This window comes from Coregonus lavaretus (assembly GCF_964263955.1).
Source record: "Coregonus lavaretus genome assembly, chromosome: 19".
NCBI lineage: Eukaryota > Metazoa > Chordata > Actinopteri > Salmoniformes > Salmonidae > Coregonus > Coregonus lavaretus.
The window spans coordinates 3,377,715-3,521,893 of record NC_140006.1 but is presented as its reverse complement, the minus strand read 5'-3'; the positions used below and the strand labels follow the sequence as shown (position 1 = coordinate 3,521,893).

General features: G+C 43.7%; 2 protein-coding genes and 2 pseudogenes across 4 annotated transcripts; 1 reads left to right on the top strand and 3 right to left on the bottom strand.

Moving 5' to 3' along the window:
* Positions 1-18,716: 18,716 nt before the first annotated feature.
* LOC311146916 (spindlin-W-like) lies at positions 18,717-45,087 on the top strand (the record flags this gene model as incomplete). The annotated part of the gene is made up of 2 exons (XM_084183540.1): positions 18,717-19,181; positions 45,076-45,087. Exons 1-2 carry the CDS (start codon positions 18,732-18,734, stop codon positions 45,085-45,087), a joined length of 462 nt encoding a protein of 153 aa, XP_084039666.1. The 5' UTR covers positions 18,717-18,731.
* Positions 45,088-82,305: 37,218 nt separating this feature from the next.
* LOC311146496 (cyclin-dependent kinase inhibitor 1B-like) lies at positions 82,306-85,507 on the bottom strand. The gene is made up of 3 exons (XM_084182999.1): positions 84,944-85,507; positions 84,372-84,494; positions 82,306-83,775 (listed from the first exon to the last, which is right to left on the bottom strand). The coding sequence occupies exons 1-2, from the start codon at positions 85,407-85,409 to the stop codon at positions 84,379-84,381; spliced, it is 582 nt and encodes a 193-aa protein (XP_084039125.1). The 5' UTR covers positions 85,410-85,507; the 3' UTR covers positions 82,306-83,775; positions 84,372-84,378.
* A 2,054-nt stretch (positions 85,508-87,561) lies between these two features.
* On the bottom strand, positions 87,562-94,078 carry LOC311146497 (cysteine-rich DPF motif domain-containing protein 1-like; annotated as a pseudogene). The gene is made up of 3 exons (XR_014615605.1): positions 93,967-94,078; positions 93,580-93,691; positions 87,562-87,780 (listed from the first exon to the last, which is right to left on the bottom strand). The product of XR_014615605.1 is annotated as a cysteine-rich DPF motif domain-containing protein 1-like (transcript).
* A 1,399-nt stretch (positions 94,079-95,477) lies between these two features.
* Positions 95,478-132,970, bottom strand: LOC311146915 (peroxisome proliferator-activated receptor alpha-like; annotated as a pseudogene). Its single transcript has 7 exons — positions 132,918-132,970; positions 132,555-132,656; positions 108,897-109,035; positions 101,445-101,647; positions 99,563-99,820; positions 99,047-99,321; positions 95,478-95,689 (listed from the first exon to the last, which is right to left on the bottom strand). The product of its transcript is annotated as a peroxisome proliferator-activated receptor alpha-like (transcript).
* Between the last annotated feature and the right edge of the window lie 11,209 nt (positions 132,971-144,179).

The window sequence follows — 144,179 nt, the reverse complement described above, 5'->3', positions numbered from 1 at the left end:
CAATGATTTATGTGTTTTTCACTGTAGTGGTGTGTGAGATGATGCCGATCCAATTCGTCTTGGGTATTAATAAAAGTATTGCACTGTATCGCTCTCTATCTATCCATCTATCTTGGAACGCTGTCTGACTCAGCCTGACCTGACCTTACTGCAAGTTACACACACACATGCACACACACACACACACACACACGCACGCACACATGCACACACAGACACATTCCAATGCAAGTATAACATTAATTTAAGCTAAATAAGTGAATTACCGGTACAGAAGTTGGTCCATCCAGGATTTTTTGTGATATTTACAGGCAAGTGAGCCAGCCAGCCTTCCTTCCACCAGCAAAACACTTATTCTTTCCTGATTTGTAAAGCCAGCTGTTGGCAACGTTCCCTGTGTTTTTGTCCCAGACATGCAAGAAGTCCTGTCTGCCAGTTGGTTCCACATGCTCCGCCCAATCGACCAATCAGAGTGTAGCTCAGGTTACAGTGGCGGCCAGACAGGGAGCGGTTCCTCTGAGCACGTACAGACAAAACCTGAAGAGGAGCTCAGACTCACATGAGGCCCATGTTTGTTTGTAAGGACCTCAAAGCACATGCCAGTTAAATTAAGTCAGAAAAAACATTGGGAGTAGTGGTGGGGCTGAGGCTGCGGCCTAGGGTTGTGGTTGGGGCTGGGCTTTGGGCCTGGGGCAGGGAGGAGAGGGTATAGACGGACAGTACTCTATGAATTATAGTATAGCCCCCAGATATTTCCAGTCATCGTCCATTAGTCACTCCTTCCATACAAGCCTAACACATTACAGTGACTTTCTATTTGATTAATCAATTAACGGAGAAGAACCTACAGTGGGGAAAAAAAGTATTTAGTCAGCCACCAATTGTGCAAGTTCTCCCACTTAAAAAGGTGAGAGAGGCCTGTAATTTTCATCATAGGTACACGTCAAATATGACAGACAAAAATGAGAAAAGAAAATCCAGAAAATCACATTGTAGGATTTTTAATGAATTTATTTGCAAATTATGGTGGAAAATAAGTATTTGGTCAATAACAAAATTTCTCAATACTTTGTTATATACCCTTTGTTGGCAATGACACAGGTCAAACGTTTTCTGTAAGTCTTCACAAGGTTTTCACACACTGTTGCTGGTATTTTGGCCCTTTCCTCCATGCAGATCTCCTGTAGAGCAGTGATGTTTTGGGGCTGTCGCTGGGCAACACAGACTTTCAACTCCCTCCAAAGATTTTCTATGGGGTTGAGATCTGGAGACTGGCTAGGCCACTCCAGGACCTTGAAATGCTTCTTACGAAGCCACTCCTTCGTTGCCCGGGCGGTGTGTTTGAGATCATTGTCATGCTGAAAGACCCAACCATGTTTCATCTTCAATGCCCTTGCTGATGGAAGGAGGTTTTCACTCAAAATCTCACGATACATGGCCCCATTCATTCTTTCCTTTACACGGATCAGTCGTCCTGGTCCCTTTGCAGAAAAACAGCCCCAAAGCATGATGTTTCCACCCCCATGCTTCACAGTAGGTATGGTGTTCTTGGATGCAACTCAGCATTCTTTGTCCTCCAAACACGACGATTTGAGGTTTTACCAAAAAGTTATATTTTGGTTCCATCTGACCATATGACATTCTCCCAATCCTCTTCTGGATCATCCAAATGCACTCTAGCAATCTTCAGACGGGCCTGGACATGTACTGGCTTAAGCAGGGGGACACGTCTGGCACTGCAGCATTTGAGTCCCTGGCGGCGTAGTGTGTTACTGATGGTAGGCTTTGTTACTTTGGTCCCAACTCTCTGCAGGTCATTCACTAGGTCCCCCCGTGTGGTTCTGGGATTTTTGCTCACCGTTCTTGTGATCATTTTGACCCCACGGGGTGAGATCTTGCGTGGAGCCCCAGATCGAGGGAGATTATCAGTGGTCTTGTATGTCTTCCATTTCCTAATAATTGCTCCCACAGTTGATTTCTTCAAACCAAGCTGCTTACCTATTGCAGATTCAGTCTTCCCAGCCTGGTGCAGGTCTACAATTTTGTTTCTGGTGTCCTTTGACAGCTCTTTGGTCTTGGCCATAGTGGAGTTTGGAGTGTGACTGTTTGAGGTTGTGGACAGGTGTCTTTTATACTGATAACAAGTTCAAACAGGTGCCATTAATACAGGTAATGAGTGGAGGACAGAGGAGCCTCTTAAAGAAGAAGTTACAAGTCTGTGAGAGACAGAAATCTTGCTTGTTTGTAGGTGACCAAATACTTATTTCCCACCATAATTTGCAAATAAATTCATTAAAAATCCTACAATGTGATTTTCTGGATTTTTTTTCCTCAATTTGTCTGTCATAGTTGACGTGTACCTATGATGAAAATTACAGGCCTCTCTCATCTTTTTAAGTGGGAGAACTTGCACAATTGGTGGCTGACTAAATACTTTTTTCCCCCACTGTAATAGGGTTAATCTATTTGACCTTTCTCACTTTTAAGAAAGATGTTCTCTGATTCAATTTGATTATTTCGTTTTCCAAGGTAAAACAGTCATCCCTAGAGGAAAGAGAGTTACTTTTAAACTATACTAATGTGCCTGGCCTCTCAATTACGTGTATGTGTGTTCTTGTGTGTGTCGGTGAATGTTTGTGTCTGTGTGTCGGTAACCGACGTGTGTGTGTGTATGTGTGTATGTGTGTGTGTGTGTGTGTGGTAAAAAAAGGTGCTATCTAGAACCTAAAAGTGCTTTTCGGCTGCCCCCATAGGAGAACCCTTTGAAGAACCCTTTTTGATTCCAGGTAGAACCCTTTTGCTTCAAGGTAGGACCCTTTTCTACATGGAACCCAAAAGAGTTGTACCTGAAATCAAAAAGGGTTCTACCTGGAACCAAAAAGGGTTCTCCTATGGTGACAGTCAAAGAACCCTTTTGGAACCCATTTTTCTAAGAGTATACAGCGAGAAGTACTTACAGTACCAGTCAAAAGTTTGGACATACCTACTCATTCAAGGGTTTTTCTTTATTTTTACTATTTTCTACATTGTAGAATAATAGTGAAGATGTCAAAACTATGAAATAACACATATGGAATCATGTAGTAACACAAAAAAAGTGTTAAACAAATCAAAATATATTTTATATTTGAGATTCTTCAAAGTAGCCACCCTTTGCCTTGATGACAGCTTTGCAAACTCTTGGCATTCTCTCAACCAGCTTCATGAGGTAGTTACTTGGAATGCATTTCAATTAACAGGTGTGCCTTCTTAAAAGTTAATTTGTGGAATTTCTTTCCTTCTTAATGAGTTTGAGCCAATCAGTTGTGTTGTGACAAGGTAGGGGTGGTATACAGAATACAGCCCTATTTGGTAAAAGACCAAGTCCATTTTATGGCAAGAACAGCTCAAATAAGCAAAGAGAAACCACAGTCCATCATTACTTTAAGACATCAAGGTCAGTCAATCCGGAAGGTTTCAAGAACTTTGAAAGTTTCTTCAAGTACAGTAGCAAAAACCATCAAGCGCTATGATGAAACTAGCTCTCATGAGGACCACCACAGGAAAGGAAGACCCAGAGTTACCTCTGCTGCAGAGGATAAGTTAATTAGAGTGAACTGTACCTCAGATTGCACCCCAAATAAATGCTTCACAGTGTTCAATTAACAGACACATCTCAACATCAACTGTTCAGAGGAGACTGCGTGAATCAGGCCTTCATGGTCGAATTGCTGCAAAGAAACCACTAATAAAGGACACCAATAAGAAGAAGAGACTTGCTTGGGCCAAGAAACACGAGCAATGGACATTAGACCGGTGGAAATCTGTCCTTTGGTCTGATGAGTCCATATTTGAGATTTTTTGTTCCAACCGCTGTGTCTTTGTGAGATGCAGAGTAGGTGAACGGATGATCTCTGCATGTGTGGTTCCCACCGTGAAGCATGGAGGAGGAGGTGTGATGATGTGGGGGTGCTTTGCTGGTGACACTGTCTGTGATTTAGTTAGAATTCAAGGCACACTTAATCAGTATGGCTACCACAGCATTCTGCAGCAATACGCCATCCCATCTGGTTTGCGTTTAGTGGGACTATCATTTTTCTTCAACAGGACAATGACCCAAAACACACCTCCAGGCTGTGTAAGGGCTATTTGACCAAGAAGCAGAGTGATGGAGTGCTGCATCAGATGACCTGGCCTCCACAATCACCCTACCTCAACCCAATTGAGATGGTTTGGGATGAGCTGGACCGCAGAATGAAGGAAAAGCAGCCAACAAGTGCTCAGCATATGTGGGAACTCCTTCAAGACTGTTGGAAAAGCCTTCCTCATTAGAGAATGCGAGTGTGCAAATCAAAACATATTTTATATTTTACATTCTGACAATCAAGGAAAAGGGTGGCTACTTTGCAGAATGTAAAATATAAAATATGTTTTGATTTGTTTAACACCTTTTTGGTTACTACATGATTCCATGTGTTATTTCATAGTTTTGATGTCTTCACTATTATTCTACAATGTAGAAAATAGTAAAAATAAAGAAACATCCTTGAATGAGTAGGTGTGTCCAAACTTCTGTTAGCATCCTTATTAAGGGTATTTTATGAGAGCTTATGCTGTAGATAAACTGATATGTTCTTCTCTTTTCTCTCACTGGGCATTATGGAATCACCAGAAGGCATTTTATATCAATGTACTATGGCATGGGATCTAAAGGCAAATACAATTATTCATGATCCATATCCTCGGGAACTCAGAGAACACTAGTTTAATCTAGAGGTCAAGAAAACAAATCCCTAAGTAGTGCACTTTAAAGGGAACATGGTGCCATTTGAGAGGAATTCTTAGACTTTGGAGTGACCTAGACAATTGGTTTCACATCACGTGTCACATTTAAATATTTATACGATTTTATACCCTTCACAGAAAGGGTCCTGAGAAAATGTAAGGGCAATGCTATAATGTTTAATTCATGAATTATGTGAGCTTCTCTCTCTCTACAGGAGTTAAGTACGCAGTTCTCTGTAGTTTTTGTTGGATTGAATTGAGGTTGGTCCCTTAAACTGAATGCATTTCCTATAGGCCGCTTTAAACCGAATTATACTAGAGTTACCTGAGTCTGTGCTTTTGCCATGCTCTGTCATGTGCTGTCTGCACTGAATGTAACGTGTCAAGCAGGTTTCTTTCGCTTTTGTTTCTTCGGTTGTCAAGCTACCTAATCTAATGCCAGGAGCTCACGTTGTGTTTTGTTTTGTTATAAAAGAATGTCATAACATGACCTCATGAATGAGGACACAAAACCGCAAAAGAAAGAAAGTGAAACCTTTCTGGCACAGATTTGCAAGTCATTGTTCTATTGATGACATAATTCATGTGTAAAGGTTAGCGTCGATGCAATAATTACCTTTACATTTGAGTCATTTAGCAGACGCTCTTATCCAGAGCAACTTACAGTTAGTGAGTGCATACATTTTTCATACTGTGGTCCTCTGTAGCTCAGCTGGTAGAGCACGGCACTTGTAACGCCAAGGTAGTGGGTTCGATCCCCGGGACCACCCATACACAAAAAATGTATGCACGCATGACTGTAAGTCGCTTTGGATAAAAGCGTCTGCTAAATGGCATATTATTATTATTATTATACTGGCCCCCCGTGGGAAATGAACCCACAACCCTGGCGTTGCAAGCACCATGCTCTACCAACTGAGCTACAGGAGTAGGCTTTATTGAGCACAAATCATTTTCCACATTATGATTTGTTCATTCATTGTTGTACTAACGATGACAGAATTCCGGTGTGAATACTATAAGTAAATGACCCTCATAAGCATATCAATGCAGCAATTAACTTAATTAAAGAACAAGTCATTTACCACATCTATGTGCCTGCATGCACAAACCATGCAAATATATCACAAGCCTATATGACTAGGGCTGTTACGGTGACCGTATTACCGCCACACCGGCGGTCACGAGTCATGAAGGCAGTCAAATTCCATGTGACAGTTTAGTCCCGGTAATTGGGCTTCTCCAAGCTCTGATGCTGCTGCTGGTCATTAGTAGCCTACAGAACTTGCTAACTGCCTGGTACTCAGCACTCTATTGTCCCTCTAATCACTCTGACATCAATGCAAATGTAATCGAAAATCTTATCAAACACTTCATGAGAGCCCATGAGCTCATGTTGCGCAATATTTCTATAGGCTATGCAATTGCGCAAGAAAACAGAGTGATGACTGCTACTAAAAAGAGGAGGATCCCATCAGCTTTCTATAGGCTAGGCCTACTATATTTATTTCTCAACTTTCCTAATATTAAGCACATTGCTTATATTTACAACAGGAGTATAGCCTACCTGGCTGGCATGAAAATGAACCACGCGAAAAGCGTCCTCCATTCGCTATTTAAGTGCATAGATGACGTATTTTTACCCCGCTGCCCCTGTTTAGATACAGGTGCATGACAATGGTCCATTCTAAATCAAAATGAAATGAAATCAAGAATAGTCTGATGGGTGACAATATTAGCCTATCACTAGTGAATTATATATTATCACTTGTGAATGATGCCCAGCATAAGACACAATTCCTTTTTTTTGGCGACTTTTTCGAATCATAGTCGCACACCTCATGTAGCCTTGCCCATAATCTTATATGTTTTGATAAGGTTTGTATCACAACTAAAGTGGCCAAATAACTGCTTAAAATTAAGCACATTCATCCACTTTACAAGGGGTGTAGAGCCTAACTGGCCTATATAAGCAGCGGGTGAGTTTCAAGTTTGGGGAAGATATTTTTCAGCATAAAAATGCACCTTTATAGTAAAAGCATTACATACATAATTGCATTTGCGGTCACTTTTGACAATGGTATTTTCAGCTAATAGAACATTCGCACTTATAGCCTACTACCATGTGTGCATTGCTGCACTTATAATGTGAAGAAATAGCCTAATAGTTTATCAACATTTTAAGCTAAACGTTCTGATCTCTTGCGTCAGCCACACTGCATAAAAAAAGTTTTTTTGATGCTAGTGGTTGTATTAATTTGGGATCCATCCCATCACACAACTGTCCCAGACTATGTTTGGAATATTTATTTCTCGCACAGAATAGAATAGGTTGACTTTTGTACTATGGGGGATAGTAGATTGACATAGGCTAGTGCTTTTGCTGTTCATTAGACCTACTCATCTTGTTGGCTGACGAAAAGTAAATGTGGACAGTTCTTTAATATGCACCTCGGAATTGGATAAGGACGCGTGCAGTTGCATCCCCGATGTGTCTGTCTTCACTTGTAGCCTGTGAGAAAGACCTGATCACATGATGGAGAGCCATGTGAGTGAGAGGTGATTTGGAGCGCTCAGCAGCGGTCAGGGAGAAGGGCACAACGGCCACTGGCCGCAAAAGGCATGGATTTTTTAGGGTGCATTACTGCCACACAAAGGGGATGCCACCGTGAAATTCTAGGCATTATCAAGTGCATGTTAAATTGTGACTGAGTGGCTGATGTAGTGTGTACATCCTGCGCTAAAAACATAGCAGAGCTCATGCCTTTCAAGTAACAATCATCATTAGAGTCGCATCATGCAGCCTTACAATGTATTACAAATCTAAACTTTTTGTATAACTAAATTTACATGAATAACTCTAAACTAAGCATATAGGAATACCTATTTCTTTGTTAACCGCTCAACACAGAATAGCCATATGTGCGCACTCCCTCAAGGAGAAAATATCCTTTCTATTTTAATCAGCTTTGTTCAATTGTATTCTTCATATTATAAAATAATGCCACGGAATTCTCAGCAAATCTTGTCTGCTAAATGAACTAGTGTAGCCCACAGCCATTTGGCATAGCCTGATCAGGACCTAACATAAGGACAACTCAGAGTATGCAATTCTGTTCTTCTGAAATCGACTACATTTTCTTCATATCATTTTTCTTTAGACCTGTCTAAAGGTCAAAATGTTTGCCATTTGGGATGCAGACTACGCTTGTATGATTTCACCCAGACTCAATCAGGCTGGGTAATTTATCTCTGTTTCATCTAGGTGTCGAGAAATCATTTGTACTCACTAACCTTCGTTAAACTGTCTGGGCTTGGTTTAGAGTTAAATACTGTAAAGTAAACACACACGCACACATGCTTGCATGCACGCACGCACGCGCACATACACACACACACAAACACACACATATGGAGTCATTGGAGTTCAAGCCCGAGGCACATTAGCTGGAGGGCAAAACAGATTAGTCATTCTCTTCTCCTATTTACTTTTCTTCCCTCTCTCTTTTCTCTCTTTCTGAGGAGTTCTTCAGTGCATCAGTCAGTGTCATGGTAAGATGGATTGCAATATTTGGGGATATATCATAATGATCCAGCCTACGGGTGAATCCTATGGGCAAATTTGGAGCTATATACAAAAGCTAATTCTTTGGAGTGACGTATAGCTTATTACAGCGTCAATAGGTTCAGCCTGGTACAGGGTTATTCTGGTTGTTAAACTGTTATTTACGATAGATTTATAGGTAAGGCTAGCAGCTTTTCAGGGAGTCACCTCAAAGTTTTATCACATCACATGTTATAGAATCCATGACATCTCTGTTGGTGACAGACAGACTGGAGACAGAGTGTGTTATCATTGTGTCACCATCAGAGCCATATATTTAGATTACTATGGTGCTGTGTCACAAACATCCCAAATGGCACCCTATTCCCTATATAGTGCAATATTTTTTGACCAGGGCCCATAGGGCTCTATATAGGGCTCTATATAGGAGTGTGTTGTTGACGGAAAGTGTTTTACTAGCCTGAGTTATAATACTCTACATTTTTCACATCATTAATTTTACAAAAATTATAATTCATTGTGTGATTGGTGTAGGCTTACCTTGGCCTGACGTTTTTGATAGCTGTGTGGTTCTCTCTCAGACAAATTGGGAGTTTCCTGTCAAGAGGAGAGACACGGAAGCCCGGCTGGCTTAGCTAGCCTAGCTAGCCTGGAGCCTCAAATGGAAGACGCTAACAAACATTTTCAACACTGCAGGAGCTGTCTTTATTTAGCTTTATTCTGGGACAATGTGGACTGCCCAGACTTTCAATGTAGCAACTGTTTGCGTGCAGAGGACTACAGGGGGGAATTGGCTACTCTCAGCAAACAAGTAGCGAATCTACACAAGCTACTGGGGAATCCACGCCCGCCTACCCCAGAAGCCGGACACTGCTCTGACCTGGTGGAAGTGTCGCCGGCTTTCCACAGCCGACTGGCCGGTACTCTGCAGGGGTCCCTCCCTGAAGGGGTCTCCCCCTTCCCTGGAGAATGGAGATAGTAGGATGCTCCTGGATGACTTGGTGGATGTTCCTGTTCTCGATCCTACCAACCAGCCATGGAGATATGTCAATCGCCTTGTAAGTCGAACACAGCATCCTCTGGCAATGGGGGCCTCCTTGGAGTTATTAAGCCCGGACCGGACCGGACACAGACCAGAAACAGCTTCGCTGCCCTGGATCCAGAGGTTCCGGCACCTTCTTCCCTTGGAGCTTCCGATTCGAGATCGGATCCGGAGGTACCTGCGCCTTCGTCCTCTCTTCTGTCTCCCTCTCCAGAGGCTTCTACCTTGGGTTCAGATCCTCAGAGGGCCCACCCTCATCAGACCGTGAGGCTGTCCGAGACTCCGGGCCCATTCATCATCCACGATGGATACTACAGCTGGCTCGAGTCCATCGGGCCCCACCTCCCTTCGAACCTCGAGGGGTTTGCGAAAACACTTGAGGCGAAAGAACGGCCAGACCTCCTCAGCCATTGCACTAGCTGTCGTCATTGGCAGTTCTTTGGTAAGAAACATCATGGTTCCCAGGGCAAAATCCCTGAGCTATCCTGGAGCACGAGTACAGGACTCTACAGATGCCGGGAACTGACGCTGTCATAGTCCATGTAGGGTCAAACGACATTATGAAGGCTACCTCGGAACTTCTGAAAATTTATTTTAAAGAACTGAAATGATGTCCCTCTAATTGCCTTGATCCTTCAGCTATTGTATGCAGTAATCATGTGCCTATGAACCAGAGTTATACTGTTAGCACTGAGGCGGTGTGCACTAGTAGGAAGTCCACTGTGTGCAGCTGACCCTGCACTATCAACTCAAAATAAATAACATTGTCATGTCTACTTCTGATAAGCTTCCCAGTAAAGCCATAAAAACAATCAAGCATCCCAGAAAAGTGCTAAAAATAGCCCACATTAAACATATGTAGCCTGAGAAACAAGGTTCATGAAATCAATAACTTGCTAGTAACAGATGACATTGATATTCTGACTATCTCTGATACTCACTTAGATAATACCTTTGATGATACAGTGGTAGCAAAACATTGTTATAACATCTACAGAAAATACAGATATGTGAAAGGGGGCTGTGTTGCAGTCTATTTTCAGAATGACATTCCTGTAAAGCTTAGAGACGATCTCATGTTAAATACTGTTGAAGTAATATGACTACAGGTTCATCTGCCTCACCTAAAGCCCATTCTTGTGGGAAGCTGCTATAGACCACCAAGTGCTAACAGTCAGTATCTGGATAATATGTGTGAAAGGCTTGATAATGTATGTGATTTCAACAGCCAGTCAATATTGACTGGCTTTCATCAAGCTGCCCACTCAAGAAAAAGCTTCAAACTGTAACCAGTGCCTGTAAGCTGGTTCAGGTTATCAGCCAACCTACCAGGGTAGTTACAAAGAGCATAGGAATTAAATCATCAACATGTATTGATCACATCTTTACTAATGCTGCCAGAATTTGCTTTAAACAGTATCCAAATCCATCGTATGTACAGTGGGGGAAAAAAGTATTTAGTCAGCCACCAATTGTGCAAGTTCTCCCACTTAAAAAGATGAGAGAGGCCTGTAATTTTTATAATAGGTACACGTCATCTATGACAGACAAAATGAGGAAAAAAAATCCAGAAAATCACATTGTAGGATTTTTAATGAATTTATTTGCAAATTATGGTGGAAAATAAGTATTTGGTCAATAACAAAAGTTACTCAATACTTTGTTATATACCCTTTGTTGGCAATGACACAGGTCAAACGTTTTCTGTAAGTCTTCACAAGGTTTTCACACACTGTTGCTGGTATTTTGGTCCATTCCTCCATGCAGATCTCCTCTAGAGCAGTGATGTTTTGGGGCTGTCGCTGGGCAACACAGACTTTCAACTCCCTCCAAAGATTTTCTATGGGGTTGAGATCTGGAGACTGGCTAGGCCACTCCAGGACCTTGAAATGCTTCTTACGAAGCCACTCCTTCATTGCCCGGGCGTTGTGTTTGGGATCATTGTCATGCTGAAAGACCCAGCCACGTTTCATCTTCAATGCCCTTGCTGATGGAAGGAGGTTTTCACTCAAAATGGCCCCATTCATTCTTTCCTTTACACGGATCAATCGTCCTGGTCCCTTTGCAGAAAAACAGCCCCAAAGCATGATGTTTCCACCCCCTGCTTCACAGTAGGTATGGTGTTCTTTGGATGCAACTCAGCATTCTTTGTCCTCCAAACACGACGAGTTGAGTTTTTACCAAAAAGTTCTATTTTGGTTTCATCTGACCATATGACATTCTCCCAATCCTCTTCTGGATCATCCAAATGCACTCTAGCAATCTTCAGACGGGCCTGGACATGTACTGGCTTAAGCAGGGGGACACGTCTGGCACTGCAGGATTTGAGTCCCTGGCGGCGTAGTGTGTTACTGATGGTAGGCTTTGTTACTTTGGTCCCAGCTCTCTGCTGGTCATTCACTAGGTCCCCCCGTGTGGTTCTGGGATTTTTGCTCACCGTTCTTGTGATCATTTTGACCCCACGGGGTGAGATCTTGCGTGGAGCCCCAGATCGAGGGAGATTATCAGTGGTCTTGTATGTCTTCCATTTCCTAATAATTGCTCCCACAGTTGATTTCTTCAAACCAAGCTGCTTACCTATTGCAGATTCAGTCTTCCCAGCCTGGTGCAGGTCTACAATTTTGTTTTTGGTGTCCTTTGACAGCTCTTTGGTCTTGGCCATAGTGGAGTTTGGAGTGTGACTGTTTGAGGTTGTGGACAGGTGTCTTTTATACTGATAACAAGTTCAAACAGGTGCCATTAATACAGGTAACGAGTGGAGGACAGAGGAGCCTCTTAAAGAAGAAGTTACAGGTCTGTGAGAGCCAGAAATCTTGCTTGTTTGTAGGTGACCAAATACTTATTTTCCACCATAATTTGCAAATAAATTCATTAAAAATCCTAGTTGACGTGTACCTATGATGAAAATTACAGGCCTCTCTCATCTTTTAAGTGGGAGAACTTGCACAATTGGTGGCTGACTAAATACCTTTTTTCCCAACTGTATATAGTAGCCATTTCTAGGAAAACCAAAGTTCCAAAGGCTGGGCCTAATGTAGTGTATAAGAGGACATAAAATATGTTTTGCCATGATTCCTATGTTGATGATGTAAAGAATATTTGCTGGTCTGTAGTGTGTAATGAGGAGCAACCAGACCCTGCACTTGACACATTTATGCAATTGCTTATTCCAGTTACTAATAAGCATGCACGCATTAAGAAAATGATTGTAAAACTGTTAAATCCCTGTGGATTGATGAGATATTTAAAAATGGTATGGTTGAGAGGGATGAGGTAAAAAGAATGGCAAATAAGTCTGGCTGCACAATCGATTGGCAAATATACTGCAAATTGAGAAATCATGTGACTAAACTGAATAAAAAGAAGAAGAAACTATACTATGAAACAAAGGCAAAATATATAAAGAATGATAGTAAAAAGCTTTGGAGCATCTTAAATGAAATTTTTGGCAAACCCTTAATAAACTTTTGGAAAAAATGTTGTTTGACCAGATACAAAGCTATTTCAAATTTTTGGCAAAAAGGCAAACTCCACTCCATCATTCATTGAATCAGATGGCTCATTCATCACAAAACCCACTGATAATGCCATCTACTTTAATCATTTTTTCATTGGCAAGATTAGCAAATTAAGGCATGACATGTCAGCAACAAATGCCGACACTACACATCCAAGTATAACTGACCAAATTATGAAAGACAAGCATTCTAATTTTGAATTCTGTAAAAGTGAGTGTGGAAGAAGTGAAAAAATTATTGTTGTCTATCAACAATGACAAGCCACCGGGGTCTGACAACCTGGATGGAAAATTACTGAGGATAATAGCGGACGATATTGCCACTCCTATTTGCCATATCTTAATCTAAGCCTACTAGAAAGTGTGTGCCCTCAGGCCTGGAGGGAAGCAAAAGTAATTCCACTACCCTAGAATAGTAAAGCCCCCTTCACTGGCTGAAAAAGCCGACCAATCCGCCTGTTACCAACCCCTAGTAAACTTTTGGAAAAAATTGTGTTTGACCAGATACAATGCTATATTAAAGTAAACAAATTGACAACAGACTTTCAGCACGCTTACAGGTAAGGACATTCAACAAGCACAGCACTTACACAAATGACTGATGATTGGCTGAGAGAAATTGATGATAAAAAGATTGTGGGAGCTGTCTTGTTAGACTTCAGTGCGGCTCTTGACATGATCGATCATAGTCTGCTGCTGAAAAAATGTATGTGTTATGGCTTTACACCCCCTGCTATACTGTGCATAAATAGTTACCTGTCTAACAGAACACAGAGGGTGTTTTTTAATGGAAGCCTCTCCCACATAATCCAGGTAGAATCAGGATTTCCCCAGGGCAGCTGTCTAGGCCCATTACTTTTTAAATTTTTTACTAATGACATGCCACTGGCTTTGAGTAAAGCCAGTGTGTCTATGCATGCGGATGACTCAACACTATACACGTCAGCTACTAAAGTGACTGAAATGACTGCAGCACTTAACAAAGAGCTGCAGTTAGTTTCAGAATGGGTGGCAAGGAATAAGTCAGTCCTAAATATTTAAAAACTAAAAGTATTGTATTTGGGACAAATCATTCACTAAACCCTAAACCTCAACTAAGTCTTGTAATGAATAATGTGGACATTGAGCAAGTCAAGGTGACTAAACTGCTTTGTGTAACCCTGGATTGTAAACTGTCATGGTCAAAACATGTTGACACAAAACTTGTTGATACAACAGTAGCTAAGATGGGGAGAAGTCTGTTCATAATAAAGCGTTGCTCTGCCTTCTTAACAACACTATCAACAAGGCAGGTCCTACAGGCCCTAGTTTTGTCGCACCTGTTCAGTCGTGTGGTCAGGTGCCACAAAGATACAATTATAATTGGTTCAGAACAAGGCAGCACGGCTGGCCCTTAAATGTCCACGGAGAGCTAACATTAATAAAATGCATGTCAATCCCTCATGGCTCAAAGTGGAGGAGAGATTGCCATCATCACTACTTGTTTTTGTAAGAATTGTTGACATGCTGAATGCATCGAGCTGTCTGTTTAAACTACTAGCACACAGTTCGGACATCTATGCATACCCCACAAAACATGCCACCAGAGGTCTCTTCACAATCCAGAACAGAGTCTAGAACAGACTATGGGAGGCGCACAGTACTACACAGAGCCATGACTACATGGAACTCTATTCCACATCAGGTAACTGATGCAAGCAGTAGAATCAAATTTTAAGAAACAGATACAAATACAGCTTATGGAAAAGCGGGGACTGTGAAGAGACACACACACAGGTACAGACACGCATACGCACACACACGCACTCTACACACATGTACATTGTAATACTGTTGTATGGTGGAATTATACATTTTGTATGTAGATATGTAGTTGTGTAATAATGTAATATGATGTACTGTTTTATCTTTTGTTTTATGTGTGATGTAAGTGCCTTAATGTGTTTGGTCCCCAGGAAGAGGGGGTTCCTAAGTATTCAAAACTAATGGGGATCCCTAATAAATACAAATACAAATAGGGAATAGGATGCCATTCGGGACGAATCCACAGACACTTCTGTGGAGACGTCCGTCTGTCTCTTGTCTTCGCTCCTGGGTAGGTGTGGTTTTACTTGGGCGCAACTTATGCCTGTTTTCCAATCCCTATCTATCAGACCGGCCCTGACTCATTACCTATTACCAAGTCTGATACTGTAAGTGTATAGTACTCACCACTCTTGTTAGGATCCACAACTCTCAGATTTAGATACAGTACATAAGAAGAAGTTGTGGTAATTTGAAGGTGTGTTTGTTGAGCAACGTCACCTGCTCATTAAAGAAGAAAAATATAGAACACTACATGAAACAATTTCAAAGATTTTACCGAGTTACAGTTCATATAAGGAAATCAGTCCATTGAAATAAATAAATTAGACCCTAATCTATGGATTTCACATGACTGGGAATACAGATGTGCATCTGTTGGTCACAGATAACTTTTAAAAAAGGTAGGGGTGTGGATCAGAAAACCAGTCAGTATAATTTACCTCATGCAGCGCAACACATCTCCTTTGCATAGAATTGATCAAGCTGTTGATTGTGGCCTGTGGAATGTTGTCCCACTCCTCTTCAATGGCTGTGCGAAGTTGCTGGATATTGGCGGAAAATGGAACACGCTGTCATACACGTCAATCCAGAAAGCCCAAACGTGCTCAATGGGTGACATGTCTGATATGTATGCAGGCCATGGAAGAACTTGGACATTTTCAGCTTCCAGGAATTGTGTACAGATCCTTGCGACATGGGGCCCTGTATTATCATGCTGAAACATGAGGTGATGGCAATCGATGAATGGCACGACAATGGGCCTCAAGATCTCATCACGGTATCTCTGTGCATTCAAATTGCCATCAATAAAATGCAACTGTGTTCGTTGTCCGTAGCTTATGCCTGCCCATACCATAACTCCACCACCACCATTGGGCACTCTGTTCACAACATTGACATCAGCCAACCGCTCGCCCACACAACGTCATACACGCTACGCTGTCTGCCATCTGCCCGGTACAGTTGAAACTGGGATTCATCCGTGAAGAGCACATCGAAGGTGAGCATTTGCCCACAGAAGTCGGTTATGATCCCGAACTGCATTCAGGTCAAGACCCTGGTGAGGACGACGAGAATGCAGATGAGCTTCCCTGAGACGGTTTCTGACAGGTTGTGCAGAAATTATTCTGTTGTGCAAACCCACAGTTTCATCAGTTGTCCGGGTGGCTTGTCTCAGATAATCCCGCAGGTGAAGAAATGTGGAGGTCCTGGGCTGGCGTGGTTACATGTGGTCTGAGGTTGTGAGGCCGGTTGGACGTACTGCCAAATTCTTTAAAATGATGTTGGTAGAGAAATGAACATTCACATCTCTGGCAACAGCTCTGGTGGACATTCCCGCAGTCAGCATGCCAATTGCACGCTCCCTCAAAACATGAGACATCTGTGACATTGTGTTGTGTGACAAAACTGCACATTTTAGAGTGGCCTTTTATTGTCCACCAGCACAAGGTGCACCTGTGTAACGATCACACTGTTTAATCAGCTTTTGATATGCCACACCTATCAGGTGGATTAATTATCTTGGCAAGGGAGAATTTCTCACTAACAGGGATGTAAACAAATGTGTGCATAACATTTTAAAGAAATAAGCTTTTTGTGCATTTGGAAAATTTCTGGGATCTTTTATTTCAGCTCATGAAACATGGGACCAACACTACATGTTGCGTTTATATTTCTGTTCAGTATACATCATTGCCTTGCTAAACAGACATACAGTATCATGTTTGGAAAGATACAAAAATATATATACTAGCCCCCCCCCCCGTCCTCTGATACCTCACAGCAAAGCATATTCACAGCTCTACAGGCCCCATGCCTGTCTCTGCCTCTTTTTCGCTCTTTCTCCTTCCCTCTCTCTCTCTCCCGCTCCCTCTTTCTCTCTCCCCTTCTCCCTCCCTCTCTCCCTCTCCGGGCAAGGCCCTCCTCGGTGGCTGCTTACAGCCGTGTGGCCAGCAAATGGAATTATATTCACCACCTGTTACTAATCCTTGGGCATTAATGGATGAGTGGAAGTCGCGTGTGCCGCCTGTGGTTCAGACATTCCCCGCTCCAAATGTTTCGGAGAGGCTCTTAAGCTGCTTCCCAAATTACATATTTTTCCCTATATGGTGCACCCCTTTTGACCAGAGCCCTATGGGCACTGGTCAAAAGTAATGCACTATATAGGGAATAGCTTGCCATTTGGGACACACTTTTACTCTGCTGCTGGTCTGACACGAGCCCACCACTCCACTCCACTCTCTCCCGGGGCAGCACAACTGAGACGGAGGAAAGGAGGGAGAAGGGGAGAGGGTGGAGGAGGGAGATGGGGAAGGGGTAAGAGTGAGGGAGAGAGAGAGGAAAGGGAAAAGGAGAGGGAGAGAAAGAGAGGGGAGAGAGGCAGAGGAGAGAGAGAAATAATGAGAGGGAGAGTTAGTGTGTGAAAGAGACAGAGACAGACAGAGATGGAGATGGTAATCGGCTCATACTGGGCCATGAATTAGGACTAGGAGGTAAAACCACCTCGTGTTCTCGCTTTCTCTCCTCCTTTCTCTCCCCCTCTCATCACATCTCACACCACAGCCACATAGACTCCTTCCCTCCAGCCAGCCAGAAGTATCACTTACAGGGCTATTTCTGAAAGCTTGACATTATTTCAGGTAAATTAATTCTGCAAACACCCACGCTCTCCCCACCCCCACCCCTTTTATTTTGTGAAGTTTCAAAGGATTTGTGACTGTGGGCGTATGAAAAGGCATCCATGACTGAGCATTTCCATATTTAGGCCTAGTTATCGTAATTTAGAACTTCTCTTTATAAGAGCTGAATGTTGATGTTAAAAGGGATACTGTATAGAGAAGTGTGTAGTTAGTGGGATGGTGACATTGTCTGACATCACTCCATGCGAGTTATTCCTGAACTAGTGACCTGACGAAGAAAGACTCTGGGCCCAAGATCAACTTCCTGTCCTGTAGCCAGGATAGAAAAAATTAGGACCCTCAGGGTGAGATCTCCAGAGAACTTGACTGTAAGTCTAGGATCTGCCTATAAGTCCTTCTGGATAAGATAATCTGCATGCTAAATGGCCAAAATATAAATGTAAACTTCCACATCTGTAAATAACCACCATCCATTCACCCAGCCAGCAGGGTGACATCAGTAGCTAACTGGCCTCTATGGTGCCTTTTCTCTGACTGAAGTGTGTCCCAAATGGCACCCTATTCACTATATAGGGCATAGACTGTCATTTGGGACAAATCCTGAGCCTTCTGGTCTCTTTACCAGCCAACAGCCAGGCACTAGCTAGGCTAACCTGTAACCACCACATCACATGTAGCCTATATACACAACGTCATGTCTTCACCCTACCCTAACCCAAGCAACAACGTGCTCCAGCCTCCACCAGAACAGAACACTCCACTGCACGTTTCCCCCGCTTCTCTTAATTTTTTTTAGATCGAATAACAAAACAAGGCCTGAAGCACTTTGCAGGGTTGTGTGCTGCTCCACCCTGCAGATTATATGGTCAAGGAGCCAGAGGCTTCTGCAATAACAAATGAGGGGATTTGCTCTGTTCTTGTTCTGTTCTGCAATGGTTGAGGTCGTGGCTGTGGGTGCATCTCAATAGTCTACCATGGCTTCCTCTCCTCTTCTTGTCTCCTCTCATTCAATCTGCACTGGTCTCAAAACATAGGATAGGTGGTGGATGCCTTAATGGTCAGGGACTTGCTTTCACCAGTCGACTCACACATCAATGCACAGTCAACACCCCCCTCTACATGGTCAAATATGACGGATTCGACTGCGTCTACGGCATCGAGCTGTTCAAGGATGAGCGAGTTTCCAACCCCCAGGTTTTAACAGAGAAAGTCGTAAACAACAAGATCAAGGAGCCCCATGATGCGCCGGAGCTGGTGGGGAAGGCTGTGGAGCACCTGTTTGAGAAGGAGGACGGTGAGAAGAACGAGTGGAGGGGCATGGTGCTCTCTCGCGCCCCCATCATGACCAACTGGTACTACATCACCTATAAGAAGGACCCTGTGCTCTACATGTACCAGCTCTGGGACAACTATAAGGCCGGAGACCTCCGCATCCTACCTGAAGCAGAGAACAAACACCTACTGCCTGCAGACAGGAAGCCAGGCGAGGAGACAGAGAGCCTTGTGGGTAAGCAGGTGGAGTACGTCACGGATAAGGGCGTGAAAAAGACGGGGCTGGTTATCTACCAGGTTCCACCATATTCTATTGTATTATTTTCTATTAGCCATTCTTGTCTATTCTATAAGCCATTTTATAGTCTAGACATTACACTATTTAGATGCACCCTTTGTCTGAGTGTATTATAGTATTCCAGGGATAGGTTTGTAATAATGGCCGAATTAACAGGGCACTCCCAGCTTACCTCACCGTTCCACTGATATGGAAGGCCTTAATCATGGACCAACGGTACTCTGTATGTGTTTCAGCCACACACACACACACACACACACACACACACACACACACACACACACACACACACACACACACACACACACACACACACACAAACACAAACACACACACACACACACCCACGTGACATCACTGTTTGATCCTGGTGGTTTCCTTGTAGGGCACAGTTAGGGAGGGTGACATCATGACATCAAATATCAAACAGAGCTCTCTACCTTGTGGTCTCTCACCCAGACAGACCAATGAGGTTGTGTTTGCTTTGCTTTGCTCATACAGTGTATTTGCGATGGGATTGTATGGGATGACTTCATAGCTAAATCATTGGAGCAACTCTTGTAATCCTCACGCCACTGATTCAGTGTGTATAAATGAATTAGGTGATGTGTGTGTGTTTGTGTGTGTGTGTGTGTGTGTGTGTGTGTGTGTGTTAGCGCGCTTGCCTGCATGCCTTTCTGAGTATAACAAAATGTTGGTAAACAAGCTGTTTGAATTCCTACAGAGTTGTAGAAAGTCAGACAGAGGTATGTGTGTGCGGTGTAGAATCTCAGAGAGCCCTAATGAGCCCGTAGCGTGAGTGAGGCAGGTCTGTGTGTGTGGCTTGTGTTTGGCTTGCCTCAGCATGTGACGGCTGTCATCATTACTGTGGACTGATTTAACAATATAGTCAGGCAGCTTGCACAGAGCTAACTAATCCAGGGTGAACCCAAACAATGCCTGGCTGCTCACACCCTATAGCTGTCATACTGTGAACTAGTGAACCATTGAACTCACCAAATTATCTTCCTAATGTTGTAATAGCAGGTTTTTAGGATCAGTTCATTGCTATTATTATTTTTATTTTTTATTTTTTAGGGGGTAGATCAGCTTTAATATTGCAGATAGATTGTAGTTTTCATCAATGTAATTGTCTGCATCACTTCCAATCCCCGATATATTTTTTTGCTAATATATACAGTACCAGTCAAAAGTTTGGACATTCAAGGGTTTTTCTTTATTTTTACTATTTTCTACATTGTAGAATAATAGTGAAGACATCAAAGCTTTGCAATAACACATATGGAATCATGTAGTAACCAAAAAAGTGTTAAACAAATCAAAATATATTTGAGATTCTTCCACCCTTTGCCTTGATGACAGCTTTGCACACTCTTGGCATTCGCTCAACCAGCTTCACCTGGAATGCTTTTCCAAAAGTCTTGAAGGACTTCCCACATATGCTGAGCACTTGTTGACTGATTTTCCTTCACTCTGCCGTCCGACTCATCCCAAACCATCTCAATTTGGTTGAGGTCGGGGGATTGTGGAGGCCAGGTCATTCTTGGTAAAATAGCCCTTACACAGCCTGGAGGTGTGTTGGGTCATTGTTCTGTTGAAAAACAAATGATAGTCCCACTAAGCCCAAACCAGATGGGATGGCGTATCGCTGCAGAATGCTGTGGTAGCCATGCTGGTCAAGTGTGCCTTGAATTCTAAATAAATCACAGACAGTGTCACCAGCAAAGCACACCCACACCATAACACCTCCTCTTCTATGCTTTACGGTGGGAACTACACATGCAGAGATCATCCGTTCACCCACACCGCGTCTCACAAAGACACGGCGGTTGGAACCAAAAATTCCAAATTTGGACTCCAGACCAATTTCCACCGGTCCATTGCTCGTGTTTCTTGGCCCAAGCAGGTCTCTTCTTCTTATTGGTGTCCTTTGGTAGTGGTTTCTTTGCAGCAATTCGACCATGAAGGCCTGATTCACACAGTCCCCTCCAAGCAGTTGATGTTGAGATGTGTCTGTGACTTGAACTCTGTGAAGCATTTATTTGGGCTGCAATTTCTGAGGCTGGTAACTCTAATGAACTTATTCTCTGCAGCAGAGTTAACTCTAGGTCTTCCATTCCTGTGGTAGTCTTCATGAGAGCCAGTTTCATCATAGCACTTGATGGTTTTTGCGACTGCACTTGAAGAAACTTTAAAAGTTCTTGAAATTTTCCGAATTGACTGACCTTCGTCTTAAAGTAATGATGGGCTTAAAGTAATGAAAAACCCTTGAATGAGTAGGTGTGTCCAAACTTTTGACTGGTACTGTACATACACACATATACATACACATATAAATACATACATATAAACATACATACATACATACATATAAATACATTTACATACATATCCTTTAAAAAATATATTTTAATGTATTACTTTCTTACCGACCACCCCTCCCCTAATTGGAGTAAACTAGTGAACAACAACGCTTAGGCCTCTACTTCCAGCTTATACATACTATATACATTTTATGGACACAGAGTATTTTACAATAGTTCTATTTTTTTTGTTTTTACTCCTGTCCTTCCTCTACCCTCAACCTCTCCCATCTATTTCTGATGTCCATCTGGTTTGATTTCTATTTGCCATATCTTTCAAACTGTGCTCTTTCACAAAAGTTCTTAACCTATAACCTATATACGTATTATGGACACAGTATATTTTACATTAGTTATCTTGTTGTTATTAGTTGTTATTAGTCCCAACCTTCAGCTCCATTCAACCCCTCCCATCGATCTCTTAACACCATCCATATTGGATTTCTATTTGCCATATATTTTTCAACTGTGCTGTGATGTTTCACAAAAGTTACGTACCTTTCTATTCTCATTGTTACTACAGATTGTAAATTGAAAATAAACATTTTTGCTAAAAGTATTATTATATTATTGATCGATTGACTATGACTTTTCAGATCACCCAGTAGTGCTATCTGCAGGGTTAGCGCCAGGTAAATATTGCAATTCTTCAGCCATTCCTGGACCTGTGACCAAAAACAAGCTACATATGGACAGTACCAAAACAAATGATCTAATGATTCTGTCTCTTCGCAGCAAAATCTGCAAAGCTGGGAAGGTTGTATCCCCATATAAATAACATTATATTGGTTGCAAGAATTTTGTATAATAATTTAAATTGAAAAATTCTAAGTTTTGAATTTGGAGTCGTTTTGTGTCATGGAATCGGTACGTCAAAAATATCTTCCCAACTATTTTGCAATCACGGTTGTCAATTTTTTGGTCCTTAAATTAAACTGATTTAGAGCAGACAATTAGAGCAGACATTTCCATATGTTTTTGTTAGCTGTATGTGCGACATAACTCCACCAATCCTACCTATGATGTCATTTATGAAGATTATACCTTTTAAAAACATTTTTTCAAAAAATAATGTTTTTTTATCAATGAGTATTTTTGAGTTTAACCACAATATTTGTTGCATTATTTGTTCTGTCCTTTCTGGTGGATTAAATTAAAATTGTAACCTCAGTTCTTAGGGAAGTGTGGAACTTCGTTATAACACGCACACATACGAATGCATCTACACACACACACGTAGGCTACATGTTCACACACACACACACAAATGTAGGAAAAATGCTTAGTAAATTATGAATAAACTATTTACTAATCAATAAAAAATGCTTTATTACAAGGTGTTATTATAAAGTGCTACCATTTTTTATGCTCACTGACCACTTGTCTCTAGCCTGACCTTGTCTGAGGTGGACATGTCCAGGCATGCCTGGACATGTTGCTGTGGGTGACTTTGCTCCAAGTCAATTGGCCTACATGACAATAAAACACTCCAGTACGTGAGACAACTCATGTAGCACAAGGACCAGCCCTCATGAGTGATCACATAAGCATCTCAAGTCTTTCACATTTTGGAGTGTCAAACATTGACATGACTGATAATACAGCTGAAGTGGCTACCCAATATTATTGGGAAACATGTTTGTACCTTACATGACCTGAAAATCAAGTATAGCGAGTATAATTCCATGAACACACAAAATAACATAAGTCATCTCAACACTCACAGAACAGGTTCTAGGCCTACTCACACAGCAAACCAGTCAGGAAACCAGTCTGTCAATCTCACTCTCCATATGTTAGTAAGGAGGTTGTTTTCATTTCAGCTCTGTCCACACCCAATCCCAGTAAGATGTTGAAGAGACTTTCCAGAATCTCGGAAACTCCCATTGCTCAGGGCTCAGCCGTGTGAAGCACCTAGTATTATTCAGATTCAGAAATAGCTTCATGATGTGAGTGTTTGAGTGATCCCTGGCCTAGGTGTCTGCTGAGGTAATAAGGCATTTTGAAAGAAGTATGCCTTGATACTGCACAGAGTAGGCTTATCTGAATTTTAGAGAAAGCGAGCGAGAGAGAGACAGAGAGAGAGTAGAAAGGGGGAGACACAAAGAGACAGAGAGAGAGACACACACACAAAGAGACAGAGAGACAGAAAGACAGAGACAGACAGACAGACAGACAGACAGACAGAGACAGACAGACACACAGACATGGAGAGAGAAAGAGCAGAGAGGGACCGACAGAGGCTCCCTTACAATGCCTTCAGAAAGTATTCATACCCTTTGACTTATTCCCCATTTTGTTTTGTTACAGCCTGAATTAAAAATGTATTAAATTGAGATTTTTTGTTAACCCATCTACACACAATACCCCATAATGACAAAGTGAAAACATGTTTTTATTTTATTTGTGCAAATGTATTGAAAATGAAATAGAAAAATATATATTCTTCACACCTCTGAGTCAGTACATGTTAGAATCACCTTTGGCAGCTGTGCGTCTTTCTGGGTAGTTCTCTAAGAGCTTTGCACACCTGGATTGTACAATATTTGCACATTATTATTTTTAAAATTCTTCAAGCTCTGTCAAGTTGGTTGTTGATAATTGCTAGACAGCCATTTTCAAGTCTTACCATATATTTTCAAGCCGATTTAAGTCAAAACTGTAACTAGGCCACTCAGGAAAATTCTATGTTGTCTTGGTAAGCAAGTCCAGTGTATATTTGGCCTCATGTTTTAGGTTATTGTCCTGCTGAAAGGTGAATTTGTCTCCCAGTGTCTGTTGGAAAGCAGACTGAACCAGGATTTATTCTAGGATTTTGTGCTCTATTCCGTTTCTTTTTATCCTAAAAAAACTCCCTCGCCTTGCTGATGACAAGATATAGCCACCATTATGCTTGAAAATATGAAGAGTGGTACTCAGTGATGTGTTGTGTTGTGTTTGTCCCAAACATTATGCTTTGTATAGAGTTGCACCCCTTCTCAAAAAACCAACACTCGATCCCACTGATGTCAACAACTACAGACCAGTATCCCTTCTTTCTTTTCTTTCCAAAACTATTGAGCGTGCCGTCTTTAGCCAACTCTCTTGCTATCTCTCTCAGAATGACCTTCTTGATCCAAACCAGTCAGGTTTCAGGACTGGTCATTCAACTGAGACTGCTCTTCTCTGTGTCACGGAGGCTCTCCGCACTGCCAAAGCTAACTCTCTCTCCTCTGCTCTTGTCCTTCTAGACCTGTCTGCTGCCTTTGATACAGTGAACCATCAGATCCTCCTCTCCACCCTCTCCGAGCTGGGCATCTCCGGCGCGGCTCACTCCTGGATTGCGTCCTACCTGACCGATCGCTCCTACCAAGTGGCGTGGCGAGAAGCTGTCTCCGCACCACGTGCTCTCACCACTGGTGTCCCCCAGGGCTCAGTTCTAGGCCCTCTCCTTTTCTCCCTATACACCAAGTCACTTGGCTCTGTCATATCCTCACATGGCCTCTCCTATCATTGCTACGCTGACGATACACAACTAATCTTCTCCTTTCCCCCTTCTGATAACCAGGTGGCGAATCGCATCTCTGCATGTCTGGCCGACATATCAGTATGGATGACGGATCACCACCTCAAGCTGAACCCTGGCAAGACGGAGCTGCTCTTCCTCCCGGGGAAGGACTGCCCGTTCCATGATCTCGCCATCACGGTTGACAACTCCGTTGTGTCCTCCTCCCAGAGTGCGAAGAGCCTTGGCGTGACCCTGGACAACACCCTGTCGTTCTCCGCTAACATCAAGGCGGTGACCCGATCCTGCAGGTTCATGCTCTACAACATTCGGAGAGTACGACCCTGCCTTACACAGGAAGCGGCACAGGTCCTAATCCAGGCACTTGTCATCTCCCGTCTGGATTACTGCAACTCGCTGTTGGCTGGGCTCCCTGCCTGTGCCATTAAACCCCTACAACTCATCCAGAATGCCGCAGCCCGTCTGGTGTTCAACCTTCCCAAGTTCTCTCACGTCACCCCCCTCCTCCGCACACTCCACTGGCTTCCAGTTGAAGCTCGCATCCGTTACAAGACCATGGTGCTTGCCTATGGAGCAGTGAGGGGAACGGCACCTCCATACCTTCAGGCTCTGATCAGTCCCTACACCCAAACAAGGGCATTGCGTTCATCCACCTCTGGCCTGCTGGCTCCCCTTCCTCTGCGGAAGCATAGTTCCCGCTCAGCCCAGTCAAAACTGTTCGCTGCTCTGGCCCCCCAATGGTGGAACAAGCTCCCTCACGACGCCAGGACAGCGGAGTCACTCACCACCTTCCGGAGACATTTGAAACCCCACCTCTTTAAGGAACACCTGGGATAGGATAAAGTAATCCTTCTACCCCCCCCCCCCCCCAAAAAAAAAAAAAAAAAGTATAATTGTAAAGTGGTTATCCCACTGGCTATAGGGTGAATGCACCAATTTGTAGTCGCTCTGGATAAGAGCGTCTGCTAAATGACGTAAATGTGCCCTTGAGCAAGGCACTTAACCCTAATTGCTCCTGTAAGTCGCTCTGGATAAGAGCGTCTGCTAAATGACTAAAATGTAAATGTAAATGTATTCAGGACATGAAGTTCATTTCCTTGCCACATTTTTTTGCAGTTTTACTTTAGTAACTTATTGCAAACAGGATGCATGTTTTGGAATATTTTTATTCTGTAAAGGCTTCCTTCTTTTAACTACAATGTAGATAGTTTTCTTCTATCACAGCCATTAAACTCTGTAACTGTTTAAAAGTCACCATTGGCCTCATGGTGAAATCCCTGAGCGGTTTCCTTCCTCTCCGGCAACTGAGTTAAGAAGGACACCTGTATCTTTGTAGTGACTGTGTGTATTGATACACCATCCAAAGTGTAATTAATAACATCACCATGCTCAAAGAGATATTCAATGTCTGCTTTTTTTGTTTTTTACCCATCTACCAATAGGTAACCGTCTGGTCCCTGGTCTTAGTGGTTGAATCTGTATTTAAAATTCACTGCTCGACTGAGGGACCTTACAGATAGTTGTATGTGTGGGGTACAGAGATGAGGTAGTCATTAAAAACTCATGTTAAACACTATTATTGCACACAGAGTGAGTCCATGCAACTTAGTATGTGATTGTTAAGCACATTATTACTCCTGAACTTATTTAGGCTTGCCATAACAAAGGGGTTGAATACTTATTGACTCAAAGCAAATTTTCAGCTTTTCATTTTTAACTAATTTGTAAAAATTTCTAAAACACAATTCCACTTTGACATTATGGGGTATTGTGTGTAGGCCTGTGACACACAATCTCAATTTAATCCATTTGTGGATCCACAAAATGTGGAAAAAGTCAAGGACTGTGAATACTTTCTGAAGGCACTGTATACTTAGCAGGCTGTTTTTAATCAGTATTACGTAGCCCCATGTTGTGGTCCGAAGTTTCTGCTTGACTTTTTCTTACTTTGGAAAGATTTGGTGGAAAAATGAACAAGCAGGCTAAAAATGACCCTCACGAAACCACGATTGGCTAAGAATTACCCCGACTATAATCGCGATTGGATGAAAATAGACTGGAAGGCTATCATTATCATTAATGGGGTTAAGATTTGGTCGACTGATTTAGATCTGAGTCAGGAGCGTTTAAAGTATTTCGGAATGTGCCCTTTGGGTTGCTGTTAGTTCTTGCTAAGGCATGATGTCTGTTTCTTGTATCTCGGCTGCTTCTTTTATTTAGAAGGGTTCTTGGATCTATGGTTCTTTGTGTGTTTTTAATAATTTTCAAAACCCCTTTTTAGGCCTACTTGGCCTAACCCTGTTCATACTTGCATTCCAAAACTTATTTTCAATGTACAGTGTATTTATAACATCTCTTTCTCACACATATACACAACTGACACACACCTTCCACTTGGCCCACCCATTGAGATACCTGTGGTAGATTTGCTATTTTGTGAACTGAAGGAACAAGTAGCCAGTTCTTTGTTAGAAGACAGCAACGGTTACCATGACGGACAGTCAACAAACATCAAGTGGGCCTTGGAACTTCTCCCCTCTTTTTTGTCTTAATTTGGAACTTTCCGACCACTGTTTCCCATTTCCCACACTATTTCAATGGCCATCTTCAAGTGGAAAGAGTGGACACCCAGTTGATGGGAATATACTATAAACTTAGAGGTTAACAGCAAATATCACAATAGGCTTAGTAAAGGGATGGATCTCCTGAAAACAAAACGTGGCAAGTGTCACTGTACATTTACAGTAAAGCACTTTAAACTGAGGTTTGGCTGAAGAGTTCACTATGGGATTATCCTCACGTGAACCACAGACAGACACAGATAATGGTTGTGTGACTCACGATTGAGTTCGAGAACCTAGCGTGAGCGGCAGAGACAGTGATAAAGATAGAGTATGATGTATGCTTCTCCTCAGTGGAGAGGACTTGGCAAGAGGAGAGGTGAGGAGTTGCCCTCGTTTGGCCGTCTGCCTGCTCACTCTGACGAGGCGAGACAGTCTTATCAGGTGTGCTCTCACGCACGACTAGACCAGGAGATATCAGCTGGGAGGACATCAGCACATGTAGGGAGCAGCCAGGAGCTAGCCTCATTTCACTCCCATACATTCTACTGCCTATCTGTTCACAGCATGTCTCCCTCAGTTCTGGACACCAGCAGAAAAACCTCCATATCATGTGAAAATGTTTGGCTATTGTATGTTGGCTTTGTATTGTACTGAGGTATGGTGTATACTTTTTTCCTTTTATTAGAAAATGTGTTTGAAGGCACTCTGCTGTGGGAATACATTGAAAGTACACTACCGTTCAAAAGTTTGGGGTCCATTAAAATAACATCAAATTGATCAGAAATAAAGTGTAGACATTGTTAATGTTGTGAATGGCTGTTGTAGCTGGAAACGGCTGTTTTTGGAATATATACATAGGCGTACAGAGGCCCATTATCAGCAACCATCAGTCCTGTGTTCCAATGGCACGTTGTGTTTCCTAATCCAAGTTTATCATGTTAAAAGGCTAATTGATCATTAGAAAACCCTTTTGCAATTATGTTAGCACAGCTGAAAACTGTTGTGCTGATTAAAGAAGCAATAAAACTGGCCTTCTTGAGACTAGCTGAGTATCTGGAGCATCAGCAATTGTGGGTTCAATTACAGGCTCAAAGCCATATCTCAGACTGGCCAATAAAAATAAAAGATTAAGATGGGCAGTCTGAGATATAGCTTTTTCTTTGCAACTCTGCCTAAAAGGTCAGCATCCCGGCGTCGCCTCTTCACTGTTGACGTTGAGACTGGTGTTTTGCGGGTACTATTTAATGAAGCTGCCAGTTGAGGACCTGTGAGGTGCCTGTTTCTCAAACTAGACACTCTAATGTATTTGTTCTCTTGCTCTGTTGTGCACCGGGGCCTCCCACTCCTCTTTCTATTCTGGTTAGAGCCAGTTTGCGCTGTTCTGTGAAGGGATTAGTACACAGTGTTGTATAGGATCTTCAGTTTCTTGGCAATTTCTCGCATGGAATAGCCTTAATTTCTCAGAACAAGAATAGACTGATGAGTTTCAGAAGAAAGTTCTTTGTTTCTGGATATTTTGAGCCTGTAATTGAACCCACAATTGCTGATGCTCGAGATACTCAACTAGTCTCAAGAAGGTCAGTTTTATTGCTTCTTTAATCAGCAAAACAGTTTTCAGCTGTGCTAACATAATTGCAAAAGGGTTTTCTAATGATCAATTAGCCTTTAAAAATGATAAACTTGGATTAGCAAACACAACGTGCCATTGGAATAAAGGACTGATGGTTGCTGATGTCACGACTTCCTCCGAAGCTGCCTCCTCTCCTTGATCGGGCAGGCTTCGGCGTTCGTCATCACCGGCCTTCTAGCCACTGCCGCATCACATCTCATCATTCCATTTGTTTTGTCTTGTCTATCACACACACCTGATTCATATCCCCTCATTAGTATGTGTATACAGTGGGGGGAAAAAAGTATTTAGTCAGCCACCAATTGTGCAAGTTCTCCCACTTAAAAAGATGAGAGAGGCCTGTAATATTCATCATAGATACACGTCAACTATGACAGACAAAATGAGAAAAAAAATTCCAGAAAATCACATTGTAGGATTTTTAATGAATTTATTTGCAAATTATGGTGGAAAATAAGTATTTGGTCAATAACAAAAGTTTCTCAATACTTTGTTATATACCCTTTGTTGGCAATGACACAGGTAAAACGTTTTCTGTAAGTCTTCACAAGGTTTTCACACACTGTTGCTGGTATTTTGGCCCATTCCTCCATGCAGATCTCCTCTAGAGCAGTGATGTTTTGGGGCTGTCGCTGGGCAACATGGACTTTCATCTCCCTCCAAAGATTTTCTATGGGGTTGAGATCTGGAGACTGGCTAGGCCACTCCAGGACCTTGAAATGCTTCTTACGAAGCCACTGCTTCGTTGCCCGGGCGGTGTGTTTGGGATCATTGTCATGCTGAAAGACCCAGCCACGTTTCATCTTCAATGCCCTTGCTGATGGAAGGAGGTTTTCACTCAAAATCTCACGATACATGGCCCCATTCATTCTTTCCTTTACACGGATCAGTCGTCCTGGTCCCTTTGCAGAAAAACAGCCCCAAAGCATGATGTTTCCACCCCCATGCTTCACAGTAGGTATGGTGTTCTTTGGATGCAACTCAGCATTCTTTGTCCTCCAAACACGACGAGTTGAGTTTTTACCAAAAAGTTCTATTTTGGTTTCATCTGACCATATGACATTCTCCCAATCCTCTTCTGGATCATCCAAATGAACTCTAGCAAACTTCAGACGGGCCTGGACATGTACTGGCTTAAGCAGGGGGACACGTCTGGCACTGCAGGATTTGAGTCCCTGGCGGCGTAGTGTGTTACTGATGGTAGGCTTTGTTACTTTGGTCCCAGCTCTCTGCAGGTCATTCACTAGGTCCCCCCGTGTGGTTCTGGGATTTTTGCTCACCGTTCTTGTGATCATTATGACGCCACAGGGTGAGATCTTGCGTGGAGCCCCAGATCGAGGGAGATTATCAGTGGTCTTGTATGTCTTCCATTTCCTAATAATTGCTCCCAGAGTTGATTTCTTCAAACCAAGCTGCTTACCTATTGCAGATTCAGTCTTCCCAGCCTGGTGCAGGTCTACAATTTTGTTTCTGGTGTCCTTTGACAGCTCTTTGGTCTTTCGCCATAGTGGAGTTTGGAGTGTGACTGTTTGAGGTTGTGAACAGGTGTCTTTTATACTGATAACAAGTTCAAACAGGTGCCATTAATACAGGTAACGAGTGGAGGACAGAGGAGCCTCTTAAAGAAGAAGTTACAGGTCTGTGAGAGCCAGAAATCTTGCTTGTAGGTAGGTGACCAAATACTTATTTCCCACCATAATTTGCAAATAAATTCATAAAAAATCCTACAATGTGATTTTCTGGATTTTGTTTTCTTAATTTGTCTGTCATAGTTGACGTGTACCTATGATGAAAATTACAGGCCTCTCTCATCTTTTTATGTGGGAGAACATGCACAATTGGTGGCTGACTAAATACTTTTTTTCCCCACTGTAAGCGTTCCCTCTGCCCCCTTGTCCTCGTGGGTGATTGTTTAATGTGAGGAGAGTGTAGCTCGGTTGAGCTCTGTATTTTGTATTGCCGGTGTATATTTTCCCTGTGTGCCTGTTTTGTTCCAGTGCACCTGTTTTGCGCACTGGACTGTTTGACGCTATTCTGCGTAACTCTGTATTCCGGAAATAAACTCTGTATTCTGTGATTTACCCTGCTGCCCCTGACTCCTTCAAATCACCCATCACAAAATCACCCACCCGCTATGGAGTCAGCTGGAGAGGATCGCATGCCTGGAGTCATGGCATGGTCCAGGAGCATTCAACGATGCTAGCCAGCTTGGGAGAAGCGATGGATCGAGTTCTCCAGGTCGTCCAACGCCTGGAGAGGAGAGGACCCGATCTGTCGAGACCAGCTGGGCAACCGGATCCAGCCACCCACACTCCAGCACCCAGAGGGATCCATATATCCCGACCACGGGATTTCGACGGACAGCTGCTCTCTGCCAGGGATTCCTCCTCCAACTGGAGCTCTACTATTCCAGCATCAGCCCGGCCCCATCGGAGTGGGAGAAGGTGTCCACCCTCGTCTCCTGCCTCTCAGGGAAAGCCCTGGAGTGGGCCAACGCGGTCTGGAATGAAGAAGGAGCCGCATTGGACAACTACGGGGAGTTCGCTCGCCTCTTTCGGGCTGTTTTCGATCACCCGCCCAAGGGTCGAGAGGCAGGCGAGCGGCTGGTCCACCTGAGGCAGGGGACGAGGACCGCGCAGGACTTCGCCCTGGAGTTCCAGACTCTAGCAGCTGGGTCCGGGTGGAACGAGCGGGCCCTCATCGTCCATTTCCGGTGCCATCTGCGGGAGGGTGTCTGAAGGGAGCTAGCCTTCACTCAACTGGTGGACATGGCCATTCGCTTCGACAACCTGCTGGCGGCCAGAGGACGTCCTGGAGGGGGTCTGCCCGTTCCAACCCCGCCCGACTTGGATCACGAGCTGATGGAGCTGGGTTGAGCGGCGATCCGAGAGAGCGGAGGACGACAGCGCCAGTGTCACTCTGGTGGCACAAAGGACATTTCACCGCACAATGTCGTCAGCGTTCTTTTGGGTCTGGAGGCGGCAGGCAGGGCACTCTCGGGTCACCCCAGGTATCGAACTCCCACACTCGTTCAGAGCCCTCTGCTGCACACTGTAACCTAACCATCCACTTTCCTGATTACATTGTAGTTCCCCAGTGTAAGGCGCTAGTCGATTCAGGCGCAGCTGGGAACTTTATGGACAGGTCATTTTCACACAGTCTAGGCATTTCATTTGTTCCCCTATCCATTCCACTCCCCATCAGAGCACTTGACAGTCGACCATTAAGGTCTGGGTTTGTTAGGGAAGTTACAGCAGCAGTCACTATGGTTACCCACGAGACTCATCGCGAGCAAGTCAATTTTTTTATTATTGAGTCTCCTGCTTTCCCTGTTGTATTAGGTATTCTTTGGTTAGCACTCCACATCCCCAGCTTTTCATGGCCGCAGAGGGTTCTCACGGGAGTGTCAGGGTAGGTGTCTTGGTGTTTCCTATGGTGCAACTACGGTGGAAAGTCCAGACAGTACCTCCACCGTGCGCATTCCCCCCGAATACCTCGATTTGGCGCACACGTTTTCCAAAACGCAGGCGAACAAATTACCACCTCATCGGGCGGGGGATTGCGCGATAAACCTCCGGGTAGATGGTGTGCCTCCCAGGAGTCATGTGTATCCCCTGTCACAGGCTGAAACGGAGGCTATGGAGACATATGTCACCAAGTCCCTGCGCCAGGGGTTTATACGTCCCTCCACTTCGCCCGCCTCCTCAAGTTTCTTTTTTGTGAAGAAGAAAGCGGCGGTCTGCGCCCTTGCATTGATTATCGATCACTGAACAAGGAGACAATACAATTTAGTTATCCTCTCCCCCTCATTCCTTCGGTGATCAAGTCAATGCATGTGGCGCGCTTCTTCACCAAATTAGATCTCCGGAGTGCGTACAACCTGGTGTGTGTCCGAGAGGGTGACGAGTGGAAGACAGCATTCAGCACAACCACGGGGCATTATGAATACCTGGTGATGCCTTACGATTTGATGAATGCTCCATCCGTCTTCCAGTCCTTTTTGAACTAGGTGTTTTCGGGACATGCTTGGTCGCGATGTAGTGCTCTATATCGATGACATTCTGGTGTATTCTACTACGCACGCCGAGCATGTGTCCCTGGTTCGCAAAGTACTGGCCCGACTGTTGGAAAATAACCTTTATGCAAGAGCAGAAAAGTGTCTGTTTTTCCAACAGTCTGTCTCCTTTCTCGGATACCGCATTACCACCTCAGGTGTGGAGATGGAGGGAGATCGCATTTCAGCCTTGCGTAATTGGCCGACTCCAACCACGGTAAAGGAGGTGCAGCGCTTTATTGGCTTTGCCAACTACTATCGGAGGTTTATCCGGGGATTTGGCAAGGTCGCAGCTCCCATCACGTCTCTGTTGAAGGGTGGGCTGTCCTGGCTCCGCTGGTCTGCTGAGGCTGACAGTGCCTTCAGTAACCTGAGTGGTCTGTTCACCTCAGCCCCGGTACTGGCCCACCCCGATCCATCACTACCGTTCGTATTGGAGGTGGATACGTCTGAGGTAGGGATAGGCGCTGTCCTATCTCAATGCTCGGGCACACCACCCAAGCTCCGACCCTTTGCCTTCTTCTCCAAGAAGCTCAGCCCGGTGGAGCAGAACTACGACGTTGGTGATCGGGAGCTGTTGGCTGTTGTCCGAGCCCTTACCGTGTGGAGGCACTGGTTCGAAGGGGCGAAACACCCTTTCCTCGTCTGGACGGACCACCATAACCTGGAGTACATCCGGGCAGCGAGGAGGCTGAACCCTCGCCAGGCCAGGTGGGCTCTATTCTTCACCCGGTTTGATTTCACTCTATCATACATCCCGGGTACAAAGAACGTGAAGGCAGACACACTGTCACGGCTGTACGACACAGAGGAGAGGCCCAGAGACAACACCCCCATACTCCCGGCCTCCTGCATTGTGGCGCCGGTAGTATGGGTGATGGACGCGGATATAGAGCAGGCGTTACGAACAGAGCCATCTCCACCTCAGTGTCCAGCTGGGCTGCAGTACGTGCCTGCTCTTGTCCGTGACCGTCTGATCTACTGGGCACACATGTCCCCCTCCTCTGGTCACCCAGGTATCGGTCGTACAGTGCGCTGCCTGACCGGAAAGTACTGATGGCCTACCTTTGCTAAGGACGTGAGGGTGTATGTCTCCTCCTGCTCGGTGTGCGCCCAGAGTAAGACACCTAGGCACCTCCCAGAAGGTAAGTAAAGCCTTTTCCAGTTCCACCACGGCCATGGTCTCACCTAAGTATTGATTTCCTTACTGATCTTCCCCTCTCTCAAGGTAACACCATCATCCTGGTCGTTGTGGATCACTTTTCCAAGGCCTGCCGCCTCCTTCCTCTGCCCGGTCTCCCCAGAGCCCTGCAGACTGTGGAGGCCCTGTTTCCACACGTCTTCCGGCACTACGGGGTACCAGAGGACATAGCGTCTGACCGGGGTCCCCAGTTCACATCCAAGTTCTGGAAGGCGTTCATGGAACGTCTGGGGGTCTCGGTCAGCCTGACCTCTGGTTTCCACCCCGAGTCTAATGGGCAGGTGGAACGGGTAAATCAGGATGTGGGTAGGTTCCTACGGTCCTACTGCCAGGACCGGCCAGGGCAGTGGTCGGTGTTCTTGCCATGGACCGAATATGCCCAGAACTCCTCCACTAACCTAATGCCATTCCAATGTGTTTTAGGTTACCAACCGGTTCTGGCACCAGAGCCAGACCGAGGCTCCAGCGGTGGACGTGGAACGCTGCTCACGTCCACCTCCAAGGCGCCGTGCTTCGTCAGAAGGCCAACGCTGACTGCCACCGCTTCGAGGCCCCGGTCTTCGTACCGGGTGATCGGGTCTGGCACTCGACCCAGAATCTTTCCCTCCACCTGCCCTGCCGGAAGCTGAGCCCGCGGTTTGTGGGGCCGTTCAAAGTCCTGAGGAGGATAAACTAGGTTACCTATAGGTTATTTCTCCCACATGATTATCGTATTAACCCCTCATTCCATGTGTCTCTCCTCAGGCCGGTGGTGGCTGGTCCGCTCCAGGAGACTGAGGTGCAGGAGGTCCCTCCGCCTCCTCTGGACATCGAGGGGGCCCCGGCGTACTCCGTCAGTTCCAACCTGGATTCGAGGCGTCGGGTAGGGGCCTTCAGTACCTCGTGGAGTGGGAGGGGTACGGTCTGGAGGAACGGTGCTGGGTCCCGGTGAGGGATATCCTCGATCCCTCCCTGTTGCAGGATTTCCACCGTCGCCATCCGGCTCGCCCTGCTCCGCGACCTCCTGGCCATCCCCTTGGCCGGTGTCAGCGCGCTGCTGGAGCTGCACATCAAGGGGGGATGAATTCCTCCAAAGCTGCCTCCTCTCCTTGTCCGGGCAGGCTTCGGCGTTCATCGTCACCGGCCTTCTAGCCACTGCCGCATCACATCTCATCATTCCAATTGTTTTGTCTCTTCTATTACACACACCTGGTTCATATCCCCTCATTAGTACGTGTTTGAGTGTTCCCTCTGCCCCCTTGTCCTTGTGGGTGATTGTTTAATGTGAGGAGAGTGTAGCTCAGTTGAGCTCCATGTATTTTATATTGTCAGGGTATATTTTCCCTGTGTGCCTGTTTTGTTCCAGTGCGCCTGTTTTGTTCACTGGACTGTTTGACGCTATTCTGCGTAACTCTGTATTCTGGAATAAACGTTGTATTCTGTGATTTACCCTCCTGCGCCTGACTCCTTCAAATCACCCATCACAGCTGATAATGAGCCTCTGTACGCCTATGTAGATATTACATTAAAAATAAGCCGTTTCCAGCTACAATAGCCATTTACAACATTAACAATGTCTACACTGTATTTCTGATCAATTAGATGTTATTCTAATGGACAAAAAAACTGCTTTTCTTTCGAAAACAAGGACATTTCTAAGTGACCCCAAACGTTTGAACGGTAGTTTATGTCGTGAAAGGAGGGGTTATGGCAAAAACTGTGAATGTCTTGTCTTACATTTTTTATAAAATAAAAAAATAAAATAAAAAAGAATAACCACCATAGGGCAGATGTAAGTTATATACGGTACATTGTCTTTCATCTACAGACTGGCATTGAGATGAATTAAACAGTGCACTGTCCTTTCCTCTGTACATTTTAAATCATCCCTAACAGAGGTGTTGTTGTTACATGTTAAGCCGACCCTAGCCAGTACATCCTACCCCTGCCTCCATCCATAAGGACTCCCTATCTGTGGCAGTAAACGGGCCCAAGGCCACTGTAGCAGACAGAGCATGCGTCCCAAATGGCACCCTATTCCCTACATAGTGCACTACTTTTGACCAGAGCTCTATTGGCCCTGGTCAAAAGTAGTGCGCTATAAATGGAACAGGGTGCCATTTGGGACGCAGAAGACAGAGCTCTATATGCCCCGGGCAGTGATACCGCAGTGATATGGATTTCATTGCCACTCTCTGATACCCTGATACTCTCTGATACCCTGCTTGCACGGGATCATGGGATACGTTTTGGTCCCTCGCCCAATTTCCACTGATAACACACGTCACGCTACTTAAAAAAGTTAAACACTTTTGCTGTGCAACCGCACTGTAGATATATCCGCACATATATATTTTCATGGAATGCTGTTGGGACTTGGCACAAGATTCCTAAGTTACATCACCCCCACCCCCATCCACCTAGATGTTATGGTTGACTAGAAAAATGACTGTGGCTATCTGTTTTGTTTTGGAAAATGTTTCTGTTTTCTATGTCTTCCTGGTGCATAGTTTAGTACTGAGTGGAGCGGTTTACCTGTCTGTCTGTCTCCTACCAGAGCTGATACAGGATTTGGAGGAAAATAGTTTGGCTTGACTCACTGTCCTGTTTTGGCCTGTAGTGTTTTCAGAGATGCGTAGTGAATGAGTGTGTGTGTTTATGTTTGTGTGTTTGTTTGTGTCTGTGTCATTCACTACGCACAATTGGCCCAGCGTCGTCCGGGTTTGGCCGGTGTAGGCCGTCATTGTAAATAAGAATTTGTTCTTAACTGACTTGCCTAGTTATATAGAGGTAAAATAAAAACAAAAATAAATAATGTGTCTATGCGTGTGTGAGCAGCCACACCTCTCATAGAGACACAATAGACACTGTGCCAAAAAGTGGTTACTCCCTCTGCCTTACTACTATTAGTCACTACGTGATTATAATGTGCAGTGTCATTATGAGAATATTATCAATTTGTTCAACATGCAACAAAGCACATAGGCCTAGTGGCTAGGCTAGGCCCTAGCCTATAAACAGTACTGTAGGCCTATCTACACCTTCCCTGGTACAGTGGCAGTTATTAGCATTATTTGCATACCTCAGCTCAAATGATTAGAGGCTATGGAAATGCTCACTGTATATTTGCATGTGAGAATTAATATGATCATTTTGAAAACATAACTTCCCATTCAGCAAAATCTTTCTATATTGAATAGTATATCATGTAGAGTGAAAGGCCCTTTGCAGACATCTGTATAACACAATTTCCGCTGAAAAAACCTTTGTCTCCTTTTCTACCAAGCAAGAAATTATAATGTCTTGCTTGTTCTCAGAGCATGAATGATGTTGAGATGTGTAACTCAAAAATTGGTTGAAACTGACGTTCTCAGTCTTATTTATCAATTGTATTGTATGCCTGTATCCATTTATTTGTGTATTACCCAATACTGTAGTTAAGACGTAGTTAATCCTGGACTAATCCTGGACTGTTTTACACACCCAAACGGATGTGTTTGACTTAAACATCCGGTCTGAATAATAATTGTCACACCCTGGCTCTGGGACTCTATATGTTGAGCCAGGGTGTGTTCATTCTATGTGTTAGATTTCTATGTTGGTAGTTCTAGTTGTGTTTATTTCTATGTTGGCTAGAGTGACTCCCAATCAGAGGCAACGAGTGTCAGCTGTCGTTGGTTGTCTCTCATTGGGAGCCATATTTAAACTGTCTGTTTTCCCTTTGTGTTTGTGGGTTCTTGTTCCGTGTTGGTCATTGTTACCGTGGACTTCACGAGTCGTTTCTTGTTTTGTTGTCTATTATCACTAAAGATAATAACGTTTAAACATGTTCGTTCATCACGCTGCGCCTTGGTCTATTCAATACGACGATCGTGACAGAAGAACCCACCATAAAAGGACCAAGCAGCGTGTTCAGGGGCAGATCTTGGACTGGACATGGGAGGAAGCGCCGGGTAAGGAGATGGAGAGGTTGGCGATGGCCCAGGTGGGCAAAGTGTGGTCCTGGGAGGACATGCTCGGGGGAAAAGGGCCATGGGCTAGGATTAAGGCCCTGGCGAGAGAGGAGCAGCGGCGTCAGCAGTGTCAACGTCGGACAGGCGAGAGGCAACCCCAGAAAATTTTTAGGGGGGGGCACACGGCATGGACGACGGGGCTGACGGAGGCAGAAAAGGGGCGGATTCAGAAGGCCACCAGGTTACGGGGGCCACTGGTCAAAGTGGGGAAGGAAGGTGTAGAGGCACGGCGAGAGGTACTGGGGTGTGTAACCAGTCCGGTCCGGCCCGTTCCAGATCCCGAGGTAGAGCCAGTGGTGTGTGTCCCCAGTACGGTCCGGCCTGTTCCGGCCCCTCGCACCAAGTGTACGGTGTGCGTCGCCAGCCCAGTCCGGCCTGTCCCTGCTCCACGCACCAAGCCTACGGTGTGCGTCGCCAGCCCAGCCCGGCCTGTCCCTGCTCCACGCACCAAGCCTACGGTGTGCGTCGCCAGCCCGGTCCGGCCTGTCCCTGCTCCACGCACCAAGCCTACGGTGTGCGTCGCCAGCCCAGCCCGGCCTGTCCCTGCTCCACGCACCAAGCCTACGGGGTGCGTCGCCAGCCCAGCCCGGCCTGTCCCTGCTCCACGCACCAAGCCTACGGTGTGCGTCGTCAGCCTGGTAAGGCCCGTTCCTCCTCCACGCACCAAGCCAGGGGTGCGCGTCGTCAGCCTGGTAAGGCCCGTTCCTCCTCCACGCACCAAGCCAGGGGTGCGCGTCGTCAGTCCAGCACAACCCGTGCCTGGGTCACCGGTGCCTGGTAAGGTACCGGTCAACTGCTCCACTACGGAGCTGAAGCTAACCGCTCCAGTTCAGCTCCAGCCAGCGGGGCCAGACTGGACCAGGGGCGCTATGGGGGGTTTATTGGAGGGTGGTGGGCAAGGCCAGAGCCAGAACCGCCGCCGAGGAGGTATGCCCACCCAGCCCTCCCCTGTTTTGTTCAAGTTGAGGCGCGGTCGCAGTCCGCGCCTTTAGGGGGGGGTACTGTCACACCCTGGCTCTGGGACTCTATATGTTGAGCCAGGGTGTGTTCATTCTATGTGTTAGATTTCTATGTTGGTAGTTCTAGTTGTGTTTATTTCTATGTTGGCTAGAGTGACTCCCAATCAGAGGCAACGAGTGTCAGCTGTCGTTGGTTGTCTCTGATTGGGAGCCATATTTAAACTGTCTGTTTTCCCTTTGTGTTTGTGGATTCTTGTTCCGTGTTGGTCATTGTTACCGTGGACTTCACGAGTCGTTTCTTGTTTTGTTGTCTATTATCACTAAAGATAATAAAGTTTAAACATGTTCGTTCATCACGCTGCGCCTTGGTCTATTCAATACGACGATCGTGACAATAATAATAATATCAGACATTACACACTGTCTAAGACCACACTAAATACTTCATTTCTTCATTGGATGCAACCAATATCCTGCAGGTCTGAAAACGATGACCATGTGTCTCTGTGTCTAGTCAGAAACACAGACATGAGCTCCTATACTGTCAATAGTCTTTGTAAAGTGTTGAATACCTTTTAAGTGCTCCTACTTCAGACCAGAGATTTACTCTTGAGCAACCTAAAGGCTGACTCTATCATGCCTGAGAGCTAACACACTGTAAATAGACAGAGAGAGAGAGAGAGAGAGAGAGAGAGAGAAAATCCCCCACCCTGAGATCTGATACAAAGAGGGAGGGAGGGATGTTTATTTATTATGGCCATCGAAATGTTAGCTATTAAAATCAGATCCAACAATAATATCAAGGGATTAGAAATCCAGGGCTTAAAAACAAAGGTGTCATTGTATGCTGAGGATTCATGTTTTCTTTTAAATCCACAACTTGAATCTCTCCCAAAAAACTCTCAAATAGTTTACCTATTTGCTTATAGTCTTGCCTACGCCTAGCGAACAGTTTTCTTTAAATTATATGAGAAAAAAATATTCCATTTTATTTGGAACGGCAAGCCAGACAAAATTAAATGGGCCTATTTATATAATGTATATGAATTCAGAGGACATCAATTATTAAATATTAAAACATTAGACCTATCACTAAAAGCTTCAGTCATACAAAAGTTATACTTAAATCCGAACTGTTTTTCAAGCAAATTAGTAAGATTGTCTCACCTCATGTTCAAGAATGGCCTTTTTCCCTTTATTCAGATTACAACCTCTCACTTTCAGTTATTTGAAAAGGAAATAATCTCCCAAATATCATTATTTCTAAAACAAGCCATAGAAAGTTGGTTGCAATTTCAATTTAATCCTCCAGAAACGACAGAACAAATAATGCAACAAATATTGTGGTTAAACTGAAATATACTAATTGATTTAAAAAAAGAAATACATTTTTTTGAAGAAAAAAAAAAGTAGAATCTTAAGTGATATCATAGGTAGGACTGGTGGAGTTATGTCGCACTTGCAACTAACAAAAACATATGGAAATGTCTGCTCTACCCATAAATTACAACCAAATAATTTCAGCATTATCGCAAAAATGGAAGAGGAAAGTGTGAGGGGGAAAAAGTAAGGAACTTGTCTGTCGGCACTGCATTAAAGAACATAATAGGTTAAAGAAAATTGTGATAAATAAAAAATATACCAGTTTCATTTAAGGACCAAAGGATTCAGCCGTCCCATCTAGATTGCAAAATAGTTGGGAAGAGATTTTTGGCGTACCAATTCCATGGCAAATTGTTTATGAACTGATACGCATGTCCAGGCCCGTCTGAAGTTTGCCAATGACCATCTGGATGATCCAGAGGAGGAATGGGAGAAGGTCATGTGGTCTGATGAGACAAAAATACTGCTTTTTGGTCTTAACTCCACTCACCGTGTTTGGAGGAAGAAGAAGGATGAATACAACCCCAAGAACACCATCCCAACCGTGAAGCATGGAGGTGGAAACATAATTCTTTGGGGATGCTTTTCTGCAAAGGGGACAGGACGACTGCACCGTATTGAGGGGAGGATGGATGGGGCCATGTATCGCGAGATCTTGGCCAACAACCTCCTTCCCTCAGTAAGAGCATTGAAGATGGGTTGTGGCTGGGTCTTCCAGCATGACAACGTCCCGAAACACACAGCCAGGGCAACTAAGGAGTAGCTCCGTAAGAAGCATCTCAAGGTCCTGGAGTGGCCTAGCCAGTCTCCAGACCTGAACCCAATAGAAAATCTTTGGAGGGAGTTTAAAGTCCGTATTGCCCAGCGACAGCCCTGAAACCTGAAGGATCTGGAGAAGGTCTGTATGGAGGAGTGGGCCAAAATCCCTGCTGCAGTGTGTGAAAACCTGGTCAAGACCTACAGGAAACGTATGATCTCTGTAATTGCAAACAAAGGTTTCTGTACCAAATATTAAGTTCTGCTTTTCTGATGTATCAAATACTTATGTCATGCAATAAAATGCAAATGAATTACTTAAAAATCATACAATGTGATTTTCTGGATTTTTGTTTTAGATTCCGTCTCTCACAGTTGACGTGTACCTATGATAAAAGTTACAGACCTCTACATGCTTTGTAAGTAGTAAAATCTGCAAAATTGGCAGTGTATCAAATACTTGTTCTCCCCACTGTAGAAGCAAACCGGATGGACATCATGAAAATTATCGGAGAGGTTGAGGGGTAGAGGAAGTTCAGGAGTAAAAACAAACAAAATAGAATTATTGTAAAATTGACTGTGTCCATACAATGTATATTAGATTTACATTTTAGTAGACGCTCTTAACCAGAGCGACTTACAGTTAGTGAGTGCATACATTATTTTTTTCATCCTGGCCCCCCGTGGGAATCGAACCCACAACCCTGGCATTGCCATGCTCTACCAACTGAGCTACATCCCTGCCGGTGCTCCGCCTCATGGGTCTCCCTGTCGCGGCCAGCTACAACAGAGCCTGGATTTGAACCAGGATCTCTAGTGGCACAGCTAGCACTGCGATGCAGTGCCTTAGACCACTGCGCCACTCGGGAACCTATAGTATATAGTATATATAAGCTGGAAGTAGAGGCCTAAGCGTTGTTATTCACTAGTTTACTCCAATTATGGGAGGGGCGGTGGGGTTGGAAAGTAATAAAGCGAAATATATTTGTTTAAAGAATATGTATATATATGTATGTACAGTCATGGTCAAAAGTTTTGTGTGAAAACAATGACACAAATACTAATTTGGTAGGATATTCGTGCCTCTAGTTCGTCCATTTTATTTTCAAGCGATTGTAAGTTGGCCAATAGTATCGATGGCAAAGGCAGATTAGCCACTTGTCGCCGACTCCTTACCAAGCACCCCGATCTCCTTCCGCGATATCTCCTTTTATTTCTACTGCGAATGATGGGGATGAGGGCCCTGTCAGGTGTCTGGAGCAAATCCCTCTCGTCCGACTCATAAAATAAAAATTATTCGTCCAGTTCAAGGTGAGTAATCGCTGTTCTGATGTCCAGAAGCTCTTTTCGGTCATAAGAGACGGTAGCAGCAACTTTATGTACAAAATAAGTTAAAAACAATGTGAAAAAACACACAAAATAGCACGGTTGATTAAGAGTCCATAAAACGGCAGCCATCCCCTCTGGCGCCATCATAAACCTATGGTGCAGTGGTCACAGCAGCCACTTTGTATTCCTTGTCGCATCTATGCACTCTCCTCCTCTCACCTCTTCCCTTCGCTTCTCAACGCACAACATATCAGCTGTATGTGACCAGGCGAAAAAACCTTTCCAAGCCAAACCTCTACACACAGCCTACATCGTTCTCACCATATTAGCTAAAGTAACGTTATAGTCAGCATAGCTAATAAAACGTATGTGTTAGTAAACCCGCTACAATCATGCAGTAACGTCACAGTGTACAGTCAGTGAGAAGTTACACCGGCGGTCCCCGGTGGCATTAAATTAGTAATACCAAAAGCCTACCTTGACTTGGAAGAGTTCCAGTGTTGTGTTGGAAAGTCATGGCCAGCTAGCTAACATAGCATCCCTCTGTTTGAGCAGGGTGTTTCAGTAGACTAAACTAGCTAGCTGCATTTGCTAGCTAAGTAAGTGAAACTGAAAGTGAAAAAAAATGTCTAAATCTCTCTCTCTCGCTATTTCTCTTGCTTCTCCTTCATTTTGGAAGAAATACATTTGCTAAAAACTGTTCAACTATTGAACTACTTTATCTCTCTTTGAGTCAACTACTCACCACATTTTATACACTGCAGTGCTAGCTAGCTGTAGCTTATGCTTTCTGTACTAGATACTTCTCTAATCCTTTGATTGGGTGGACAACATGTCAGTTCATGCTGAAAGAGCTCTGATAGCCTGGAGGACGTCCTCCGGAAGTTGTCATAATTACTGTGTAAGTCTTTGGACGGGGGTGAGAACCATGAGCCTCCTAGATATTGTATTGAAGTCAATGTACCCAGAGGAGGACGGAAGCTAGCTGTCCTCCGGCTATACCATGGTGCTACCCTACAGAGTGCTGTAGAGGCTACTGTAGACCTTCTTTGCAAAATAGTGTTTTAATAAATTTTTGGGTGACGTGATTATATTTAGTATAGTTTTATCTAAAAAGGATAACATTTTTTATGTTTTACCATTTTATTTTTTATTAAATTCACTGAGGAGGATGGTCCTCTCCCCTTCCTCCTCTGAGGAGCCTCCACTTGTGTGGAGTAAAGGTAGTCTAGAGTTTTTTTCCCTACCACATGTGACATGCCGGTAGAAATGAGGTAAAACAGATTTAAGTTTTCCTCTATTAAAGTACCCGGCCACTTGGAGCGCCACTTCTGGATGAACATTTTCTTGTTTGCTTATGGCCTTATACAGCTTGTTGAGTGCGATCTTAGTGCCAGCATCGGTTTGTGGTGGTAAATAGACAGCTACGAAAAATACAGTGGTAGATAGTGTGGTCTACAGCTTATCATGAGGTACTCCACCTCAGGCGAGCAAAACCTTGAGACTTCCTTAATATTAGAGATTTACCACCAGCTGTTACTGACCTATAGACATAGACCACCACCCCTCGTCTTATCGGAGGTAGCTGTTCTGTCTTGCCGATGCACGGAAAACCCAGCCAACTGTATATTATCCATGTCATCGTTCAGCCACGACTCAGTGAAACATAAGATATTACCGTTTTTAATGTCCCGTTGGTAGTATAGTCTCGAACGGAGCTCATCCAGTTTATTCTCCAGTGATTGCACGTTGGCCAATAGTACGGATGGTAGAGGCGGGTTACCCACTCGCTGACGAATTCTCACAAGGCACCCGGATCTGCGTCCCCTGTATCTCCATCTCCTCTTCATGCGAATGAAGGGGATTTGGGCCTGGTCCGGGATATCCTTTGAGTCAGACTCATTAAAGAAAAAATTAGTTTGAGATGAGTAATCGCTGTTCTGATATCCAGAAGCTCTTTTCGGTCATAAGAGACGGTAGCAGAAACATTATGTACAAAATAAGTTACAAACAATGCGAAAAAACACACAAAATAGCACAATTGGTTAGGAGCCCGTAATACGGCAGCCATCCCCTCTGGCGCCATTAGAGAGAGAATACTCTTACAGAACAGAGGTAACTGTCTCTCTCCTCTGTGTGTCTCCTGTTGGTCTCTAGAACCTGTCCTAACTTGGAACAGAAAGAGAGAATAAGAAAAGAACAGAGCAATAAATAAAAAAATAAAGAGAATACCCTAACCGAGGTGAGTAACTGTCTCTTTCCTCTCATCCACTCCAGTGGGCCTCTGAAACCTGTCCCTAATTAGATTACCGCTGACTTTATGTGAAGGAAAGGCTTAATGACGAGCCACACTAACCAACGTTCCTGTCACGGTTTCGGCCGAGGCTGCTCCTCCTCCTGGTTCGGGCAGGCTTCGGCGGTCGTCGTCCCCGGAGTACTAGCTGCCACCGATCTATGTTTCATGTTCGTTTGGTTTTGTCTTGATGTTGTACACCTGTGTCTTGTTAGTCCTCGTTAGTGTCCTATTTAGTTCTCGTTGTGTGTGTTTGTCTTTGTGTGTGATTGCTCTTCTGTTTCGTGTTGGAGCTACGTACTTCCCTCCAGTGTTTTGGAGAGGTTTTTCGCACATGTTAGTGCGCCGTTTGTTTGACGCCTGTGTGCGCCGTTATTTCGCCTTCGGGCTTATTGTGCTTATTTTCTACGTGAATATTGCACTAAAGTCTTTTGGACTGAGCTTCTGCGTCCTGCGCTTGATTCATGCACCACACCCACCTTCAGCACCCCTTGACAGAATCACACACCAAAATGGAATCAGCAGGATCTGCAGTTACGCCTGAGTCGCTCGAGGAGCATGTTCGCGGCCAAGATGACCAGATACGACAACTGGGGACCGCTCTACAGGACGTCATCAACACCCTGCACCGATGGGAGGCCAGCGGGGTACCCACACCTCCACCTACCCTGCCAACCCCATCGGCCGGTCCACCAGTCCCAGGTCCGGAACCCAGGGGGATTCGGCTCTCGCTCCCGAGGGCGTATGACGGAACAGCTGCCGGGTGTCAGGGGTTCCTCCTGCAGGTGGAGCTCTACCTGGCCACTGTACACCCGGTGCCCTCGGGACACGAGAGCATTTCCGCCCTCATCTCCTGTCTCACGGGCAAGGCGTTGGAGTGGGCTAACGCCGAGTGGAGGAAGATGGACGCCAACACCATCTCCTACGCCGAGTTCTCCCGCCGCTTCAAGGCCGTGTTCGACCATCCACCTGAGGGCAAAGCGGCGGGGGAGCGTCTAGTCCACCTGAGACAGGGGAGGAGGAGCGCACAGGCGTTTGCTCTAGAGTTCCGGACTCTAGCGGCGGACGCAGGGTGGAATGAACGGGCCCTCATCGACCATTTTCGATGTAGCCTACGGGAGGAAGTTCAACGTGAGTTGGCCTGCAGGGATACCCATCTCACCTTCGACCAGTTGGTCGATATGTCCATCCGTCTGGACACCCTGCTGGCCACCCGTGGACGTCCCGAGGGGGGTCCGTCCATTCCGCCCTCCGGCACCTCCGAGCCGAGCCCTATGGAGCTCGGGGGTGCCGGCGCTAGAGAAAGGAGGAGGAGGAGCCCGAGGGGGCCTGTCTCCTGCACCAAGTGCGGTCGTGGAGGGCACACTGCGGCCAGGTGCTGGGGAGGGTTCTCCGGGGGAGAAGACAACAGGCCACGCACTGGGGGGGCCTCCCAGGTGAGTAGACGCCCCACTTACCCAGAGCTTTCTGTTGCGCACTTTTGTATACCTGTGTGTTTTCCACAGGTTGCACCTCATTCCCAGCATAAGGCGCTAGTAGATTCAGGCGCAGCTGGGAATTTTGTTGATCGGAAGTTTTGTTTAGATTTAGGGATCCCTCTCCTACCTGTTGACAAACCTTTTCCCGTTCATGCCTTAGATAGCCGCCCGTTGGGGTCGGGGTTGATTAAGGAGATCACAGCACCACTTAGGATGTGTGCGCAGGGGGGTCATGAAGAGACTATACAGCTGTATCTGATCGACTCTCCTGCTAACCCAGTGGTGCTGGGAATTCCCTGGTTAAGCACCCATAACCCTGCTATTTCATGGCAACAGAGGGCTCTCGATGGGTGGTCTGCTCAGTGCGAGGGGCGATGTCTGGGTGTTTCCGTGGGGGCGACTTCGGTGGAAAGTCCAAACCAAGTGCCCGCACTGCACATTCCGCCTGAATATGGGGATTTAGCTCTCGTGTTTAGTAAAACTAGGGCGACGCAGTTGCCTCCTCATAGACAGGGGGATTGTGCGATTGATCTCCAGGCAGGAGCAGCGCTCCCACGGAGCCACGTGTATCCTTTGTCTCAAGAGGAGAGAAAAGCTATGGAGACTTACATAGCCGAATCTTTGAGACAGGGATACATTCGGCCCTCCACTTCTCCCGCCTCCTCGAGTTTCTTTTTTGTGAAGAAGAAAGATGGAGGGTTGCGCCCGTGCATTGATTACCGTGGTCTCAATCAGATTACTGTGAAATACAGTTATCCACTCCCTCTGATTGCGACCATGACAGAGTCATTGCATGGAGCGCGGTTTTTCACAAAATTGGATCTCAGGAGCGCGTATAACTTGGTGCGCATTAGGGAGGGCGACGAATGGAAGACAGCGTTTAGTACCACGTCAGGTCATTTCGAATATCTCGTCATGCCATATGGGTTGATGAATGCTCCATCAGTCTTCCAATGCTTCGTAGATGACATTTTCCGGGATATGCAGGGACAAGGGGTGGTCGTGTACATTGATGACATTCTGGTGTACTCGTCTACCCGAGCCGAGCATATAACCCTGGTGCGTCGTGTATTGAAGAGGCTGTTGGAGCACAACCTATATGTCAAGGCAGAGAAATGTCTGTTTTTCCAGGAGTCGGTCTCCTTTTTGGGTTATCGGTTGTCCGCGTCAGGGGTGAGAATGGAGGTGGATCGTGTGTCCGCTGTGCGTAATTGGCAAACTCCAACCACTGTAAAAGAGGTGCAGCAGTTCTTGGGCTTTGCGAATTACTACCGGAGGTTTATCCGGGGTTTTGGACAGGTGGCAGCTCCCATCACGTCCCTTCTGAAAGGGGGTCTGGTGCGCCTGCAGTGGTCAGCTGATGCGGACAGGGCCTTTAGGAGACTGAAGGACCTGTTTACGTCGGCTCCAGTGCTGGCGCATCCGGATCCCGCATTACCCTTTCAGGTTGAGGTAGACGCGTCTGAGGCTGGTATAGGGGCCGTTCTCTCTCAACGGTCCGGCACGCCACCTAAACTCCGCCCCTGTGCTTTTTACTCAAAAAAGCTCAGCCCGGCGGAGCGTAACTATGACGAAGGGGACAGGGAGCTGTTAGCTGTAGTTCAAGCCCTTAAGGTGTGGAGGCATTGGCTTGAGGGGGCTCAACACCCTTTCCTCATTTTGACTGACCATCGGAACCTGGAGTACATCCGGGCAGCGAGGAGACTGAACCCTCGCCAGGCTCGATGGAGTATGTTTCTCACCAGGTTCGTATTCAAAATCACGTACATCCCTGGGTCCCAGAATGGTAAGGCAGATGCGCTGTCCCGGCGGTATGACACGGAGGAGAGGTCCGTTGAGCCTACTCCCATACTACCGGAGTCTTGCCTTGTGGCACCGGTGGTGTGGGAGGTCGATGCCGAAATCGAGCGAGCGTTGCGTACCGACCCCAGCCCTCCACAGTGTCCTGAGGGTCGGAAGTACGTTCCGCTCGAGATTCGGGATCGACTCATTTACTGGGCTCACACGTCACCCTCCTCTGGACATCCGGGTATTGGCCGGACAGTGCATTGCCTTAGCACTAAATACTGGTGGCCCACTTTGGCTAGGGATGTGAGGGTTTATGTCTCCTCCTGCTCGGTGTGCGCCCAGTGTAAGGCACCCCGACATCTGCCCAGGGGTAAGTTACAACCCCTGCCCGTTCCACAACGACCATGGTCCCACCTCTCGATGGATTTTGTGACAGACCTTCCCCTCTCTCAGGGGAATACCACCATCCTGGTCGTTGTGGACCGGTTCTCTAAGGCCTGTCGTCTTCTCCCTATGTCGGGTCTTCCTACTGCCCTACAGACCGCTGACGCCCTATTTACCCACGTCTTCCGGCATTACGGGGTACCCGAGGATATAGTGTCTGATCGAGGCCCCCAGTTTACCTCCCGTGTTTGGAGAGCGTTCATGGAGCGTTTGGGGGTCTCGGTTAGCCTTACCTCAGGGTACCACCCGGAGAGTAACGGTCAGGTAGAACGTGTCAACCAGGATGTGGGTAGGTTTCTGAGGTCGTATTGCCAGGGCCGGCCGGAGGAGTGGGCACGGTACATTCCCTGGGCCGAGATGGCCCAGAACTCTCTCCGCCACTCCTCTACCAACCTAACCCCCTTCCAATGTGTGTTAGGTTACCAGCCGGTTCTGGCACCTTGGCAGCAGAGCCAGATCGAGGCCCCTGCGGTGGATGATTGGATGAGGCGCTCGGAAGAGACGTGGAACGCTGCCCACGTCCACCTGCAGCGGGCCGTCCTTCGTCACAAGGCGAGCGCCGATCTCCACCGCAGTGAGGGGCCGGTGTACGCACCCGGAGATCGAGTCTGGCTCTCTACCAGAAACCTACCCCTCCGCCTGCCCTGCCGGAAGCTGGGTCGGCGGTTTGTGGGGCCCTTTAAAGTCCTGAGAAGATTGAACGAGGTGTGTTATAGGTTACATCTACCTGTTGAGTATAAGAATATTAACCCCTCGTTCCATGTGTCTCTTCTCAGGCCGGTGGTAGCTGGTCCACTCCAGGACAATGAGATAGGGGAGACTCCTCCGCCCCGACTGGACATCGAGGGGGCTCCAGCGTACACCGTTCGGTCCATCTTGGACTCAAGAGGCCGGATGGCGGGTCTCCAGTATCTCGTGGAGTGGGAGGGGTACGGCCCGGAGGAGCGGTGCTGGGTGCCGCGGAGGGACATCCTAGACCCATCTCTCCTGTCGGAGTTCCACCGGGACCATCCCGCGCGCCCTGCTCCGTGTCCTCCTGGTCGTCCCCGAGGCCCGGGTCGGCGCACGGCTGGAGCCGCGCGTCAAGGGGGGGGGTCCTGTCACGGTTTCGGCCGAGGCTGCTCCTCCTCCTGGTTTGGGCAGGCTACGGCGGTCGTCGTCCCCGGAGTACTAGCTGCCACCGATCTATGTTTCATGTTCGTTTGGTTTTGTCTTGATGTTGTACACCTGTGTCTTGTTAGTCCTCGTTAGCGTCCTATTTAGTTCTCGTTGTGTGTGTTTGTCTTTGTGTGTGATTGCTCTTCTGTTTCGTGTTGGAGCTACGTACTTCCCTCCAGTGTTTTGGAGAGGTTTTTCGCACATGTTAGTGCGCCGTTTGTTTGACGCCTGTGTGCGCCGTTATTTCGCCTTCGGGCTTATTGTGCTTATTTTCTACGTGAATATTGCACTAAAGTCTTTTGGACTGAGCTTCTGCGTCCTGCGCTTGATTCATGCACCACACCCACCTTCAGCACCCCTTGACAGTTCCCTCTAAACTGGGCACCTTCTCCAGGACTGCCACGCAGAAGAAATGCAATGCTGCGCAGAAACACAAGAGTTCGCCCCATTAGTTTGCCCTATATAGATACACGTTTTTTCTGTGATCGAATCAACATTATATCAGCCCCTTTTCAATGCAACAAACCAAAACAAATCTAACTTTGCAAGATTGAGTCTGTGATTTTGTTGTAGGCAGAGCCAGAGCGTAACGGAGTAGAATTCTATTGGCGGGGGTAGCCCACCAGCAGTCTTTCAATCATTCACTCGCTTTTCAGACCAGTTCAGATCAGAGCGCAGAGCCGTGTGTGTATGCACATTTGTTGATATTCTTTGCTAGTTAGCGAGTTACTAGCCCAGTTATAAATAAGTATAGGTCAGCAATGGGGAGTTACTGCTTCCTACAAGAGCACAAAACATGTAGGCTACATTTCAAGCTGTCTTTGAAAAGCCAGTCAGGTAAAAAAAATCTTATGTCTTAATTAAAGGGGCAGTGTTCTATTTTGAAACAGGCTTGAATATGCAAATAAGCCAATAGGCAGAGGGGTAGCCTACATTGTTGAATTCTCTGTATGGTAATAATAATTAATTGTATTTTGTAAAGTAGTTTCTTGCATCATACAAAACAATGCAATGCAATTTAAAGTCACCTATTTGGCCCATGGTGTTACAGACCAAGTAAAAAGTAATTAATTAATGTCAAGCCTTTCATCATGTAAAAACGTTTTTAAAAGTCTCATGCAATTTAGGCCTGCATTCAACACCACATATAGGCTACTGTAAGCTATATCATATAAATCAAAATATATTTCCATGTGAAAATGTTATGGGATTTGCTCCATTGGTTTTGTTGGTAGGCCTATATTATGCTCAAATAGCCACAATAGCCTATTGGCGACTGTCAAAACTGTAAGGGTACAGCCTCAGTGTTCACTGTAAACGCACACCGGAAGTTGTACAAAATTCTCACAATGTTAACGTTTCCGCTCACAAGACCTAAAATTTGCTTAGTGCCCCCCAAAATTGGAGGGAACATTGACACTAACCCTTTAATTTGACAGACTCCCCTGTGAAATACTCCTTTCTGACTGTCTGTCCCCCCTCACACACACTTAGGGTGCAGCAAGACTCAGAGACACACAAAATAACCAACCTCAGCCACCTGAGCCACAGCCTGTTCACCCCACTACCATCTAGAAGGAGAAGAAGGTATTAGTATTAATTAGGATCCCCAATTAACTGCAGCCGAGGCAGCGACTACTCTTCCTGGGGTCCAAACAGTAAACAACAAATAAAATACATAATATACATACATATGCATACATAGCACTACATTTACATTAGAATTTAGCCATTCAGCAGACACTCCCATTCAGAGCGACCCACAACTAGCGCACAACTAAGATAGCCAGGTGAGACAACCACATATCACAGTCGTATCCAAACCACATATCACATACATAATACAATGCAAAATACAATACAAAATGCATAAAAATGTCTGCGTCTCTTCACAGTCCCTGTCGTGCCGCAAGGTGTTCTTTTATCTGGTTTTTGAATCTGGTTGTATTGCTAGTTTGAGTTACCTGGGGTGGCAGAGAGTTCCATTTAGCCATGGCTCTATTTAATTGCCCCAGCCTCTGTTCCGGACCTGGGAACTGTGAAGAGACCTCTGGTTGCATGTCTTGTGTGATACCGATGAACTGTGTGCCAACTGCTTGAACAGACAGTTCGGTACCTTCAACACATCAACACCTTGCACAAAGACAAATAGTGATGCAGCCAATCTCTCCTCAACTTTGAGCCAGGAGAGATTGACATGCATGGCATTGACATTCACACTCTGTGTACATCTATGTGCAATACATGCTGCTCTGTTTTGGACCAAATGCAATTTGCCTATATCCTTCTTTGCCGCACCTGACCACACAACTGGACAGTAGTCCAGGTGCGGCAAAACTAGGGCCTGTAGGACCTGTCTTGTTGACTGAGATATCAAGAAAGCAGAGCAACACTATGGACAGACCTCTTCCCATTTTAGTTACCATTGAGTCTATATGTTTTTACCATGATAGCTTGCCATCTAGGGTGACACCCAACAGTTTAGTCTCTTCAACTTGCTCAATTATTCTATAATAGATCTAGATGAGGTTTACGGTTGAGCGATCGATTTTCCCCCAAAATGATGCTTTAAATTTTTTTGATACATAGCACCAGCCAATTGCTAGTTACCCATTCTAAAATTATACTGTTGCAGCGGAGGTGTATACTGTCGAGTCGTTAGTGTACATGGACACAGGCTTATTCAAGGTCAGTGGAAGGTCATTAGTAAACACAGAAAACAATAATGGTCCAAGCCCGCTTCGGTACACCAATCTCAACCAAATGTACATTAGAAAGAGTTCCATTAAAGAAAACCCTCTGTGTTCTATTGGATAGGTAACTGTCCATCCATGATAAGGCAGAGGGTGTTAATCCATAACACTTACGTTTTTTCAGCAATATGTTATGGTCCTCTGTAGCTCAATTGGTAGAGCATGGCACTTGTAACGCCAGGGTAGTGGGTTCGATCCCCCGGACCACCCATACGTAAAAATGTATGCACACATGACTGTAAGTCGCTTTGGACAAAAGCGTCTGCTAAATGGCATATCATTATTATTAATGATATCAAAGGCTGCACTGAAATCTAACAAAACAACTCCCACAATCTTATTATACATTTCTTTCAGCCAATCATCAGTCATTTGTGTCAGCGTTGAACATGTTGAGTGCCCTTCCCTATAAGCATCCGGAAAGACTGTTGTTCATTTGTTTTCTGTAAAATAATATTGCATTTGGTCGAACACGATTCTTTCCAAAAATGTGATAAGCACCGGTAACAGGCCTGCTGTTTGAACCATTAAAGGGTGCTTTGCTATTTTTGGGCAGCGGAATGACCTTTGCCTCCCTCCAGGCCTGAGGGCACACTCTGTCTTCTAGGCTTAGATTGAAGATGTGGCAAATAGGAGTCGCAATGTATTCCGCTACTAACCTCAGTAATTTACCATCCAGGTTGTCAGTTTGATGTGGTTTGTCCTTATTTATAGATAGCAATAATTGTTTCAACTCTTCCACACTAACTTTGCGGAATTCAAAGCAACAGTGCTTGTATTTAATTATTTGGTCCGTAATGCATGAATATGAAGGCTCAGCATTTGTTGTTTGCAAGTCATGCCTAAGTTTGCTAATCTTGTCAACAAAAATGCTAATAAAGTGGTTGGCAATATCAAAGGGTTTTGTTAAGAATGAGCAATCAGCCTCAATGAAGGATGGAGTTGAGTTAGCTTTCTGCCTATAATTTAATTTAAGGTACTCCAGAGCTTTTTACTATCATTCTTTATATCACTTATATTTGTTCCATAGTATAGTTTCTTCTTCTTTTTTTTGTTTAGTTACGTGATTTCTCAATTTACTGTATGTTATTTTCCATTCCCTTAGCCTCATCCCCCCGCCGTCAGTTTATTTATGGGTGCATGTCTGTCAGTAACCGGAAGAAGTAAATTCATAAATGCTTCAAGTGCATCGGCAGGATGTTCTTCATTACACACAGACCAACAAATATTATTCACATCTTCAACATCGCTTATGCGCTCATAACTTTTTGTTTTCCTAAATGTGGCTATTATATTATAATCACTACATCCGATGGGTGTGGACACTGTTTCAGAGCAGATTACCTCAGCGCTAGTAAAGATGTGGTCAATACAAGTGGATGATTTAGTTCCTGTTCTGATGTAAATACCCTGGTAGGTTGACAGATAACCTGAACCAGGTTGCAAGCACTGGTTACAGCTTTTTCTTGAGTGGACAGCTTTATGAAAGCCAGTCAATATTTAGGTCACCCAGAAAATATATCTCTCTGTTGATATCACATACATTATGAAGCATTTCCCACATATTGACCCCCTGTTTGTCTCCCTCTGAACCTTAGTGACTGTTACTAGTCGGCTACCACCGGTACTGTACTCCTGCACCTTAGAGACTGCTTTGCCCTATTTACATAGAGTGAGTGAACACTGTTCACTTTAATAATGTTTACATACTGTTTATATGTATATACTGTATTCTAGTCATGACTCATGGCCCTACAGTGCCTTGCAAAAGTATTAATCCCCTTGCCGTTTTTCCTATTTTGTTGCATTACAACCTGTAATTTAAATTGATTTGTATTTTTTAATTTCATGTATGGACATACAGAAAATAGTCCAAATGGGTGAAGTGAAATTAAAAAAATAACTTGTTTAAAAAAATTCAAAAAGATAAATAACGGAAAAGTGGTGCGTGCATATGTATTCACCCACTTTGCTATGAAGCCCCTAAATAAGATCTGGTGCAAGCAATTACCTTCAGAAGTCACATAATTAGTTAAATAAAGTCCACCTGTGTGCAGTCTAAGTGTCACATGATCTGTCACATGATCTCAGTATATATACACCTGTTCTGAAAGGCACCAGAGTCTGCAACACCACTAAGCAAGGGGCACCACCAAGCAAGCGGCACCATGAAGACCAAGGATCTCACCAAACAGGTCAGGGACAAAGTTGTGGAGAATTACAGTTCAGGGTTGGGTTATAAAAAAATATCCAAAACTTTGAACATCCCACAGAGCACCATTAAATTCATTATTAAAAAATTGAAAGAATTTGGCACCACAACAAACCTGCCAAGAGAGGGCCCGCCCACCAAAACTCACGGACCAGGCAAAGAGGGCATTAATCAGAGAGGCAACAAAGAGACCAAAGATAACACTGAAGGAGCTGCAAAACTCCACAGCGGAGATTGGAGTATCTGTCCATAGCACCACTTTAAGCCGTACACTCCACAGAGCTGGGCTTTACGGAAGAGTGGCCAGAAAAAAAGCCATTGCTTAAAGAAAAAAATAAGCAAACACGTTTGGTGTTCACCAAAAGGCATGTGGGAGACTCCCCAAACATATGGAAGAAGGTACTCTGGTCAGATGAGACTAAAATTGAGCTTTTTGGCCATCAAGGAAAACGCTATGTCTGGCGCAAACCCAACACCTCTCATCACCCCGAGAACACCATCCCAACAGTGAAGCATGGTGGTGGCAGCATCATGCTGTGCGGATGTTTTTCATCGGCAGGGACTGGGAAACTGGTCAGAATTGAAGGAATGATGGATGGCGCTAAATACAGGGAAGTTCTTGAGGGAAACCTGTTTCAGTCTTCCAGAGATTTGAGACTGGGACGGAGGTTCACCTTCCAGCAGGACAATGACCCTAAGCATACTGCTAAAACAACACTTGAAATGTATTGGAATGGCCTAGTCAAAGCCCAGACCTCAATCCAATTGAGAATCTGTGGTATGACTTAAGGATTGCTGTACACCAGCTAAACCCATCCAACTTGAAGGAGCTGGAGCAGTTTTGCATTGAAGAATGGGCAAAAATCCCAGTGGCTAGATGTGTCAAGCTTATAGAGACATACCCCAAGAGACTTGCAGCTGTAACTGCTGCAAAAGGTGGCTCTACAAAGTATTGACTTTGGTGGGGGGGGGGGGGGGGGGGGGGGGGATAGTTATGCACGCTCAAGTATTCCGTTTTTTTGTCTTATTTCTTGTTTGTTTCACAATAAAAAATATTTTGCATCTTCAGTGGTAGGCATTTTGTTTAAATCAAATGATCCAACCCCCCCAAAAATAGATTTTAATTCCAGGTTGTAAGGCAACAAAATAGGAAAAATGCCAAGGGGGATGTATATAACTAATGCTGTACACACCTTTTCTATTAATATACTGTCAATAATGTCTATATACACCATTATATATATATATATATATATATATATACAGTGCATTCGGAAAGTATTCAGATCCATTGACTTTTTCCACATTTTGTTACGTTACAGCCTGATTCTAAAATGGATTCAATCGTTTTTTCCCCTCATCAATCTACACAAGATACCCCATAATGGAAAAGCAAATTTCATTTTTTTTGACATAGCAAATATATATTTCACATTTACATAAGTATTCAGACCCTTTACTCAGTACTTTGTTGAAGCACATTTGGCAGCGATTACAGCCTTGAGTCTTCATGGGTATGACGTTACAAGCCTAGCACACCTGTATTTAGGAAGTTTATCCCATTCTTCTCTACAGATCCTCTCAACCTCTGTCAGGTTGGATGCGGAGCGTCGCTGCACAGCTATTTTCCGGTCTCTCCAGAGATGTTTGATCGGGTTCAAGTCCGGGCTCTGGCTGGGCCACTCAAGGAAATTCAGACATGTCCCAAAGCCTCTCCTGCGTTGTCTTGGCTGTGTGCTTAGGGTCGTTGTCTTGTTGGAAGGTGAACCGTCGCCCCCAGTCTGAGGTCCTGAGCGCTCTGGAGCATGTTTTCATCAAGGATCTCTCTGTACTTTGCTCTGTTCATCTTTCCCTCAATCCTGACTAGTCTCCCAGTCCCTGCCGCTGAACTACATCCCCACAGCATGATGCTGCCACCACCATGCTTAAACGTAGGGATGGTGCCAGGTTTCCTCCAGACGTGACACTTGCCATTCGGGCCAAAGAGTTCAATCTTGGATTCATCAGACCATAGAATCTTGTTTCTCATGATCTGAGAGTCCTTTAGGTGCCTTTCTCAAACTCCAAGCAGGCTGTCATGTGCCTTTTACTGAGGAGTGGCTTCCGTCTGGCCACTCTACCAAAAGGCCTGATTGGTGGAGTGCTGCAAAGATGGTTGTCCTTCTGGAATGTTCTCCCATCTCCACAGAGGAACTCTGGAGCTCTGTCAGAGTGACCATTGGATTCTTGGTCCCTGACCAAGGCCCCTCTCCCCCGATTGCTCATATTGGCCAGGTGGCCAGCTCTAGGAAGAGTCTTGGTGGTTCCAAACTTCTTCCATTTAAAAATGATGGAGGCCACTGTGTTCTTGGGGACCTTCAATGCTGCAGACATTTTTTTGTACCCTTGCGCAGATCTGTGCCTTGACACAATCCTGTCTTGGAGCTCTACGGACAATTCCTTTGACTTCATCGCTTGGCTTTTGCTCTGACATGCATTGTCAACTGTGGGACCTTATATAGACAGGTGTGTGCCTTTCCAAATCATGTCCAATCAATTGAATTTACAACAGGTGGACTCCAATCAAGTTGTAGAAACATCTCAAGGATGATCAATGGAAACAGGATGCACCTGAGCTCAAATTCAAGGGGTCTGAAAAAGTCAAGGGGTCTGAATACTTTCCGAATGCAGTGTAGACAGATGTGTGCCTTTCCAAATCATGTCCAATCAATTGAATTTAACACAGGCGGACTCCAATCAAGTTGTGAAGACATCTCAAGAAAGTTCAAAATTCTAAAAACCTGTTTTCGCTTTGTCGGTATGGGGATTTGTGTGTAGATTAATGAGGGAAAAACTATTTAATAATTTTAGAATAAGGCTGTAACGTAACAAAATGTGGAAAAAGGGAAGGGATCTGAATACTTTCCAAATTCACTGTGTATACACTACCGTTCAAAAGTTTGGGGTCACTTAGAAATGTCCTTGTTTTCGAAAGAAAAGCAATTTCTTTGTCCATTAAAATAACATCAAATTGATCAGAAATACAGTGTAGACATTGTTAATGTTGTAAATGGCTATTGTAGCTGGAAACGGCTAAGTTTTAATGGAATATTTACATAGGCGTACAGAGGCCCATTATCAGCAACCATCAGTCCTGTGTTCCAATGGCATGTTGTGTTTGCTAATCCAAGTTTATCATTTTAAAAAGCTAATTGATCATTAGAAAACCCTTTTGCAATTATGTAAGCACAGCTGAAAACTGTTGTGCTGATTAAAGAAGCAATACAACTGGCCTTCTTGAGACTAGTTGAGTATCTGGAGCATCAGCAATTGTGGGTTCGATTCCAGGCTCAAAATGGCCAGAAACAAAGAACTTTCTTCTGCTACTCGTCAGTCTATTCTTGTTCTGAGAAATGAAGGCTATTCCATGTGAGAAATTGCCAAGAAACTGAAGATCTCGTACAATACTGTGTACTACTCCCTTCACAGAACAGCGCAAACTGTCTCTAACCAGAATAGAAAGAGGAGTGGGAGGCCCCGGTGCACAACTGAGCAAGAGGACAAATACATTAGAGTGTCTAGTTTGAGAAACAGGCGCCTCCCAGGTCCTCAACTGGCAGCTTCATTAAATAGTACCCGCAAAACACCAGTCTCAACATCAACAGTGAAGAGGCGACTCCGGGATGCTGACCTTCTAGGCAGAGTTGCAAAGAAAAAGCCATATCTCAGACTGGCCAATAAAAATAAAAGATTAAGATGGGCAAAAGAACACAGACACTGGACTTTTTCTTTGCAACTGCCTAGAAGGTCAGCTTCCCGGAGTCTAACAGGCCAAACAGTCCTAACGATTTCATTAGTGATTCATCTTGAAAAACAATTGTATTACTGGTTTGTATGTTCAGTGAATCCCCCGTGAAGTGTGTTCCATCCATCTGTTGTTTTATTTTACAGTGTTTGTCCCTGTTTGGTTTTATTTTCAGACGCGGATGAATGGCTAATTTTTAGTTACTTCTTGTTGTCATATTTTTTTCCATGTGTACAAATATTGTTCAGGACAGGCAAGGAAGGAGTCATCGTACAGACACGGCTACACTGAGTGGTGTATACTCTCATGGTACTGCCATTACTGCATCTGAAATAGCTTAGCAACCTAACGGTGGTTGCCAAAACAGTATATAGGGCCTACAGTAGTGCCACAGTACTGAAAACGGCACCCGAATCTTAAAAACATAAATCTGAATTGGCTTAGTAGCTCAAATCGAATTAACTATAAATCCAACCCAAATCAAATAGATCTTAACACAAGGGCATCAAGGGGTTTTCCAATCTTGTCCTACACTCTTAGAAATAAGGATATGGTTATGGTTATGGTGCAAATTGTTCCCTGGGGTACAAAAATATAAAAATACACACAATGTACCTTCAGAGGTATAATGATCTCACTGGTACTTTTCGGTACCTTTTAGGGTAAATGTGCGGATGAACTAGCATAATGCTACATTTTTGTACACAATATTTTGAATATAAAGGTACAATCATCACACTCTGCAGTGAAGGTACATTTCTGTTTCCCAGGGTACAAACATATTGTGTGTAGCCTCAATACCCACCATATTTATTTGACCTTTATTTAACTAGGCAAGTTAGTTAAGAACAAATTCTTATTTACAATGACGGCGTACCCCGGCCAATAAGGTACAATTATTAATTTTTGGCACTTAAAAGGAACTAACGGCTTTGTCACTGTGGTGGTACCCTAAAAGGCACATTTGTACCATAATCATGATCATATTTCCCAGCATGCTCTCCTGAAGGTAGATTATCTTTTTAATGTTTTTTAATATCTGTGTTTTTGCATGTACATTGATTGACTGATTAATCTTATGCTACAAAATGATAAATAACATACTTGTTAAAAACAAATCCAATCAGTTAGTTGGATGTTTTTGCACCTGTTAATGAAATAGTTGTTCCAGTTTAACGTTTCGCTCTACTGTGGGAATTGGGATCGAATCAACACAATGTTAGCCAATTTCAATGTAACATACCGACACAAAACGAACTATGCAAAACTTAGTATGCAAAACTAACTGTGCAATAGATTTTCTTGTAGGCAGAGCGCATTGGAGTAGGATTCTATTACATTGACAGGCAAGACTCAGGCCCATACCAGACTGGTGCGCCTTAACCAATCAAAGCTGCAATAGGTCTGTATGCAAATAGCCATTGCCATATATGGATCTGTGCCATTCACTTTGAACTGGACTTTGTATGAGCGGTCATGAGTAGATGGACTTGTTTTGAGATCAAAGCGAGAGCTACACTACATGACCAAAAGTATGTGGACACCTGCCCGTCGAACATCTCATTACAAAATCATGGGAATTAATACGGAGTTGGTCCACCTTTTGCTGCTATAACAGCCTCCACTCTTCTGGGAAGGCTTTCCACTAGATGTTGGAACATTTCTGCGGGGACTTGCTTCGATTCAGAAACAAGAGCATTAGTGAGGTCGGGCACTGATGTTGGGAGATTAGATCTGGCTCGCAGTCGGTGTTCCAATTCATCCCAAAGGTGTTCGATGGGGTTGAGGTTAGGGCTCTGTGCAAGCCAGTCAAGTTCTTCCATACCGATTTCGACAAACCATTTCTGTATGGACCTAGCTTTGTGCACAGGAGCATTGTCATGCTGAAACAGGAAAGGGCATTCCCCAAACTGTTGCCACAAAGTTGGAAGCACAGAATCGTCTAGAATGTAATTGTATGATGTAGCACTAAGGTTTCCCTTTACTGGAACTAATGGGCCTAGCCCCAACCATGAAAAACAGCCCCAGACCATTATTCCTCCTCCATCAAACTTTACAGTTGGCACTATGCATTGGGGCAGGTAGCGTTTTCCTGGCATCCGCCAAACACAGATATGTCCATCGGACTGCCAGATGGTGAAGCGTGATTCATCACTCCAGAGAACGTGTTTCCACTGCTCCAGAGTCCAATGGCGGCGATCTTTACACCACTCCAGCCGACGCTTGGCATTGCGCATGGTGATCTTAGGCTTGTCTGCGGCTGCTCAGCCATGGAAATCCATTTCATTAAGTTTCCGACTAACAGTTCTTGTGCTGACGTTGCTTCAAGAGGCAGTTTGGAACTCGGTAGTGAGTGTTGTAAAGTGCAACAGAGGACAGATGATTCTTATGCGCTGCGTGCTTCAGCACTCGGTGGTCCCGTTCTGTGAGCTTGTGTGGGCCTACCACTTCGCGGCTGAGCCGTTGTTGCTCCTAGACGTTTCCACTTCACAATAACAGCACTTACAGTTGACCGGGGCAGCTCTAGCATGGCAGAAATTTGATGAACTGACTTGTTGAAAAGGTGGAATCCTATGATGGTGCCACGTTGAAAGTCACTGAGCTCTTCAGTAAGGCCATTCTACTGCTAATGTTTCTCTATGGAGATTGCATGGCTGTATGCTCGATTTTATAAACCTGTCAGCAATGGGTGTGGCTGAAATAGCTGAATCCACTAATTTGAAGCGGTGTCCACATACTTTTGTATATATAGTGTACATGAAGCAACCTGTGCACATTTGTTCATATTCTTTGTTAATTAGTGAGTTATTATCCCAATTATAGCTAATTTCTAGTCAACAATGGGGGGGAAGTGGTTGCTTCCTACAAGAGCAAAAAATTTGTGCATTTCAAGCCATCTTTTTCAAAAGTCTCATTGAATGTAGGCCTATACTGAACACCACACATTGGCTACTACTGTAGGCTTAATGATAGAACAGCTATTTCCATGTTAAAATGTTATGGGATGCACTTTTCTCCATTGTTTTTGATGGTAGGCCACTCTGGTAGGCCTATATTATGATCAAATAGCCACAGTAGCCTACTTTTTTTTTTTTTAGTCATTTAGCAGACGCTCTTATAGTTAGCGCATACATTATTTTATCGAACCCACAACCCTGGCGTTGCAAACGCCATGCTCTACCAACTGAGCTACATCCCCTGCCGGCCATTCCCTCCCCTACCCTGGACGACGCTGGGCCAATTGTGCGCCGCCCCATGGGTCTCCCGGTCGCGGCCGGCTACGACAAAGCCTGGATTCGAACCAGGATCTGTAGTGGCACAGCTAGCACTGCGATGCAGTGCCTCAGACCACTGCGCCACTCGGGAGACACTTGACCACTGTTAAAACTGTAACTTAAAGTGGGTACAGCCTCAGTGTTCATAGTAATCGCGCACCGGAAGTTGCACAGAATTTTCACAACCTTCTAGTTTGCACTCAGCAGACCTTTGAGGGAACTAGTTGCGGGTGAATTAAATTCTAACTGTTGAATATCCTAACTCTGGCTGAATTCAAATACGAACTCCACATCACATTGCAAGCCAGCATAATGTGACTTGTAGATAGGGTTGCAAAATTCTGGTAACTTTCCCAAAATTGGAAGATTCCTGGAAATGGGAAGGAATTAGCAGGAAATCTGAACATTTGCTGGAATTTTGCAACCCTACTTGCAGGCCTGATGTGGCCTGTAAAACCATGAGTTTAAGATCACTGTATTAGGATAAAACTAGGCCTTAAAATAAGGCCTTATGAGATATGTAATTTATTGTCATAAAGAGATTAACTTAATGATAACATTTGCCTAGGAACTCACTTGATGAAGGCCATTGGACTGAAAATGAACAAATTCAACAACCATATCTCTGTCACTAACAAATACAGTCATGGGTTGTAACTCTACAATTCAAAAAGGCAAGGCACACTGGGAAATTATATTGGAGGTGTGGCTTTCAGATAGGTATTCTTGGCCACCCGTGAGTGGAAGTGTTGTACCAGTTTAAGTGGTCTATGGTAGAGGTAAATGTTTTCCTCTTCAAATCAAATCAAATCAAATTTCATTGGCCACATGCGCCGAATACAACAGGTGCAGACATTACAGTGAAATGCTTACTTACAGCCCTTAACCAACAGTGCATTTATTTTTTATAAAAAAGTAAAATAAAACACAAAAAAGTGTTGAGAAAAAAAAGAGCAGAAGTAAAATAAAATAACAGTAGGGAGGCTATATATACAGGGGGGTACCGGTGCAGAGTCAATGTGCGGGGGCACCGGCTAGTTGAGGTAGTTGAAGTAATATGTACATGTGGGTAGAGTTAAAGTGACTATGCATAAATAATTAACAGAGTAGCAGCAGCGTAAAAAGATGGGGTGGGGGGGCAGTGCAAATAGTCTGGGTAGCCATGATTAGCTGTTCAGGAGTCTTATGGCTTGGGGGTAGAAGCTGTTGAGAAGTATTTTGGACCTAGACTTGGCACTCCGGTACCGCTTGCCGTGCGGTAGCAGAGAGAACAGTCTATGACTAGGGTGGCTGGAGTCTTTGACAATTTTGAGGGCCTTCCTCTGACACCGCCTGGTATAGAGGTCCTGGATGGCAGGAAGCTTGGCCCCAGTGATGTACTGGGCCGTACGCACTACCCTCTGTAGTGCCTTGCGGTCGGAGGCCAAGCAGTTGCCATACCAGGCGGTGATGCAACCAGTCAGGATGCTCTCGATGGTGCAGCTGTATAATTTTCTGAGGATCTGAGGACCCATGCCGAATCTTTTCAGTCTCCTGAGGGGGAATAGGCTTTGTCGTGCCCTCTTCACGACTGTCTTGGTGTGTTTGGACCATGATAGTTCGTTGGTGATGTGGACACCAAGGAACTTGAAGCTCTCAACCTGTTCCACTACAGCCCCGTCGATGAGAATGGGGGCGTGCTCAGTCCTCTTTTTTTTCCTGTAGTCCACAATCATCTCCTTTGTCTTGGTCACGTTGAGGGAGAGGTTGTTATCCTGGCACCACACGGCCAGGTCTCTGACCTCCTCCTTATAGGCTGTCTCATCGTTGTCTGTGATCAGGCCTAGCACTGTTGTGTCGTCGGCAAACTTAATGATGGTGTTGGAGTCGTGCCTGGCCATGCAGTCATGGGTGAACAGGGAGTACAGGAGGGGACTGAGCACGCACCCCTGAGGGGCCCCCATGTTGAGGATCAGTGTGGCAGATGTGTTGTTACCTACCCTTACCACCTGGGGGCGGCCCGTCAGGAAGTCCAGGATCCAGTTGCAGAGGGAGGTGTTTAGTCCCAGGATCCTTAGCTTAGTGATGAGCTTTGAGGGCACTATGGTGTTGAATGCTGAGCTGTAGTCAATGAATAGCATTCTCACGTAGGTGTTCCTCTTGTCCAGGTGGGAAAGGGCAGTGTGGAGTGCAAATTGGAGGATCTGTGGATCTGTTGGGGCGGTATGCAAATTGGAGTGGGTCTAGGGTTTCTGGGATAATGGTGTTGATGTGAGCCATGACCAGCCTTTCAAAGCACTTCATGGCTATAGACGTCAGTGCTACGGGTCGGTAGTCATTTAGGCAGGTTATCTTAGTGTCCTTGGGCACGGGGACTATGGTGGTCTGCTTGAAACATGTTGGTATTACAGACTCAGTCAGGGACAAATGTCAGTGAAGACACTTGCCAGTTGGTCAGCACATGCTCGGAGTACACTGCCATTCTAGATACTGGGCCGTAACTTGAGGTACACATGACGCTGTCACTGTGGTGGTACCCTATAAAGACAAAATGCACCTTTTCTAAAGGCACACTTTTGTATCTGTGTAAAGGTATTATCTAAGGTATGAACTACAGTGCAATTATGTACCTGTAACTAAATAATCAAAGGATGTACCTTGTTGGGTACCACTACAGTGACAAGTGTTTGTACCCCATTTAAGAAGGGCCGGCTACAGGCATAAGCGTCCGCTTAGGGTCACCGGCCACTATGGAACCCCCGACCCCACATTTTTTGGGAACGCAGTCAGGTTCGGTATGATACCAGTATCGCAATACTCGTTAGTGTCGTGGCAAGGAAACAAAACACGAAGCAGATTTAAATTCTTTAGGAAAATCACCTTAATGTTGGAAACAAACATCATTATGTTGTCATCCAGAGTCACATTAATTTATTTTCCTAGCTATAACACACAATATTTTACATACAGCAGATTTTGAAAGGACCAAAGAGTTTTGGACTGCTTTGTGTTTTCATTTTTGCCATGGAAAAAATATTGCAATACTGGTATCGTCACAGCCCTAGAATTCCGCCATTGAAATAGAAAGAATAAGATGAAGCTCCGGTAATATGGATAGCCTAACTATTTAACGGTTTTGACTAGAGACTAGTTTTTCTACATTGTAATGGACATTTGAAACCTTTGGTAGGCTGCTAGCAGGCCATATTTAGCTTTGCTACAGCTAGGGGAAGTGAAATTATAGGCTACAACGACATTGCTCATGATGCACGCTGCAAATGATACGTAACAACACCCTGAGCACATCAGACATGAAACTAAACACCAATACAAATGTAACAGCAGCACAAAATAGATTAACACATTTTAGTCATTTAGCAGACGCTCTTATCCAGAGCGACTTACAGGAGCAATTAGGGTTAAGTGCCTTGCTCAAGGGCACAGACAGATTTTTCACTTAGTCGGCTCGGGGATTAGAACCAGCGACCTTTCGGTTACTAGCACAACGCTCTTTACCACTAAGCTACCTGCCGTTTGGGTACTTTTATTTTGCGGGTGCCTTTTCATTATAGGATAGACACTCCATTTCTAGCTGCACCAATCAAAGCAGTGGAGCGTGGTCAAAGCCATTCATCTTGGGGCGTTGGGGGGAGCGGGGTTCCAAAATGCAATAATATCATACGCAATTTTACAAATTATGAAATTATCATATATAAAAATATATATATATACAGACTAGCTAAAAAAATAAGTAAAACTTGACAAATTATCCAATGGATTATGATAATTAGCTGGTCAAAAAGTGGAGGTGCAAAAACACAAGTTTGCACCCATTATTTTAATTTGCTCCATGGCTCAGGCGTCCAAAAAGCTGTTTGGCTCAGCCAAAGATGATCTATTATATTGCGCAGCTCAGTCACGACTCGCGAAGAGGAAGAACTTTGTATGTGTTTCTGATTAATAAACAATCCCATGCTAGTGGATGGTAACATTCAAATAAAACACAGCCCTGAAAAGAAACGTAAATTGAAAAGTATTAGCACGTCACATCATAGTGGAAACACACGGCATTGGCACAGAAAACATCTGTTAATATCAGTTATTTCTCTCTGCCCCATGGCAATTTGTTGTAAAATTGCACCACTTTCTCTCCACCCCATGGCAAAATGTGTAGAATTGCAGTAAATTGACTTCAAAACTTTTTCTCTCCACCGTCAACAGCAGTCACTAACACGTTTTGCCATGAAGTGGGAGGCCCCCCAACCAAATCTTGTTTAGGGCCAACAAAAGGCTAGAACCCTGCCTCTGTAGCTCAGCTGGTAGAGCACGGCGCTTGTAACGCCAAGGTAGTGGGTTCGATCCCCGGGACCACCCATACACAAAAATGTATGCCCGCATGACTGTAAGTCGCTTTGGATAAAAGCGTCTGCTAAATGGCATATTATTTAAGAACAAATGTAAACCTTTATTTTTTGGAGAGTACAGAATTAGTACACTATCTTTTTGATCTCAAACCATGTGATGCTGAAGGCAAAGTCCCACCAAAAGGTTGCATTCTCTTGGACAGTGTCAATATAAAAAAACATACTTTAAATAAAGTTCTTATTTTTAACATATAAATCAAATCAAATCAAAATTTTATTTGTCACATACATGTGTTTGGCAGATGTTATAATGGGTGTAGCGAAATGCTTGTGCTTCTAGCTCCGACAGTGCAGTAATATCTAACAAGTAATATCTAACAATTTCACACAATACACACAAAACTAGTAAGGAATGGAATTTAAGAAAATATACATATATGGACAAGCAATGACAGAGCGGCATGGACTAAGATACAGTAGAATATTATAGAATAGAATGCAGTATATACATATGAGATGAGTAGTGCAAGATATGTAAACATTATTAAAGTGACTAGTGTTCCACTTCTTAAAGTGGCCAGTGATTTCAATAGGCAGCAGCAGCCTCTAATGTGGTAGTGATGGCTATTTAGCAGTCTGATGGCCTTGAGATAGAAGCTGTTTTTCATTCTCTCTGTCCCAGCTTTGATGCACCTGTACTGACCTCGCCTTCTGGATGATAGCGGGGTGAACAGGCAGTGGCTCGGGTGGTTGATGTCCTTGATGATATTTTTTGCCTTCCTGTGACAACGGGTGCTGTATGTGTCTTGGAGGGCGGGTAGTTTGCCCCACTTTTACAAGTGCTAATAATGGCAGGGAAGTTATCACACTTAAAAGGTACAGGCTGTAGGCATCACAGATAATGCCTTCATTAGAAAGATACCGTATATCTTTTAATCTATACTCATGGGTCAGTGCCCAACAGAGGGGACAGGGTCAACCTAAGGGAGGGAGGGGGAACATTAAATATTATTACAAGGACCTTGTTTCTCCCTTGTGTTTGAAGTTGACCGGCCCTTTGTCCATTTTCCTTGTGGGGGGATTATTGGCCTGCAGGACTGGACATTACAGAACTGCGGTTAACACACCTCTCTGCATTTGTAGAATGCCCCAATGAAGAAACATTGTCCTCGGGGCAGAAGGGATGATTCATTCAGGCCACTTTAACTAAACTGTTTCTCTGACCAGACCATTCATTACCTGACCTCCACCTCTACAGCCCAATGACTGGACTAGTATAAACTTATATGGAAATGAACTAAAGCTATTTATCTATCTATTTGACATGCTCCAATTTAGGTGTTATGTTGATACAAAATGTTAGCAGAATTGGTGGTTTACATGGCAATGAAGTTGTAGAAATATGATTAGTTAAAAGCTTGTGGAGAGGGAAAGAGAGAATGAGATAGGGACCCAACACATAGAGAGTGACAATTAAATGTATGGTTTTCGTGGTTATGTGTTCAAGGTTTCCCCATTGTGTTCTGTTTGATCCGGAGCTCCTGGCACAAAGCCAAGGGATTGTTTTTCTGGGTAATGAATGAAGCTCAACTCTTTATCTGAGGATGCCAAGACATTCCACAAGTTGGTAGTATTTTTTCTGTCTGTCTGGCAGCCAAGCCAACTCCCTGATCTGCCTTACTACCCTGTGTAAAGAGAGAGAGAGAGAGAGAGAGAGAGAGAGAGAGAGAGAGAGAGAGAGAGAGAGAGCACATTCAGAAAGACTCCATGACTTTTTCCACATTTTGTTACGTTACAGCCTTATTCTAAAATGGATTAAATTGTTTTTCATTTATCTACACCCCATAATCAAAAAGCAAAAACAGGTTTTAAAGACATTTTTGCAAATGTATTTAAAAAACTAAACTGAAATATTTACAGTACTTTGTTGAAGCACCTTTGGCAGCGATTACAGCCTCAAGTCTTCTTGGGTATGACTCTACAAGCTTGGCATACGATTGCAGTGCTACACTGTCGGGAGAGGTCGTGTTTTTCTCTGGCTGGAGGTAAGCAGGAGGTAAGCTACATGTAGTGTTGAGTAAAGCTTAACCATGTGTTAGATCGTAGGTAGGTAGTTAGCTGTAGTTAAGTATTGTATTTATTGTAGGTTAGTATTGTTGTTATTGTAGGTTTCCGTGGGTAATTGTGGGTTAGTATCGAGGCACGAGGCTAGCTAGCTAGCGGGTAGCTACTGGTAACGATTAGCAACGCTGGAGAGCTGGTTCCAATGGTAATGTAGTCCTAGCCAACGTTTAACTTTTGCTTAACCATGTATTAGATCGTAGGTAGGTAGTTAGCTGTAGTTAGGTATTGTATTTACTGTAGGTTAGTATTGTTGTTATTGTAGGTTTCCTTTGGTAATTGTGGGTTGGTATCGAGGCACGAGGCTAGCTAGCTAGCGGGTAGCTACAGGTAACGATTAGCAACGCTGGAGAGCTGGTTCCAATGGTAATGTAGTCCTAGCCAACGTTTAACTTTTGCTTAACCATGTATTAGATCGTAGGTAGGTAGTTAGCTGTAGTTAGGTATTGTATTTATTGTAGGTTGGTGTTGTTGTTATTGTAGGTTTCCGTGGGTAGCTGTAGGTTAGTATCGAGGCACGAGGCTAGCTAGCTAGCGGGTAGCTACTGGTAACGATTAGCAACGCTGGAGAGCTGGTTCCAACGTTTCATTTTTTATTTTATTTTTTTCTGCGTTGTGAAGGGAACTCGACACGGACTTGAATTGTCTGTTTGGTGTGCTGACACACTCTTGGCAGTTTGTTGTGGCCAGGTGTTGATGCTAAGTTGTGTGTTAATGGATGCTAGCTTGCAGGTTGGCTACGGCGTCATAGCTAGGCTTCGTGGGTTGTTGTGGGTAGTTACTGTGTCTTGGCAGTGTCCTCGGCCGTGCCGGCTGTAGCACGAAGCTAGCTAGCTAGCCGTTCTTCAAACAGAGTCAACACAGTGGCCATTGCTAGCTACCCAACATGACCAGCTGGCTGTACTGTAGTAGCTAACCACAATATACTTGTCCTAGCTAGCCAACGTCTAATCATTGCTGCGTCATGAAAGGAACTTGACACAGACACGAATGATCTGTTTAGTGTGTTATCACATTATTGGTGGTTTGTTGTGACCAAGTGTTGGTGCTAAACGGTGTGTTATTGTTATTGGATGCTAGTCTGCTAGTTGGCTATGGTGTCATAGTTGGCTAGCTGAACAAAGTGGGTTGAGTCTATTCCTTTAAACATTGAACCGCTGTGGTTCACAACAATTCTGATTTCCAAAGGCGGAAGTTGGGAGAGTTTTTTGTTCGGGTGGTTCAGTGAAACAATTTTAGTTTCTGAGGTAGAAGTTTTTGGTGAGGGAGGCCCTGCTCTCTCCGCTCCCAGATGCTTAGTCCATTTCATTCCGATCTCCTCTGCATTTTTGTAGCCATTTGCTACAGCCTGTCAACTATGCCTCTGCCTATCCCTGTTCTCTCCTCTCTGCACAGGCTACACAAACGCACCACACCGCGTGGCTGCTGCCTCTCCAACCTGGTGGTCCCTGCACGCACCACCCACGTGGAGTTCCAGGTCGCAGGCAGCCTCTGGAACTGCCGTTCTGCTGCCAACAAAGCTGACTTCATCCCAGCCTATGCCAACCTCCAGTCCCTCGACTTCCTGGCGCTGACGGAAACATGGATCACCACTGAAAACACCGCTACTCCTACTGCTCTCTCCTCGTCTGACCATGTGTTCTCGCATACCCCGAGAGCATCTGGTCAGAGGGGTGGTGGTACAGGAATCCTCATCTCTCCCAAGTGGACATTCTCAATTTTTCCCCTAACCCATCTGTCTATCTCCTCATTTGAATTCCATGCTGTCACAGTCACTAGCCCATTTAAGCTTAATATCCTTGTCATCTATCGCCCTCCAGGTTCCCTTGGAGAGTTCATCAATGAGCTTGACGCCTTGATAAGTTCCTTCCCTGAGGATGGCTCACCCCTCACAGTTTTGGGGGATTTCAACCTCCCTATGTCCACATTTGACTCATTTCTCTCTGCCTCCTTCTTTCCACTCCTCTCCTCTTTTGACCTCACCCTCTCACCGTCCCCCCCTACTCACAAGGCAGGCAATACGCTTGACCTCATCTTCACTAGATGCTGCTCCTCTACTAATCTCACTGCAACTCCCCTCCATGTCTCCGACCACTACTTTGTTTCCTTTTCTCTCTCACTCTCCTCCCACACTACTCACTCTGCCCCTACACAGATGGTAATGCGCCGCCGCAACCTTCGCTCTCTCTCTCCCACTACTCTCTCCTCTTCCATCCTATCATCTCTTCCCTCTGCTCAATCCTTCTCCCTCCAATCTCCTGATTCTGCCTCCTCAATCCTCCTCTCCTCCCTTTCTGCATCCTTTGACTCTCTGTGTCCCCTATCCTCCCGGCCGGCTCGGTCCTCCCCTCCAGCTCCGTGGCTTGATGACTCATTGCGAGCTCACAGAACAGAGCTCCGGGCAGCGGAGCGGAAATGGAAGAAAACTAAACTCCCTGCCGACCTGGCATCTTTTCACTCCCTCCTCTCTACATTTTCTTCATCTGTTTCTGCTGCTAAGGCCACCTTCTACCACTCTAAATTCCAAGCATCTGCCTCTAACCCTAGGAAGCTCTTTGCCACATTTTCCTCCCTCCTGAATCCCCCCCCCCCCCCCCCCCCCCCCCCCCCCTCCTCTCTCTCTGTGGATGACTTTGTCAACCACTTTGAAAAGAAGGTTGACGACATCCGATCCTCGTTTGTTAAGTCTAATGACACTGCTGGTCCTGCTCACACTGCCCTACCCTATGCTTTGACTTCTTTCTCCCCTCTCTCTCCAGATAAAATCCTGCGACTTGTGACTGCAGGCCGCCCAACAACCTGCCCGCTTGACCCCATCCCCTTCTCCAGACCATCTCCGGTGACCTTCTCCCCTACCTCACCTCGCTGATCAACTCATCCTTGACCGCTGGCCATGTCCCTTCCGTCTTCAAGAGAGCGAGAGTTACTCCCCTTCTCAAAAAACCAACACTCGACCCCACTGATGTCAACAACTACAGACCAGTATCCCTTCTTTCTTTTCTTTCCAAAACTATTGAGCGTGCCGTCTTTAGCCAACTCTCTTGCTATCTCTCTCAGAATGACCTTCTTGATCCAAACCAATCAGGTTTCAGGACTGGTCATTCAACTGAGACTGCTCTTCTCTGTGTCACGGAGACTCTCCGCACTGCTAAAGCTAACTCTCTCTCCTCTGCTCTTGTCCTTCTAGACCTGTCTGCTGCCTTTGATACTGTGAACCATCAGATCCTCCTCTCCACCCTCTCCGAGATGGGCATCTCCGGCGCGGCTCACTCCTGGATTGCGTCCTACCTGACCGGTCGCTCCTACCAAGTGGCGTGGCGGGAAGCTGTCTCCGCACCACGTGCTCTCACCACTGGTGTCCCCCAGGGATCGGTTCTGGGCCCTCTCCTTTTCTCCCTATACACCAAGTCACTTGGCTCTGTCATATCCTCACATGGCCTTTCCTATCATTGCTACGCTGACGATACACAACTAATCTTCTCCTTTCCCCCTTCTGATAACCAGGTGGCGAATCGCATCTCTGCATGTCTGGCAGACATATCAGTATGGATGACGGATCACCACCTCAAGCTGAACCCTGGCAAGACGGAGCTGCTCTTCCTCCCGGGGAAGGACTGCCCGTTCCATGATCTCGCCATCACGGTTGACAACTCCGCTGTGTCCTCCTCCCAGAGTGCGAAGAGCCTAGGCGTGACCCTGGACAACACCCTGTCGTTCTCCGCCAACATCAAGGCGGTGACCCGCTCCTGCAGGTTCATGCTCTACAACATTCGTAGAGTGCGACCCTGCCTAACACAGGAAGCGGCGCAGGTCCTGGTCCAGGCACTTGTCATCTCCCGTCTGGACTACTGCAACTCGCTGTTGGCTGGGCTCCCTGCCTGTGCCATTAAACCCCTACAACTCATCCAGAATGCCGCAGCCCGTCTGGTGTTCAACCTTCCAAAGTTCTCTCACGTCACCCCCCTCCTCCGCACACTCCACTGGCTTCCAGTTGAAGCTCGCATCCGCTACAAGACCATGGTGCTTGCCTATGGAGCAGTGAGGGGAACGGCACCTCTGTACCTTCAGGCTCTGATCAGTCCCTACACCCAAACGAGGACATTGCGTTCATCCACCTCTGGCCTGCTGGCTCCCCTTCCTCTGCGGAAGCATAGCTCCCGCTCAGCCCAGTCAAAACTGTTCGCTGCTCTGGCACCCCAATGGTGGAACAAGCTCCCTCACGACGCCAGGACAGCGGAGTCACTCACCACCTTCCGGAGACATTTGAAACCCCACCTCTTTAAGGAATACCTGGGATAGGATAAAGTATTCCTTCTAACCCCCCCCCCCCCCCCCCCCAAATTGTAAAGTGGTTATCCCACTGGCTATAGGGTGAACGCACCAATTTGTGAGTCGCTCTGGCTAAGAGCGTCTGCTAAATGACGTTAATGTGCCCTTGAGCAAGGCACTTAACCCTAATTGCTCCTGTAAGTCGCTCTGGTTAAGAGCGTCTGCTAAATGACTAAAATGTAAATGTATGTAAAATGTGTATTTGGGGAGTTTCTCCCATTCTTTTCTGCAGATCCTCTCAAGCTCTTTCAGGTTGGATGGGGAGCGTCTCTTCACAGCTATTTTCAGGTCTCTCCAGAGATGTTCGATCGGGTTCAAGTCCGGGCTCTGGTTGGGCCACTCAAGGACATTCAGAAGCCACTCCTGCTTTGTCTTGGCTTTGTGCTTAGGGTCGTTGTCCTTTTGGAAGGTGAACCGTCGTCCCAGTCTGAGGTCCTGAGCGCTCTGGATGAGGTTTTCATCAAGGTTTTCATCAAGGTTTTCTCTGTGCTCCGTTAATCTTTCCCTCGATCCTGACTAGTCTCCCAGTCCCTGCCGCTGAAAAACATCCCCACAGCATGATGCTGCCACCACCATGCTTCACCGTAGGGATGGTGCCAGGTTTCCTCCAGACGTGATGCTTGACATTCAGGCCAAAGAGTTCAATCTTGGTTTCATCAGACCAGATCATCTTGTTTCTCATGGTCTGAGAGTCCTTTACGTGCCTTTGGCAAACACCAAGTGGGCTGTGCCTTTTACTGAGGAGTAGCTTCCATCTGGCCACTCTACCATAAAGGCCTGATTGGTGGAGTGCTGCAGAGATGGTTGTCCTTCTGGAAGGTTCTTCCATCTCCACAGAGGAACTCTGGAGCTCTGTCAGAGTGACCATCGGGTTCTTGGTCACCTCACTGACCAAGGCCCTTCTCGCCAGGTTGCTCAGTTTGGCCGGGTGACCAGCTCTAGGAAGAGTCTTGGTGATTCCAAACTTCTTCCAGTTAAGAATGATGGAGGCCACTGTGTTCTTGGGGACATTCAATGCTGCAGAAATGTTGGGGTACCCTTCCACAGATCTGTGCCTCGACACAATTTTGTCTCAGAGTGCTACGGGCAATTCCTTCGGCCTCATCGCTTGGTTTTTGCTCTGACATGCACTGTCAACTGTGGGACCTTAACTAGACAGGAGTGTGCCTTCCAATCAATTGAATTTACCACTGGTGGACTCCAATCAAGTTGTAGAAACATCTCAAGGATGATCCATGGAAACAGGATGCACCTGAGCTCAATTACGAGTTTCATAGCAAAGGGAAATACTTAAGTAAATAAGGTATTTCTGTTTTTTATTTGCAAAAATGTCTAAAAACTGTTTTCACTTTGTCATTATGGGGTATTGTGTGAAGATTGATGAGGAAAAATTTCAATTTAATCCATTTTAGAATAAGGCTGTAACGTAACAAAATGTGGAAAAAGGGAAGGGGTCTGAATACTTTCCGAATGCACTGTATTGTCACACCCTGACCTTAGAGATCCCTTTTATTCTCTATTTGGTTAGGTCAGGGTGTGATTTGGGTGGGCATTCTAGTTTTTCTATTTCTTTGTTGGCCGGGTATGGTTCCCAATCAGAGGCAGCTGTCTATCGTTGTCTCTCATTGGGGATCATACTTAGGCAGCCTTTAGTTTGTGGGATCTTGGTTTTGTGTAGTGGCTTTGTAGCCTGCAGTACTTTACGTTTGTGTGTATTTTGTTGTTTGGTCTGTGTTCATTTATTGAATTAAAATGTTCGCCTACCACGCTTCACCTTGGTCCGAGCCGTCTATCAACGAGCGTGACATGTATAGAGAGAAAGAGAGAGAAAGAGACTGTGGTTTCAGTTATCTTCTCCTCTCTATTTAGCCAGTCATCTCCCTATCCCAGTACACAACACAGCCGAAACCACCACCATTGATTGCGCAGTGAATACAGCAGTGAAGCCATATGAATGGAATGATGATGATGATATGAGTATACAATCTCAGACCTATCATAATTATGCCCCATTATGAGCCCAGCCCACAGATAAGGTATTTATACCAAAGAATGCCCTCATCACTCGTCTATGTAATAATGATATATCATTCATGTGTCGTGTGGTATTTGGAGAACTGTGGTATTATGTTGAACCACAATCTCCTCTGGGCTCCAAGAGAGGGCAATATGAGTGAAAGGATCAGCAGCAGAGAGGGGCAGAGGCACAGAGTTCGGATTTTCCTCCAGTTTGAAGTTGCTCACATACTGTACACACAGATGTAGGATCATCTTACTCTCCCTAAAACCTTACTAGCTTAATATGAAAATTCTTCCTTTTAATATGACTGACTCTGTATGCCGATCTACAACAACAAAAATGCTGACTCTGCATTCTAGAACTAATTGAATCCTCTGGAATCTCTTCCCTGTTCTGTTTTAACTGAGTGCGTTTATTTATACTCAGTTCTGAAAACAACCTCTAGCTATATCTCCTTTCCAACAATCAGCTTGTTTTGTGTGTAGGGCTAGGGTACTCTTTGTCCTTCTGTTATCACACCATAACATTGTGTTTAATCATTAACTACTACCTCCATCTTATCGTATGTGGCGTGCCTTATGATGGGTCATAAAACGGACCCATGGTGTGCGTCCCAAACGACACCCTATTCCTTATATAGTGCCCTATGGTTCCTGGTCAAAAGTAGTGCACTATACAGTGAGGGAAAAAGGTATTTGATCCCCTGCTGATTTTGTAAGTTTCCCACTGACAAAGAAATGATCAGTCTATAATTGTAATGGTAGGTTTATTTGAACAGTGAGAGACAGAATAACAACAACAGAAACCAGAAAAAAGCATGTCAAAAATGTTATAAATTGATTTCCATTTTAATGAGGGAAATAAGTATTTGACCCCTCTGCTAAACATGACTTAGTACTAGGTGGCAAAACCCTTGTTGGCAATCACAGAGGTCAGACGTTTCTTGTAGATGGCCACCAGGTTTGCACACATCTCAGGAGGGATTTTGTCCCACTCCTCTTTGCAGATCTTCTCCAAGTCATTAAGGTTTCGAGGCTGACGTTTGGCAACTCGAACCTTCAGCTCCCTCCACAGATTTTCTATGGGATTAAGATCTGGAGACTGGCTAGGCTACTCCAGGATCTTAATGTGCTTCTTCTTGAGCCACTCCTTTGTTGCCTTGGCCGTGTGTTTTGGGTCATTGTCATGCTGGAATACCCATCCACGACCCATTCTCAATGCCCTGGCTGAGGGAAGGAGGTTCTCACCCAAGATTTGACGGTACATGGCCCCGTCCATCGTCCCTTTGATGCGGTGAAGTTGTCCTGTCCCCTTAGCAGAAAAACACCCCCAAAGCATAATGTTTCCACCTCCATGTTTGACGGTGGGGATGGTGTTCTTGGGGTCATAGGCAGCATTCCTCCTCCTCCAAACATGGTGAGTTGAGTTGATGCCAAAGAGCTCAATTTTGGTCTCATCTGACCACAACACTTTCACCCAGTTCTCCTCTGAATCATTCAGATGTTCATTGGCAAACTTCAGACGGCCCTGTATATGTGCTTTCTTGAGCAGGGGGACCTTGCGGGCGCTGCAGGATTTCAGTCCTTCACGGCGTAGTGTGTTACCAATTGTTTTCTTGGTGACTATGGTCCCAGCTGCCTTGAGATCATTGACAAGATCCTCCCGTGTAGTTCTGGGCTGATTCCTCACCGTTCTCATGATCATTGCAACTCCACGAGGTGAGATCTTGCATGGAGCCCCAGGCTGAGGGAGATTGACAGTTATTTTGTGTTTCTTCCATTTGCGAATAATCGCACCAACTGTTGTCACCTTCTCACCAAGCTGCTTGGCGATGGTCTTGTAGCCCATTCCAGCCTTGTGTAGGTCTCCAATCTTGTCCCTGACATCCTTGGAGAGCTTTTTGGTCTTGGCCATGGTGGAGAGTTTGGAATCTGATTGATTGATTGCTTCTGTGGACAGGTGTCTTTTATACAGGTAACAAACTGAGATTAGGAGCACTCCCTTTAAGAGTGTGCTCCTAATCTCAGCTCGTTACCTGTATAAAAGACACCTGGGAACCAGAAATCTTTCTGATTAAGAGGGGGTCAAATACTTATTTCCCTCATTAAAATGCAAATCAATTTATAACATTTTTGACATGCGTTCTTCTGGATTTATTTGTTGTTATTCTGTCTCTCACTGTTCAAATAAACATACCATTAAAATTATAGACTGATCATGTCACGCCCTGGCTCGGGGGACTCTCGTATGTTGAGCCAGGGTGTTAGTTTCTATGTTTTGTTGTGGGTCTAGGTTATTGTATTTCTTTGTGTGAGTGACTCCCAATCAGAGGTAACGAGTGTCAGCTGTTGTCTCTGATTGGGAGCCATATTTAAACTGTCGGTTTTCACTTTGTGTTTTGTGGTTTCTTGTTCTCGTTGGGTTGTGTTCAACTGTAGACGTCACGTTTCGTTTGTTATTTTGATCGTGTGATCATTTATCTAATAAAAGATGTTCACCTTCAACGCTGCGCATTGGTCCTCATTAGACGATCGTGACAGATCATTTCTTTGTTCTTTGTCATTTGTCCATACAAAATCAGCAGGGGATCAAATACTTTTTTCCCTCACTGTATGCACGCATGACTGTAAGTTGCTTTGGATAAAAGCATCTACTAAATGACATTTATTATATTACATTCCAGAACCACACAGAGACATGTGCAGAAATACAGAAAGTTAGACTCAACCTTCTTTCACAAAAAAAAGCAGTGCTTCTTAATCCTCTTTGGGGGACCCAAAGGGGTGCACATTTCTGTTTTTTCCTTAGCACTACACACCTGATTCCTCTAATCAAAGGTTTGATGATGAGTTGATTAGTGGAATCAGGTGTTTAGTGCTAGAGCAAAAACTAAAAGGTGCACCACTTTGGGTCCCCAGAACCAGGATTAACAAACACTAGACTAAATGATGATGTATGGTTATCTTTAGATCAGAGAGGTTGGAATCAGGAGAGTAACGGTAACTTTAAAGTGAGGAGTGACACTGAGAGAAAACCCATACAGTACGATGCCATTCCTAAATACTATATGTGTGTGCTTTTACAATACCATAACCATCTATTGTTTACTAATCCCAATGCTCTATGTGCCTTGGGTAATTATATCATAGCCAGCCAAAGTGTTTTCTCTGCATTGTGAAAGGCAGGCACACAGCAAGTGAGATTGAGTTGCTGTCCTGCCTCTCTCTGGCGGCGCGTGCCATCCTCCAGCTGGTTGTGCACTGATGTATGAGGCAAACAGACATGCCCCCTAGTTATTAGCAGGCACACGGGTCACCTCAGCAGTTGATTGGTGCCTTATTCAAACCATGTTGGTTTTTATTTTTTTCTTTCCCTGCCGAGCACAAGTATGTCATCAACCCCCTCGGGGCAAGATGAAAGAAATCAAAGACAAGTGATACACTAGGGGGTGAGGAAGGGAGAGACAGAGGGGAGGAAGGGGGAGACGATGGGGGGGAGTAACAGATTGGGGTTGAACCTACGAGCACAGCGCAGCATGCTAACTCGCTCTGAGCAAACCAAAAATATACATGCTGCACTCCATCCAGTGTGTCTATGAGTTCAAACAGGAAGACGCCATGTGTCAAGGAGCCAATATGTATAAAAAGTCCACATTGGCACGTCCCCTTGTTTACATCCTGCACTGAAGCTGGACACGTCTTGGCCCAACCTGGGCTGAAGGACTCTTAGCCAGGGCCTCAATTTCCCTCCCACTGACTCCCACTCACTCACTCACTGACAGACCTGGGTTCAAATACTATTTTAAATAATTTCAAATACTTTATTGGTGCTTGACTGAGCTTGCCTGTTGCAATGGAACCAATAGAAAAGTCCCAGATGTGCACACGCCGCCCAACCGGTACTTCCAGGCAAATGCTGAAAGTATTTGAACCCAGGCCTGCTCTCTGACACAGGCTCATAATGGGCCAGGGGAGTAGTGCCAGAGCACATGACTGTTGGGCAGAGAGAGAGGTGGAAAATAAAATAGTTAATTCACCCTCGTAAAAAATCTGTTGAATTAATAACAACACAAAACAGATGGGCGAGTTGCATTTCCAAAATAAAATAAGAGCATTCATAAGCTAAGCTTGTTCCTTTTTCCCAGTGGAGATGCCAGAATATGAGCTCATGTTTTTTGGGCCTCTGCTAATCGTCTATTAATAGTGCCAGCTCCAACATTTCTGATTTTTACTATCCTTTTCTCTTCTCATTATCTGTTGTAGAAATTAGGCCTCTGCTAATTCACGTACCACAGAAATGTGGTTGGTGTTTGGCTTTGAATGAGTTGGGAATGGGCTCAGACAACTCATACAAATGTGCGCACACGCACACCTCTGTGAGCTGAAATTGATTAAAACCCTACACCTCTTATTACTAGGTAATGGACAGAGGGTCACTGAGGGGAGATTGTGGGGTGGTGTGTGCTAACAAAGCCATATCAATGAAGAGGTCAGTATGAGGGGAATTGTCAACTTTACACACACACACGTGTGGAAAAAACACACTCACACACACACACCACCTAACTACCCTGTGCTTGAAGTCATACCTGGCAATACACGCTGGGTCCTTTAAAAATGATGATATCATCTCATCTAGTGTGTGCCTCATTACCTTCCCTTTCTGTCAGTTGAGTTGAGTCAAACAACGCACGCACCCACACACACATGCACACCACCTAAACATTTTGGCAGCTGTACAGTAGTTTCCCTCTCTATCAAGGATAACCCCAACAATAGCTGACCTTCCATTTCCAATGAGCTTTTGATATTGAGCTCTGAGTGCCATTCAGTTCTATCTGATATGAACTCAAACATCTGGTGCTGGGATTATTAGCTACTTTGCCTTTATGTGCACACTGGGCAAACATAATTGTAACCACCTGAATGTGCATGACTCTGGTTGTCTACTCTATGAAATGCTGAATCACTTCAAAGACTGATTTGGCCTATCTAATCTACCTCTAGTCAGTAGAGGATCTCAAAAGAGACCATCAAAACAAAATGTAATTTCAATAAGAGTAATGGGCTTGTTTGCTGACAACTGACAGTCATCAAAGGAGTAACACACAGTGGGGTTTAATAATGTGGCTGCATTGTAGAGTAGGCCTATGTGCTCCAGATTCATTTGTCCATCTATAAGATGTCTTATCCAGTAGCTGAGGAAAGGATGTGATACTTGTTAATTGCACAATACACGTGTAGTAATTCCCTTTACCATTAAATGGTTTGTTTCTCGCTTACTGTAGGCCAAAAATCTTACACAGGGCTTTTTGCCCTGACAAGAAGTTGTGGTTAATTGAGAAAATGTAGAGGAAATGGGTATTTCAGATGAACTGGAGTATTGTCACTTAGAGGAAAACACTAGTACCTCCCATATCTTTTATCACAGTTCATTATGGTTTCATGAGTCATTTGGGCATGAAACTAAAACCTGCTATATGGGAGAAACAGTGCATTTGAGGTAACTGTATAATCAAAATTAGTAGTAACAGTCACAGATTGTTGCTGGACTATATTGTATGTAGCAGTGTGCTCCATGGGATACAGTCCTTTATAGTAGGGTGGGTCTGGGTTAGGGCTTTCAGTCAAGGACTTTTCTAAATATGTTTTCCAATTCAACAGAAAAAACTTTGACAGCGCCTAGTTACCCATATGAATAGTGAGGTATTTTACACTCTTGTTCATGCCAATAGTTATGTAGTCCAATCTGGCATAGTAGCAACATTGTAGTGAAGATGGAGTAATAATTCCAATAAATGTTCTTTCTTTCTTTTGAGAGAGAGAGATATACCATACACACTACTTCTTTAAATAAGTGCTTGTTTTTAGCTTGAATTGAAGTCATCAAATTCAGATTAACCAGAAGTATGTGAACGGCCTCCACCACAGTGACTTCCTAGAAATTCGGCATCCACAACAATAACAACTGAGGGATGTGGTCGTCTTTTTACTACAGCCTACTACAAGGTCAGACAGTGTAAACTCATTACTGGTCCTCTGTAGCTCAATTGGTAGAGCATGGCGCTTGTAACGCCAGGGTAGTGGGTTCGATCCCCGGGACCACCCATACGTAAAAATGTATGCACACATGACTGTAAGTCGCTTTGGATAAAAGCGTCTGCTAAATGGCATATTATTATTATTATTACTACAGTACCCTACTGTATGCAATGTCTGCCATTCCTATTTAGACCATACTCACTCCATAAACATTTGAAAGTACCACTAAATATTAGATAAATGTACCAATGCAGAATAACTATTAACTAGCTATTGCAGAATATGATCCGGGCATTACATGTGTGTACACTACACACACAGGTGTTATAACTGTGCTGTTAACGAATCTATTCTATTCCTCCATGTGTCTGTCCAACCTGAAGTAGTTTTTCCTCATCTCTCTATGCACACATCACTGTTGTTTGTTTTCTTCCTCATATATTTTGCTTTCTTTCACTGCAAAAGAAAGTCATCACAGGCACAGTTCTATTCACATTTTACACTGTAGTACTCCTGCTTGTATGAGCAAAAAGAGGCACTCCAGTCTGGCCAGCCAATGAAAGTCCTTGGGGGTGTGCTCCTCGAAAAGAACATGCTGTCCTGACCTAAGTTAACTCCGTTCAAACCTGGCTACAGTGAAAGCCAACCTAAGTGGCTGTCATAAGTGGTGTGCTTTTCTTAATGCGTGCCTGATTGGAGAAAGCGAGTGTCAATAACAGTTTTTTCACCCGTACCGTGGTATAGGATGTGCCCTGAGTATGCGTGTTATCGAGAGTCGAATGGCGCGTAAATCAGCCCAAGATGTGTAATAGTGAGAGTTGTGCGTAATTGTTGTGATACCACATGAGAAATGTGTATATTGCGATGGTTGTAAAGTACCTAGACACACTAGTTTAGTTTGCACATTACAAATTAGGTTGGTTACCTTATCTCTCTGCAGTGCGAGTTACGTGTAATTGAAGTCCAATGATTTATTTTTTTGCACATTCTCTTGAGCGTGTCTTGTGGAATCTATGGCGATTTCAATTCAAAAGAATCTCTTCACTCAATAAACAGTAACGTCATGCATTTCTGCAACTGTAGCATTATGCATGGATCAAAAGTTGCAACTAGTCATTGTCCTTTCAAATAAGGACCCCTTGGGCTCACATTCTGCTGCGCCACTATCATTTCTGGGTGACTAGTCTATACGCGTGTTTTTACACATTATCAACCATATCTCATAACTAATACCTTTACTAGCCTACTGCCGAGGTTGGCCCTGGCACACTATAGCCTAAATTAAACAATGTATAGCATACTGTGACAGTGTTGACATATGGAGGAAAATTAATGTGCACATAATATGTAACTTTGAAAATAATAAGTCATTTTTTATTTAACCAAATATTTTTTTTTAAATCAAATTATTGCCGGTTTCAGAGACACAATACAAAATATACAGGTATATTTTTAATTAGGCTCAGTTTTGCAACCTTTTGTATCCAAAAACATTTTTTAAAGTATTTACATAACAATGCACAAAAAATGCCACTTTGGATATCGATACAACCACAAAAACCTGAACAGAAATAAGTTACTATAATTTTTACAAGGAAATATACAAAAGGTACACTTCAAAGTTTTACACAGACATGCTGTACATGCAGTGTACCTTTTATCTGTCTGTCCTCCTCAAAGATGATAATTATTTCCTTTGTGTGGTCTATATAGTGCCATGTCATGCTCAACATGAATTCAACACAAAATAAGAGGCAAATTGTTGATTCACATATTTATGTTTGCAAAGTGCCAGGTGGTTACAACACATCTGAGTGTAGGCTACTCTGGTCAAACTGGACCACATTATGAATACGTTAAAGGAAACCAACTGATTTTAGGGTGGCATAATAATAATTAATACAGCAAAATGGGAACTCACATTTTCTAACTTTTACCAATAATTTGTAACTATGCCATGAATAAGCCCTACTCATTTAATTATTTTTCCAAAAAAAAAAGACAAATGTTGAAACTTTGGCAGGATCTTTCCCTTTCTCAGTAGGAAAACGTACTAATAATATATTATTTGCATGTAAACTTTTATCTAGTTAGGTCATGTAACATAGAAGTCCTTCTGATTGACAGTATGACCTTAGTGTAATGTTGGGTCAATTACATTCAAATTCAGTCAATTCAGGATGTAAACTAAAATTCTAAATATTTTCTCTCATTGAAAAGCATTGAGGAAAATTGGAAATGGAATCTGACTTTCAGTTTACTTCATCAATTGAAATAGAATTGACCCCAACCCTAATGACCAGCTTTTGAATAATAGGCCTTCACACTATGTACTACCACTGAACACTGCATAAAGCCATAAAACAGAAACAACTGATTATTTGATGAGATACTCTCAAAAACCCTGATTTAGAAATAATCTGCATTTATAACTATCAATTATACCTGAACAAGGATATCATATGACCACTTTTACAAACAATATATTTTTGAAAACTGCACAGCAATTCTTCAAGACACTTATTTTATCAACATAATAATATTATGTTTTATGTGCTACATATGAAACATACGTAGTAAAAAATAAAACTGAGCAAAAAGGGAAAAACATCCAGTTTTTGCACACTGCTACATTTTCTGCTTTTGAGGCGATTGGATTAAATTGAGTGCCAAAACATTAGTGTAAATATTCAGTGCTTGCACAGCCTCCCTCCCTCCTAAAGACAGGCCATTTTGTATCCTGTCTCCTCTTCTATCGCTCGTCTCTTCTTCAGGTCCTGAAGTACAGTATTCAATGAAAAAGGAGGACTTCTCAGCGCTGTGGGGAAAACAAATTCATATTAGCTCTGTTCACAGAAGGGGTTATGGGTACATAGCCCGAAGGTTATAACACATGCATAGTAAAGACAGTTTAGTTGTCCAGTATCATGCATTGTGTATTCTGTTGAAGCAAGCAAAACAGTGCAAAGGCGTACATTAAATGTCAACATGTCACTCAAGACAGACTACTGCAGAGAGAGCAGCAGCTTGCAGAGCTCATTCTCTTGAAAACAACCCTTCCTCGTGCAAAGCCTGATGATGAGGTGTTACTACTGTTCTGCACTTGAACTAGGCTTGCTTAAGTTAATATTAGACCAGATAGCTGGGGAATTTACCAGTGTGTCATCTACACTTTTTAACCCTTTTTGAACATCTCACTATGGCTTCACGTTTAAAATCTAACATAGGCTTCACAACTGAAATGTTTATGTTTATAATAAGGTTGTTAGAACAACCGGGTTATGCTCCAGGACATTCTAATTCCACATGAACAAATAACATTACTCAGAGGTTGTCATTCACACGTCATTTTACACTCACTTGACAGTAGACATTGGAAATGCATGATGATGATGATGATGATGAAGTTCTTACCTTGGTATTAGTGTTCATGTGTCCTGGAATCGTTTTTGCTGGGTGTCTGCTCTACTGACTTTGACCCAACTTCATCATCTTCACTGGAATGCAACTTTTTTCTTGTACTTGTACTTTGCAGTTCTGATAAAAAATTAAATAATATTTAAAGACATGTCAGTAAACTGTTTTTCGTGAAAAAGCTAATTTCCCTCCCTGTTGAATAGTTCAGAAATTAAGTTTATCATCAAGCTAAACAGCCAAGTGGTTATATAATCATGCTATTCATTAGGCCAGAGCAGAACACACATTCAAAACTGAAGACGAGGAAGAAATCAAAGTATTAAATAGCCTGACACACAAAGCGTGTCTTTCTGAAAAGAAAGTATCGACGGAATCTAGAGGTGCGCGGTACAAAGTATAGGCTTTCTGCGACATTGTATCAGTGCAGTGACGCAGAATTGTTATACAATCTCGCAGATTGTAACAATTTATTTCGACTGTGCCATATTGTGCGGAGGAGACTGGCTGAATTGTTGTCGATTGGTTAACTCTAAAATCCTCAAGTCAATTTTCAAAACTGCATCATTTACCTGGATTTGCAGGTCTTTTCCTTTCCCCGATGTGAGAGTGGTGACAATCCGCCTGCCTCTCGCTCTTCTCGGTCTCCTCGGATTGCTCAACCCCGTTTGCAGGACAGCTCGGTCGGACTCGGTAATCATGATTCCCGTTATGGTCCACATTTCCAGAGGACCAGCCTCGCTTGTGAGGCGGTCTGGTGTAAAAGTCAGGCAGGTCACTGCTTTTCATGGGTTCCCATTTATAATCTCCCTGGGGAAGGGGCTCGTCGTTTAGGAAATCATAATTCCATTTGTCAATAGATGCCTTCTCCATCTCGTTCATTTGAACCAAACACTCCCTCCTAAATTCGTCGTGATCCACCGATCCGAAAAGATTTCTGCGAATCGGGGTTTTCGTGTGATCCGTCGGACGCGGATCCACCCTTTCCAACGTCGGACTCCCATTCGAAAGACTAACATTTGACATTTTGTTGCACATATGAAAACGACCCTATGTCGCGACGGTTTATCCCAAAAAACAAGTATTCCTTTTAAATAAGCGACCTGGATCACAAGTTAGAGACGCATGCATAGCATCCGTAAAACTGCCAACGTGATTCCCCCTCCAAGCGAAAAACAATCTGCCCGTCTAGTGAAGGCTTAGTTCTGTTAGTTCCGTAGTCAAATGGAAGAAAACAACCAAGTCATCTGTGCTGTACCAAAGATGATGGATATACTGACAAGATACATGTCTCTCCGCCCTAACAATGGGAGTCGTTGTCCACAAAGCGGCACGGCGGGCTGTCTAGCTCCCGCCTATCCTTTCTTTGGATTGGTGGATACATCTCATTATTCTAATCATTTTTTAAATATTCGATGAGGGTTGTTGACGTCAACCGCCTGTACTGAATTGGGAGAGAGGCTATGCTAATAGCCTAATTTCATTAATATGCATAGCCATCTCGAGACATTTTACATTTTAGTCATTTAGCAGACGCTCTTTCCAGAGCGACTTACAGTTAGTGAGTGCATACATTTTCATACTGGACAACTCCAATATAAAGTGTTTTTCCTTAAAGTTGCCGGGATGTCACGTGTCTTTCTTATATCAGTAAACTCGTAACAACTTAAGCATTACGAAACTTATATCTGATCAAATTAACCTCACTTAGCAAATAAGCCATACATTTTTATGTTGACCAAATTCGACATTCTCATTGACTTCCATAAAAAACGCATTGCTTGTTTGGCGAACCAACGAAAACCGCCCCCTGCTGGACGGAGACAGGTGTTTTTTCCGAGTTTGGCCTCTCTCTTTCTCTCGCTGGCTGGACCCAATGTGGCATTAGAGAGGAACTGCTATTGTGGGAAACAGATTGGCAGGTAAGGCTATTCAAACAGAAAATTAGCTTAATTGGTTTAAGAACATGGAACCGCCCATATTTATTTCTTAAAGGTGAACGTGGCTGTAGGAATATTGTATTTTTAGAATTTAAACAGATCAACCCATTGTGATAATAAAAATGTAATACCATTTTAAAGTTATTAATAAGTGGCCATGTCTAAAGTAATAACCTAGTAATAGTCTAGGTAGTTGAATAAAGTAATATTTGTATTATTCTTTATGCACCTATATTTTATTGGTTTATGACAAAAGAAAGTTGATGGCAGTCTCTTATGAACAGTCATAGAATGACACTTTCTGTCAGTTTTTGGAGCAAGGGTAGGAGATTTTTGTTTGGAATTGTCTCCCTAAAGAGCGGGGAGAGATAGGGAAGGGTTTTGTGGAATTATACCTGTCCTACATTTGGCAATGTTGGGTTCAGGGTTCAACATCTCCAATATGACAATTTTGTTTGTTCTTTTTAAACCTGCCTCCAGTCCAGAGTGACATATCCTCAGTGTTAAATACCTTCCATCACAGTTGGCAGCTCGCCTATTGCCAACTGACTTTGGCACAATCTGACTATCACTGCAGTTTAGTGGTTACATTTGCTTATGTACTTGGAGTTCCCTCACTGGGACAATTTAGATTTTGTCCAAAATGGCTCCCTATTCCCTATTTAGTGCATTACTTTCGACCAGGGCCCATGAGGCTTTGGTCAAAAGTAGTGCACTAGTCTAAATGGGGAATAGGGTGCCATTTGGGATACACCGAATGTCCCTTAGGACCAGAGAGTTCTCATTTACTCTGCAAGGTCAACAAGTTAACACATCTTGTTTTATAAACATTGAGGTCATCCATAGAAAAATAGTGTTAGTATCAATGCTTGGGCGGAGCATATTTCATCAAGTGCAAACTACACGTAATTCTGGTAGTATATGTATTTTCAACATATTGTACAATTTTTCCATGTTATACTGAAATATTAAACAAGGTACATTATATATTTTGACGTTGGGACTCCTTGTATTCAGCTGCTGTGAATGAGGGATGTAAGTCTTTACTGATATCTAGTGGTAAAACTGTATATGACACCAACTAGAATCCCTTAGGTGGCCCAGAAGTAATGTTCAGTTCCAACCATTTCTCCCAAAACAGAAACGTGTCTATCCCAGAGGGGTATATCACAAGTGACCAACAGGAGACAGTATCACCCTAAGTGGGAATACTACACGGGTCACTTGACCCCAAGGCAAGCACGCTAGCCACAACCCAGAGAGACATCTCCTAATTGAAAGGCTAGGAGATTTTCCTTCCTGAAGTACCTCCAGAGTCTTTAATTTGTCTCTTGCAGAAATCATGAAACACCTGTCTTTGATGGCTGTTTCTTCTTGGCGAGCTCAGCTTGAATGTGAGGGGGGAACTGGTCTAAGTGTTTGTTCACACACTGCATGCAGAATCGCTTGGTGTAGAAAAGGCTGCAGCCCTGGAAGAAGAGAAACAAAAATAGTAACAAACACTTTTTTTGTTGTTTTTTTTTGTTTTTTGGGGGGGGGGTGGATCAGCTTAATATTGCAGATAGATTGTATCTTCTATCAATATAATTGTCTGCATCACTTCCAATCCCCCATGTTTTATTTTTATTTTTTATATATATATATTCCCCTTTATTACTTTTCAACCCCACCATCCTTTCCCTACTTGGAGTAAATTAGTGAACAACAACGCCCAGGCCTCTACTTCCGGTCTATACTTACTATCTACACCTTATGGACAGAGTTAATTTTACAATAATTCTATATCTATATATAACAAACACATTAAGCAAGCACACTATCCCTGCCACATGTCCAAACTTTTGACTGGTACTGTATGTATTAGGGAGTATTTTTATACACAGAAAATGTATGTAAAATGTATAACACATATGTTAAATGCATCTGAAAATGAATTTTATGTATTTCAAAATGCATTCAGAAATACATTAAAGAATGTATTTTAGAATATACTTTCACATGTTTTTAGTGATATATTTGGTACATACACTACCAGTCAAAAGGTTGGACACACCTACTAATTCCAGGGTTTTTCTTAATTTTTTTTACATTGTAGAATAATAGTGAAGACATAAAAACTATGAAATAAAACATATGGAATCATGTAGTAACCAAAAAAGTGTTAAACAAATCAAAATATATTTTATATTTGAGAATCTTTAAAAAAGCCACCCTTTACCTTGATGACAGCTTTCCACACTCTTGGCATTCTCTCAACAAGCTTCATGAGGTAGTCACCTAGAATGCATTTCAATAACAGGTGTGCCTTGCTAAAAGTTAATTTGTGGGATTTCTTTCCTTCTTAATGCGTTTGAGCCAATCAGTTGTGTTGTGACAAGGTAGGGGGGTATACAGAAGATAGCCCTATTTGGTAAAAGACCAAGTCCATATTATGGCAAGAACAGCTAAAATAAGCAAAGAGAAACGACAGTCCATCATTACTTTAAGACATGAAGGTCAGTCAACACGGAACATTTGCACAACAAGTGCAGTAAAAAAAAACATCAAACGCTATGACTGGCTCTCATGAGCAACGCCTCAGAAATTGCAGCCCAAATAAATGCTTCACAGAGTTCAAGTCACAGACACATCTCAACATCAACTGTTCAGAGGGGACTGTGTGAATCAGGCCTTTATGGTTGAATTGCTGCAAAGAAACCACCACTAAAGGACACCAATAATAAGAAGAGGCCAAGAAACACGAGCAATGGACATTAGACCGGTGGAAACTTGTCCTTTGGTCTGGAGTCCAAATTTGAGATTTTTGGTTCCAACCGCCGTGGCTTTGTGAGACGTGGTGTGGGTGAACGGATGATCTCCGCATGTGTAGTTCCCACCGTAAAGCATGGAAGAGGAGGTGTTATGGTGTGGGGATGCTTTGCTGGTGACACTGTCTGTGATTTATTTAGAATTCAAGGCACACTTAACCAGCATGACTACCACAGCATTCTGCAGCGATACGCCATCCCATCTGGTTTAGGCTTAGTGGGACTATCATTTGGTTTTCAACAGGACAATGACCCAACACACCTTCAGGCTGTGTAAGGGCTATTTTACCAAGAAGGAGAGTGATGGAGTGCTGCATCAAATGACCTGGCCTCCACAATCCCCCGACCTCAACCCAATTGAGATGGTTTGGGATGAGTCGGACAGCAGAGTGAAGGAAAAGAAGCCAACAAGTGCTCAGCATATGTGGGTACTCCTTCAAGACTGTTGAAAAAGCATTCCAGGTGAAGCTAGTTGAGAGAATGCCAAGAATGTGCAAAGCTGTCATTATGGCAAAAAGTGGCTATTTGAAGAATCTCAAATATATTTTGATTTTTTAAACACTTTTTTGGTGTTATTGTGTTATTTCATAGTTTTGATGTCTTCACTATTATTCTACAATGTAGAAAATAGTAAAAATAAAGAAAAACCCTTGAATGAGTAGGTGTGTCCAAACTTTTGACTGGTACTGTATATATGAAAATATATTCAAAAATGTTTTGTCAAATATATTCCAACATGCATTTAAATGTATTTGTAAGAAATATATTCTTTAAATAAAGTGTTTCCCATATAAATAAAAAATATTGTAACAACATGGTCACAGGCTTCACAATGAAACTTCAGTAGGCTATTTGGTATCACATGCACTTATGACAGTCTTATTAAGACCGTAGAACTGACAGTATACAAGCTTAACTTTTAAATCACAGAACACAACATAACACATCAACTGGCATGACAATCAGTCTCACAGGAGACCAAAAAGCACTACGACAAAGCCACGCCCCCAACAAGCTACACCTCCAACTATTCTAATAGGCTGCCGCCGCTACAATATAGTTTTTCTAAATGCATTTTTATTGTACTTGACACATACCAAAAGCACTAACATGCATTTAAATGATTTTAAAAAATGACTACAAATATGATACATTATCGGTCATGTAGTGACTCCACGTCCTTCATGTGCATATGAAAAATTAACAAATGAACTTGACGAGAGCATTGCAAACAACATCCAATGGGCAGAACTTAACGTGTACTGGGTTGTTCCACGAAAATGAGTGCCTTTTGCTCCTTTTTGATATGTTAAGTAGAAATTATGCACGAATATTGAATTTTAAAAGCTTGTTATATGAAATGACGTGCCCTTTAATATAGACCACATGGAAAATTCAATAAATCTGATTTTCAATATTCTGCATTTTGACATGTCCCTCCGTGCATCCTCTGTGATTTCTAGGAAGATTTTAACCCAGTAACCTCATTAATATTCCACGTTTTCACCATCATTGTAAAGCCTTTGTTATTTCATTGCTTTGACAAAGTTATTTCTGAAGATTATTATTTATTTAATGTGATTGTGATTCATTTACATCTGTACCTAATTTTAAGGTCAACCCTGTTACGTGAACTGAACTCTCGTTTTAATATGGTGAAACTATTCCCTTTTAAAATATTTATTTCAAAAGAAACATTGAACATATAATAGTCAAATCATAGTGTAAAAGCTGGTGAGCTGGTTCTACTCTTTTTAGCCATTTTCTAACACGTCAACCCTGTTACCCATAGATAGACAGGCTAGAAATGTTTTAACAATTGCCCCTCCCTGTTGCCCACAACACGCTTCCATTCCTCCTGTCACAAGGGAATTCATGGCTGATTTAACTAGTAATTAACTAGCTGGACGGCCGTTCAAGTGGATTTTTCCCCAGATGTGGAAAATTCCCACTTGGTTACGAACGCACCATAACACCGCTAACCACGCACCATCCAGCAGTACAATCCTGTACATCTAATTGGAAGCACAAGACCTAGACATATTGTGGAGTGTTGTACAATGTATCGTTTTTCTTTAAAATCGATAAAAACTCAAATTAAAATAATAGAAAACAGCCTAGTGCGTACGGCCCAATACATCACTGGGGCCATGCTTCCTGCCATCCAGGACCTATACACTAGGCGGTGTCAGAGGAAGGCCCAAAAAATTGTCAAAGACTCCAGTCACCCAAGTCATAGACTGTCCTCTCTGCTACCGCACGGCAAGCGGTACTGGAGCGCCAAGTCTAGGTCCAAAAGGCTCATTAACAGCTTCTACCCCCAAGCTATAAGACTGCTGAACAATTCATCAAATGGCCACCCAGACTATTTACATTGACCCCCCGCTGCTACTCGCTGTTTATTATCTATGCATAGTCACTTTACCCTAACCTACATGTACAAACTACCTGGACTAACCTGTACCCCCGCACATTGACTCGGTACCGTTACCCCCTGAATATAGCCTCGTTATGTAATTTTGTGTTACTTTTTATTGTTTACTTTAGTTTATTTAGTAAATATTTTCTTAACTCTATTTCTTGAACTGCATTGTTGGTTAAGGGCTTGTAAGTAAGCATTTCACGGTAACCTGTTGTATTCGGCGCATGTTACAAATACATTTGGTTTTGATTTGTGCCCAATTTTTTCCTTTATTTAATTAAGCTTAAGAGGGGCACTTACAACAGTATTTTTTTCCCCTCTCTCTCTCTCTTGAGATGGGAAAACCTGTTTTTTATTAAGTTGACCATGTGATCTTTATGACAATGTTAAAATTAGGTGAAATCAAACGGTTTTTTTTTACTCACCATCACAATTTAAATTATATCACTGCCAAAGTTGTGTCTTGGTGGGTGTAGACTAGATGTCATAGCCATGCATTTCTGGAATATTGTCAGGGCATTACATGCATTTGAGCAAAGATGGAAAAGTACACTACATGACCAAAAGTATGTGGATACCTGCTCGTCAAATATCTAATTCCAAAATCATGGGCATTAATATGGAGTTGGTCCCCCCTTTGCTGCTATAACAGCCTCCACTCTTCTGGGAAGGCTTTCCACTAGATGTTGTAACATTGCTGCGGGGACTTGCTTCCATTCAGCCACAAGAGCATTAGTGAGGTCGGGCACTGATGTTGGGCGATTAGGCCCTGGCTCGCAGTCGACGTTCCAATTCATCCCAAATGTGTTCGATGGGGTGGAGGTCAGGGCTCTGTGCAGGCCAGTCAAGTTCTTCCACAAGGATCTCAACAAACTATTTCTGTATGGACCTAGCTTTGTGCATGGGGACATTGTCATGCTGAAACAGGAAAGGGCCTTCCCCAAACTGTTGCCACAATGTTGAAAGCACAGAATTGTCTAGAATGTAATCTTAATCTGTAGCGTTAAGATTTACCTTCACTGGAACTAAGGGTCCTAGCCCAAACCATGAAAAACAGCCCCAGACCATTATTCCTCCTCCACCAAACTTTACAGTTGGCACTATGCATTGGGACAGGTAGCATTCTCCTGGCATCCACCAAACCAAACCCAGATTCATCCGTTGGACTTCCAGATAGAGTTTAATCACTCCAGAGAACACGTTTCCACTGCTCCAGAGTCCAATGGTGGCGAGCTTTACACCACTCCAGCCGATCCAGCGACACTTGGCATTGCGCATGGTGATCTTAGGCTTGTGTGAGGCTGCTCGGCCATGGAAACCCTCCCGACAAACAGTTATTGTGCTGACGTTGCTTCCAGAGGCAGTTTGGAACTCAGTATTGAATGCTGCAATCGAGGACAGACGATTTATACGTGCTACGCGCCTCAGCGGTCCCGTTCTGTGAGCTTGTGTGGCCTACCACTTCGCGGCTGAGCCGTTGTTGATCCTAGAAGTGTCCACTTCGCAATAACAGCACTTACAGTTGACCGAGGCAGCTCTAGCAGGGCAGATATTTGACGAAATTACTTGTTGAAAAGGTGGCATCCTATGACGGTGCCACGTTGAATGTCACTGAGCTCTTCAGTAAGGCCATTCTACTGCCAATGTTTGTGTATGGAAATTGCATGGCTGTGTGCTTGATTTTATACACCTGTCAGCAAAGGGTGTGGCTGAAATAGACGAATCCACTAATTTGAAGGGGTGTCCACATACTTTTGTATATATAGTGTATGTACATGCATCTCTGGGATACATTTTAAGGCATTACACGCATTTAAGCAAAGATGTGACATTTCAAATGTAACTACATGTATTTGAAATACATTTTATGTGATGTTAAATATATAGAAATGTACTTTTTTCCGTAAGGGTGACTTAGTCAAAATAAAATAACTGGACATTCCATTCTAGGTTATGACATTGACATCATACATTGTATGATGAACAGATTTCAGCCATTTCATGTTCATTATTTTCGGCAATATGAGCAAACAACGTACCGTTCCAACACAAACTGTGATGTGTCACAAACTGCAGTTGGATCCCAGGATAAGGAACCTCTCTCGGTCTGGACTGAAAGGGTCCTTGGTCACAAAACACTCTTCCAACAAGCTGATGGAAAGAAACAAAAACATGATGAGTAAATGCAAGAGCTAACGTTACAACCTTCTGAAAGGTTTACTTTACACCTCATCACTTGACAGTTAACATAGTCATAGACAACACTATAAGTTAGCTAGCTAGGGCCACTAGAGACTCCACTAGACTCTAGAGAAGCCACTAGCCAGGGACCAACTGCATTGCATTCCATGTTAACCAGTAAGCATGAGCAAATATTGAGTTCACACACCTCGCTACGACGCTACTGTTATCAAAACTTTACTCACACAATAGCCCTGGTATTGGGTGGCTTCTGTCCATAGTATGTGAATGGTGTAGATAAACTGCACAAATGGCAAATAAACATATTTTGAGGAACCCCATCTATGCTTGACTCCATTGTTGTGAATGTGAGCATGGTTCTACTTCCTGCTTTGTTTTCTTCATTTGTGGGAAGTGTGCAACAGCATGGTTCTACCACCACGTAGTGGACGGGAGGGATAATGCTGCATCCAAGAGGTCAAGGCCTTCTGTACTTTGCGGTCAATTTTCACTATGGTCAACTGTCTATTTCCAAAAGGAGTACATATTTTTCCGTTAGTTGATTCCTGCAGTAGACCAATATATTAATATACTAATGACATTCAAAGTACTACTTTACAACCAAACTAAGACAATGAAATGTACTTTTTAACATTCTACATCATTTATTTAAAATTAATCAATATCCAATTGATTAATTCACATGACTGAACAACACAGTTGATAACCCCACCAAATTTTAGGTGTATATCACAATGTCTTCCAGCAGTTTCCCTTAGACCTTGGCTAGCAAACCACTGCACAACCGCAAAAGATGATCAGATTTACAGTATTTCAACACTACTTCAGATAAAACATTTTCAAGTTAATGAGATCTATTGTAGCTAGCTATGTCACTGAACGGACTAAGGCAATGGACAGTCAGCGGATCGTCCTGTCCTGAATTTACCAACCATTGTTACTACAAATACACAGAGAGGTATAGAGAAGAGGACCTACCGGTAATTGATATCATTAACCAGACACAATCAATACTTATACTGCATATTGTCATGATGAAATTAGAATATTAGAATATAGTGTAGATATGATATGGTAGAGTTTAAAACACACAGTGTACTTTATTTGTTAAAAACATAACCCTAAACTGCCAGGTAGTTTATGATGGATTATGTGAATATGGTATGAGCAACATATTTATTTTGATAGTGGTATATAGAGAGACACATTTGAAGGGTCACGCATATGCAATTTTTTTTATACAGATGTCCCTTTCACCTTAACTCTCAAATTCTTGAAATATTTTAAAAGTAAAGTATCAAGGAGCTTAACAGAGACTTGGATTTGTTTGTGGTTAAAAATAAATGCTGACATCATCTGCCCTTATGACAGTAATATATTTCCTTTTCTGAGTCCCTGTATATTACCATTGTACAGTACAATAAGTGGTTGTTAAAATTTGGGGATCAATTGCTGGTGAACACATTGTACAAGGATACACATATACTCTTATTTCTATTAACATGAAAGGCTAGAAGAGTGGCTCCATGCATTTGCACCTGGGATCATCCAGGCACCTCTCTGGAGCCACACAGCAGCACATATTATTTTCACTGGTCCAGACCAGCCCAGTCCAACACAGTCCATTTTAGCCCAGCCTAACACAACCTAGTCCAGCACAACCCAACCCATCCCCTCCTAGCTAGTCCATTCCAGCACCACAAGTTATCTTCATCATCTTCATCCTCCCGCCTTCTCAGTACATGTCTCTGTAGATCTCCTGCAGTAATGGCTGCAGAGACGTGTCCTCCGTCTTCTTGATCTCCTGGACCAACTGAGCCTGCTCTGTGACCAGCTCCCGCAGGTCGGCCAATTTCTGCAGCAGTTTGGGTAACAGGAAGGTGTCATCGGGGTGGTTCGCCAGCAGGTGGAGCCGGAGAGCCAGGACGATGCTCTCCTGGAGCTGCTCTACATTAGACACGTTCAAGGGGGAAAGAAGAGATTAATCGACTACTATGACAACGTCTACATGCACACCGATATCCCGTTATTATTCGGGATACTCAAGTATTCTGTTTTTGAGTTGACGCATATAAACATCATATCCAATTTTTTTTTCTAGGTCTAAACTCTCAATTAGAAACACTTTTGTAATCACTAGCTTGGATGGTACTCAAATCAAACAGGTCTCTGCATATAAATACTTAGGGGTATGGTTAGATGATAGGCTTTCTTTTAAAAAACATGTTACTGAATTGGGAAAAAAGCTCAAATTCAAGATAGGGTTCCTTTACAGAAACAGGGCTTGTCTGTCCTCCGTAAATAGAAAACAAATTGTGCAGGCTACTTTTATGTCCGTTTTAGATTATGGTGATATTATCTATATGCATGCATCGGCAAACACATTAAAACCACTGGATGCTATTTACCATTGTGCACTCAGGTTTATCACGGGTGATATTTACAAAACTCATCACTGTTTCCTATATCAACATGTGGGTTGGGCCTCTCTATCTGTGAGGCGAGAGCAACATGCTCTCTTGTTTATTTATAAAGCACTTCTTTTAAAACTACCTCCATTTATATCATCTTTAATTTCCACTAGATATACTAATTTTAAAACCAGATCACAGATGTGGATTACATTAGAGACTTTTGTGGTCTCCACAGAGTTGGGTAGGACTGCCTTCAGTTCCTTTGCACCTTATTTATGGAACAAACTGCAGATCCAACTTAAGTTAGACACTCTGGTGTCCCTTGCCCATTTTAAAAATGTTATGGAGGATCAATATGATGTTGTCTGTGATTGTTTCTGTTGAATTGTGTTTTTGTTTTGTATGTTTGAAATGTTCTTGTCTGTATGTCTAAAACTGTACATGTCAACATGTTTACACAGGGCACAGCCGTAAAAGAGATCCAGGTCTCAGTCTGTTTTTCCCTGTTAAAATAAAGATTAAAAAAAAAAGATATATCCCGTTTACAATAACCCGAAAAAGCTTGTATCCCGGTTATGAGAAACCCGGATAAAATGCCTGGGATATGTTGATTTTAGAAAGGATACTGTGGCATGTAAACATCTTGTCCATTTACTGTGGTTTTTCATGGTCTGCGCAGGCTCAGTTTCACATATTATGGGTGTTGTGTGACGATGTTTTCATCTGATTGTCAAACAAATCACTTAAAAAAGTAGGCAACCTGCGTAGTTCGATCCACCATAATTCCATAATAATTTATTTTGCATATATTCCATACTGGACCACATAGTCTACTGGCTACTTTCCATTGGTACAGGGATACTTGTGAGCGGGATATCAAAGCTTATCCCGAATAAGACCTTAAGCGGGATATGAGCTACTATCTGGAATACTCTGCACACATACTCTGCACAATGTACACGTGGTCTATGACACCATATCTGACTTTACTCAAGTTATGTCTGATTAGTAATGGCCCTGTAATGGCATGGTTAGATGGATCAATGAAACTAAAAAAATAAAAGGATGCCATTTAAGTTATTAAAATCAAGCCTATACTTGATTAAGCAATAATTTATTAATACAATATGTAAGATAACGTTATAATGGTACAATGTGACTTAAATGGTACAGTACAGAAGCACTTTCCACATAACTGAGCCGAGCCGAGCTGTACACTGCAAAAAGTGGGACAACGCTATGGTTCATCTGAAGTGATTTTACTGATTAGAATGATTGGAATTACGCTTTGGTTTGTTAAACCTATTCTATTCAATTTGTCTGAAATCAAATATATAAATTACTTTCCATACCTCATGTGCATGCGCATTGAATAGCGGTGGGGGCAATGTAGTGGCGGCAGCCTATTACAAGAGTTGAGAAGTGTGCAACTGCGGCACGCATTGAGCCGTTCCTGCAATTGGGCATTCCTGCATCTGCAGGAACCTCTCTTTATACTTCTATTGGTCAATTTTTAAGTTAGGACAGGCGGGAGGCGGGGAGCACTCCAGTACAGTAGGTGGTATTAATGCACAATAGCGTTGGATGCCAGCCACGGATAAACCCCACAGAAGAAGGGGTGGGGGGTGACAACGGATAGCTAACATACACTGGAAGACAGTGTCCTTCGCCCCCGCCTGTCGGGCACTGTTTTCCCGTAGTTCTGTTATCAATGGCGAGAGCAGGTGTTTGGCAGGCGGGAGTGAAGGACATTGGATACCGGTGTCACTTCTGCTAGCTAGCAAGGACTCTAGGCGGGGGTGAAAAAACTCAGATAATACTATTATTTCCCTTTTGACCCACATTCAAAAGTCTCACAGGAATGCCCACATGCAGGAATGCACTGAATTGCGGGCTGCAGTTGCACACTATTGGAAGAGTTGGAGGCATGGTTTTTTGGGGGCTTTCAGATTGTTCTTTTTGCGCACCCGTCAGAGTGAATGTCATTCTTGTGAATATGGTCTACCTTATTCATCACTTTAATATAATATATATTATTTGTCCTTGCATAAGTGCACGTGATACACTCTGGAAGAGGAATGCTGATTGGTATAGACTTTGGTTTGTTTAACCTATTCATTTTTTAAAAGTCAAACAATTAATTGACAGTTCAATGTGGTGTTTTAAATTGAATGAAAGTTACTAAATCGCTTTCAACACAAGCAGATGCACATTGCATTGCGATGGGGCAGTGAAGTGGCGTCAACCTATCAGAAGAGGAAGACGTGGCTTATATGGGGCGTGACTTTAAGTAATTATTTTTCGCCACCCGTCAGAGTGGATGTCATTCAAGTTAATCTGTTCTGTTGTATTCACCATTGCTAAGCTTTAGGCTTGTACACTGCCTGCGTTGAATCTAAAATTCTTGCATAATTCTACGTGGTATTTAAAAGCCTGTTTAAGGCTTCCATTGTTAAGAAGGTACTATTTGACTACAATATTGTGGCCAATAAATGTGATTGTTTTATGTTGAAGACGCCAAAGGTCATTTTGGAATCACTATATCATGTTGTTGAACCACTGTAATTTCTTGATTTGTGGGGAATTTATAGAATTGCTTGTAACCCAGTTGAAGTAATTTGGATAGGTAGATACAAAGTGAAAAATAGAATTGGAGCAAGATAAAAAATGGGTTTTATTTACAGGAAATATTATTTTCTGTATACAAGCAATGTATACAGCAGTGTAAATAATCATTGTACCATCTAATCCGCTGTGAAATATATTTTCAATAACCAAATTGGTTTATTGTAACCAGTTGAAACAATTTTTTTAGTTTGATCCAAATAGTTTTTTTTTTTTTTTTACAGTGTACTGCATTGGCCTAGCTATGCATCCGCCATAGCTGCACCATAGTCAAAAGGGTCTGTGTTTTGTATTTTACCTTCACAGCAGATGATAGTGGCCACGAACAGCACCAGGTCACTGTCGTCCAACGCTAAGGAGTTAAACCTCATGGCGAACTGGAACTTGGGCTCCATCATGTCGCTGAAGGGCCACCATAGACTCTTGAGGAACTCCCGGGTAATGAACCCTCCTCCGCTCGCCACCAGGACGCCATCTTTGTTCATACAGGAGGCCAGGAGGGTGAAGAGGGCCTCGTACACCCCGTACTTCAACAGTCACCTGCAGAGTATGGGGGTCAATCAATGCCAGTTAACTTCAATTAATTCTGGAAGAAAATGTAGATTATTATTAGTAGAAGTAGTAGAAAACTATTCTCAGGCGGAAATTGTTTTTGTAGAAGATTCATCCATAAAACAACAACAGACATTTCACAAGGAATATGATACAATATACACAACATAACATGAACCACACATTGCACATACATCAAGTTCTACAAATCCTAACACTGGTCACCCACTTGGTAATTCAGGTCCAGGCACTGGAAGCCTGGTACGGACTTGGTGAATTCTGTGAGCTCTGTCACAGTCTCCACAGAGAATCATTGGGAGCAGTGGAACAGCCTGGCCTCTGCCTCCCTCGCCTGGAGCTCTTCGGGCCCAGACCCTACTCCATCTGGGCCTACACCACCACCTCCTCCACCTCCTCCACCCACCAGCCGTGCCATCACTGTCCGCTCAGCCAGCTGGAGTGTCTCCATGTCGTGGATGACAAAAGGCTGCCGGAAAGAAGAGAAGAGAGAAAGACTAACCTAGTTCAGTACATAATACAGTGTTATAAGCATAGTTAGGTCATGTATAGTATATTACACATTCTGGACCGGTTTCCTGGATCCAGATTAAACCTAGTCCATGATTAAAAATCATTCTCAATAAAAAGTCTTCATTGAAAGTGTGTTTTAGCCCAACTCTAGGCTTAATCTGGGTCCAGGAAACGTGTCCTAAATGTTGTGCATGATATAGGCTGCCAGAGATGGGCGCCAGTGAGCAGTCAATGACTAGTAGTACACAATTTTTTTTTGTTTATTGTCACAGTAAATTACTGTATAATCAACAGTAACATACTGTATAAAATGAATACAGTAGATTACTGTAAATTGCATTGCATTGTGGAATTTTTTTTAACGGACTGGAAATATTGGATGTATTTTGGCCATTACCGTAAAAAAAATGCTATGTAAAACACAGTAGCTGTGCACTTACCAATCAAAAAGAATGCCACACAAAAAGCACATGGGCAACCAAATCAAAGCTGTTTTGTTAGTTTATATACATTGCTTTCTTTGTGGCAATGCTGTTTTATATTAAAGAAAAAATATACAATTTGAAAGGCACATCATAAAACTAAATAACTTTGTTAAAAGTAAACCAAGCACACACAAAATAGGAGCTACATGTAAAATGCAGGCCCCTTGTGGAAATTAGGCAAATTGCACCATCACTTAGCCTAAATTCAAACAACTCTCACTCTCCCCTTCCCTTACAATAGATTACAGTACCATTAATGGTACCGTCAATGGATTACAGTAGCGGCATTGATACCATAAAACTGTTTTGTTTACGGTAACTTACTGGCAGCCAGTTACCTGTAAATTACTGTAAAATATCTGTAATCATTATCAGATTTCCCAGCATGCTCTACTGCAGGTAGATTTTTTGGAATAGTTTTTAATATCTGCATTTTTGTATGTACATTGAATGATTAATCTTATGCTACACAAAGATAAATAACGTACATGTTTCTAAACTAATCCAATGAGTTAGATTTTTTGCACCCGTTACTGAAATGGTTGTTCCAGTTTAAATGGCTTAGGTCAAGGGTGTCAAACTCAATCCACGGAGGGCCTAGACTCCTAAGTCCTAGACTACCAGGTGAGGGGAATTCCTTACTAATTAGTGACCTTAAGTCATCAAATCAAGTACAAGGGTGGAGCGAAAACCCACAGACACTTGGCCCTCCGTGGAATGAGTTGGACACATGCACTAGGCGAAATGTATGGGTGTGGGGATAACATTATAAATATTCATGTTTCGTAGTTCGGATGAATTTTAATTAGGACATATTCGCTTACGATCTCACTTGATGAAAGCCACAGGACTGAACATGGCTGAATGCAACAACCATGTCTCTGTCACTAACAAGTACAGTCATGTTAACTCTACAATTCATTCGAAAGGCACTCTGGGAAATATGCAAATTAGCCTTTACAGTAAGAATATGTTACCGTAAAATTATTGCAGTAGCATTATTGGTACTGTAAATCAATTAGTGTAACATTAAAACAACAGGATATTTACAGTGTGGTTTTCATTAAAGCAAAGTAATGAAATTCTCCCACTCACCGGTGTGCAGGTCTTGCCGGTCAGTATGACCCGTGCTTTAGCCTTGTTCATGTTGAAGCTCTTCATGTAGGCTTCGTGGATCTGTCTGACCAGGGTCTTGTGGTCCACCTGCCTGGGGTCTCCTCCCGCCTCTCTCTCCCCCGTCTGGCGTTCTGCCTTCAGCTTTAACTTCTCTGACTGAGGCATCCGACCAAACCGGATAGCTGTGGGGTAGACCAGAAGGATGCACACATACGTAAGTCATCCACCCGCTGCATAATGTCAGTGTCCAAAAGATTCTCAGCTGTCTTCCTCTTCCAGCCATTGGAGCTGGGTCGGGGAGATGGAGTGGAGGTTGATGGTGTTGCAGGGCAGAGAGCACGGGTGCATCTGGACAGTGGGTTGGGTGTTGGTGAGAAGGGCCTGGGCGTTGGAGAGAGTGGCCGGGGATGAGCCCTCAGGGCTCAGCTCAATCTCTGGACTGTCCAAACCCCAGTTGTCTGATAATCGGTGGGACACACACCCACGGCAGCTGCACTCCTCGTCTCCTTCACCCTTTTCAGATTGTGAACATATCGGTCCCGAATCTTTCTCCATGTTTATTTGATGTCAGTATCGGTAATTTGTCCCTCCAGCTGTTGACATTTGCTTGCTTGTCCAAATACAACCGCATCAGAGGGTTGAAAAGGTTATTGTATTGTCTCACCAGCTCGCACAGACACTCCTCCAAACTGGACATAGACATAATTCCGCTTAGCAAATCTCAAAAATAAAAAGCACAAAAAAGGAAGCTTGCAAGTAGTAGTAGTGAAGTAGCAGAACGTCCATCTCTTCTGTGTTTATACCAGAAGAAATACCGGAAAATATGGGATGTAGACACAGACGTTGCAAAACTCACTCAATACTGCCCCTCAGTCTTCGCAAGGAATATTACGTCAGGTCTCAATTTCCAGGTAGGAAAAAACTGCGTCGGCAATGTTTGCTATTGTCTGTAGACCGCTTTAACGGAGGGAAGTTGTCGTTTGCTGCTGGATAGGGCAGCCGGCAACGAAGACAGGTAGTGAGGGTGAATTTGGAAAACCAGATAAGATACTGGGGTTGCTAGGAGTGCGAGTCATCTCCCCGGCTTTTGGGAACAGACTGTTTTGTAGCGTGTTCTTGGACATGCAAATTAATTGGCTAAGCTTTGTCGTGGAAATTCTACACATGGGACACTCAAAGTCAATCTTAAATGAATCATTGTTTATTAACAGTTAACTGGAGAGGTTCCAACAAACTTGATGCACCATAGTGAACATCTGTCAGGAGCTCTACCGGGGCAGTCCCGTTATTTCTGTTATATACTGCAGACAAGTTATATTTGCATGATTTAGCTTATTCATCATTCATCATTAATTCATCATTAATGTTTGCTTCAATCATGTGACCGACCAATGCTGGTTCATGCATGTGCAGTGACGTGACTTGCATTCATGTGATGACTGTTATTTATCGAATCCACTAACTATGTTTAATTGTCACTCGATTAAATTAATCATGTAACAATTAACTAATTAGGAATTTAGGGCACCACGGAAGAAGTTGTTTAACGAGTTACCATCTCCCGAATTAAACTCTTAGATGATATATGTTATATATTTATAACTTATTAAATCATTACCTCATCAGTCTCATTCTGAACGTCGCATAATCCTTGAACCTGCAAGAACCCTAACCTTATTGATGAATTAGCAATACACAAATTGGGTTAACCTCTACGGGATCGGTGTCCCATATATGGGACGGTTGAGCTAACGTGCGCTAATGAGATTAGCATGACTGTTGTAAGTAACAGCAAACTTTTCCAGGACATAGACATGTCTTATATGGGCAGAAAGCTTAAATTCTTGTTAATCTAACTGCACTGTCCAATTTACAGTTGCTACATTTACATTTACATTTTAGTCATTTAGCAGACGCTCTTATCCAGAGCGACTTATTACAGTGAAAAAATGCCATGCTATTGTTTGATGAGAGTGCAAAACAACAAAAAACATATCACGGTAAATGGTTTGATACATTCACATCTGAAGTTAAATAATGTACTTACATTCAATACTCTTGCTCTGATTTGTCATCCTAAGAGTCCCAGAGATAAAATGTAGCATAGTTTTGTTTGATAAAATCAATTTTTATATTCAAATGTAGGAACTGGGTTCTACAGTTTGAGCCCCTGCTGTCTCTGGCGCCACACTGACACCGCCCGGCCATCTAGATGTGTGAAAGTTAGTGTATGAGCTAATGAACATCATGTTTGGCATTCCTGGGCGTGTGTAAACTTACCATATCATTTTTTTATGTTCTCTATAGTTATGTACTTGAAAATTTATCAATTGACCAATTCTGCACATTTGGGGAGACTTGATACAAAATAGTCCAGTATTGCAGTGCTTCACTGGATCAATCTGAAACTTTGCACACATACACTGCTGCCATCTAGTGGCCAAAACCTAAATTGCGCCTAAACGGTAATACTTTATTGTGGCCTTCTCTTGCATTTCAAAGATGATGGACCTGAGCTACAGGCAGTTAGATTTGGGTATGTCATTTTAGGCGAAAATTTAAAAGAGTGTCCAATCCTTAAGAGGTTAATTATTTATTTACTAACTAACTAAATAATAACACAGAATACATAATCACACACACACGGTATAGGTTATCAAAAAGGGAGGGGTCAATAGAAAGAGAGCGAAAGGGAGAGACAAAGATATTCAACTTATCGTTATTACATTTGGAAACCACCGCTCATTCGGATAAGAAACTCCAGCCGACGTGAAGCTCCTGCTGCACGTTGGCTGGTCTGTAGAGGTTCAACCATTTGTAACGTGAGCTCGCGCTTCACGTCGGCTGGTCTTTCTCATTCAAAGTTCTAACCATTCTAAAAGTGTAGTCGCCACTCTCACGTTTTCTGGTCTAACCATTTTCAGCCATGTATCCATAGCTCCACGCTTCCTGATCTAATGTTAATTTGTCTTTCAAGCCTTTATGCACTCTTGGTAAAAGGGGCGTTCCTACTTGCTGACATGATCGCTGATGGCACTTGGGGCGTGGCTAGTTACTGTGCAAAGGATATGATTATCTCTTATGACTAATATCACATTCCTATCTTAACAAAAATAGTTTCATCCATTTTCATATCACATAGACAACGTATTGGATGGAAACTTGACAGATAAAGGGGGTGTCCTTCCTAAATTACAGTATTTGGTTCATAAAGTTTTTAATTACATCACAAAATAATAAACAATATGACATGATTATTCTTTAGATCCCCACTGACCATTCGGATGTTAGGAATATTGTTCCAGTGTTTACTTTTTGGACGTCTCAGCAAAGGCTCTGGAACAAAGAAGATCTAATTCTTCCCACACTAGAGACCAAAATGAGTCCTTTTCTGCAAACTATTTATGACCGGCTGTTAAGTCATAAAACCAGCCCAACTCCCCCTTCTCCTCTCCTGTGGGAGAGAGGGGGGGTCTGGCTATCTGTCATTTGCCAAGCTGATCTGGCACCTTTGATCCTAAAAATGACCACGGGATGTCCTGGTTGTGGATCATCGTTGCGGTCCCCATCTGGTGGTTTACCCTAGTAGGGTTTCTGCAAGCTGCAGACCACCACAAGAATGGGCAGGGGATGTCCGGGTTGGGAATCGCCGTTCTGGACCCGTCGCCCGGTCGTCCAGGCTGGTAGATCTGGGCAGTAACTTAGGCAGATGTTAACAACGCACACACACTCACGAAATACATCATTACATTTCTTCCCCAAATGAGCGGCGTTGTGTCACTAACTGGTGGTCGTATGGGGAACTTGTTTGTGGCACTATCAGTTCCTAAGTCAAAGAAAATTAAAGTAAAAATGACTAAACGTCTTTTTTTTTTTTTTCAAGGGGTCCTTTCGATAGATACCCCTCGTGGATTACTGTGTTGCAGCTAGCATTCGGAGAAGACAGTGTGGTCAGTGGAGATGACACAGTTACCTGTGACCATACTTGGTTGCTTTTCCAATCCATTAGAGGGATCAAACGATCCATCAAGTCTGCTCTGAGTAGCGGGGGTTCACTTTCAAGGCTGGTAACATACACAGGGTGAACAAGCGATACGTCTTGGAAGTGTAGTTTCAGCATGAGTCTCAATGTGAGAGAAGAGGTAGTCTGAGTGACACCTCAAAAGTTTAATGCCGCATATTTCCGTTTTTAACCAACGTTCAGCTGGGTTAAAAGCCATTTTGAGATCACTTAACAACGTTTGAGAGATGAGCGACATTGTTGAGCCTGAATTAATTGGCGCATAACAGGTTAAGCAGTCCTCCAGGACTGTTTCCAGGTATGTGCTGTTTGAGTTGCGTTTTGTGGTCATATTCCCCACAAAGTGGAGTGGTTGTTCGCAACTACGTGATGTGTCATATGTGTTCATGGTGAAGACAGATCGACTTATCGGGGTTTGAGTGGCATTGGCTATTGCGATGTTTTTTACCTTTTGATTCGCAACATTTGTATCAGAGTCTATAGACAAAGCCTGTGGGCTTGTTTCTTGATTGAGTGGGCCCTGGATAGGGTCTCGAGTGAGAGCGGGAGTCATTTGATTGTTTACGTCCTTGCTAAGGGTGTTAATTCTGGCGGACCTGTTTTCCGCCAATTCCATGTCTAGTCATAGTGACTTAACTTGATCCCTTTTCTCAAATTTTTCTCACTTTAGTTCTTCTCTTAGTAGAACTTCTAGAGTGCATCGGTCTGTGTTTTGGTCGACATTGAACCTTTTTTTACCCTTGTGCTCTGACACGTTGTGTGGGTTGGGTGCAGGAACGTAACGATCAGGTTGATTGTAGCGGTTGTTGTTTTCCTGGCGACGTACTTTACAGTTATTTCGACCGCGTGGGTATTGGTATCGTGGTCTCATGGTAGAAACCGTTGTTGTGCGTCATCACTCAACGCTTCAATACCTGATAATGCACTCTGTAACTGGAGTGAGTGCTCCTGATCAATCTTCAAACCCGAGATTACAGGGCTCTTAGATTTGCGCACTTTTGATGCCTCAAAAGCTGTGCTTGCAAGCCTTCTGAGGTCTGAGATTGGCAAACCAACGTGGGGTGTAGGTAAGTAGGTAATGAAGGTGGAATACATGTTCGACAGAAACATTCGTTTGAATGGTAATAGCTCGTCCATTCCTGTTTCAGTGAGTAGACCAAAGTAAGCTGAATGAAGGCTATGATAGTAAGCTTGTGGGTGTTCATTCCGAGCTTGTTTGACAGTGTTAGCCAGTGAGCTGTCATGTTTGTGAGTCGCAGAACCACTGAATACTTTTTTCAAAGCCGTGGCAAGTTTAGCGTAGTCGTTTTGCACGTGTTGCTGTTGTAGACGAATGAACCTTGTCACGTGTCTATTCGACGTTCACTTCAACAGGTAAAGCATGTCAGAACCCGTAGCGTTCGGGTAGCCATCCAATGCATACTCTATGTCTCAGCGTCGTTTGGCTTACCTGGAACGGGGTCAAAGGTGCGGAAGTTTTTGACGGGGGGGGTCTGGCTATCTGTCAGCCATTTGCCAAGCTGATCTGGCACCTTTGATCCTCACCAAGGAGAGAGTTATGACACATGTGACAGACCAATACCTCACGAGGCTTCTTCTCTCTAAGCTTAGACCTTGAAACTGAGATATCTTTCGTTCTAAAAACAAGGGTCTGGTCGTCAAACAAAGAACACAGAAATTGGTTACTAGAAAAGCACAAACATAAGATTTGTGCACTCCTCTGTTCTATGTAATTCATCAGGCTAAAACCTACGGTGTCGTGACGTGACTCATTATTGTGATGACTATTATTTATCGAATAATTACCTACTATGTTTAATTGTTACTAGATTAAATTAATCATATAACAATTAACTCATTAGGAATTTGGGGAACCATGGGAAAAGTTGTTTAACGAGTTACCGTTTCCCGAATTAACTCTAAAGATATCTAGATATCTCTTATCATTTAACAGTCATTTATTAATAATTTACCTCATATCAGTCTCATTCTGAAAGTCGTAGACTCTAAAGAGGGGCGTTTCCGTCATACTGACATGCTCTCTGAGCTCCCTGGCTAGTTACGAGGCAAAAGTATTATCATCACTATGATTTTGTTAGAAAGCTAAAATCACATTCCTATCTTCACGAAAACATTGTCTTCCTCCTTGATATTTTCTACCCAAGGTAAAGGATGTATACCTGATATACACAGTGTAAAAGCTCTTCAAGTCACAATGTTTTCGTTGTAACGCCTTTATAAAATTTTTATGACATCACAAAATAGACATTCATTTTCTATATTCCATTTCTCATCATTCCCAACGTTTGGATGTTGAAATATATTGTCCCAATGTTCATTGTTGGATGTTGAAGTTTTTGGGCGGCAAAAAGTATCTGAAACAAAGGCATTCCTTTCACCAGACTAGAACGCCAGAGATAGATTCTCCTCCTCTCTAATTTATGGCAGTATTAAGGTGTCAAGACCGGCACAGCCCCCTGTGGGTAAGAGAGTCTGGTTGTTGTCGGCCATTTGCCAAGCTGATATGAGGCCTTTGATCCTCACCCAGGGAGAGTCATGACAACGGCGATCAACCTGAATCCGAGTATAGCCTAGTTGTTATTCCTGTCCAGTTTGTAGCCTTTTCAGTGCACCTTGAATACATATCCACTGCCGGTCTGCCACTCCGACCGGCCCAACGGTGGTGCACACGCCCTGCCCCATGGGGGGTCCGTCAGCTAGGAGAGCTAAGTGTTTTTAAATGTTACATTTAAATGTTCAGTGTTATGTCTAGGTCCTCTTTCATTGGCCTAGTCTTGTTAAATGGGTTATGTGGGGCGGACAGAACAGGGATTGCAGTGCATAGCTCAAAGTGGGGGGTTCTATGACTTTATTATCAGGTGTGGGTCCGTGTGTAGGCTATTATGCCCCTGTGTGCAGTGAATTTGCATGTTTGTACAATTGTGTTTCATTGGGATATGCCAAGTTTGCAGTGAAGTAGTAGTAGAACCTTGGATGTTCAGTTCTCCTTAACCATATACCTCACTAGTGTGTGTGTGTAGCTTCACTTTTTAGCAAGTTATCGCACTTAATAGCCTGTGTGCCTTACACCTTCTTCGGCTCATTGCAGCCTTCTGATTGGGTTACAGAGACTGCAGGAATTCAGTAGGTCGCCTAGCATTTCATGCACGCTGCCTTATGAAATTTTGTAGCTAATAAAAATCATTGTTTGCTATTTCTGTGTTGAGTTTTGGTGTGTCCTATCCTCTGAAGCTGGACCATACCAGTCAAACAAAGGTGGTGGCAGAGTAACGCTACTCTGCTCAATCCAGTACTTGCCCCACCTCTCGGGTGGTCTAGCGAGCTTTATTACACGACTATTTTATATACTATTATATACTGGGACACTCAGGGACTGACTAAGTTCTTACCGTTGTTGGACATGCCCACAGCAAGGCACTTGTGGAAGCGACAGTATTGGCACTTGTTGCGGTTCTTCTTCTGTATTTTACAGTGTCGGTCACAGTTGTCATATTCCAACTTCAGTCTGATGGTCCTTCTGAAGAATCCCTGTCAGAAAGACAAAGATATTTCCTTAAAATGTGGTTAACAGAAGCAAACAGTACAAACTTTTTAGAGTCAACTGATCACCATATTGCCTGTTTTTATAGGTCCAATTCAGTCATTTTTATCTCAGTATCATATCATTTCTGGGTCACAATTAAGTACCTTACCGTGATTGTTTTAAATTAAAATGGTAAAAATAAACAAATAGCTTCTTAGCAAAGAACAATTTCTCAAACAAGAACTTTGCTACACTGTCTGTGTTGGGAGAGGAAAACTGAAAACTAGATGATATTGGCAGAGAGATTTTGAACTCTTTCTTATAGAGGGTTGCCAGGTGACGTAGGACGCCTCCTGGCAGCCATGTTAGAAGACCACCGCATCAATCCTCTGACAAAAACAGCTGAGTGGTTACCCCAAGCTACATGATAACAGTGCCTAAAACTAGTTGATTCATCACCATGGTCAATTTCTGTGCAGTATTTAGCTGCTCTAACAAGGCAGGAAAGACACTAAGTTAGCCCAACATTAGCTAGCTAAATAACTTGTAGTCTAACTATTAGCATGCATCTCCCTCATAGGCTGCGCGTGAGTTTCAAGTTTTGGGAAGCAATTTTGTCACATAATTTTTTTTCCTAATGTAAGCCTATTATTCCTAATGTGATGAGTAGTTTGGATAGTCATAATTTATTAGGCTATTAATATAACTCAATCTAATCACTGTGCATGGCTGAGTGCATAGTGGCATAGGCCTATAGGCTATATCAGAAATGTTGCTTTCCTTTGCACGGGAAAATGTGGCCTTTGATAAACACATTTCATGCAATTCTACTACACTTTATACACTACATGACCAACAGTATGTGGACACCTGCTCGACTAACATCTCATTCCAAAATCATGGCCATTAATATGGAGTTGGTCCCCCCTTTGCTGCTATAACAGCCTCCACTCTTCTGGGAAGGCTTTCCACTAGATGTTAGAACATTTTCTGAGGGGACATGCTTCCATTCAACCATAAGAGCATTAGTGAGGTCGGGCACAGACCATGGCTCGCAGTCGGCCTTCAAATTCATCCCAAATGTATTCGATGGGGTTGAGGTCAGGGCTCTGTGCAAGTCACTGCTGAAACATGAAAGGGCCTTCCCCAAACTGTTGCCACAAAGTTGGAAGCACAGAATCGTCTAGAATGTCATTGTATGCTGTTGGATTAAGATTGATCTTCACTGGAACTAAGGGGCATAGCCCGAACCATGAAAAAAAAACAGACCATTATTCCACTATGCATTCGGGCAGGTAGCGTTCTCCTGGCATCTGCCAAACCCAGATTCGTCCTTCAGACTGCCAGATGGTGAAGGGTGATTCATCACTCCAGAGAACGCAATTCAACTGCTCCAGAGTCTAATGGCGGCAAGCTTTATACCACTCCAGCCGACGTTTGGCATTACTTGTGTGCAGCAGCTCGGCCATGGAAACCCATTTCAAGAACTTCCCGACAAACAGTTATTGTGCTGAAGTTGCTTCCAGTGGCAGTTTGGAACTCGGTAGTGAGTGTTGCAACCAAGGACAGACGATTTTTACGTGCTTCAGCACTCGGCGGTCCCATTCTGTGAGCTTGTGTGGCCTATCACTTCGCGGCTGAGCCATTGTTGCTCCTAGACATGTCCACTTCACAATAACAGCACTAACAGTTGACGGGGCAGCGCTAGCAGGGCAGAAATTTGACGAACTGACTTGTTGGAAAGGTGGAATCCTATGAAGGTGCCACGTTGAAAGTCACTGAGCTCTTCAGTAAGGCCCTTCTACTGCCAATGTTTGTCTATGGAGATTGCATGGCTGTGTACTCGATTTTATACACCTGTCAGCAAGGGTGTGGATGAAATAGCAGAATCCACTAATTTGAAAATGTAATTAGAACCCTTGACTTTTTCCCCATTGTTACGTTATAACCTTATTCTAAAATTGATTAAATTGTTTTTTCCCTCATCAATCTACACACTTTTAGAAATGTTTGCAAATGTATAAAATATAAAAAAGGGAAATATAACATTTACATAAGTATTCAGACCGTTTACTCAGTACTTTGTTGACGCACCTTTGGCAGCGATTACAGCATTGAGTCTTCTTGTCTATGACACTACAAGATTGGCACACCTCTATTTGGGAGTTTCTCCCATTCTTCTCTGCAGATTCTCTCAAGCTCTGTCAAGTTGGATGGGGAGCGTTGCAGCACAGCTATTTCAAGGTCTCTCCAGAGATGTTAGATCGGGTTCAAGTCCAGGCTCTGGCTGGGCCACTCAAGAACATTCAGAGACTTGTACCGAAGCCATCTTTCTTCCATCTCCACAGAGGAACTCTAGAGCTCTGTCAGAGTGACCATCGAGTTCTTGGTCACCTCCCTGACCAAGGTCCTTCTCCCCCGGTTGCTCAGTTTTGCTGGCGGCCAGTTCTAGGAAGAGTCTTGGTGGTTCCAAACTTCTTCCATTTAAGAATGCACTGTCAACTGTGCCACTGTGTTCTTGGGGACCTTCAATGCTGCAGACATTTTTTTGGTACCCTTCCCCAGATCTGTGCCTCGACATAATCCTGTCTCGGAGTTATACGGAAAATTCCTTCAACCTCATGGCTTGATTTTGCTCTGACATGCACTGTCAACTGTGGGACCTTATATAGAGAGGTGTGTGCCTTTCTAAATCATGCCCAATCAATTGAATTTACCACAGGTGGACTCCAATTAAGTTGTAGAAACATCTCAAGGATGATCAATGGAAACAGGATACACCTGCGCTCAATTTCGAGTCTCATAGCAAAGGGTCCGAATTCTTATGTAAATAAGGTATTTCAGTTTTGTTTTTTATACATTTGCTAAAATTTCTAAAAACCTGTTTTCACTTTGTCATTATGGGGTGTTGTGTGTAGATTGTGATTATCTTTAAAAAAAAAACTATTTTAGAATAAGGCTGTAATGTAACAATATGTGGAAAAAGTCAAGGGGTCTGAATACTTTCCGAAGGCACCCTACTCTGCTGACACTGACAAACAGATCAATAAAAAATGACCTTGTCTTGAATGAATCCATCTAATCTAGGCCTACCAAAAGGCGAGACACAAATTGTACAATATGACGTCCATCTAGCCTGGAGGAGGATATTACTGTACAAAAAAACTCCAGTTGCACTGACCCAATGATAATTTGTGTAAAATTAACAATTTCTGTATGGACCTCACTTTGTGCACGGGGGCTTTGTCATGCTGAAACAGGAAAGGGCCTTCCCCATACTTTTGCCACAAAGTTGTAAGCACAGAATCGTCTAGAATGTCATTGTATGCTGTAGTGTTAAGATTTACCTTCACTGGAACTAAGGGGCCTAGTCCAAACCATGAAAAACAGCCCCAGACCATTATTTCTCCTCCACCAAACTTTACAGTTGTTACTATGCATTGGGGCAGGTAGCGTTCTCCTGGCATCCGCCAAACCAGATTCATCCATCAGACTGCCAGATGGTAAAGCGTGATTCATCAATCCAGAGAACGTGTTTCCACTGCTCCAGAGTCCAATGGCAGTTTGGAACTCGGTAGTGAGTGTTGCAACCAAGGAAAGACGATTTTTATGCGGTACGCGCTTCAGCACTCGGCAGTCCCGTTCTGTGAGCTTGTGTGGCCTATCACTTCGCGGCTGAGCCGTTGTTGCTCCTAGACGTTTCCACTTCACAATAACAGCACTTACAGTTGACCGGGGCAGCTCTAGCAGGGCAGACATTTGACAAACTGACTTTTTGGAAAGGTGGCATCCTATGACGGTGCCATGTTGAATGTCACTGAGCTCTTCAGTAAGGCCATTCTACTGCCAATGTTTGTCTATGGAGATTGCATGGCTGTGTGCTCAATTTTATACACCTGTCAGCAACGAGTGTGGCTGAAATAGCTGAATCCACTAATTTGAAGGGGTATCCACATACTTTGTATACAGTTGAAGTCGGAAGTTTACATACACTTAGGTTGGAGTCATTAAAACTTGTTTTTCAACCACTACACAAATTTCTTGTTAACAAACTCTAGTTTTGGCAAGTCGGTTAGGACATCTACTTTGTGCATGACACAAGTAATTTTTCCAACAATTGTTTACAGACAGATTATTTCACTTAGAATTCACTGTATCACAATTGCAGTGGGTCAGAGGTTTACATACACTAAGTTGACTGTGCCTTTAAACAGCTTGGAAAATTGCAGAAAATGATGTCATGGCTTTAGAAGCTTCTGATAGGCTAATTGACATAATTTGAGTCAATTGGAGGTGTACCTGTGGATGTATTTCAAGGCCTACATTCAAACTCAGAGCCTCTTTGCTTGACATCATGGGAAAATCAAAAGAAATCAGCCAAGACCTCAGAAATAGAATTGGAGACCTCCACAAGTCTGGTTCATCCTTGGGAGCAATTTCCAAACGCCTGAAGGTACCACGTTCATCTGTACAAACAATAGTACGCAAGTATAAACACCATGGGACCACGCAGCCGTCATACCGCTCAGGAAGGAGACGCATTCTGTCTCCTAGAGATTAACGTACTTTGGTGCAAAAAGTGCAAATCAATCCCATTACAACAGCAAAGGACCTTGTGAAGATGCTGGAGGAAACAGGCACAAAAGTATCTATATCCACAGTAAAACGAGTCCTATATCGACATAACATGAAAGGCCACTCTGCAAGGAAGAAGCCACTGTTCCAAAACCGCCATAAAAAAGCCAGACTACGGTTTGCAACTGCACATGGGGACAAAGATCGTACTTTTTTGAGAAATGTCCTCTGGTCTGATGAAACAAAAATAGAACTGTTTGGCCATAATGACCATCATTATGTTTAGAGGAAAAAGGGGAAGCTTGCAAGCCGAAGAACACCATCCCAACCGTGAAGCACGGGGGTGGCAGCATCATGCTGTGGGGGTGCTTTGCTGCAGGAGGGACTGGTGCACTTCACAAAATAGATGGCATCATGAGGAAGGAAAATGATGTGGATATATTGAAGCAACATCTCAAGACATCAGTCAGGAAGTTAAAGCTTGGTCGGAAATGGGTCTTCCAAATGGACAATGACCCCAAGCATACTTCCAAAGTTGTGGCAAAATGGCTTAAGGACAACAAAGTCAAGGTATTGGAGTGGCCATCATAAAGCCCACACCTCAATCCTATAGAACATTTGTGGGCAGAACTGAAAAAGCGTGTGCGAGCAAGGAGGCCTACAAACCTGACTCAGTTACACCAGCTCTGTCAGGAAGAATGGGCCAAAATTCACCCAACTTATTGTGGGAAGCTTGTGGAAGACTACCCAAAACGTTTGACCCAAGTTAAACAATTTAAAGGCAATGCTACCAAATACTAATTGAGTGTATGTAAACTTCTGACCCACTGGGAATGTGATGAAATAAATAAAAGCTGAAATAAATCATGCTCTCTACTATTATTCTGACATTTCACATTCTTAAAATAAAGTGGTGATCTGACCTAAAACAGGGAATTCTTACTAGGACTAAATGTCAGGAATTGTGAAAAACTGAGTTTAAATGTATTTGGCTAAGGTGTATGTAAACTTCCGACTTCAACTGTATATAGTATATTTGTACGTCTGTAACATTTACATTTACGTCATTTAGCAGACGCTCTTATCCAGAGCGACTTACAGTTAGTACCTTTGTCACTCATCATTATTCATGATTAATTTAGAACTATCCGTAATAATGGTAGCATTCACATTAATGTAGAAGTGTTAAGAAACATATTTTGTTCTTATTTACAATAAAAGTGACTCCAAAATGACACTACATTATTTACCATTCATTTCTATTGGGCACAAAATAATCTGAAACACAACCAAAACAAACAGCAAATGCATCCAACAAGTTTGTAGAGTCACAAGCTTGATGTAATCATTGTGTGCTAGGAATATGGGACCAAATACTAAACCTTTGACTACTTTAATACAAACATAATTTAATTTGTCCCAATACTTTTGGTCCCCTAAAATGGGGGACTATGTACAAAAAGTGCATTAATTTCTAAACGGTTTACTCGATATGGATGACAATACCCTCAAATTAAAGCTGACAGTCTGCACTTTAACCTCATTGTATAATTTCAAATCCAAAGTGCTGGAGTACAGAGCCAAAATAACCAAAGATGTGTCACTGTCCCAATACTTTTGGAGCTCACTATATCTCTTTGTCTTCATAGTTTTTCTCACTAGGGAATGGAACTGGACAATCTTTTCATAATGTCCTCCCACAAAGGTACCTGCCCTATCCAGAGTAGCCTACTCTCTCCCTTCTCTGGCAGCTGGAGTTGCTAATCGTTTCACACTCTTCCATGGCTGTTAGCTATCAGTAGTTAGCTACAAATGCATTTCGAGTTAGTGTTTTTAATTTACAAAGATAAATACATCAAGATAGCCAACTAGCTAATATAAAGTTAGTTAGCTGGTGATATTAAATTCACTTAACCCTCCCGTTGTCCTAGGGTCAAAATGACCCGCCACTGTGTTGAACCAACTTTATTTAATTTTTATATTTTTTGGATCATTTGTGAGAAGGAGGCAGTGATACTTTCTTTAAAGTCTCACTGCCTCCTTCTCACAAATGATACCCAAAATAAAAAAATTAAATAAAGTTGGTTCAACACAGTGGCGGGTCATTTTGACCCTAGGACAACGGGAGGGTTAACTAGCTATATAGTAGGTAAAGTTAGCTAGCTACTGTTAACTAACATTACGTTAGCAGCTCATTTGAGTTAGCCTCAGCCTGCACACTAAGTTCCTGTAGCAAGCTAGCCATCTAATAATACATAGTACAAATATTTTTCAAAATATAGTTACTGACTTCAATAAGTTCTCCCACTGCCTCTGTTTTCTGGGTCCTTAGAAAACAAAATAATGGGCAGTCTTCCCGATGTTTCTAGTGGTAGCAAAACGCAGCCAGCCATGTGGGCGATTGGAGGACTTCCACCAGACTGACTCTGGTCTTCTAACATGGTGCCTGGTCTGGTTGCTAGGTGATTTGTGAAACAGGCTGAAATTTCAGGCTGTCTTTTCAAACAGCTCTTACACTAAAAGGGAATTATCATAATTTTCACAATTTCACAGTACTATTACAACCTCATAGTGTGGAAATATATATAAAACACAGGAAAATCACATTTTAGATTTTTTTTGACAATACTAGCAAAACTCTTGCTTGAGAAATTGCTCTTTGCTAAGAAGCTATTTGTGTTTATTTTTGACAATTTTAATTGAAAACAATCACAGTAAGGTACTTAATTGTTACCCAGAAATTATTTGATATTGAGATAAAAACAACTGCATTGGACCTTTAACCATTTCTATATGAAGAGGACTTCCTGGTAGAACTAGATTATCACTTGCAGTGGTGTAAAGTACTTGAGAAAAAAAATACTTTAAAGTACTACTTGAGTAGTTTTTTGGGGTATCTGTACTTTACTTTACTTTACTTTACTATTTAAATTTGTTGACTACTTTTACTTTTACTTCACTACATTCCTAAAGAATATAATTTACTTTTTACTCCATACATTTTCCCTGACACCCAAAAGTACTTGCTACATTTTGAATGTTTAGCAGGACACGAAAATGGTCCAATTCACGCACTTATCAAGAGAAAATCCCTGGTCATCCCTACTGCCTCTGATCTGGCGGACTCACTAAACACGAATGCTTTTTAATTTGTTTATTATTATTATTATTATTATTATTATTATTATTATTATTATTATTATTATTATTGTTATTATTGTTATTATTATTATTATTATTTATAGGGGGTGCTTTGTTTGTAAATTATGTCTGAGTGTTGGAGAGTGCCCCTGGCTATCCGTAAATTAAAAAAACAAGAACATTGTGCCATCTGGTTTGATTAATATAAGGAATTTGAAATTATTTATACTTTAACTTTTGATACTTAAGTATATTTTAGCAATTACATTTACTTTTGATACTTAAGTATATTTAAAACCAAATACTTTTAGACTTTTACTCAAATAGTATTTTACTGGATGACTTTCACTTTTACTTGAGTCATTTTCTATTAAGGTATCTTTACTTTTACTCAAGGATGACAGTTGGGTACTTTTTCCACCACTGGTCACTAGATCCTCGAAGACCCTGAATACATCCCAAATGGCACCCTATTCCCTATATAGTGCACTACCTTTGACTATGTAGGGAAGGTCCCATTTGGGATGAAGACCCTTAGCCAAAGCCAGGAGTGTCATGTTAAAACCAGCAAACGGATGTTGGGAAACCTGCCAATACATTAACTCCATGACACCACTGTACATATTTATAGTACAGTACATGTACAATGCTTGGCATTCCTGTTAGTGCACACTCCTCTTCATCCTGGTTGTTGGTAACCAGGACCATAAGTGCTGGACACAAGATCAGATATTTATCAGGCCTTAGGCCATACATATTCAAGTACACTTAGTAATCGCAAAAATGTACGGGGCTATGTATCATCCCCTCCGCATAGCATGCCATCAAGTGTAGTCCTCCAGATCATACACGGCCAATTGGTCAGTTTTACCTAGAGTTGATTTATTTTTGGGTAACATTTCTAGTGTTGATTCAGGTGTTAAATTAGCTCTCTTTAGTGTAAACGAACCCCAGTGTTGGTGTTAATAACCAGTGTTAAACCAAAACCACGCCTATCTTTTTCATATTTCCCAGCATGCTCTATTGCAGGTTGATTTTTGTTTGTTTCAATATCTATGTTTTTGCATTGATTGAATAATTAATGTTTTGCTACTGAAATATAAATAACATCAATTTTTCTAAACTAATTTAGATGCTTTAGGTAGTCTCAAATCTTAGTCTTGCCAACCCGACAGTCATTTTGAATGCAGGTTGCAGGTGAATAAAAATGTCTGATGTTGGATATCCCTACTCTGGCTGGATTCTAATAGGAATTACACTTTGCTAACCAGCATAATGTAATTTGTAGGTGTATCGTTATCGCTGGGAGTTAGGAAGCTAGTGCAGAAGGTGAGTTTAATAATAATAGGCAGATAAACAAAACAGGAGAAGCCTACTGAATGAGACAAAACCAATACTGCGTGATGACTGAGGCTACTGAGGGCTAAATAAAGGGAGAGTAATCAAGGTGATAATGAGGTCCAGGTGTGCGTAATGATGGTGCCAGGACCAGTGGTTAGTAGACCGGCAAAGTCGAGCGCTGGAGAGGGGGAGTGGGTGGAGGTGTGACAGTAAGCCTGATATTGCCTGTAAATGATGAGTTTCAGGCCACCGTATTAAGGTAAAACAAACTAGGTACTCAAAATAAGGCCTTATGAAATATGTGTTGTATTGTGTTAAATAATTTAATTGTAATAATAACATTCACTTAAGGATCTCACTTGGTGAAGGCCACAATAATATTTTTTTGACAAATGCAACAACCATGTCTCTGTCACTAACAAATACAGTCATGGTGGTAACTCTACAATTCACTCGAAAGGCAAGGCACTCTGGCAAATATGCAAATAAGTATTTACTCTAAGCAGTGTGTTAATTTAACACTGACCCGAATAGACACTGGACCAGTGTTCAATTTAACACTCTCAGTGTTCAATTTAACACTCTCAGTGTTGATGTAACACTGGAGAATTTGCTGTGTATGTGTGCAAATGATAATGGTAAAAACCTGAATGGACACAATAAACATCTGATTATTGTCATATGCGTGTAGTGCAGGCCATACACAGTGCCTTCAGAAGAATTTACACCCCTTGACCGTTTCCACATTTTTTTGTGTTACAGCCTGAATTTGTGTCACTGATCTACACACAATAACCATCATGTCAAAGTGGAATTATGTTTTTATAAATGTTTACATATTAATTGAAAATGAAAAGTTGAAATGTTTTGAGTCAATAAGTATTCAACCCTTTTGTTATGGCAAGTCAAAATAAGTTAATGAATAAAAATGTGCTTAACATGTCGCATAATAAGTTGCATGGACTCACTCTGTGTGCAATAATAGTGTTTAACATGATTTTTAAATGACTAAGGTCCCTCAGTCGAGCAGTGAATTTCAAGCACAGATTCAACCACAAAGACCATGTAGGTTTTCCAATGGTTCGCAAAGAAGGGCACCTATTGGTAAATGTTTGTTTTTTTAAAGCGGACATTGAATATCCCTTTGAGCATGGTGCAGTTAATAATTACACTTTGGATGGTGCATCAATACACCCAGTCACTACAAAGATACAGGCGCACTTCCTAACTCAGTTGCCAGAGAAGAAGGAAACCGCTCCAGGATTTCTCCATGAGGCCAATGGTGATTTTAAAACAGTTACAGAGTTTAATGGCTGTGATAGGAGATAACTGAGAATGGATCAACAACATTGTAGTTACTCCACAATACTAACATAAATGACAGCGTGAAAATAAGGAAGCCTGTACAGAATACAACTATTCCAAAACATGCATCCTGTTTGCAATAAGGCACAAAAGTTATTACAATTAACATTTATCCTTAATACAAAGTGTTATGTTTGGGGAAAATCCAACACAACACATCACTGAGTACCACTCTTCATATTTTCAAGCATGGTGGTGGCTGCATCATGGTATGGGTATGCTTGTCATCGGCAAGGACTAGGTAGTTTTAGATAAAAAGAAACAGAATAGAGCTAAGCAGAGGCAAAATCCTAGAGGAAGACTTGGTTCAGTCTGCTTTCATTTACATTTACATTTTAGTCATTTAGCAGACGCTCTTATCCAGAGCGACTTACAGGAGCAATTAGGGTTAAGTGCCTTGCTCAAGGGCACATTTACGTCATTTAGCAGACGCTCTTATCCAGAGCGACTCACCAATTGGTGCGTTCACCCTATAGCCAGTGGGATAACCACTTTACAATTATTATTTTTTTTTTGGGGGGGGGGGGGGTAGAAGGATTACTTTATCCTATCCCAGGTATTCCTTAAAGAGGTGGGGTTTCAAATGTCTCCGGAAGGTGGTGAGTGACTCTGCTGTCCTGGCGTCGTGAGGGAGCTTGTTCCACCATTGGGGTGCCAGAGCAGCGAACAGTTTTGACTGGGCTGAGCGGGAACTATGCTTCCGCAGAGGAAGGGGAGCCAGCAGGCCAGAGGTGGATGAACGCAATGCCCTCGTTTGGGTGTAGGGACTGATCAGAGCCCGAAGGTACAGAGGTGCCGTTCCCCTCACTGCTCCATAGGCAAGCACCATGGTCTTGTAGCGGATGCGAGCTTCAACTGGAAGCCAGTGGAGTGTGCGGAGGAGGGGGGTGACGTGAGAGAACTTGGGAAGGTTGAACACCAGACGGGCTGCGGCATTCTGGATGAGTTGTAGGGGTTTAATGGCACAGGCAGGGAGGCCAGCCAACAGCGAGTTGCAGTAGTCCAGACGGGAGATGACAAGTGCCTGGATTAGGACCAGTGCCGCTTCCTGTGTAAGGCAGGGTCGTACTCTCCGAATGTTGTAGAGCATGAACCTGCAGGAGCAGGTCACCGCCTTGATGTTGGCGGAGAACGACAGGGTGTTGTCCAGGGTCACGCCTAGGCTCTTCACACTCTGGGAGGAGGACACAGCGGAGTTGTCAACCGTGATGGAGAGATCATGGAACGGGCAGTCCTTCCCCGGGAGGAAGAGCAGCTCCGTCTTGCCAGGGTTCAGCTTGAGGTGGTGATCCGTCATCCATACTGATATGTCTGCCAGACATGCAGAGATGCGATTCGCCACCTGGTTATCAGAAGGGGGAAAGGAGAAGATTAGTTGTGTATCGTCAGCGTAGCAATGATAGGAGAGGCCATGTGAGGATATGACAGAGCCAAGTGACTTGGTGTATAGGGAGAAAAGGAGAGGGCCTAGAACTGAGCCCTGGGGGACACCAGTGGTGAGAGCACGTGGTGCGGAGACAGCTTCTCGCCACGCCACTTGGTAGGAGCGACCGGTCAGGTAGGACGCAATCCAGGAGTGAGCCGCGCCGGAGATGCCCAGCTCGGAGAGGGTGGAGAGGAGGATCTGATGGTTCACAGTATCAAAGGCAGCAGACAGGTCTAGAAGGACAAGAGCAGAGGAGAGAGAGTTAGCTTTAGCAGTGCGGAGAGCCTCCGTGACACAGAGAAGAGCAGTCTCAGTTGAATGACCAGTCCTGAAACCTGACTGGTTTGGATCAAGAAGGTCATTCTGAGAGAGATAGCAAGAGAGTTGGCTAAAGACGGCACGCTCAATAGTTTTGGAAAGAAAAGAAAGAAGGGATACTGGTCTGTAGTTGTTGACATCAGTGGGATCGAGTGTTGGTTTCTTGAGAAGGGGAGCAACTCTCGCTCTCTTGAAGACGGAAGGGACATGGCCAGCGGTCAAGGATGAGTTGATCAGCGAGGTGAGGTAGGGGAGAAGGTCACCGGAGATGGTCTGGAGAAGAGAGGAGGGGATGGGGTCAAGCGGGCAGGTTGTTGGGCGGCCTGCAGGCACAAGTCGCAGGATTTTATCTGGAGAGAGAGGGGAGAAAGAAGTCAAAGCATAGGGTAGGGCAGTGTGAGTAGGACCAGCAGTGTCATTAGACTTAACAAACGAGGATCGAATGTCGTCAACCTTCTTTTCAAATTGGTTGACGAAGTCATCCACAGAGAGAGAGGAGGGGGGGGGCGGGGGGGGGAGGATTCAGGAGGGAGGAAAATGTGGTAAAGAGCTTCCTAGGGTTAGAGGCAGATGCTTGGAATTTAGAGTGGTAGAAAGTGGCATTAGCAGCAGAAACAGATGAAGAAAATGTAGAGAGGAGGGAGTGAAAAGATGCCAGGTCGGCAGGGAGTTTAGTTTTCTTCCATTTCCGCTCCGCTGCCCGGAGCTCTGTTCTGTGAGCTCGCAATGAGTCATCAAGCCACGGAGCTGGAGGGGAGGACCGAGCCGGCCGGGAGGATAGGGGACACAGAGAGTCAAAGGATGCAGAAAGGGAGGAGAGGAGGGTTGAGGAGGCAGAATCAGGAGATTGGAGGGAGAAGGATTGAGCAGAGGGAAGAGATGATAGGATGGAAGAGGAGAGAGTAGTGGGAGAGAGAGAGCGAAGGTTGCGGTGGCGCATTACCATCTGTGTAGGGGCAGAGTGAGTAGTGTGGGAGGAGAGCGAGAGAGAAAAGGAAACAAAGTAGTGGTCGGAGACATGGAGGGGAGTTGCAGTGAGATTAGTAGAAGAGCAGCATCTAGTAAAGATGAGGTCAAGCGTATTGCCTGCCTTGTGAGTAGGGGGGGACGGTGAGAGGGTGAGGTCAAAAGAGGAGAGAAGTGGAAAGGAGGCAGAGAGAAATTGTCACAAGCTGGGCTAGAACTCCGGTCTCAGATGTGGATAGCTGGGGGGTTCTACCCCTTAGCCACAGAGGAGGTATAGTTGGACCCAAATGAAACACCCAAGGCAATACTCCAGGCAAGTAGATTTAATGTAAAAACAAAGGTTCTTCGCACTTCAAAAATAGTCCAACAAAAGTTCTTCTCAGAAAGAGGTATATTAACAGAGGTAGAGTAACAAAACAGGAGGCAAAACAAAATAACTCCACGAGGGGAGAAAAACAAACTAAAGATAACTTAGAAAAGCTTACTTGGAAAGACACGGTGGGACAAAGCAGGAGACACATAGCCAGGACTCAAAAACCAAGTGAGAAACAAGGGGAAAACACACAGCTAAAATACTCTAGGGGAAACAAGGCACAGGTGACCTGGATCAAGCTAATAAGGACACACGAGGAAGAACTAAGGCAGAGGGGAACACAGATGACCTCTAGAGGCCCGGAGACAAACAGGAGGCAGGAAGCTGACAGAAATGAGTCAAATGTGGACATAGGGAGGTTGAAATCCCCCAAAACTGTGAGGGGTGAGCCATCCTCAGGAAAGGAACTTATCAAGGCGTCAAGCTCATTGATGAACTCTCCAAGGGAACCTGGAGGGCGATAGATGACAAGGATATTAAGCTTAAATGGGCTAGTGACTGTGACAGCATGGAATTCAAATGAGGAGATAGACAGATGGGTTAGGGGAAAAATTGAGAATGTCCACTTGGGAGAGATGAGGATTCCTGTGCCACCACCCCTCTGACCAGATGCTCTCGGGGTATGCGAGAACACATGGTCAGACGAGGAGAGAGCAGTAGGAGTAGCAGTGTTTTCAGTGGTAATCCATGTTTCCGTCAGCGCCAGGAAGTCGAGGGACTGGAGATTAGCATAGGCTGGGATGAAGTCAGCTTTGTTGGCAGCAGAACGGCAGTTCCAGAGGCTGCCTGAGACCTGGAACTCCAGGTGTGGGGTGCGTGCAGGGACCACCAGGTTAGAGAGGCAGCAGCCACGCGGTGTGGGGCGTTTGTGTAGCCTGTGCAGAGAGGAGAGAACAGGGATAGGCAGAGGCATAGTTGACAGGCTGTAGCAAATGGCTACAATAATGCAGAGGAGATCGGAATGAAATGAACTAAACATCTGGGACAGTAGAGAGCAGGGCCTCCCTCACCAAAAACTTCTACTTCTAACAACTATAATTGTTTCACTGAACCACCCGAACAAAAACTCTACCAACTTCCACCTTTAGAAATCAGAATTGTTGTGAACCACAGCGGTTCAATGTTTAAAGGAATAGACTCAACCCACTTTATTCAGCTAGCTAACTATGACACCATAGCTAACTAGCATGCTAGCATCCAAAAACACACAGTTTAGCACCAACACTTGCATCCAAAAACACACAGTTTAGCGCCAACACTTGGTCACAACAAACCACCAATAGTGTGTTAACACACTAAGCAGATAATTTGTGTCCGTGTCTGTTGGCTAGCTAGCAATGGCCACTGTGTTGACCTTGTTTGAAGAACGGCTAGCTAGCTAGCTAGCTTCGTGCTACCCCCGGCACCGCCGAACAACAATGCCAACCCACAGTAACTAACCACAACAGCCCACGATGCCTAGCTATGACGCCATAGCTAACTAGCATGCTAGCATCCAATAACACACAGTTTAGCACCAATACTTGGTTACAACAAACCACCAAGAGTGTGTTAACACACTAAACAGATAATTCATGTCCGTGTCTAGTTTCTTTCGTAACGCAGCAAAAAATTAAGCGTTGGTTAGCTAGCACATTAACATTGGAAACAACTCTCCACCGTTGCACTAAACAGATAATTACCAATAAACGTTACCAGTAGCTACCCGCTAGCTAGCTAGCATACCAAGAGTGTGTTAACACACAAAACAGATAATTCATGTCCGTGTCAAGTTCCTTTCATAACGCAGCAAAAAAATTAAACGTTGGCTAGCTAGCTAGCACATTAGCTAGCACATTAACATTGGAAACCACTCTCCACCATTGCACTAAACAGATAATAACCAATAAACGTTACCAGTAGCTACCCGCTAGCTAGCTAGCCTCGTGCTTCGCCGGGCTCCGCCGTAACAATACTTAAACAATACGTAAACAATACTACCTACAATAATTGCCTACGGAAACCTACAATAACTACCTAAATAAACTACCTACCTATGATCTAAATACATGGTTTAAGCTTTACTCAACACCATATGAGAAGCCAAGCTTACCTCCTGCTAGAGAAAAACACAACCTCTCCCGACGAAGACACAGACACATGGAGACAAATTCACCTTTTAGCAGGACAATTACCTAAAACACAAGGGCAAATATACACTGGAGTTGCTTACCAAGATGACATTGAATGTTCCTGAGTGGCCTAGTTACAGTTTTGACTTAAATCGGCTTGAAACTCTATGGCAAGACTTGAAAATGGCTGTCTAGCAATGATCAACAACCAACTTGACAGAGCTTGAAGAATCTTAAAAAGAATAATGTGCAAATATTGTACAATCCAGGTGTGCAAAGCTCTTAGAGACTTAGCCAGAAAGACTCACAGCTGTCATAGCTGCCAAAGCTGATTCTAACATGTATTGACTCAGGGTGAATACTTATCTAATGAAGATATACAGGATGTATTGGTGTTTTATTTCCGTAAAACAATGTTAGAATTAGAAAACAGAGAAAGGTCGAGGGAAGTGGGATGAAAAAATTAACATACTGTCTGCAGCTATACAACGCCTGGGACTCAACAGGAGGTTACGTTAGTAGATGTCCTCCTCGGTTGGGGGAGAATTACGGAGGAGGAGGCCGTCCGTTATCGAAGGGCAATGAAGGAGGATGCCCAGGTAGGAGAGGAGAAACGGCGCCAACAGTGCCGACGACGGAGACCCGAGAGGCAACCCCAAGAAAACATTTTTGGGGGGCACACGGTGTGGACGACGAGGCAGCAGGAGGCCGTTAAAGGGCGGATCTGCAGTTTAGGAGAGGAGGCCACCATGTTACGGGGGCTATTGGTTCAGAGGGAGCAGGAGTTATTCGGTCAGAGGGAGGCGCTAGAGGAGGCTAAAAGGGAGAAGGAAAGAGTAGAGGCACGGCGAGAGGAGCTGGTTAGGCAGCAGAAGGAGCGGGGGTTAATAAAGGAACCCAGTCCTGCTCCTCGCACCAAGCAAGTGGTGCGCGTCGCCAGTCCGGTCCGGCCTGTTCCTGCTCCTCGCACCAAGCCAGTGGTGCGCGTCGCCAGTCCGGCCCGGCCTGTTCCTGCTCCTCGCACCAAGCCAGTGGTGCGCGTCGCCAGCCCGGCCCGGCCTGTTCCTGCTCCTCGCACCAAGCCAGTGGTGCGCGTCGCCAGCCCGGCCCGGCCTGTTCCTGCTCCTCGCACCAAGCCAGTGGTGCGCGTCGCCAGTCCGGCCCGGCCGTTCCTGTTCCTCGCACCAAGCCAGTGGTGCGTGTTCCTAGTCCGGTCCGGCCCGTGCCTGCTCCTCACACCAGACCAGTGGTGCGTTTGTCCAGTCCGGCACGGCCCGTGCCCGTCCCACCAGTGCCTGGTTCGGCACCGGTCAGCTGTTCCACTCCGGAGCCAGAGTAGTCCGCTCCACCGGTGCCTGATCCAGCTCCGGTCAGCTGCTCCACTCCGGAGCCAGAGCAGTCCGCTCCACCGGTGCCTGATCCAGTGCCGGTTAGCTGTTCCAAAAATAACATAAATCTGCAGATGGATCCCCAGCTGGGGTATCAATCCTTCAGCGAGGAAGGATTACTCAAAAACAAACAGAGGGAGGAAAAGCCCTAGCACATACACAGTATATATACACTACCAGTCAAAAGTTTGGACACACCTACTCATTCAAGGGTTTTACTTTTTTTACATTGTAGAATAATAGTGAAGACATCAAAACTATGAAATAACACATATGGAATCATGTAGTTGAAAAAAAGTGTTAAACAAATCAAAGTAGATTTTATATTTGAGAATCTTCAAATATCCACCCTTTGTCTTGATGACAGCTTTGCACACTCTTGGCATTCTCTCAACCAGCTTCACCTGGAATGCTTTTCCAACAGTCTTGAAGGAGTTCCCACATATGCTGAGCAGGTGTTGGCTGCTCATCCCAAGCCATCTCAATTGGGTTGAGGTCGGGGGATTGTGGAGGCCAGGTCATCTGATGCAGTACTCCATCACTCTCCTTCTTGGTAAAATAGCCCTTACACAGCCTGGAGGTGTGTTGGGTCATTGTCCAAATAATAGTTCCACTAAGCCCAAACCAGAAGGGATGGCGTATCGCTGTAGAATGCTGTGGTAGCCATGCTGGTTAAGTGTGCCTTGAATTCTAAATAAACCACAGACAGTGTCACCAGCAAAGCACCCCCACACCATAACATCTCCTCCACCAGGCTTTACGGTGGGAAATACACATGCGGAGATAATCCGTTCACCCACACCGCGTCTCACAAAGACACGGCGGTTGGAACCAAAAATCTCCAACTTGGACTCCAGACCAAAGGACAAATTTCCACCGGTCTAATGTCCATTGCTCGTGTTTCTTGGTCCAAGCAGGTCTCTTCTTATTATTGGTGTCCTTTAGTAGTGGTTTCTTTGCAGCAATTCGACCATGAAGGCCTGATTCACGCAGTCTCCTCTAAACAGTTGATGTTGAGATGTGTCTGTTACTTGAACTCTGTGAAGCATTTATTTGGCTACAACTTCTGAGGCTGGTAACTCTAATGAACTGATCCTCTGCAGCAGAGGTAACTCTGGGTCTTCCTTTCCTGTGCCGGTCCTCATGAGAGCCAGTTTCATCATAGCGCTTGATGGTTTTTGCGACTGCACTTCTTTTCCGGATTGACTGACATTCATGTCTTAAAGTAATTATGGACTGTCGTTTCTCTTTGCTTATTTGAGCTGTTATTGCCTTAATATGGACTTGGTATTTTACCAAATAGGGCTATCTTCTGTATACCACCCCTACCTTGTCACAACACAACTGATTGGCTCAAACGCATTAAAAATGAAAGAAATTCCACAAATTAACAAGGCACACCTCTTAATTGAAATGCATTCCAGGTGACTATCTCATGAAGATGGTTGAGAGAATGCCAAGAGTGTGCAAAGCTGTCATCAAGGCAAAGGGTGACTACTTTGAAGAAACTCAAATATAAAATGTATTTTGATTTGTTTAACACTTTTTTGGTTACAACATGATTCCATGTGTTATTTCATAGCTTTGATGTCTTCAATACTATTCTACAATGTAGAAAATAGTACAAAATTAAGAAAAACAAAGAAGTACAAAAAAGTAGGTGTGTCCCATGTATATATATACACTACCGTTCAAACGGGGTCACTTAGAAATGTCCTTGGTTTCGATAGAAAAGCATTTTTTTTTGTCCATTAAAATAACATCAAATTGATCCGAAATACAGTGTAGACAGTGTTAATGTTGTAAATGGCTATTGTAGCTGGAAATGGCTGATTTTTTATGGAATATCTACATAGGCGTACAGAGGCCCATTATCAGCAACAATCAGTCCTGTGTTCCAATGGCACGTTGTGTTGGCTAATCCAAGTTTATAATTTTAAAAGGCTAATTGATCATTAGAAAACCCTTTTGCAATTATATTAGCACAGCTGAAAACTGTTGTGCTGATTAAAGAAGCGACTCTGGGATGCTGACCTTCTAGGCAGAGTTGCAAAGAAAAAGCCATATCTCAGACTGCCCATCTTAATCTTTTTATTTTATTTGCCAGTCTGAGATATGGCTTTTTCTTTGCAACTCTGCCTAGAAGGTCAGCATCCAGGAGTTGCCTCTTAACTGTTGACGTTGAGACTGGTGTTTTGCGGGTACTATTTAATGAAGCTGCCAGTTGAGGACCTGTGAGGCGTCTGTTTCTCAAACTAGACACTCTAATGTATTTGTCCTCTTGCTCAGTTGTGCACCGGGGCCTCCCACTCCTCTTTCTATTCTGGTTGGAGCCAGTTTGCGCTGTTCTGTGAAGGGAGTAGTACACAGTGTTGTAAGAGAACTTCAGTTTCTTGGCAATTTCTCGCATGGAATAGCCTTCATTTCTCAGAACAATAATAGACTGACGAGTTTCAGAAGAAAGTTCTTTGTTTCTGGCCATTTTGAGCCTGTAATCGAACCCACAATTGCTGATGCTCCAGATACTCAACTAGTCTCAAGAAGGCCAGTTTTATTGCTTCTTTAATCAGCACAACAGTTTTCAGCTGTGTTAACATCATTACAAAAGAGTTTGCTAATGCTCAATTAGCATTTTAAAATGATAAAGTTGGGTTAAAAACACAACATGCCATTGGAACACAGGACTGATGGTTGCTGATAATGGGCCTCTGTACGCCTATGTAGATATTCCATTAAAACTCAGCCGTTTCCAGCTACAATAGCCATTTACAACATTAACAATGTCTACACTGTATTTCTGATCAATTTGATGTTATTTTAATGGACAGAAAAATTGCTTTTCTTTCGAAAACAAGGACATTTCTAAGTGACCCCAAACTTTTTAACGGAAAGTATTGAGACCCTGTCATGGTTTCGGCCGAGGCTGTCTCCTTTTTGGGTTATCAGTTGTCTGCGTCAGGGGTGAAGATGGAGGTTGACCGTGTGTCGGCCGTGCGTAATTGGCAAACTCCAACCACTGTTAAAGAGGTGCAGCGGTTCTTGGGCTTTGCGAATTACTACAGGAGGTTTATCCTGGGTTTTGGACAGGTGGCAGCTCCTATAACGTCCCTTCTAAAGGGAGGTCCGGTGCGCTTGCAGTGGTCTGCTGAGGCTGATAGGGCTTTTGGGAGACTGAAGGACCTGTTTACCTCGGCGCCGGTGCTGGCGCATCCGGATCCCGCGCTACCATTCCAGGTCGAGGTAGACGCGTCTGAAGCCGGTATAGGGGCCGTGCTCTCGCAACGGTCTGGCACGCCACCGAAACTCCGTCCCTGTGCTTTTTATTCTAAAAAGCTCAGTCCGGCGGAGCGAAATTATGACGTGGGGGACAGGGAGCTGCTAGCCGTGGTACAGGCCCTAAAGGTGTGGAGGCATTGGCTTGAGGGGGCTCAACACCCTTTCCTCATTTTGACTGACCACCGAAACCTGGAGTACATCTGGGCAGCTAGGAGACTGAACCCTCGCCAGGCTAGGTGGAACATGTTTCTGGCCCGGTTCGTTTTTAAGATCACGTACATCCCTGGGTCCCAGAACGGTAAGGCAGATGCCCTGTCCCGGCGGTATGACACGGAGGAGAGGTCCGTTGAGCCCACGCCCATACTACCGCCGTCTTGCCTGGTGGCACCGGTGGTGTGGGAGGTCGATTCCGAAATCGAGCGGGCGTTGCGTACCGATCCTAGCCCTCCACAGTGTCCTGTGGGTCGGACGTACGTTCCGCTCGAGGTTCGGGATCGACTTATATATTGGGCTCACACGTCACCCTCCTCTGGACATCCAGGTATTGGCCGGACAGTGCACTGCCTTAGCACTAAATACTGGTGGCCAACGTTAGCCAGGGATGTGAGGGTTTATGTTTCCTCCTGCTCGGTGTGTGCCCAGTGTAAGGCACCCAGACACCTGCCCCGGGGTAAGCTACAACCCCTGCCCGTTCCACAACGACCCTGGTCTCACCTCTCGGTGGATTTTGTTACTGACCTTCCCCCCTCCCAGGGGAATACCACCATCCTGGTCGTTGTGGATCGGTTCTCGAAGGCCTGTCGTCTCCTTCCCATGCCGGGTCTCCCTACTGCCCTACAGACCGCTGAGGCACTATTCACTCACGTCTTCCGGCATTACGGGGTACCCGAGGATATAGTGTCTGATCGAGGCCCCCAGTTTACCTCTCGAGTCTGGAGAGCGTTCATGGAGCACTTGGGGGTCTCGTGAGCCTTACCTCGGGGTACCACCCGGAGAGCAATGGGCAGGTTGAATGGGTAAACCAGGATGTGGGTAGGTTTCTGAGGTCGTATTGTCAGGGCCGGCCGGAGGAGTGGGCGAGGTATGTTCCCTGGGCCGAGATGGCCCAGAACTCCCTTCACCACTCCTCCACCAGACTAACTCCCTTCCAATGTGTATTAGGGTACCAACTGGCTCTGGCACCTTGGCATCAGAGCCAGATCGAGGCCCCTGCGGTGGATGAGTGGGTGCGGCGCTCGGAGGAGACCTGGAACGCTGCTCACGTACATCTGCAGCGGGCCATCCGTCGACACAAGGCGAGCGCCGATCTCCACCGCAGTGAGGGACCGGTGTACGCACCGGGAGATCGAGTCTGGCTCTCGACCAGAAACCTGCCCCTCCGCCTGCCCTGCCAGAAACTGGGTCGGCGGTTTGTGGGGCCTTTTAAAGTCCTGAGGAGGTTGAACGAGGTGTGTTACAGATTACAACTACCTATTGATTATAAGAATATTAACCCCTCGTTCCATGTGTCTCTCCTCAGGCCGGTGGTAGCTGGTCCACTCCAGGACTGTGAGATAGCAGAGACTCCTCCGCCCCCGCTGGACATCGAGGGGGCTCCGGCGTACACAGTTCGGTCCATCCTGGATTCGAGACGTCGGATGGGGGGTCTCCAATATCTCGTGGAGTGGGAGGGGTACGGTCCGGAGGAGCGGTGCTGGGTGCCGAGGAGAGATATCTTAGACCCGTCCCTGCTGACTGAGTTCCATCGTGGTCATCCCACGCGCCCTGCTCAGCGTGAAGGTCCCCAAGAACACAGTGACCTCCATCATTCTTAAATGGAAGAAGTTTGGAACCACCAAGACACTTCCTAGAGCTGGCCGCCCGGCCAAACTGAGCAATCGGGGGAGAAGGGCCTTGGTCAGGGAGGTGACCAAGAACCCGATGGTCACTCGGACAGATTTCCAGAGTTCCTCTGTGGAGATGGGAGAAACTTGCAGAAGGACAACCATCTCTGCAGTACTCCACCAATCAGGCCTTTATGGTAGAGTGGCCAGACAGAAGCCATTCCTCAGTAAAAGGCACATGACAGCCCGCTTGGAGTTTGCCAAAAGGCACCTAAAGACTCTCAGACCATGATAAATAAGATTCTCTGGTCTGATGAAACCAATATTGAACTCTTTGGCCTGAATGCCAAGCATCACGTCTGGAGGAAACCTGGCACCATCCCTAAGGTGAAGCATGGTGGTGGCAGCATCATGCTGTGGGGATGTTTTTCAGCGGCAGGGACTGGGAGACTAGTCAGGATCAAGGCAAAGATGAACGGAGCCAAGTACAGAGAGATCCTTGATGAAAGCCTGCTCCAGAGCGCTCAGGACCTCAGACTGGGGAATGTTCATCTTCCAACAGGACATCGACCCTAAGCACACAGCCAAGACAATGCTGCAGGAGTGGTTTCGGGACAAGTCTGAATTTCCTTGAGTGACCCAGCCAGAGCCCGGACTTGAACCCGATCTAAAATCTCTGGAGAGACCTGGAAATAGCTTCACAGCAACGCTCCCCATCCAACCTGACAGAGCTTGAGAGGATCTGCAGAGAAGAATGGGAGAAACTCCCCAAATACAGGTGTGCCAAGCTTGTAGTGTCATACCTACGAAGACTTGAGGCTGTAATCACTGCCACAGGTGCTTCAACAAAGTACTGAGTAAAGGGTCTGAATGCTTATGTAAATGTGATATTATAGTTTTTTATTTTTAATAAATGTGTAGCACCTTTAAATTTCATGGGACACTATAACCACATAGGAGTTATATTGGTACAGCATTTTCACTCACAGGTGCAACAGAATATGTTAATGAGCCAGAAACAACAATAGCATGCACCCACTAGTGCTCAAAAGGTTTTTGGCACTCCAAAGGTACAGTACAGTTCTGTATTCTGTGGGGTGGAATTACAGTCCCATTTGAAATACAGCAATTCAATTTCCCACAATGCACCATAATTTACAGTATGCTGCAGTAACACATTTCTGAGTTTTTTACTGTTACCTAAAATTACCATCGAAATTACGTGTGTGTGTGTGTGTATATATATATATATATATATAACACAGGAAAATCACATTTTTGGCCTTAAAAGTTTTGTGATTATCGTACCCGGCAAACTAAATCAAGCACAGCTCAAGTATTTCACAGAAGTATTTGAGTGACCTATAGGTCTAGTGTACTGTATGGTTGTGTCTGTGTCTGTATATGTACTATACACTCACCTTGCAGCCCTCACAGGCGTGCACTCCGTAGTGAAAGCCTGAAGCGCGGTCCGCACACACACACAACACTCCAGGTTGAGGGAGTTGGAGGGGTCAGGGTATCTACAAGAGACAACGGAATAACGTGAAGGGCTTTGAGACCTTGTGGAAAGCGCTATGCAATCTATATATGCAGTTTACTGAAAGTGAAGCGCAAAACTCCAAAAAGCATTGGTCTCTGTGGCATATGATCCTTACAGAAAATCCTATTCCCTCATTCATCAGAAGTATTACATAATGTAATACTAAAGGTGTACATAAAGGTGGTGTCCAGCGCCAAAGCACTCAGTGTGACATTCCAAGCCAACCTAAAATGGGACTCACACATCTCCGACATTAGCACCAAAGGGAACCGAAAGCTCTTCAGGATGAACCATCTTTGTCACTTAACCCCCCCCCCCCCCCCGAAGACCTTCTGAACTGCTTTGTCTGTCCAGTGCTCGAGTACAACGCTCCAGTATGACACCCAGGTCTCACAGCCCACCAACACAACCAACTTGAGAAGATCTAACAACGTGCAACCAAAATCATCATGGGCCCCACCTACACCTCCTGCGACTGCATGCAATGACCTGGGTTTGCAGTCGTTGGAGCCCCACAGCACCCGCTTCGGCAGGTTCTTTGCCCAGAAGCTTGCAAATGGCGAGAGGCCATGTCAGTGGCAGGTCTACCCGATCCAGTCACAAACTGAACCTTCCCACTACTCGGACTGACAGATACTACAACAGCCCGATGCCTTACTTTGTGAGACTGCTTAATGCTGCTTAACTGTAATATTGTATACTACATCTCTTTTTATTTCATAAATTTTTTTACTTACTTACGTAGGCCTGGGTATGCTGCATTTCAGCTTTCTAGCTGCAAATGTGTACAATTCCAAATAATCCTTAAATAATATATAAATAATTTCATCTAGGAATTTGGTGTGAGGGTGTCTACACAACAAACAACGAAACAATAGAAAGACCAGGTTGAAAGCACTATAAGTAATCTAAACTGTATGTACAGGTACAAAATAGACATAGTTGTCAGTCTATAATATAGTGAATTGCAAAACTTCCAGCAAGCAAATGGGGGAGGAGAGGGAGAGAGAGAGAACAGGGGGAGAGGAGGGAGAGAGAGAACAGGGGGAGAGGAGGGAGAGAGGGGGAGAGAGAGAACAGGGGGAGAGGAGGGAGAGAGGGAGAGAGAGAACAGGGGGAGAGGAGGGGGAGAGGGAGAGGGAGAAAGACAGAGAATGTATGAAACAAGGGAGGGAATTTTGAGTCATCTTTTCTATGTAGTCTATAACAACCTCACTTCCTGAGAGAAATAATGTTGCATACAGGCCTAGTGATGTCCAGACTCACACAGAACAAGGAAGGGAAGGTCAGGTCATTCGCGTCAGTCTGTTTACTGTGAGGGAGAGCAAACCGTCCATGCCCACTAAGTCAACACTGGACTGGGTCTTATCACCTTATTACTCACTGACTCAACAAGGCTACCAACGTGCACATTCCCAGATAGGATGCATTACAGTGCATGGATTGGGGTGTGATGCTGTTGTTAGTGAAGGACAGTGACCTGAAACTATAACTTTAAGTGGTTTCCTCTTCTCATCTTCCTCTCATTCCTTTCCTCTTCCCTTCATCTTCGCGAGAAAACATTTTACGTAACCTGCACACAATGATCCATTGACACACAGACACATAGACACAGACAAAGACACAGACGAAGACACACGATCACAAACCAACGCATATTCAGGGAATGTACAGTAGCCTACAGCCCTAGTTCCAGTGAAGTTCCACCCCAAACTCCCAACAAACTAACACGCAAGCAACGCAACACACATACTGTATAAACACACACATACACACACCTTCTCACTGACTAATACACCTCCAGGTTCTGTTATGTAGCCTAGTTCCAGTGAAATTCCATCCTGTGGAGTTGGTAACTCTATACCCCATGGCCCATTACTCTGTACAGAGAGATTTATCTATGTGTGGTTCCACTGTGTGGGACTAGATCTGACTAATTCAAACACACACAGCTGTCTCTCTTCTCACTCTGTGGTTGGAAACACCTGCCGGAGACTTTTATAGCACTGTGGGTGAATATCCCCCCTCTGTAGCTAACACTTCGTCCTGCAATGACCCTTGAAGGTATGCAGGCAGCTGTTGGTATATTCTGGACATATAATAGACTGTCTAGGGTTCTTTGGTTCGTCGTTATTGATCAGCTATTGATCAAGAAATCAAGAGACAGTTTATTGCAAGTCTTGTCAGATGTTGATCACAAGAGGCAGTTGTATCTAAGTCTTGTTATGGTAGATCTGTTAGCTATAGACCTTTTAGATAAAGCTACTGCTACAGCATCCACTTTCTTGCTACCACCAATGATTGTAGATCATAGTATGACTAATGATCTTTCCAAACACTGATTGATACAAACAGACACAGAGGTTCCCAGCAACAGCACATTTCCAAGTAAATCTACCAAGATGCTCAATCCCAGACTCTTTACCCAACTCATCTGAGCTCTGTCTAAAACTGAGACTGAAACAACAGCTCCAGTCAATTAACCAGCTGTTCACATCTGTCCTCTTAGAAAACATCTACCAGAAAACGGTTTTAAAGGTATTAGAAATACATCAAAACACAATAATGTTGAAGTTAAGACCCTTGCCATATAATATGAACATTTATATTTAATTTTGAAGAAATGTTTGCCTTCTGTAAGTTTAAGAAATATTGCCTAGTGTCCCACACATCTTTAAGATATATAGTAATTTCTGTGAACTTTAATGAAAGTTTTACTGACACCTACCCATGAGCCCCCTCTCTTTCCATTTACTGTAACCACCCACTGGGCACACACTGGTTGAATCAACGTTGTTTCCAGTTGAACCAACATGGAATAAACGTTTAGTTGACGTCTGTGGCCAGTGTGCAGCGTTCTCAACCAATGAGTACTGACCGACACCGGACGAAGTAACAAGTAGTTGAAATCTGGTCAATCCTAATCTGAACCAATCATAGCTGTCTATGTTTCAAAAGTTTGGACAGCACATTAAAGTAAAGTACATTACAGTACATTTTACATTTTAGTCATTTAGCAGACGCTCTTATCCAGAGCGACTTACAGTTAGTGAGTGCATATATTTTTCATACTGGCCCCCCGTGGGAAACGAACCCACAACCCTGGCGTTGCAAGCGCCATGCTCTACCAACTGAGCTACAGGGGACAGTAGAGCACACTAGAGTAGAGTACAGTATAATGTACTTTATTATACTGTACTGCACTAAACTACACAAAGTGTACAAAACATTAAGAACACCTTCCTAATATTGAGTTGCACCCCCTTTTGCCCTCAGAACAGCCTCAATTCGTTGGGGCATGGACTCTACAAGGTCTCGAAAGCGTTCCACAGGGATGCTGGCCCATGTTGACTGACTCCAATGCTTCCAACAGTTGTGTCAAGTTGGCTAGATGTCCTTTGGGTTGTGGAGCATTGTTGATACACACGGGAAACTGTTGAGCGTGAAAAACGATTGAAGTGGATTTAACAAGTGACATCAATAAGGGATCCTAGCATTCACCTGGTCAGTCTATGTCTTGGAAAGAGCAGGTGTTCCTAATCTTTTGTACATTCAGTGTATACTGTACTGAATGAACTCTACTCTGCTGTGATGTGGTGTTCTGGACTGTAGAGTACGGGGGGATAATACCCAAACATGTAAAGGATGATATAGGAGATTTTAACGTAATTCTGTTACGAAACTCTACTGTTCTACAAGTAAATGTGTTTTTGTAAAATTTTCTGAAGAAATTGTTGAAAGTAGTCCTTGTGCATAGAGTTGTATGGTATGTTTAACTTTGTAATCATCACAACCGTTCAAAGTTTGGGGTCACTTAGAAATGTCCTTGTTTTTGAAAGAAAATCATTTTTTTTGTCCATTAAAATAACATCAAAGTGATCAGAAATACAGTGTAGACGTTGTTAATGTTGTAAATGGCTATTGTAGCTGGAAAAGGCTGATTTTTATGGAATATCTACATAGACGTAGAGAGTCCCATTATCAGCAACCATCAGTCCTGTGTTCCAATGGCACGTTGTGTTTGCTAATCCAAGTTTATCATTTTAAAAGGCTAATTGATCATTAGAAAACCCTTTTGCAATTATGTTAGCACAGCTGAAAACTGTTGTGCTGATTAAAGAAGCAATAAAACTGGCCTTCTTGAGACTAGTTGAGTATCTGGAGCATCAGCAATTGTGGGTTCGATTACAGGATCAAAATGGCCAGAAACAAATAACTTTCTTCTGAAACTCATCAGTCTAGGATCCGTCTGGATTACTGCAACTCACTGTTGGCTGGGCTCCCTGCCTGTGCCATTAAACCCCTACAACTCATCCAGAACGCTGCAGCCCGTCTGGTGTTCAACCTTCCCAAGTTCTCTCACGTCACCTCGCTCCTCCGCACACTCCACTGGCTTCCAGTTGAAGCTCGCATCTGCTACAAGACCATGGTGCTTGCCTACGGAGCTGTGAGGGGAACGGCACCTCCTTACCTTCAGACTCTGATCAGTCTCTACACCCAAACGAGGGCATTGCGTTCTTCCACCTCTGGCCTGCTGGTCCCCCTACCTCTGCGGAAGCACAGTTCCCGCTCAGCCCAGTCAAAACTGTTCGCTGCTCTGGCACCCCAATCGTGGAACAAGCTCCCTCACGACGCCAGGACAGCGGAGTCACTGACCACCTTCCGGAGACACTTGAAACCCTACCTCTTTAAGGAATACCTGGGATAGTATAAAAGTACTCCTTCTATCCCCCCCCCCCAAAAAAAAATATATATATATGAATAATAATAATAATAATAATTACAAAAAAACACATATAAAAATAAATCAACAACAAAAATAAAAAATCAACCACAATATATATATAAAACAAATGAAAATTTAAAAAAAAACTCTAAAAATGAACACAAAATGAAAAATGAAAAACAAGAAAAATTGATATAAAAAAACATTATAATAATAATTGTAAAGTGGTTGTCCCACTGGCTATCATAAGGTGAATGCACCAATTTGTAAGTCGCTCTGGATAAGAGCGTCTGCTAAATGACGTAAATGTAAATGTAAATGTAATGTAAATGTCTATTCTTGTTCTGAGAAATGAAGGCTATTCCATGCAAGAAATTGCCAAGAAACTGAAGATCTCGTACAACGCTATGTGCTACTCCCTTCACAGAAAGGCGCAAACTGGCTCTAACCAGAATAGAAAGAGGAGTGGGAGGCCCCACTTCTTCACCTGCAGGATCGTCTGAGGCCAGCCACCCAGACAGCTGATGAAACTGTGGGTTTGCACAACCAAATAATTTCTGCACAAACTGTCAGAAACCGTCTAAGGGAAGTTCATTTCTTGTCGTCCTCGCTCTGTTGGAATCACTTTTATAGATAACTTTGACACCTTCTTGAAACAGAAAATGCTCTACAGGAATGGAGTTCATCCAAATCATCTTGGCTCCTGGACTCTGTCCACGCATTTCAATGCCGCGTTGAGACTATGACTTATTATGACTCATGCCCAGCTCAGTTAATCCCTACCATTGTGTCGCTATTGTATGCAGTAATCATGTGCCTACGAACCAGAGATATACGGTTAGCACTGAAGCGGTGTGTCCTAGTAGGAAGTCCACTGTGTGCAGCTGAAACTGCACTATCAGCTCATATATAAATAACATGAGCATGTCTACTTCTGATAAGCTTCCCAGTAAAGCAATAAAAACTATCAAACATCCAACGAAAGTGCTAAAAATAGCCCACATTAACATATGTAGCCTAAGAAACAAGGTTCATGAAGTCAATAACTTGCTAGTAACAGATCACATTTATATTCTGACTATCTCTGAAACTCACTTAGATAATACCTTTGATGATACAAAGGTAGCAATACATGGTTATAACATCTACAGAAAAGCCAATGGGGACGTGTTGCGGTCTATATTCAGAACCACATTCCTGTAAAGCTTAGAGAGGATCTCATGTTAAATACTGTTGAAGTAATATGGCTACAGGTTCATCTGCCTCACCTACAGCCCATTCTTGTGGGAAGCTGCTATAGACCACCAAGTGCTAACAGTCAGTATCTGGATAATATCTGTGAAATGTTTGATAATGTATGTGATATCAACAGAGATATATATTTTCTGGGTGATTTAAATATTGACTGGCTTTCATCAAGCTGCGCAATCAAGAAAAAGCTTCAAACTGTAACGAGTGCCTGCAACCTGGTTCAGGTTATCAGTCAACCTACCAGGGTAGTTACAAACAGCATAGGAATGAAATCCTCAACATGTATTGGTCACGTCTTTATTAATGCTGCAGAAATGTGCTTTAAAACAGTATCCAGATCCATTGGATGTAGTGATCACAATATAGTAGCCATATCTAGGAAACCAAAGTTCCAAAGGCTGGACCTAATATAGGGTATAAGAGGTCATACACTAGGTTTTATAATGATTCCTATGTTGATGATGTAAATAATATTTGCTGGTCTGTGGTGTGTAATGTGGAGCAACCAGACACTGCACTTGACACATTTATGAAATTGCTTATACCAGTTACTAATAAGCATGGGTCATTCATCACAAAACCCACTGATATTGCCAACAACTTTAATAATGTTTAATTGGCAAGATTAGAAAACTTAGGCATGACATGCCAGCAACAAACGCAGACAATACACATCCAAGTGTAACTGACTAAATTATAAAAGATAAGTATTGTCATTTTGAATTACGTAAAGTGAGTGTGGAAGAGGTGAAAAAAGTATTGTTGTCTATCAACAATGACAAGCCACCCTTTAAGGGTGTGCTCCTAATCTCAGCTCGTTACCTGTATAAAAGACACCTGGGAACCAGAAATCTTTCTGATTAAGAGGGGGTCAAATACTTATTTCCCTCATTAAAATGCAAATCAATTTATAACTTTTTTAACATGCGTTTTTCTGCATTTATTTGTTGTTATTCTGTCTCTCACTGTTCAAATAAACCTACCACTAAAATTATAGACTGATCATTTCTTTGTCAGTGGGCAAACGTACAAAATCAGCCAAATACTTTTTTCCCTCACTGGAACTACCAATTGGGGAGAAAAAGGGGTAAAAATATATATATACAGCTGCGGAAAAAATTAAGAGACCACTGCAAAACTATCAGTTTCTCTGGTTTTACTATTTATAGGTATGTGTTTGGGTAAAAATAAAAATGTTGTTTTATTCTATAAACTACTGACAACATTTCTCCCAAATTCCAAATAAAAATATTGTCATTTAGAGCATTTATTTGCAGAAAATGACAACTGGTCAAAATAACAAAAAAGATGCAGTGTTGTCAGACCTCGAATAATGCAAAGAAAATAAGTTCATGTTCATTTTTAAACAACACAATAATAATGTTTTAACCTAGGAAGAGTTCAGAAATCAATACTTGGTGGAATAACCCTGATTTTCAATCACAGCTTTCATGCGTCTTGGCATGCTCTCCACCAATCTTTCACATTGATGTTAGGTGACTTTATGCCACTCCTGGCGCAAAGATTCAAGCAGCTCGGCTTTGTTTGATGGCTTGTGACTATCCATCTTCCTCTTGATCACATTCCAGAAGTTTTCAATGGGGTTCAGGTCTGGAGATTGGGCTGGCCATGACAGGGTCTTGATCTGGTGGTCCTCCATCCACACCTTGATTGACCTGGCTGTGTGGCATGGCACATTGTCCTGCTGGAAAAACCAATCCTCAGAGTTGGGGAACAATGTCAGAGCAAAAGGAAGCAAGTTTTCTTCCAGGACAACCTTGTACGTGGCTTGATTCATGCGTCCTTCACAAAGACAAATCTGCCCAATTCCAGCATTGCTGAAGCACCCCCAGATCATCACTGATCCTCCACTACATTTCACAGTGAGTGTGAGACACTGTGGCTTGTAGGCCTCTCCAGGTCTCCGTCTAACCATTAGACGACCAGGTGTTGGGCAAAGCTGAAAATTGGACTCATCAGAGAAGATGACCTTACTCCAGTCCTCTATGTTCCAATCCTTATGGTCTTTTGCAAACTTCAGCCTGGCTCTTCTTTGCTTCTCAATGATGAAGGGCGTTTTTCTAGCTTTGCACAACTTCAGCCCTGCTGCTAGGAGCCTGTTTCAAACCGTCCTCGCCGTGCACTTCACCCCAGCTGCCGTTTGCCATTATTTTTGTAGGTCACTTGATGTCATCCTATGGTTGTTGAGTGACATTCAAATGAGTTGGCAGTCATCCTGGTCAGTAGAGAGTCGTTTTCGCCCTCTGCCGGTCTGTAGCTTTGTTGTCCCCAATGTCTGCTGCTTGACCTTATTCTTATGAACCGCCTGACCCTCACTGTATCCCTCTGCCAGTAAAGCCAGAATTGAACCCTTCTTTTCCTCACTCAAAACTTTCCTTCTCAACTCTTTTAGCATGGTCAATAGTAATTTTTTTGATTAATATTACTTTTGAGGTACTATTAGCACTGTTTTTGCCATCCAGCTGGTCCTATTGCAAGAGGATAGTGATGACCACAGCAGTGGTTTTTATACTTTTCCTCGTTAAATAAGATTTGGTTCATGTGATCACCTAATCAGTACCTAATTCAGTAGAATGAGGTGTGCCTGTGTTGGAATTCAACAGACACTGGAATGGAATGGCTGTCATACATGTAGAGATGCTGATTTAAGAAACTATATAATGCCTTAAGGTGTTTGGACCCCAGGAAGAGTAGCTGCTGCCTTGGGGATCCCTAATAAATACAAATACCAGTGTCTTGACCTGACTGCAGTTTGGCGTTGTAACTGACTTCAGTGGGCAAATGCTAACTTTCGATATCACTGGCATGATGGAAAAGTGTGCTCTTCACGGATGAATCCTGATTTGAACTGTACTGGGCAGATGGCAGACAGCATGTATGGAGTTGTGTGGGTGAACGGTTTGCTGATGTCAACGTTGTGAACAGAGTCCCCAATGGTTATGGTATAGGCAGGCATAAGGTACAGAGAATGAACACAATTGCATTTTATCAATGGCAATTTGAATGCACAGGGATACCGTGATGAATTCCTCAGGCCCAATGTTGTGCCATTCATCCGCCGCCATCACCTCATGTCGCAAGGATCTGTACACAATTCCTGGAAGCTGAAAATGTCCCAGTTCTTTCATGGTCACACCAGATACTGATTGGTTTTCTGATCCACGCCCCTACCTTTTTATAAGGTATTTGTGACCAACAGATGCACGTATTCCCAGTCATGTGAAATCCATAGATTAGGGCCTAATGAATTTAGTTCAATTTACTGATTTCCTTATACGAACTGTAACTCTGTAAAATCTTTGAAATTGTTGCATGTTGCGTTTATATTTTTGTTCAGCAGGGCCATAGTACTGTCTTGTCCTGTTTTAACGGAAGGTAACCATGGTCTCATGTAGCTCAGTTGGCAGAGCATGGTGCTTGCAACACCAGGGTTGTGGGTTCAATTCCCATGGGGGACCAGTACTAAAAAAGTAAGAAAATGTATGTACTCACTACTGTAAGTCGCTCTGGATAAGAGCGTCTGCTAAATGACTAAAATGTAAACCATGCACATAGTCATCAGGATCTAGATTAACTGAATGAGGTATGCTAAAACCAATTACCTTTCGTTTAGGTCAAAAGTATTCTATACAGTAACCTTACTTACCCGCTCCACCTAAGAAAATAGTGGAGCCTGCAAGAATGCCTGCTACCAGACTGTGACAAAAACAGGTGTACACAAGCAAGGAAGTGGTTGGGAATGTTTCCTGTCACACCACTGGCTTTCTGAGAAGGATGAATGCATGCTTTATACAGTAAATACCATTTGCATTAGGCCAAATTTGTATAGGAATATACACTGCTCAAAAAAATAAAGGGAACACTTAAACAATACAATGTAACTCCAAGTCAATCACACTTCTGTGAAATCAAACTGTCCACTTAGAAAGCAACACTGATTGACAATACATTTCACATGCTGTTGTGCAAATGCAATAGACAACAGGTGGAAATTATAGGCAATTAGCAAGACAACCCCAATAATGGACTGGTTTTGCAGGTGGTGACCACAGACCACTTCTCAGTTCCTATGCTTCCTGGCTGATGTTTTGGTCACTTTTGAATGCTGGCGGTGCTTTCACTCTAGTGGTAGCATGAGACGGAGTCTACAACCCACACAAGTGGCTCAGGTAGTGCAGCTCATCCAGGATGGCACATCAATGCGAGCTGTGGCAAGAAGGTTTGCTGTGTCTGTCAGCGTACTGTCCAGAGCATGGAGGCGCTACCAGGAGACAGGCCAGTACATCAGGAGATGTGGAGGAGGCCGTAGGAGGGCAACAACCCAGCAGCAGGACCGCTACCTCTGCCTTTGTGCAAGGAGGAGCAGGAGGAGCACTGCCAGAGCCCTGCAAAATGACCTCCAGCAGGCCACAAATGTGCATGTGTCTGCTCAAACGGTCAGAAACAGACTCCATGTGGGTGGTATGAGGGCCCGACGTCCACAGGTGGGGGTTGTGCTTACAGCCCAACACTGTGCAGGACGTTTGGCATTTGCCAGAGAACACCAAGATTGGCAAATTCGACACTGGCGCCCAGTGCTCTTCACAGATGAAAGCAGGTTCACACTGAGCACATGTGACAGACGTGACAGAGTCTGGAGACGCCGTGGAGAACGTTCTGCTGCCAGCAACATCATCCAGCATGACTGGTTTGGCGGTGGGTCAGTCATGGTGTGGGGTGGCATTTCTTTGGGGGGCCGCACAGCCCTCCATGTGCTCGCCAGAGGTAGCCTGACTGCCATTAGGTACCGAGATGAGATCCTCAGACCCCTTGTGAGACCATATGCTGGTGCGGTTGGCCCTGGGTTCCTCCTAATGCAAGACAATGCTAGACCTCATGTGGCTGGAGTGTGTCAGCAGTTCCTGCAAGAGGAAGGCATTGATGCTATGGACCGCCCGTTCCCCAGACCTGAATCCAATTGAGCACATCTGGGACATCATGTCTCGCTCCATCCACCAACGCCACGTTGCACCACAGACTGTCCAGGAGTTGGCGGATGCTTTAGTCCAGGTCTGGGAGGAGATCCCTCAGGAGACCATCCGCCACCTCATCAGGAGCATGCCCAGGCGTTGTAGGGAGGTCATACAGGCACGTGGAGGCCACACACACTACTGAGCCTCATTTTGACTTGTTTTAAGGACATTACATAAAAGTTGGATCAGCCTGTAGTGTGGTTTTCCACTTTAATTTTGAGGGTGACTCCAAATCCAGACCTCCATGGGTTGATACATTTGATTTCCATTGATAATTTTTGTGTGATTTTGTTGTCAGCACATTCAACTATGTAAAGAAAAAAGTATTTAATACGATTATTTCATTCATTCAGATCTAGGATGTGTTATTTTAGTGTTCCCTTAATTTGTTTGAGCAGTGTAGTTTAGCCTAGGCTACTGTATGTAGGGTATTGTAACCAGAAATCCACCCCATTGCCAAACTCTAAGAGGGTGGCAGGTAGTCTAGCGGTTA

Excerpts from the sequence above, each read along its gene's own strand:
- LOC311146496 (XM_084182999.1), bottom strand. The coding sequence starts at position 85,409 with ATGTGCAACAAAATGTCAAATGTTAGTCTTTCGAATGGGAGTCCGACG. Across the intron at positions 84,495-84,943 it reads GAAAAGACCTGCAAATCCAG|AACTGCAAAGTACAAGTACA; the intron begins GTAAATGATGCA and ends ATTTTTTATCAG.